The sequence below is a fragment of the Cheilinus undulatus genome, linkage group 5, assembly GCF_018320785.1.
Source record: "Cheilinus undulatus linkage group 5, ASM1832078v1, whole genome shotgun sequence".
In the NCBI taxonomy this organism is placed as follows: domain Eukaryota; kingdom Metazoa; phylum Chordata; class Actinopteri; order Labriformes; family Labridae; genus Cheilinus; species Cheilinus undulatus.
In genome coordinates this window covers 19,893,155-20,037,333 of record NC_054869.1, presented here as the reverse complement: position 1 = coordinate 20,037,333, position 144,179 = coordinate 19,893,155, and the positions used below count along the sequence as shown (strand labels likewise).

Here is a 144,179-nt window from a genome sequence, read left to right as displayed (position 1 = left end):
CTGCTAATGCTAACAACACATACACCTCCTGCAGCATCAGTGTCGGAGACAGCACACCGAGGAAAATACTTGCAGTGGGTCTGCGGTTGAAATTACACTGAGGATGTAATAAAATATGTTTGAAAATATTAGTTCTTGGAAATTTGGAATCGATTTAGAAACGTAGACAATATTTACAATTCCGACATGAATAATTTTTTTCCTGCACCTCTAAGTTTGAAAGTAACAAGAAAATGTAAAGATGCTAAGAGGTGTGCTTATTTTTCTCCTTTGTCTCTTCTGACATCACTGCTGTATGATGCTGTCACTGTTGTTGTCTAGCCAAACTTGTACTAACTGGACCTTTATATTGCTTACACATGCATACACAGTCACCTCCACTATACTGATAAACAGAGACGCCTGAATAGACTGTGGAGGTCACTGATGCTTCTAACAACACTCCTAGGAGTCTTTGGACAATACCTGGCTCAGGTATATGGGACATCAATACAGAGGAACCACAGGAGAATCTTTGCACATTAAGGTCATCTTTGCTGCCTGTGAGTGAGCTGCTTCGCCCACACAGTGAAGGACAGACTGTTGTTGACATGGCATGCTCTTTACAGCAGTGCGTTTTCATCTGGACAAAGAGGTTTTTTTTATATGTTGTATGTGTGGACGGGATGAAGACAGATAAGGAAAAGCTCTCAAAAGTACACGCCTATGTCACATGTGGACAAGGCAAATAGATGTCTGTTGTGTTACAACGGCTGTATGGCGATGGTACCACATTAAAATAGGGTGTTCAAAAAAAAAAAAAAGAGGAAAGAACATAGCTTTAAATGAAGATATAGTTGCATTAAATCTTCAGACTTTTTTTCAGAAATAGTGACTGAATATTCAAAAACCTTTCCAATACCTTTCTTCTCATTTGGTGAGTATTAGGTTCATGAATTTTAAGGCAGAGGCTTGTTTATAATGGTATCGATGTCTGCAAACATGAGTAAGGAAATAACAGCATATCTGCAAAAATCCAGCATCGTGCGTCCCTATAACCTCACATGCCAGATGGATGTGTTTCACACATCCATCTGGGAAAACTTAAATAGGAAACATTTGAGAAAAGGCAGAGGCTTTGAAAAAAACTCGGAGTCTGATTGGATGAACGTTCTGTCTGTCACATCTCTACGGGCCAATAAGAGCAACGAAACACCTGACGTAGCTGCTATCGAGCTGCGCATGCGGAGCTATTGAGGAATAACATGAAACATAGTGACTATAGACATGTCAGTACTCCACTTTTGTCGTTTTTGAAAAGAAAACAACTCATTGCTGTTCTTTGTTCTTCTTTTAATGAAGAAATGTTGTCAAGTTTTGATAAAACTGGCACTTCAGCAGCATCCACGCTAATCTCTCCCTCCATAACTGCACCAGCTCTTGCTGCTGCTTGTTTACGTCACGACTCTGCTGCGCCTGAAAGTACAACCCCTCGTCGCTGATTGGTCCTGTCACTTTCTAACCGGGCCCAAACGGTTCAGATGGGAGCTTAACAAGATGGATTCGCCAGTGAAAAACAAGGAAACAGGTGTATCCATCTGCTCTGCAAGGTTAGCGTCCCTAATGATTATCACAGAAATACTTTATTAACGTATTGTTGATGGTGGTCATTTCATGATTTAACCCTATGATTCTCAACCCTATTCTGGACCTGAAACTACAATAAACTATTATAAAATTGGAGCACAGATGGTAAAATGAGACATCAGATAGTATTTAATGCCATACCAGCACCAATTTAGATCTAACAGACCTGAAATTGTTCTTAAAAGGGGGGAAACATTCCCCATGTGTGAATGTAAGTGTTTGCCCTAAGGGCTCTGGTTAAGCCTGTAATTTATCCTGAACTGATCCTTTTCATTAGCCATTATCAATAATTCAACATCACACTTGCTTTAATGGTTTAATGTGGGCAAGGCGTCAATACACACACATCTATACTTCATACACACACTCAGCTTAATAGCACTCACTCTCTTGGCCTGCATCCAATGCCACTGAGGTGAGTATAGATGTGTAAACATGCACATAACCCAGTCAGAGCACCTAAGGCTTACAAAGTACAATCGCTATCAAAGTGAAAAAACATTTTTCACCAGGAGGTGACCATAGGATCCCTTGATTTAGAATAGAAATCATTCATAACGCCCCCTGCAAATGTCTGTTTTTACTGTATTTCCAGTTTTACTTCCAATAAAAGGGCACATCAAATTCTCCGCTCTGAGGTAAGGAAATGAAAGGGTTAATCTTTTATGATGTGTCCCCTCCCCATCCGTGCTCTCTTTTGCCCTCCCTTTCATATTCACCAGCATGGCAGTGCTCAGTGGCTGCACATGTGCTGAAAAAAAAAAAAAAAAGGAATCCTCTTTGATTGGAAGACTAATTTGAAGTGTCAATTATTCTTATGCAAATGAAGGTACAGTTTCTCACATCTAAAATGGGTTCAGGGCACAGATGGGTGTGCCTTTGCGTGTGCGTGTGCCTCTACAAATCCAAAAAACATACAGCGCCATCTCTCCAGCCCCCACCCTCCAGCCCTATACCTCTTAGAGAAGAAAGCTGACATACAAAGACAGCCGGCATAATGGGACGAGGATATTTGCATGCACATTGTCCAAGCTGAACGGCAAACAGATCATAAATTGAGAACACAATGCCAAAACAGTAACAAAGGCGCAGAAGTGCAAGTCAGCGCCCAAAATAGTCGACAATACGCCGGCATGGTTCTATGTTGTAATGTAAATAATGAAATGATGTTGGGTAAACAGGAACACAACAAGAGCTTGGATGTATCATGGGGAAGTATTGTGGGCAAACAAAACAATTTACTAAAGGTTGTGTCATTGAAACGCTTTCCAGTAGATTTTTTTTTTTCTGCTTTTGCCATGGCAGAGGTGCAAGTGAGAAATATAATCCCAGAGAAAGAGGTACAAGGAGATCCTGTTTAAAGAAAAAGGGAGAGAGAATAGGGGAGAAATTGAGAGCGACAGAGTGTGCCTAAAAGCATATGTTCATGTCTAAGTACAGTGTGTGAGTAAGTGCACGCTCCTTTTTATGGTAATTAAAGCTCCTGACTCCAACCTGAATCTGGATGAGAGATTTAGCCTGACAAAGAGAGACAAAGTACGGATGAAAAAGAAGAAAGAAGCAGACAGACAGAGGACTCTACATATAGACTCTGTTGTCTGACCCTCTCAGCTGATGTGGTGGTTTGAGTTTAAAAAAAAAAAAAAGGCTTTTCAGGCCCAAAACAGGATCAAACAACCTGCTGTGGAGTCTGGTTACACCATAACAATGGCTTACATTCACTCTCAGCTTTAGCACACAAGCTTTTCCCCCCTCAAAGGGTGCAGAGTAGAAGGAGAGAGGAGTAAGTCTGGTTTTGGAGGGTGGGTGAGTAGGGGTAAGGAGGGGAGTATAGCGATATTTTAGACGATAATGGTGTTGAACAGATAAGATGGTATCAGCCAACCATGTTTGTTTTCAGCTGTCAGCTTAGGGAGCTCTACTGAGATCCATGGCCAATGCCGCAGGCACTCTCAATCTCAAGGAAACTTTTAGATATTGTCGCAAAGAGAGAAGTACTTTGATAGATAGCAGTCAAACATCTGAGAGAGAGAGTAGCCGAGGACAAATCATCGTCTATTAAGTGATCGGCAGAATCCACCAGGATATCTGCTGTTGTCAAAATCAGTTATTGTCCTATGGAGATGTCCCAAGAAAACATTTTTTTAAACTTTATGATATGTGTTTTAAAAAAGACAACCTCAGTTATTTTAATGATTGATGGTATCCAAAGTACTGAAGCTTTTAAAAAAGTCAGATCATCTGTCATATTTTCAACCAAAAGCTGCCACATGCAATTAAAAGAAGACACTATCTAAATTAAATAGATACTGTGCGGGAGTTTACCTGCAATTTTTGGTAAACAAAAACGACAAATCAGCCACCACTGGGTAGCTAGGACTTCTGTTGATATGGCCATATATTGATAGTTTGATGTTTTTGGTAGTATCATATTGTATTTTAAAAATCTGATATCAAAATAGACCTATAACACTGTTTCTTTTCTGACACCTGACTTCTCTTCAGTGTTGAAGCATGCTGAGAACGGGGTTCTGTCTGAGCTGTTGTCCACTATGTGAACAGTGGCATTGGTTATTCCTCCATATGCACTACAACACATCACATGCTTTTAATCCAGTGATGAGGGTGTTGCAAAAATCCATTCAGTGGCAGCAATTTTTCCAGTGACCGTATTGATGCCAGCATTTGGCCCACCTCGGCACCACCCTGCTGTTTTTGTGTCATTGTCTTACAATAGTGGTTGAAACCAGTTGAGTTTGGGCTAGGGTTAAGTTAGATTAAAAGGCAACTCTTGTGCATCTGGTTGCATTGAAAATTTGATGAACTTTTAATTGACTAGTGAATGAATGAGTCGCTCTTTAAACCTCTCTTCCTCATCAGCTAAGGATTTAAAACTTGGAAATACTGACGAATGCCTCAAGATATCTTATAGCTGACTACAACAGCCATCCCATAAGCTCCTCCGTCCACAGCAGACAATCTGATTAATCGCAGACCCACAATAGACAGCTTCTATCTGCTAACCTCCTGCTTCTCAAGCATTGAAAAGCAGCCTGGGCAATTTGTATTTGTTTTGCATTGGTTCAGTAGTTCTGGAGGAAATTAGTATGCAGTCAGGGATGGGAGAGCTTGTCAAGATCAGGGGGGGAATCTCTACCCACCCACCGCGTGGATCTACATTCATGAACAAGGTTGACAAGAAAGCTGACTAGTGTAAAGACAAGGAGCAAATAAAATGGCGGAGAACAGCATGAATATTCTTTTTCATATGAGTGCACCTTCACAGACAGGCCCTCTTCTCTATCTATCTATCTGTCTGTCTTGCATGTCTGCTCATCTGTCAAGACACTCCGTTTCTCTTTTTCTTCCTCACACCCTCCAGCCGTTCGTCTCTTTTCTGAAACCATGTGTCATACGCATCAAAATGCTAAGGCCGGTCCTTTTTGAGGGTGTTCTGCTGGACCATAGAGTGAATAAACATCCATGTCAGGAGAAAGCGATCTGGGGCCCTTCTCGCGCTGAGCCCGAGCTCTCCTGGGAAACACACAGCTCATACAATGGATAGAGGAGGCCTTTTGTTGAGTCTCTGGGAGCTGCGGGGCTAGCTCTGGATCAAACAGGGGTGTGTGTACATTTCTGAATTTTGCGCACACACACACACACACCCATACACGAGCAAACCACACTGACACGCGAGAGTGAACACACATACACACCTTCGCCCACACACACACAGAATCACAGACTTTCCTCGTCTCGGTAAACTCGGTGTGACTAAGTAAACTTCTTCACCCTTTAGCAGTGGTTACTGAGGGCAGGAGGATGAATTTGAAAAAGCCAGCAGGAGAAGAGAGGAGAGACAAAGAGGAGAATGGTGACGTAAATCAGTGTTGGACTGATTTAAACTGGTTTAGTGTCAGTCTAAAGGGGGCTCACTGTTGTACTTTACACAAATCACAGTTCAAAGCCTGTGGCTGGGATTCCTCACGGAGTTCGAGGCAGGGGAGTCCTGTAGGAAAGATGCTTGCGCTTGTGGTCAGCCAATGTGTGTGGCACAGTTCTTTATTGCATAGGCATTATATACTTCAAATTATATGAGCTCATATTAGCATGGGAAAATGGGGGAGGGGCTGTAACACTACATGCTTGCTAACTAAAGCTTGAACGGGAAGTTTTTAGCTGGTTATGAAGGAGCCTAAAATTACTGTTGCCTCAGTATAAACAAAATGTAATGATCAATCAATATATATTAATTGTAGGGTAGACTGATTCTCAGCCTGGCTGATTATCAAGGCCGATATTTGGCATTTTGCTGATTATTGGTATTGGCATTTTATTGTAAAAATAACTGGTAAAATTAATTAATCAGAAAGTGCTCTTCTTGGGCTCGACTGCAAGGTACATCTTGCCCTCTGGCTTTGTTTTCACTCTCCACAGTATCACCAAACGTCCTGTATACAAAACTCATTCTCTCTTTGGCTAGATGCCACATGAGGTACTAGCCTATCAACACTTAAGCCTGGGTGCCACTGACACAGTGAGTGTATGGCATCCCAGTACTGTGCAGTTGTGTGCCTTTTCTTATGCTGATAGAGCTTGGGCTAAGTTGCTTATTTTCCCTTAATTTTTTGATCATACAATTTTAAGTACATTTTATGATATAAAAAGTGCATATCGGTTGAAATTATAAGTTATCAGTCTCATGAACTACTAATAATCGGTATCAATATCTGAAAAACAAATATCAGTCGACCCCTAATCGATCCATTAATTGGTTGATCAGCTATCCAGTCATATCAGTAGAAAGTCATAACATCCATATACACAGTCACCTTTAAGCTATGCTTTTATTTTAAAATTCCTTCTATATGCCTGTTGTCAGCAGTCCGTCGTCCTGAACTTTCAAATGAGCTAGGAGTAATGGCAGTTGCTAACAGCTAGCGGCCAAAACCATGAGGATGAAGGGGCTGTCACTCCTCCCTAAGCAGTGTGAACATTCTTCAGACACAGACAAGGGCTGGCCTCCCAATTTTTTTGTTGACCAGTTTTGCATTTATTATTTTTATTGGTATTTAATTGCAATATGAGATTGGTTAAGGATAGAAACTACTCTCCCCTCTCTAGCTACCCGTGGCTGCAAGTGGTGTCTGTTACAGGCTCTGCAGCTAAACAGAGAGAAAAAAGTCCAGTGTTTCATGCCTTCTTTGATGCAGTGATTGCAGTCTGATGACTCATGTTTCATTTATATTAAAAGTATAAATTGCCTGATCTTGATGAGATCCAAGCAGGACAGCAGTCTCTTTGTCTTTTCTGTATCAAGAATTGATATCATATGATTAAAGAGATGATTAACGTCCCTAATAGAAGTGATATACATTTTTTCAATGTCTGAACCTGCTGCCAGGGGTCAGCCATCAAGATGGCTTTAAACATTACGTTTTTGTTCTCCAGACATTCAAATTGAACAATACATTTGAAAACACTAAGTATGCAGGGCTAAAACAACTAGCATGGCTTTGTCCAGGGGTTGCAATAATTGACACAAACACAGTGTTCCTCACAGGAGCTCTAAGATGTTGTTTTTGTTACTGTTGTCTATGAAATGTAACTCTTACAGTGCTAATTTTGAGCTCAAATGTGCAGACAAACCAGACGGTACAATGCTCATGTTCTGAAGTTTCCTCTCTTCTCCCTGGATGCATTTTAATACATTTTATTCAAGCCACTGCCTTGCTTCTGGCCGTCTGCCCCTTGTGCAGCATCTATGGGAATTCTCCTCACTGAAATGAACTCACACTGTCTGACCCCATTCATCCCCGGGACTGCACTTTCTCTGGGACTCCCCCTTTTCCAGCCCCTGTTTCCCATAGACCCCTGTCTCTCTCTCCCTCTCTTGTGCTCTCTTTCTCTTTGCATCCTCCCCTTCTTTCTCCCTACCTTCCCACTGCCCCCCCTTTCCAAGTCTCTGCCTTGCTTTCAACTCCAATTTTGGGTACAATGAAGTTGTTCTGGCTGACAGTTTGGCCAGTAGAATAAGTGTTGTTTGAGCCTGCTGTGTGGCCCTGTAGTGGGCCCATTCTCCCCCTCGCCAGCTCAGTTACCGAGAGACTTGCTGGTGGGACACGGAAGCTATCCGTCCCCACACTCCCACCCTGGCTCAAACAATTAGCCTCAAAGCGCATTTGGCTCACCTGCGCCATCTTAACATTCTGCTACAAATTTATGGACTGTTGCAACACAAAAAGGGAGATGTTAACGATATAATCCCCAAATCCAAGCAAAAAACAGTACATAGCATGCGATCTGAAAGTGTTTAATCATCTTTCTGTCTTTCAGCTGCCATGTGGTTCTCATCCATATTGCTTCTGTTATGCTGTTGTCACTGCTACACCACAGCCAGGTCAGCCTGATTTACTCGGTTACTCCATGTCTTGTAGGACGTGTCAGAAAGGATTCTGTATTGGGGTCAGCTGGAAAGACAAAGCCTGCAGCCCTCTCTCCTCTGTCACTTTCAGTAAGCATCAACCAGCATCTTTCTCTCTGCGCCCTCTGCAACACCCCTCCCAATCCTTTTTACTCCTTGTATTTCTTCTCCAGTTCTATCTTTCTGAGATACAATCAAACAAATACACAAATAGTCACACAAAAAATACTGCTTCCATGTGTGAATGTATCCTGACATATACACACAAAAGCACACAGGAGCCAGGACATGAGAAAGTGGCTGGGAGAGGCCCTGATGGGGGGGACCATATGTCCAGGCGTTGTATATCAGTGGGCTTGCCCTCAGCACTCTGCTGGACCACCATAACTTAGTTTGTCTTCAGCACAAAGTTTGGTCCAAGCTTGGCTGGGTTCATTAGGAAGCTATTCTCTGCAGCCAATGAAGCTCAACAGACCTCCAACAAAGGAGCTAATCACACCCACTGCTGCTCTCTCTCCCCCTCGTCTCAGCCCCGTCTCAGAGAAAAAGAAACTCTATTTCTAACACCTTTTCTCAATAGAGAGCAAATATAAGAAATCAGTCTACTCAAAACAACTGTTAACCAAAATTGGGACATAAACGAACAATCTGCAGAGTGTAGAGCATGAAATATACACAACCACTGCAGAGATGCGCTTTAGAAAAGCTTAATGTTGACAGAAAACAGAAATGGTCCTGCAGTCATACCTTTCAATCTATTGTGTCTGGACACGCATGCTACCTAAAACAAAAACAGATAATTGTGTCTCCATAGAAGATTCACACCTGCACCTGTTTGTGTATGTGATTTGACCCACAGAGTGTCATGTTCTCACCTGACAGACACTTCCCTGTCTCATGTGTTAGTGAGATGCCGTGTGCAGAGTCTACGCCAACCAGCAATGTGTTTGTGCGTGCAATTTGAGTGCATGTGTGAGCAGAAAGGATGCAGCACACTGACAATGGAGAGCCTCGGGCTGCAGAATACTTGAAATGACCTTGAACCTCAGCGTTCTCCATTCCCATGGCTGCAGGGACGGTGAGCATGTCTGTACTTTTGTGCATGTGTGTGTTTGAGGAGAAGAACAATAAGGCTTTGCACTTTTGTCTGTGCACATAATAGCTCTTCCAAAATTCTGCAGACTAATCGAGATATTTCCAAATAACCTGTACTGCATAACAGAGGTAAGATTATGGCCTTGAAATTTTAAGAAAAATGAGAGTTTCTCTCTTCTGGATCAGAATTTAAAGAGTATTTGTCACATTTTTGTTCAAAACTATCTTGACAAAATCATCCGTTTACTTTCAAATAGGTGTCCTACTACCTCCCAGTGCTTGTACTCGCTCCCCCTGCATCCAGCAGAGAGAGAGAGAGACTCGCTCTATACCATGTCCCCTACTGTGAACACAGGCAAGCACAAACATGGCTGAGCTTGACATGGCTTAAACTCATGGACACTGTACTCAAAGGGTGGTTTAAAACCTCACACATAGACGGATGCGTATAAGTGCACGCCAATGAAGAGGACTTGCTGGGTTAAGAATGGTGGTAGGGGGTAGGGATGGTGATGGGGGGACCCAGCAAGGGGTGGTAAAGGCCATATCACCAGGCCTTTGCTTGGACACAAATGTCAGCAGCATGACTGCCTGTACATAGGCACCCAGTGGTGAGGTGACAGGAGATGATCAAGATAGCCAAAGAGGAACAGACAATACTGCAGATAACAAACAGAGGCACATAAACAACAAAGAAATGCTACACAACAGTGTAAGAAGAATGCTACAGCATTATCAGAAAGAACAGAAGCTGTGGCTTTAGTTGCGTTTTGTTTGGTGGAGTTTCTGAAGAACTCCTGAGGCACAACAAAAGCAGCAACTTTCCATTAAACATCTATGAAGCCATTCTGAACTCCCTGTTTGACTAAAAATAGATCTGACTTTGCTTATTAAACCAAATGTCTTCGCAACATCAACACAAGGAATTTTTCCAAAACCACAACGAGATTTATTACACCAACAAATGCAATCCTCTAAGCACCCCTGCCTCTCATGCCCTGTGTTACCACTCCTGCTCTCCATCCATTAGATGTTGCATATTTCAGCTTTCAAGGTGGAGAGAGAACACAACACTCTCTGTAGCCTAAAAAACACTGAATACATTATAAGCATTTTGCACTTGCACTTCAATATTCCAGTGGATACAAACAAACAAGCATGCATACAGTATATACTGAGATTCTCTGGATTTTTTCTCTCTTTTAAAGGTCAAAACACAACCCTGCACTATTGTGAGGCACTTTGAAAACCAACAAAACACTTCCACACATGCGCTGCGTGTTAAAGGAGATAAAATTCACTTTATAGCTCCTTGGATAACAAGAGAATGTATGTTCATACTAATGCATTTCCATGCATCCATTCAGCATTAGTGAAGAAGCTCTTATAGACTGAGCACGATGACTCAAAAGGCCCTTCATGTTAACTCTAATCCATTCATTTTTTTAATAGGGAAATAAAGGTACAAATGTAGAGGGAATTGACTTTAAAATGAAAATGTAATCATACATGTTTAAACACAAAGAAAGTCATGCATACTCACAAGGTTACAAGTAGCCATATAGAGAGCATGGTAGACTCACAAGCTTAGATCCTTAAAGACTACAAAGAAGCATAATCTCACCTTAAAATTCTCTTTAGTTTTAGCGTTATGTAGTTTTAGATCTTATTTCCTCTATGCAGTAATACTGTTCTTAGTGTCCATACCCGAACATACAGAGGAAGTCCATGAAAACCAGCCCGCTGTTCAAAGTATTTCCTTCACTTTCAAGGTAAACACTGCATTGATCAAACAGACGGTGGCCACATGATGTTAACAGATGAAAAGGAGGCTGCATTGAAAGTGTCGAGCTATGTGTTAAATATGAAGGTCGCAATAGGTGTTTTCTTGCAGCAATGCAAGATAAAGTCATACTGCTATCCTTGTCAGCTACCATACAGTGTTAATTTTGGTGACTAAGGTCCTGTTCAGAACATTCTGCTTTTTTTTCCTATCTTCATTTTCAAATGGTTCCACGTGCAGATGGCAATGATTTGAAAACAATCTCCCTGCTGTAGTTTGCATGCCAGGCCAGTAGTTGGCGGTGTGGTTGTGCAGTGGGATTAAGTGCTAAAACCCTACTTGCACATGGCAATTGCCTGCAACCGTAGTGTGCATGTGCATTTTCATTTTGCCTGTCCACATGGAGATGGAGTTTGGCGTTCTCATGTAGACAGACAGCTAAAAGACAACAAAAGTTTGGGGTTTTCACTAGGGATGGGACCGATCCGATCCAATATCGGTATCGGGTCTGACATGGACGTAATTAATAGATTGGATATTTGACTGACGGAGCCGATCCAAGTGACCAATCCAAATCCATCCTACAGTTTGCTGTAGACCATGACAGACCGCAGTCTAACACAAGACGGTCTGTGTGTAACTGAGCTAGTATTAGTTAGGGATGTTCTTAGTGGTATATTTACCTAGTCGATTAAACGTAAATTTATATTTAGAATAGTCAAAACTAGTCTAAAGATGAGAGAACACAAAGAAGAGATGGTGTGACGTTAGCCTGATAATACATTGTGGCTAGTGCCGCTAGCGCCGTGGTTCGCAGATTAATATCATGCTTTGATATTTGGCCTCTTTTCACTTTGGGTGAGTAGTCATACGTGAGCTTAACCCTTGACAGCCCACATACCACTTAATTTCCGTTTACTACTTTGGAAAACTGTCGTACTATATGCTAACTGGTTAGCCATTAGCTGTTAGCCACCGCCGTCCTTCTCATGTTTATATCTGGTGAAGGGTCAGAGAGGAAGGCTGCGGCCATTAACTGAAGCTACAGCGGTCTCTAGTGGCGGGAGGTCCATTAAAGAGCATTATAGACAGGGATTTATAACTTATACTCAGTTGTTGTTGTTTTTTGGATAAAACTGATATGTATTTTTTAGTAGTAGTTAAAATAAATTTGTTTGGAATACATTTAAATTCAATTCATTTTTGTATTTTTTTTGCTTTTTAATAAGAGGAGCTGGGTGGTTTACTACAGCCTCAGGTAACCTCACACATTATACCAACAACAATAATAATTGTTAAAAAAACATATATATATATTGGAACAGCATCAGTATTAGCACATATTTATTGAAATCGGATCGGAACTGAAAAAAAGTGGATCAGTGCATCTCTAGTTTTCACCTGAAAACTTTGACATGTGAATAGGGCCTTAAACTTTGACTAAAAATTTTAGTCTATTAGACTTTTTTCCTGAGAAGGACTAGACTAAGACAGGCTTAAAATAGATCTCTCATAAAAAAAAAAAAAGAAAAAAAAAAAAAACTCTCAAAAAGTAAGTTCAGTTTTAGTCTAGGAAGCTAAAACGTGACTAAAATGGTGGTGGACTGTTGGACATTCAGAATCCATGATATTTCTCCATTAGCATATAAGGTATGCCAGTCTTTATATCTGTGTTCATTCTAATCAGTTGAAATATTTATAGTGTATTAGTGTGAGTGTTTTACATTCATACTTATTTAACACTTTTGAAAGAGCATAAACTTTGTAGCTAAAAGTAAAAAAAAAAAAACTAGACTACAGTGTTTTTGAGTAGTCATTAAATAAATCTGGACTAAAACTATTAACTTTAAAATGGCTATAATGTGACTTAAACTAAATAAATACATTTTGATCTAAAGACTAAGACTAAACTCAAAATCCCCACTAAAGAATCTGGCTGCAGACCGTTATGGTGGGATGTTTTGGGCTCATCTGTTGCAGACCTCTTCAATGGAATGACCTTGACCATGAGGCAGGAAGTGATACACATTGTCCAAGTTGTAACCAGAACGGCGTTCTGAATGACGTAAATTTTCAGCTTGCTGTCAGAGGTTATGGTAAGTGGCTATTTTTCACAACAGCAGAATTTTATGAATAAAAATTGAAAAATTTACTGAGAGGGTAACTTTAAATTTGACACACCTCAAACTACATAAAACCCTAAGAGGGTTAGGATTAGGCACCTTAACTCTAAAGGTTAGGGGAAGGGGGATAAAATTTTAAAAAAGCACCATAAACCAAAGCAAAACTGAACAAGGGTTAGTATATCATTTCCCGCCCCATGGTCAAGGTCGCCTCGTTGTAGAATTCTGCAACAGTAAACTCAAAATGTCCCACCATAGAGGTCTGCAGTCAGATACCTCAAAAAAATCCCTGCCAGAGTTAATGCCAGGGGTGTAAGTAAAAGTACTTCTCTATAAGTCAAGTAAAAGTAAAACATGTTAGATTTAAAGTTGAAGTACTAAGTAGCTACTGAGGAGTTGTACAGTTAGATATGACCATTCCTTAGTGGCAATTACAACACAAGAATATAGATTCCAGCTATGTTGTTCAGGTAGCCAAACATTTATAATAAAATGAAATACAACAGCTGTTTTGGGATGGGATGCAGAATCATTCTCTTCATATATGCTACTGTGCCGTCAACAGAGGTGGAAAAAGTACAAGAGTATGGTACTCAAGTAAAGTACAGTTACTCTGATTAAAAAGTACTGATTCCAAAATATACTCAAAAAGCACAAGTAAAACTACTCAATTACAGTAACTTGAGTAAATGTAATTAGTTACTTTCCAGCTCTGACTAACACTGATCATTCAGTCATTTGATTATCAGATGAATATAAAATATCAGTTTTTATTGCCAAAGATTTAAAGATTGCAAGCACATTTATGCCTCAGAACTGAATCTGGTTTCTAGTATGGCCAGATTTTACTGCGCTGTTTAATATTTGTACATTTGTTTTAAATTGTTTTATCTTTTGTTTTTATTTTGTCTTACTCCCACCAACTTTAAATATTGCATCAGCTTTTTGATATTTTTGTGTTTTTTACTGTATTGATTTGACTTTATTTCTTTTATTATCATCCTGTTCTTAATTGTTTTATTGCTTTAATTCTATTTTTATTATTTTTTTGCCTTTTTTCTGTTTGCTGTGATTCACTTTGGGCTGCATGTTTTAATGTATGAAAGGTGCTATACAAAAGAAGCTAAGCTGACTTGAGTTTAGGTAGCAACCCAGCTCCCAGGTGAACAAGGAAGAAAATCACAGATTAATTGCGATACAAATTTAGCACTATTTTAAAAAAAAATCTTTCGCCACATGTGCTCTTTGTTTCCTTGCGTAATCCAAAGAAATTCACATTAATGTGTACAAACATGCACAACAATTACATTCAATAGCCATAGATGTAGTGTAACTACTCTAACAGAGTAACAAAAGCTTCCCTGAACCAAACCTGAGCCTATCTTCTTGTCAGAACACCATGTCTTCAGAGAAAAACAAACCCCACATCCATACCCATAATACAATTTTCCTTCCTCTCCTTTCCCTTCATTTCTCTTTTGTTTCCTCCATTTCTACCCTGGGCCTGGAATCAATGCAGAGTTCCTCATTGAAAGCACTGTGTTCTTCTACTCATCACTGACACTTTTATAGAATCCTCGGCCAGACGGTGGTGATTTGTGCCTGTGTTAAAGCGGAACTACTCCTTGCCTCTTTCACAATATAGATTGCTGCCATTATCTGGAGCCATTCCTCTATCTGACACAAAAAAGGGAAAGAAAACATGGGATGGGGATGAAGGAATTTCAGCCAACCGCTGTATGAATTGCTGATGGGACCTGAGTGACAATTTGGAATGCAATTGTCAGTGTCAGTCACAGAGATGTTGTCATGTCTGAGTCCCATCGCGTGGAACCAAGCTTTAGTCGGTACACTTGTAGGTGGACAGCTTCCATTGAGGCTATCCAATTAGAATCATGCTTTTATGGTACAACTGACGTGGGCCAAATAGGGTTTGCTTAATAAAGATATAAATGCCCAAAAGAAGCATTTTCTTTGAGGTAAGACCTTTGATTTTGGCGGAATCTTTCTAATATTTCATCTAATGTGGCCTGAATGTGGCGGAAATGCAAATTCATTGGCGTCCTCTTTCACATTCAAAGCTTTTGTGGCCGCTGGGCATTGAGGGTGGGAAAAACCTTGAGGTGAGAGGGTTCCATAGGCTGCTTGCTTGTTTGGGCTGTGAATGAGCCAGTGCCCAAGCAAGGAAAGATGGTGTGCCAGTGGTGCACTCCCTGCTAATTGATTGCCTCGGCTAACAAGAGCATAATGTATTCTATTGTGATCATCCTTTGCCCACGTTCATTAAGCCAGGAAGCAGCGTGATCTTTCTCTTTTTGTCTTCCTCCTGCCCCTTTCCCTCTCACCCCCTCCTCCTTTCAGTTCTCTTTTTCTTCCTCACTCTTCTTTTTTCACTCCCCTCTCCTCTCTCTTTTCTATGGTGCTGGATGGGAAAGGTGATGCAAAGGTGGTATGACAGGCAAAGCATCCCCCGACCATCCCCGAATGCAAGAAAAACGAAGAGGAACAAAGGACAGATGGAAGGAATGGAGTAGGTGGCTGGAAGGATGCTGCTGGAAGGAAGTGTGGATGAGAGGATGAGGAAAAAGCCAAGGACGAGAAGGTGGTAGAATATGGAGACAAAAGAGAGAAGGGTTGGAAAAGATGACACAATGTATGTGGGGGAAAAAATCAAGTTCAGAGAATCTCCCTCCATCTTCCTTCTCCCCCCCCTGCACTCCATCCTCTGTTCCTGTCAGGTTCCCACTCACTGCTCTCTTCTTCTTTTTACCCCCCTCTTGCCCCCTTTTCACCCACCTCCCTTTTTCCCCGCTTCTGCTCCTCACCCCATCTCTAGATCGCCTCTTAATAAGAGCTGGCGGGACAATAGTACCATTGTTGGCCATGTTTGGGAACCCCGGACTGAAACAATCGCTGTTTACCCAAGCAGTGGCACAGCCCGGACCCTCTCCTTCATTACAGCCAGGCCAAGTCTGATTAAGTCTGTTCCAGCAAGTGCTACAATGAGCCACTGAGTCAGCCGCAAACATTCATCCTCTCTTCTGTCTTTCTGCCCCCCCCCAACACTTCCTCCCCTGTATTTGTTAGAGTCACAACTTTATTTAAATTTTCACACTCTTAATGTGGTTAGTTTGTCTTCCACTGCCCATCTTCCCAGAGACCAACAGATTCATATGCACCATCAGTAAAAGGAGCAGAAATCTACAAATGACAAAGTACTCAAAACCCCTCACTTGAGTTTGATCTATTTCCAAATGACCTTCATAATCTAGGACAAGGCTTATTTCTTTAATAAAAATTCCCAATAGCTTTAAAATGCTGCAGGCTGTGCAAATTTGACTGACTGCAAGAAATAAGAGAAAACTCTCTCTCCATAATAGTTTGAGATCATAAAAACACGCAGCATGGAGGTAGCATTATGAAGCTGGCGCTTGTGGCGGAGACTCACTGAATCAGTGGATTGAAAGCCTTTTCACTCAACCACATCCCTCAGCTCTGTGGCTCGTAACAGAAGCATGCTAGCAGCACTATGCAAAGCAGCATCATGAATATGCGTAATTAGGTGGGACTGGAGTAATTTTTCTGGGTTATGGGATGTGACATTTGTGGAGCGGGAACATACATCAGTGTAAGCACGACTGACAAATGTGTAATCCCTTTCTCTGCAATAAGGCATTTCACACTTGGTAATACAAAATATAGTTTAGCTTCATACGCTTAACAGCCGCATGCAAAAATGCAGAAAATCAGTCAGATAATCATACGCACACGGCCATGCATGCAGAGACATGCTCAGTTGGATATATAAAGACACAGCAGAAAGCACTGTGCATATGGCAGAGGAATAAATCTGTGCATTTGAACACATAAAAACCCCTAGATCACAGCCCAGATTTTTAAAAGCTGTTTACAAGTAGCACAACAACAACACAGAGGCAGATTTGTCACCACAGGATAGGGAGGGAAAAGGTGGTGCTCAAAAGGATATCAGAGGCACAGATTACTCAATGATTTTAGAGGAAACAGTAAATAAAATATGGCACGACAATAGAAAGAAGGACACAGATGGATATTGCTTAGCAACGAGGTAAAAAAGGGACTGTTATGTATAGATATTTAACATTATATGCTGGTAGATATGCTGGCTTTAGTTGTTCCATGCTTCAACATAGAAGTAGAGCACAGCTATTGAGAGCTGAAGAAAATGTCATTCATAATGTTTCTGAGAAATGGGAACAGAAATTTTAAACATAAGGCATGTTTTTTGCTCAATTCAGAAGAACCTTAAGAAAAGCTGAACATGTGAATACACAAATAAGGACGGGGAAATGGGCATAGGTACACTGACAAAAGCATCTAATAATAATTCTTCCACACTAACACTCATATACGTGCACACTCAACACACCTCTCTCGCTCTCTTCAGAGAGAGCCAATTTATAGATACTGTACCGAGCCCCCCGCACCACCTCTCGCCTCTCTCTTTGCCTTGCCATGCCCCTTTCCCTTTCCCCCCATTCACCCACACAGAGACGCGCACGCAGAGAAACACACCGGCACACACACCACCCTGCCACAATCCACCGCCCTGCCACACATACGGAAAGGGGAGGACACATCCCTCATAGCACCCAGGAAATTAACTTGACATTTGATGCAGACAGAAAAAAAATATATTTCAGTGTGGGGTGGGGGGGTGGAAAAAAACAAAGTGTACTAAAGCAGAGATAGCATAAACCCATCCCTTGTTCACCCTTCCCCACCCCACCCCCCCCCTAAGCCCAGGGACGCATTCGAGGGGGATTTCAGCGATCTGCAATGCAGACGCCACTGGGTGCCCGCGGAAAAATGAGCTTCATCTTTTGCCTGTCCTTTTCGGTGTATGCTGTCTGTCCCTCTTTGTTTCCATCTTTTATGATGCTGGCGCTCCATTTTCATATCCTCCCCCCCTCCCCTTCCAGTCTGTCTCTATTTTTTGAGGAAGTTGAAAAAAATGTAAAACAGTATTGGAGGATCTCTTGATGGTGCATGCGCTTGAAATTAAGGCTTCTAGCTCCTCAGTGTGAATGCAGAATAAGAAAAAAGGGATGCTTTGAATCATTGCTGCCATGTCATTTCTTTCAATTTAGCATTCATGTTTGAAATCTTGACCACTAATGCACACTTAAATCCATGTCCCATGTTATTATATTCACACTGCTTTGTAAATCTGGGTTAATCACTCGAAAATGAACAATAAATAGACGTCCATTGGTTGCAATTTAGTACAAAGCAAAATATAAACGTTCTTTCATTTGCTCAGATTACCATGCACCTTCGATTTCATGCGAGCAGTGTAGAAAATAGCGTGCTGCGTGATCTTGCATATGCTTGGTAAGATTAACGATGGCATCAAAGGCCCACGGTAACCTCGGCATGGAGCCCAAACACCACGAGCGAGAGCAGGCCACAATTAATACATCATTATGCGCTGCTACAGTTTATACCCGTGAACACACAACACACAGCAAGACCGCCGACCAGCTAGTGTCTGTCTCAATATCCCTGGTATTAGACATGCAGGAATGTTAACATCATTATGCACAATTGTGAATGTCTGTCTGTGCCGTCCCCCTTTCTTCCCCCCTGCCATATTGTGTGTGTGTGATGTCTGAAAGAGGGCGGCATTATTCAAATATGATCATTTTACATACAAGTTTAAACAAATTGCTCATTGTACATAAGGGAACACTTGAATGTGATGTTGTTAAAACAGGTCTAGCAGTTTTAGAACCGAGTTATGCAGCAGGAATTGATTCATCGAAAAAATATGTACATAGATAATGGCCAGATATATATATATTTTTAAAGGTCATACAAGATAACTGTAGGAAATATTTGCAAATTAGCATCAAATTAGAGTTTTAAATCAACCTTGAATCGAAATCATTTGAAAATTTCCCACCACACACTCTTTTCCAACTCTCTGCAATGCTGTCATGTATGTTAAATCTTAAAATATAAACATTTAGGATGAAGAATGCTGACTTTCAATTTAAAAAGGAGTCTTTTGCATGCGTGCATCTTTGTTACAGCCCCAATGCTTACATCAGCTAGTCCTTTAAATATTAATGGATAAAACCAAATTTAATTTTTAGAAAAAAATGAAGCCACTTTTCTCTTAAGACTTGACATAGTTCACCATTACCTAATCCACACTCTTACTGAGCACGCTCATAAAAATGTCATGTGTTTGATGAAGTTGAATTTGTCTCAGGGAAGGCTACGAGGTGAGCAAGAGGAAAGACTTTCATTAGCCGGTGTGTTGCTAATATCTGCCCTGAATTTCTCTGAAGTGGGGCGGTCAAAATATTGCATCATCCAAACACAAACACGCACTGCAGTGCTGCAGCCAATGAAGCCCATTTGCATTCAGAGCGCTTTGTAACAGCCTCTTGAATTAACAATGCACATGTTCGGTCATACTGAATAAAGAACAGGTCCAGGCAAAAATGAAACAATGCAAAGCTGCGTACTGTTATGGCATTGTGGGTAAACAGATCTATCCTGGATGTATCAGAGCAGTGAAATCTTAAAAATTCCTATCTTTGAAAGCTGTGCAAAAGAGATGCAGAATCAGTTTCAAAACCAATATATTTTTGTGTTATCTGCCACAACTTAAAGGAAGATTGTCCAGCAAGTGTTGTATACAAAGTCTTTGGCATCCCTCTGCTTATACAAACAGCCCTCCTGCCACCTCTCTGTTCCTTGCTGCCAGCGATTTGCATTCATTTGCATGATTTTTACGATGTGCATATCCTTTGTTCTGACTGTATGATGATGCAGAAGAAAGCCTCCCTACACAGCGCTATTACACAGCCTGCTGAAAGCTACTTGGATATTAAATCTAAAAAAACTGTTTAATTATAAATTGATGAGAAAAGATTTCCACAAATACCCAACCGATGCTGCATTACACCGGAGATAATGTAGTGCATCGGAATGAGGGAGGAAAAGATGAATATGTCGAAGATTTGTGGAATTTTTGAGCAACCATGGAAAGGACATATTGTGCTATCGCTAAGAGGCATGAGCATCTGCAATATATAGCACGGGCGAAGGATGGCATCCAAGCATGAAATATGGAATTACATGACAAATAGGAAATAGGAAAATTATAGATGGAAACTAAATCATTGTAAAGGAAAAAAAGAGCTCCACATATTTTACAATATTTTCATAAATAATGTACTTTTTTCTGCCTCTGCTTTCTCCATGGTCTGAGACATCATTAAGATCTGTTCTTATTTTTTATCACAATGAATTAAACCTTTGCATTACCTGTGCTATCTCTGCTGTGTGCACAAATGTTTTGAATAAACCTACTGTAAGGTCTTCTTGTAGGCTGGCGTCTTTTATCTGTTGTTGTATTATCTGCACACACACAATGCTGACAGTTAGCACTCCTTAATCATGCAGGCTCATGCAGACGACTTCATTAATTGCTGTGAGCTAGCACTGATGCCACAGACGCCAGCCTACACTTGAGGGTTTATACTCACATATGCGGGCGCTGCATTATAAATTTTCACCCCCGCTGGCACACTAATAGTAAGCAGCTGTACTCCAAATATGCAAGTGTGATAGATTTTTATGAGTGTAGCACAGGAAATGAAGCATTGCCATGTAAACAAGCTGCACTGTGTCAGAAAGATTCAGGTGCGTTTTTTAATATTTAGCAAAGACAACTCAGGTGAAATTTAGAGTGTTAATGTTCTTGTCTGGTGTAAGCTTTGACAAGTATCAATCATGATCAGAGATTTTTTTTTTTTAAAGAAAAAATGAGGTAAGGGAGACGGAGAGGTAAAAAGGGAATACAGTCGTCCTCATTTCATGTGGGAACATTTCCTGATATTGTCAAAGTACGTCTGTATCTGCAAAGATGAAAAGCTGTCCTGCTTTTCGCTTTCAACTTCAAGACCCACGACCCTGACATATTCCACACACATGCATAGACTGATGGGGGATGAGATGATGCTTATGAAGAAAAAGCCTATACCTTCCTAACTGAATAATGCAAAGTCACATATAGGGGTCTTCTGACCCGACTGCACTTTATGGGCTGGGCTTTTAGCAGAGAGAGTGAGGTCTGTCTGAGGTGAAGGTTCAGGACGTGTAGAAAAAAGCTCACAAAGATGCCTCACAGATGTTGCATTTACTAAATCTTGTCACATTTTCGGGTGATATCTTTCTTAACTCGGAAGTCAGCTTTCTAAAACTGTTCAGTAAAGTGGTCGATGTTTGAAGCTATTGACCCACCTCTACAACTTCCTCTTTAACAACATCATTTAACCCTTTAATATCTTTGGCCTGGTTAAAACAGTGATCCTTACTAATCAAAGCACCGGCTGCCTGAATACTAAGTTGAGATTTTCTTTGAATATACATAAAGACTGAACGCCATGGTTCAAGTGGTGAGATTGTAGCAGTGCTATGGTCGCAAAAGCTTTAATACACAAAATTGTAATTTGTGGAAATGAAAAGCAGAGTTTGCTATCAGATGTAATCTCTCTGTGGTAAAGTCTACATAGATACAGACTTGAGCGCTGACTTTCCTATCCAGCGGCTCGCCCTGCCCTTCTAATTGGCCCTTCTGAGCAGCACACCACATGTGTGGGTATTGGGAGTAATTAGGACGAGTAACACCACCGCACACTGAGGCCCATGGGCGCTGACATACCACCTCTTCTCTTCAGCCACTTATTTTTTCTGTCTTAGCGTCTCCAAGAAATAAACTTTTGACTTGGAGAACTCTCGACACAGGAAGTTTAGAGAAACTGATGTTTTCACATTTGGATTTAAACTTTTGTATCACAGTGTCCATACCCATGAATGGGACAGAGTATTGATACAGAAATATATCATTGTTCTGGTACAATCATTGAACTCCTGTTGTTAATCTTTTTTTTTTTTTTTTTTTTAAAGGGCACTCAGATTTTTCTTACAATTTGACTCTATATCACAAATTCACAGCACTCATAATTAGGGCTGGACTATTATACCAAAAATCAAAATCACGAATAACTGAACTTTTTACCTTATATAATTAATGAACGATTATCCCACCCCCGACCCTGACTCTGTTTGTGCTGTTTATATTATCTAATTTTAAAAAATGCTGAAAGGAACACTCACACATTAAAAATAATGATTATTTACCAAAACAATTGTAATCAAAACATGTCAGCTGAAATAAAAATGTATTGTGAAATTTTTTTCTAGAATAAACAACTTTCATTTCTTGCTAACAATGTTTTTAAATTTATTCTGCTATATAACAAATAGACAATAACCTTGCTGCTTGCGTTGCACAGTCAGCTCCCTGTTTGAGTTTAAGCAGACTAGATGGAACGATGTCACATGACTACTTCTTCTTCTTCTTTTGGATTTCTGGCAGGCTGCATGCCTTACGACACCTGGCTGCCAATCACATGACTGCACAACTAGTAGTGTGTTGTTAATGGGATGATGCATTAGTAGAGAGAGAATTACAAGGGGAAAAAACCCATAATAATGGACACGGCTGATTCATGTCAGAGTCTCTAAATGTTAGTTTTAATAATTTTTCAGTTCATTTCCCAGCATTGCTCATGATAGTGCTTTTGAGATGAATGAAGATATTGTGGACAGAAGTTAGCCAAAGAAACACTTAACAACAATATTGAGAAGACAGCAGGATTCTGTCACACAATGTGATCTATTGTTATATGATTGTATAGCAATTAAGGCTGTCAAAAGGATAAACATTTTTATTTGCAATTAATCTCAGAATGTCTGTAGTTAATCACAATTAATCACATCCACTTTATTGCATCCAAAACTTGGATTTTTTTCTACTATCTTAAACTAAGGGTAACTGACTTCCTTATTGGACACTGAACTGCTTCTATAGGTAGATTGAAGAGTATAACATGAGTTTAACCACAGAAAAAAGAACTTGTTATGGATCTGAAAGGAAAAACGGAAACAGTAAAAATATCTTTGATAACACTGAACTGTCTAGTGAAATGAGAAATTGAGAAGCAGTAGGGACATTTTTTACATCGCTGTGGCTGCAGGGAGACGCTGGCATGGCTTAATCAAAGTGTGCTGAAAGGCCCAAAAAAACATGAGATTAATTTTGATTTTAAAAATTAGCGCACTAAGTGTGGATCTTGATTAATTGTGATTAACTTGAGTGATCTTGACAGCCCTAATTGCAATTGATCGATCACTACGGAATCCCTGAATCATGATATGTTATCATCATGGACCCAAAACAAGTACTTTATTGTACCTTGTTGTATTGCATCATGTCTTACTGTATCGTATCGTGTTGTAGCTTAGTGTAGCATGTTATGTAGTATGTAATGGTATGGTATTGCATTGTGTTTGTTATCATATCGTATCTTACTGTATTGTGTCATACCATATTGTATAGTATTGTATCAAATGGTATGGTTTCACTTTGTATTCTATTGCACTATACAGATGGCAACAAAGGAGCACACTCGAATAACTCAACTTCCTGTGGTGCACAACCAAGAAAGACTTACAAAAACTGCAAGTCAGAACTCAGATATGTCCTCTTAGGTTGTTTTATTTTTGGGTGAGGCAGTGTAAAAACCACAATACACACATTTTGATTTGGTCTTCTTACATGAGTTGAATAAGAAGAAGATGAGTTAAAACGCATTCATTGTGGCTTGAACACTGCCTCACCCAGAAATAAAATAATCCAAATGACAAATCTGAGTGCTGACTCTTCAGTTTTTATTGCAATAACGTAACGTATTGTACTGCATTGCATTGTACTGCATCACCTTATTGTGTTGCATTGTGTTGTATCATATATCGTAAGATATGGTATGGTAATGTAGCAAAGTGTATTGTAGCGTATTGTTGCATATTGTACCGTACTATGTCATGCCATGAGTTACCCTACAATCCCACCCTAGCTGTATTAATTTATACTGTCAAAAGCAGTAGCTTCGCATATCAAGTGCTGCTGCAAATATTTTACTTAGCGTAGGAGATGTCACTAATTTTAGCTAGCTAATTTGACACCTAATATTCCAAATCTTTACTCTACTTCAGCCCTCTCACTTGTTATCTCCTTGTAGGAAAATGGGGTCAAAGATGAAATACAGGAAGCACAGATCGTGATCAGTGGCTGCACCAGCTGATATAATAAATATTTCTTTGTCATGAGAGCAGGCTCGGCTCATTAAAATGTTAGTCCATCTTCAATAACAACAAATGTCACATTTAATAATGGCTGAAGGCCTAATTGATAGAGCAAGATGTTCTGCACGCAATGCAAACAAAGCAAGAGCGAGGCCAATTAGTGTTACTGTGTGGGTTTCAATGGCTAGTGGAAATTTTTGAAATCACTTCCCTGTTGTAGCTACTGTAGTTGTGTATTTTGTGTTGTTGTGATGATGAACAGTGAACAGTAACCTCTGTTTCCCCTGTGCTTCTTGTCTTTGGTTTGGACCACAGGGCAAAGGATGGGTCATGGGATTTGATATTGCCCACGATCACATCGCCTGAGCTGCCTTCAAACCGCTGTTATTCTGTTTACTGTGTCCTCTGGACCACTACTAACATCTATGCCTTCATCCAACACACACACACAAGGGCTAACTTTGCTGCAGGCAATCAGACACACACTCACAGAAATGGACACAGAGTTGAAAAACCTTTGCTCAAAACCCTTGCCAACAAAGAAATTTGGCCAAATTTTACCAAATTATTTGCACTTTGTGTGTATTTATTATTAATATAATTTATATGAATATCAAAAACATGTTATTAGCAGCCAAATCAGAGCAGAAATGTTAAAAAAAAACACCTTAAACTAGAATACTAGAATGATGTATTGTTACAAAAGTGCAGCAGGGAAATAGGAAAATATGAATATTAGCATGGTGTTGCACATGCCTTTACATATAGACTATAACTTTATACACATGTAAACGCAACATATTTTATTTCTCAGCCCAGACTTACCTCATGTGGGTCCATCGGAGAGCAAAATCCCAGAGATCTGGTGTTGACCTCTGCTTCTTTCTGCCTGCAGTTCTTCACACTTGCTCTTCTCCATCAGTGCTGCAAAGAAACACACATACACACACATTAGTTTGCCAAGAGGTAACCTTTACATGCCGTGAAAGTTGTCTTGAGAAAATCACATTTTTTTAATTCTCCACTAAAAGAATGGAGTAGAGAGCAAACTAAGTAAGAAGAAGGAAACAGATAGTGTTTTCCAAAGCCAAGTTTGCTTGCAGAGATTTCAAATGGCAATAACTTTGTGCAAATGTTGCCTCAACCTTTACAATTTGTCACAAATACAAAAGTCAAAACTTTGGACCTTTACTGCACACAGGGAGCTGATTTTGAAGGTCACAACAGTTATGTTGTTTCATTATATAAATTCTATATAAAACCTTATTTTAATGCAGACTCACAAGTCTATAGTTGTCATATTGATTTCTAAATACACCTTTTTTCAACTGTTAACTCTAGTTTAAGCTGACATCAAGGCTAATTCTGGTGTGAGCCAACACTGTGTTAACAGCCATGTTTTTGACCCCAACCACCTCTGACCTGAGCCTCCTCTCACTGGAGTGAGGAGGTGAAATGTCAAATGTCAAGGCTAAAGGACAAGTCCATTAAAGGGCAAAGGAAACCATGATAATTGAAAGCAGTCTATGACTAGCTTGACACATAAATGTTGACCATGTTCAGAAACATGCCGATGAAATAAGGTTGTCAAAAAATGTAATACTTCAGTACTTGTTAATTATTTTGTAAATATTTACTATTTTGTTTACTTTTGCTCTGCAACAACAGTTGTTACAATTCATGCCTATAAAGCACCTTGAACATGAACATATTTATGATCAATAACAGGGCTGTCGAAAGATGACAATTGTTAAGCATGATTAACCCCAGACATTCTGTAGTTAATCGCAATTAATCACAACCTCTTTGTTACATTTTTAAATTCCAATATTTTGCATTCAGGAATGTTTTTATGTCGCTTTAGATGTTCTTTCGACAGCCTCAGACTAAGGGTTAATTGACTTCCTGTTTGGACACAGATCTGCTTTCATAGGTAGATCAAAGATTGTAACATGAACTTTACCTCAGAAAAAGGAGCTTTTTATGGCTCTTACAGGAAAGAAAGGAACAGTAAAAAGGCAAATGTTTGTTAGCATAAGGTTCAAATAACAGCGCTGAGCTGTCTGAGAGTTTTTTAAAAGGAGCAGTGGTGGACTTATTGTACATCACTGTGGATGCAGAGAGATGTTTACACCAAAGTGTGTTGAAAGACACAATAAAGCATGAGATTAATCACTATTTAAAAAAACATTGGTGTGCTAATTATGCCCCTTGATTAATTGTGATTAACTTGATTAATCTTGACAGCCCTTATAAATTACTAAAGCTTTTCAAAACTTTGGATCTTCAGTCATATTTTTAATCAAAAAGTAATGTGAGTGGAAGAGAGGCTTGCCTAGACTTTGCAAATATATTGGCAGCATTTCAGATATTTTCGCAATTTAGTAACCATTACAACATTTTTGGCCATTTTGTGGTAATTGAAAACAATAAATGTGTGCTCAGGACTATTGTTTTAATAAATGGTATCAAAACTGGTATCTGTATCATTTATTTTTACTAGTATCATACTGATGTTTAAAATCTGATATTGTACAACTCTATCATGAACTTCAATGACTCTGTCAATGTTATTATTTTCCTTTTTATTCTATAGCCTAAACTATGAACAGATACATGGCTGCCACTGAAGATCCATTCCTAGTCAAATACAGGTTATATCTGAAATATACTTAAAGAATAAAGCACTTTTTAGTAATTTAACTAATTTCTGTGGTATTAGGGAGTTTCTTTTTTATCAAAGTCTGAAAGGGTTAATTTTCAGCATGTAAAAATCTACCATTCAAAGGAGTGTTTACTGTACACTTTCTTTCTTCTGGATCTCTTTCCTGCTGCGTTCCCAAATGATCGTGAGCCTCTTCTGGCATGTCAATATCAAACTGACAGATGCCACATTTTATTACAGCTGCATGTCAAAGCTTACACACTCTCTCTCACACAACCCCCACACACACGTGCATAACCACTAGCTTGCACTGAAATACAAAGTGTAAGATTGCTGCAAAGAGACACAATAACACAAAGCACTCAAGGTTCTTATTATTGAGAAATCAATTTTATTTTTAAATAATCAAATACAAACTATAAAATACATTAAAATGAAAGATCCTGAAAAGAACACCAGTGTGAGACTTACCTTTAAATAAATAAGCTCTATGAGTATTAAAAGCAGTGCTAAAAACCATGAGGATATATCAACACTGGGCATATTCTCTTACTCCCACATGCAGTGTTTTACACTGATCTGCGGTTGTGTGGCAAACCAGTGTGCATGTGTTTGCATGTATATATGCATGTGTGTGTTTCTAGCCCTACGGCAGGGTTTAGGGTAACTATACAGCCCCCTCCCCTCCACCTTCAGCCCTGTTCCCTTTGCGGCTTGTGTGGCTTGTCTCATCCCATCTCCCTCCTGTTCCTCTATCTCCCTCCACCCGCCTCTCCTCCCACTATTCTGCTCCTAGCCTACATGTGTGTAGGGTGGGTGGGGGGTAGGGGTTGGCAACGGCAGTGCCAAGAAACAGCCCCTGTGTTGGAGCAGGTAATCATAAATATAATGCAAATTGCACATGCATGCATATCACACATGCACACAGAAGGGATGTGAGACTAATAGAAGAAAAATGATGTTTTTAAATCATGCACTGATTTAAAAAAAAATATCAGGAATGTAGAACTGTAAAAGCTACAGCTATCTTTTATTGAAGCAGAGCTGTTATGTGACTCCTCGACAATTGCACCTCCTCATGTGACAAAAAGAAGAAGTCATAGAACAAAAGCATTTCCTACACCAGAGGTGTGTCTACTCTACACTCCGGTGGCTTCCAGTGTTTCATTATCTGAAGTCGAGGTCTGCTTTGCCACCTAGCCTCCCCCATGCTGCCTGTCTCATTTCCTCCCGGTAACAATCCATTAGCCAACGCTGGGTTCAAACATGCACACGCTTAATTATTCGCACTTCTTTGGCAGCACGCCGGGCTGTACCAATCATCAGAGGAAACAGGTATAATGGAGGAGAAACAGCTGATTTATGCTTATGGATAAAAAAATGCATTTACAGTGTAAGAACATACAGCTCATATGGGCATAATATAAACACACTTGTATATGTTGACGCACAGATTCTACATTAACAAATATACACATCAACAAGTAGCTGAAACCAAAACTTTAATTGCAACACGGCCGATTATATATCTCCCTAACTGAGCCGCAGATATTTGTGTCTATGTGTGTGCGCCGCTCCAAAAAATGGGGATGATGTGTGTTATAATTCATCTTGAATAATTTCCTGCACATTCTTCTTCATGCTCTGCCTCAGGAGCACTTCAGGATGAAAGGAATGCTAATGCTGTGTCTGTATCTCCCTGAACAATGTGTGTTTGTGTGCTGTACTTCTGAGTGTGTGTGCCGCCTCACTAAGCACATTTATGATAATTAACAGATAGGGGAGGTCAGCTATGGTGTATGCGTGTGACAGTGAGAGCGAGTCAGAGAAGAGATGGAAAATGAGGGGGAAACAGTAAGGCGCTGATTTACATAAATTGGAAATATTGTTGCCGACTTCCCTCTTCTGCTCTGTAGCATTGGTGTTGTCATTTTTGCTGTAAGAGTATTAGGAAAGGTATCAACTTAAAAAAAGGAAAGTTTTAGAAATAAAAAGGCTAAAATGCTGCATGTTGTACTTTAAGGGTCAGCCTGCAGAATATACTGTATTTCTCTTGATGTGTACAAGTTTTGAATCTTGAGTGCTGGTTGAAAAAACATCAAGAAAACAATTCACCCAACCCTTAAACACTATAAATAAAAACATAAATATATGGAACTCCAGCTATTTCCAGATGGAGACTCCTTTTCTCCCATGACAGTTTGTGGCACATTGAGTTCAATGAAATTTGAGCTGGAGCTAATCAGATAATTGGGATACTTCCACTTTTAGTACAACCCTGTTTTGTTCTATTGACTGATACAACTTGAAGCACTCGTACCTCATAAACGCTAAGGCCAAACACAGGCCGATCAGACAGTAATCGAGGGAATTAATACATGGAAATGAAATGCTCAGCATGCAGAGCAGCTGACGACAGTAATTGAATGCTTGACTTTTCCGAGCTCTGCGTTCCTGTCCACACACCGCGCGCAAATTTTGTAGGCGTTACTGTGTATGCGTGCGCGTGTCTATGCCAGCGGACATTTTAGGTCTACCCTCCTCACACTCTCACTACTGCCAAACGCCTTAAGATGGTGGCACCTTGAGGCAGAGAGACACGCTCGTAGAGAACCTCCTCCTCCCTTTCCCCCCTTCCTCTTCCACCTCGGGTCCTCACGACAACACAGGACAGGCCCCCCTTCCTAACCCTTAGCCCCCCTAATAAATATTTAATTCACCCCTCTCTAATAAGGATATTAGGCGAGTACACCCCAGCCCTGGCGTATATGCATGAGTCCTTTCTCATCAAATTTACATAAAAGGGCCAGATGCTAATGCGAGCGTAGCAACTACTGCTCACTATTCTATATGCGCTGGTACTGGCTCTTCAGTCTGAGAGCCCATATAATTTAATTGCCGACCAGCATATATTTTTCAAATGGTTCCCCGTATTCAAATTGCATGGAGGCCTCAGTACCATATGCTTTACAAAGCGCGCAAAGACGGGCATATTTTAATTATAGTGGCCTCGCGACTACAGTATTTATGCTCACTTAATGCAGTCAGAAGCCCCTCCTCTTTTTATGCAATGCCACATTATACAGGCGTGCTTATGCATAATATAAAAGGAGGAGAATCAAGATGCACAGACAATGAATACGGTACTTTCTTTTTTACCTATATCTAAGCTTTTTAAAATGATCATTCAGCAACAAAGTCAGTGCCATTTAAGGTGTGGAAAACTGCACTGTGGGATGTTTTTTAGAAATACACTCATGGAGAATTGGAAGTAAAATAGACGAGGCATTACAGTGCAGAAAAGGGTGCTAAATCATAGATATATGTACAGAAAAATGCATGTTACAGAAACAAAACCATGCAGACATGTAGAGTAAAGCATATGGCACAAGCAGCCCGATTTTTGTAATTAATAGAGGATGAATAATGCAATGACACCAGATATATTATTTACACCCTTTCATCTTCAAGGGAGATCCACAGCATATTTCAGATGCAATTATACTAATTTATTTATAGTGCATAGTATTTGCATAATCTAAAGCCAGTGGAGCACAGATATCCTGCAGGACAGGCTGCAGCCAGGTTTAGACATGTAGCATTTATGCACACTGCCATTGTGCACTGATCCTGATAGTGTATCATGCCTCACAGCTCTACGTGTATTCTAGTGGAGGTAAACGTAATTATGAATGGCATTAGAGGAACAAAGTATGTTAAAAATAAATATGGCAATTATTCTGGATTCAGTGAGATTGATATGAAAAATAATTTTTAAAAAAACTGTCTCATGACATGACATGACTCTATGATCTAAAAATAAATGCTCAAAAAAAGAGCTCAATCAGCTCACACAAATGTATTACTTTATAGGTTTTTCTGACGTACACATTTGGATTTTTCTAAATGAGTGTGACTGCAGTAATAACACTTAAATCTAAACCAAAAGAAGTATCTTAAATCCAAATTATGTGCTCTATTTTGTCCTTGTTTTGGTGCAATATTGGAAGAATTTTGGGTTTGTTTTACCTGTCTTAAAGCTTGTTTTGTGTCCTTTTTTAAGGCTTTTTGAGTGTATTTTTAGCAGCTGATGGTGATAAGTACTCAGTCCTTAAGTAGTAGCAACATTAGAGTTCCTGTGGCAAACTAGCAAGTGTATGAGTGGAGATTAAAGACTGAAAAGGCAGGTTTGTTGAAGTATAAACAAAGGTGTTGTACTATCAATAATGGGATATGCATATTTAGGCTTTCATGGTGCAATTCTCAGCTTCATGTAAATTAAGGGAATTAAACACAAGCTCATCATTTCCATCTTGTTTACAGGTCAGCAAATTAGTCTTGGAGCATCTGTGTCATAAAAAGGACTGTTTCACAGGAAATTTTCCAAACTTTTTGATTTTAGCCCAAGTTTCACTATTTTAAGAGACTATAAAGTCCATCTTTGGGGGCATAGCTGCACATCATTCTGAGTAATGACTACTGAAATTTTACACCTCAAAAAGCACGACAATCTGGCCAGGCATCAACAAAGGTACCCGGTACAGTCAACAATCCTTAAGTACAGCTACATTACTCTACATATGGACCAGGTCTTTGACGGTACATAAGAGAGCAGTTTAACATGTCAGCCTTGCATATCCACGCAGTTAGCTGAAGGGGAGGGCCATACAACGTGGCAGAGCACAGCATGCCCGCTGCTCCCCACAAGACGCTCAAGTGGCCATGCATGATGTCATTAAAAAGGGCCCAACCATGACATTCCTTAGTGGATTATGGCAAGTTATGGCTGGCTGCTCTGTTATGGAGGGAGGTCGATCACATCCCCGTTAATCGGCAGTGACACCATTAGTAAAAGCAGTGACACCTTTTGGAGTGTCTGCATGTGTCGGTTTATGTGCTGAGGATCCATGTGCATTCACATACTAGCGCTATTACGAAAGACCCTAACAATTAACTTATAACTTTAATTGATGGAAAAGTAGGGAAACTCATAAATCAGTCAATCTATGCATGGGCGGGAAGCATTAAAACAGGATGTATGTCGAGCCATGGAGACGAGGAGTGGGTGGCACTCTAGTTTCTTGCATAGAGCCCTGAACACACATGCACAAACACATACACAGAAACCAGGAATCTGTCCTGCAATGGCAGGGGCTGATGCTGCCATGCGCACGGTGATCTCACCTACCGTTGCCGTGGCGACACCAACCAGAGGGAAAAGCCTTATTGTGTGTGCGCATGCGTGCGTGTGTGTGTGCTTGTGATTGTGACAGAAGCTAAGGCTGGAGGAAGAGAAGAAGAAGAAGGAGGAGGAGGTGGAGGAGGAGGAGAAGGAGGGCCTGCAGGAATTCACATTGTGCCTGGCTTGTTTAAGGTTTATGCCTCATTCACTTACTACCTTTTATCAGGGGGGAACACTGAGCCGGCCCTTTCAATTATCAAGGCAGTAAATTCAGCATGGCTGTGCTGTTAAAATAACAGGCCACTGGTTTAATAGGGAAGGGTGCACAAGAAGAAGATGAGTGCATGTCGAATAATTTGCATAAGCTCTACGGTGAGATAGAGATAAACAGGAGGGAAAACATGCAGCGATACATGCGCGCATGCTCAAACACTAACATGCATTCTGCACACATGCATGTCAGCTGCACACACCACCTTCCTTATTCCTCCAAAAATAAACTCCCCTACTACTACTACTACCAGCTGTTATTGTTGAATTCTATTAGTGATGAAGAGCTAACTCAGACTATAGGGGTCATCTGCTCATCAATGGGTGGCGGTGGCCTGGCTTGCTCTACAGCCATGAATGCGCTGAATTCATTACCCCTGGTGCACAGATGGTGTCTGGCTGCCTGTCTCAAGTTCAAGTTCATGTCCAGGAGACACACACACACAGAGAAAAAGCGAGAGACAACATGGCCCAAGCCAGACAGACAGACGTTGTTGACTGAGACACAGCCATTGTTCCCCCTCTCATCAACATGATGTAGCGGCCTCACTGGCTAGCCGAGAAGCCTCGGTCAGTTGAGCACAGAGACAAAACATGCATGCATGCAAACACAGATTCATGTGGAGCTGCTGCAGTGGAAGGGTGAAAATTGCTCTGCATTTCAGCTATGAATAAAATAGTTCTGACTGTCGTTAGATAATACTGGAAATGATGCTTCACATTAGCTCTGAATGTCAAAACTTTCGCCACTCTGTTATTACAAAACAAACCTGGGAGATGCTCGGAACTTGCACAAAAAAAAATCATCCATGTAATACATATAGTGACAAGTGGCACCAGTATGACGACTCTATACACAGCCTTTGTCTAGCACATAAATTACCCTGGGCACAGACATATAAACCTGCTCTTGCACCTGCCAAACACAGGCGCAGAGGAGGCACATAAAAACCCCTCACACGCTCACACTAAATATGCTGATTGCCCATCCAATGAATATGAAAACAACCGTCCATGGTCGCCATGGTTTTTGTTACTCAACAAATCACGTGACAACAATGGCTACAGCACGCTATATGTATGAGCGTGAAAGGAGGGCACATCCAAGTGCGTAGCTCGCTCATTTACTAAGGAAAAAGGACTGTCACCACCCATTTTCTACAAACATAGGCAAACCACACGGCGAAGGAATAGCACGGCTTTTCTTTCTCCACAACATGCCTATAAGACAGAGACGCATACAGATAATATGGAATTCTCCTTAAACATTAAAACACATTTTGTTTCCGTTATGGAGACAGAAAAAAGAAATGCTAAATTTGAGAGTTAGTTGCAGAGGACACCCACTCATCCCAGACAGGGAATACAGTTCACTATTTTTAGGGACTCAAACCAGCAGGGGTTGCCAGTGTTCATAAAAAGCACTAATGTGAAGCAAATTGGTGAGATTAACTCCATCTCAGGAGACAGGTAGTAAAGACCTGCATGCAAACGGCTGTCAACGTGCACAATACACCTCTCCCACATGCAGCCTATTACACTTTGAGAGGGTGAGATGCATGCAGGGGTGATTTACAGCTGTTTAAAGCTTGGGATGCTCACTCTTTTCTAATTCAGAGAGAATTACAGTTCCTCCTGACTGTGTGGACTAAGGTGTTTATTGCAGGCTTTGAAGGATGGAGCTTAAGGTTGTTAGTGTGGAGGTTAAACTCAAACTTGACCTCTAATTTCAGCTATAAGCCAGGCTGGAAGATACAAAACATTTGATTGCAATTAGTTTCACAAGTTCAGATCTCAAAATTAGCCACTGTTCTTTGGATTATACTGAAAAAAAGTATCAAGTACTGGTTTAAAAGGAAAGCATTTACCCAGTGTGCTGTTTTAAAATATAACTTTAAAAGGTCAAAGATATGAGATGGTAGCTACATTAAGTATGTTTTTCCTCGCTCTAAGTTGACATAAAGTGTGGCCCTCAGCCCTGCAAACAGAGTCCCCTTTCATAAAGCTAGAGGACATTTTCAATCGACTTAACTGAGGACAATAAGACTTGTTTTATTCAGTGCTGCTCAGCCCAAAACGTGTTCTCAAATTTTCTTTCGGGTAAACGACCTGGTATTGTGTGCTGCCTTTGACAGGGGTCGGGAACAAGAGACACTAGTTTTATCTGACGGTGTGAGAAAGTCAGCAAGGGACCTTTTTCAGCAGAGGCTGGTGTTGAATTCAGCCACTGTGGCTCTGCTTAACACTGCACTCCAATAATCCTCTGCTGCAAAAAAAAAAAAAAGGAGCCAGTTTCACAGGTTTCTGAGCATATGCTGGACTTGAACTATGACTTAATCAGATATTTTGTAGCGTGGAATTCCAAAAGACACACACACTTGGACAGAAGGTGTAATGGACGAAGATAGAATTTCTTCTAAAAAAAGTCAGAGCCTGTTATTTAAATAAACAGGCCTGGTTTAAACACGTGGCCTGATCCGGAAACAGTCAGTCATCTGACTGATCCGGCAGATGGAAGAGGCTCTTTATGTGTTTATGGAAAAATCAATTATTTAGGCCTAGGGCAAAATAAGAGCACCAAAGAGAAGTCTCTAAGAGACTGATGAAAGAGGAAAAAATATTAACAGTAAAGGTTAAAACTATTTATATTTCTGTTTACATATATACTTGTGTGTTCTCACATTTTGTTTTTTTCTGTTGCCTGTATTTTCAAATTTCTGCCCTAAATTTTCTTGCATCTCTCGTTCATTGCCAAGTTCAAATCCAGTGGATGCACACTGATGTCACTTATTCAAATCCCCCAGACTTCTTTGTGCAACATTATCTGCGCTCTCACTAATTCTCACGAGAAGTAAAACGGCTGGATCCGCGCGCTCCAGAGGGGCATATGCAGGATTACAGAGCACATCCCTTTCAGATTCATAAACCCGCATAGTTTTAAGATAATGACCCAAAGTCCTCATTATCAGTACAATTGGCGAGACATTACGCATTCAGGACCGTTACTACTCCAAGTTTAGGAGCGCCGCGTCGGCTGGGGCTGGGAAACGTCGCCTCTTTCTTTGGGGATGCAGATGAGTCTGGTGCACTTGACGTCTTTTCATGACCCCTGTCGCCCCCCCCCCCCAGCTCCCAGCCCCTCCAGGCCCTCACGGCGCTGTCTGTCATATTGGGCCGGGGCATGGCATTGCCACTTGCCCCACCGAGCGTGGGAATGGGATCGTCCAGTCGTTCACATCTCCTGCACTGCGGTTAACGGAATCAATTAAGCAGGCCCGACCCCCCCACGTCTCCCCAATCCCCTCACTCCCTCCCTCCTCTCCTCTCCTCCCTCTTCTGTCACCTCCCTCCTGTTCCTAACCCCACACTCCCCCACCTCTCTCTCCCTCTCTCTCCATTTTTGTCACTTCACTATACGTCCTAATTATGACTGTTTGGGATGCCAGCGCCGTTTCCTGGCCGGACTCGATCATGCTGAAATTAAAAAAAAAAAAAAAAAAGAAAAAAACATGGAGGGACGCACGTGGGATTTACAAATCCATGTTAGAACTGAATTTCCCATTAATGTTTAGGAGTAAAATCAAATGCTCCTGTTAAAGGATCCAATAAATATTCACGTGCAATACCTGGCTGAAGGGAAGTTCAGTGTGTGTGTGTGTGTGTGTGTGTGGTGTGTGTATACACATTTAAATGTACAGCAATAAAATGAATTATGATCCAATAAAAAGTTGTAAATCAAAATAAAAGACTTTCTCTGGTGACAATGAGCAAACTTGAAACACTAGAATAATTTCAAAATAAAGGCAGATTTATAAACAGCATATAAAACAGAGCAATGAGTCCTCCAAGTCCTCGACGAGTCTGGAAGTAGTTTTTACTTTCGGTTATCTAGCTTTATGACGAGCAGAACACTCATACAGCTAGATAACCAAAGATAACAACCCACTTCCCAATCTTCAGCAATAATCCACATGTTCATTTCCTCTTCTGGGCTCCAAGTTTCCACCTCTCAGAACTCAGATCTGTGAGGAAAAGTCCTCAGCATCCTTGTTTCATGTCACAATGTGCATTATATTCCTCATATTCCCACTATCGCACAGGCCGGACTGTCACACAGCTGGTGTAAAAGGCGGCAAATCTCGGGAAAAAAAAAGATATATTATCCCAGTGTTAATGTCACAGTCACTTGACATTAACCAATATTACTGAGTTGAAGCAGGCCTTGAAAATCGCGGGTAAGGTGCAGTCATCCTTGCACAGGGGCCCTAATTTGCAATGCAAATAGCTCCAATCCCACAAAAGGCTCTTTCGCCTCTATTAAGTCGTTGTGGCAGCAGCAATAGATATCCTGTGAGGCCGGCGGAGAAGAAACACGGCGTAGAAGGGGGGAAATCCGGTTTCCTGTGGAAAGTGCAATAACGGCGCAGGGAATTAGGACGCAAATGTGTCGGATTATAAAGACAGGAGCTTGTTTCTTTTTCTTTTTCTTTTTTTTTTTTTTTTAAAGCCAAAAGAGTGTCAGGTTGTCCTTTCACATCCATAAGCCGGTGACTCTGAGCCAAAGGGTCCGTTCTGCAGGTTGCATGGTCGCTCGGTCTGAAAAGAGAGTAGGGGGGTGGGGGGGTGAGGGCCATCCCCAAACGATAGGGGGGCTGGGGGTGGCCAAAATATGGACCAACCCCGGTGAGGTCAAAGGGCCTCTGACCACGACAATGTTACAGCGGTGATGTCATGAAAAAACGCAAATGCACCCTCCTTTCCATGCACAATCTCCATCCATCCATTACACAGCGCGCGCTGGAATAAGTCCGCCTCGCTTCGAGCAGCCTGCCTGCCTTCTCTCACACAGGGATGAAAATGGATGACAGAGAAAGCTTATGTTTTTTTTTATCTTTTACACAGGAACAGAACGATTCGGCTGCTTTTAATGGGAGATGCGTAAAGATGAAGCTCCTTTTAAGCAATAGAAACGGGCCAACTCAATGAAGAGAGCATCCTGGAGCTGCACGAGCGCCTGCGTCTTCTGTCTATCCAATGAAGGCGATGTTTTCTATTCGCAATAACACGCTAGCCGCTTCATTATTGCTCCTTTTCTCACACATCAGCTACCATTTTAGGACTGAAAGTGCTCTCACGTTGCCGATTTCTGCGTCGAGATCCTTTCTAGCCTCGTGTGTGTTTGTCATCGTCGCATCCGATGGGTAGCTACAATGGTATTCGGCTGGTGGAGAAGTCGCCTCACAGCGGAATAAAGCCAGAGCGCTTCGTCCTGCACGCGTGTCTTTTTTTTTTTTATCCCACAGATATGAAAGTGGAGTGGTTATACCGGATAGCTCAGCACAAATGGGTCAATGTATGGGTTCTTTGGAACTGAGTCAACAATAACAGGCAGCGGAACATGTGATGGATCATGCGCAGGAGCATGAAGCTGCAGGTTACCGAGTCACTTCATGGTACCCCCGCGTGCACAAGTTTGATTCAGCTCGGACCATAAAAGACTCCCAATGAAGGAGTAAAGTTCATCTTTCACATTAATCCACTCAAGTTTTGTGTGTGTGCGCGCGCGCATTTGTGTTACAGGATGAGTGATTAGTGTAAATAAACATCTCATTATTATCCTTCATATCATTCCAACCTTTCTCAAGTCAAGGTGTGTAATCCTCTCGCTGTAGTTTTGCATTGGCTCTCAAGTTTACTCTGGCACGGTGAGTGGGAGGGGCCAAGCAGAGGTGTCTTAATGAGCGAATATGAGTCACAAGGCCTGTGCATTTCAGTAAGGGATTACTTCCTATCAGCAGCACTTTGTGCCTTAAATGTTCAGCCACAGCATCCATTCACTGCATTCCACTCAATCTGTCTGAAATATCATGTTCAAAAGCATGCGAGTGGCACAATCCAGCACCTCGAGTGTGTCCAAAACACTTTCACAACACAAGGAGTATAAAAAGTCATTTACGTATGCACCTGTCTTTGCATTTATTGCAGAGCATCGCTCATATTTGCACATTTGCAACCATTCTGTCCTCTGATGAGGACGTTATGATGAGCAGACTGCGAGGCCAACTTCAAATCATTGCAAACAGAGTTACAGAGCACAGCTCATTAGTGTAGAGGAGGCTTCAGGATGGGCCTCCCACACAGAGGCCATGCTTTAATCACAGCACAGCACTTTTTAAAACTCACAGATCCTCTTCAAATTACAATCAGATACATTTCCATGTAGGTTAGGGAGTCAATGCTCAAAGCTTAAAAAATGCGTCAGAAGGGAACGATCCCATTCCTATTATTGAGCAAAGGAGACTTTTCGTGCGTCAAAACGCAATAAGGAAAACAATGGACGCTTTGTGTGTGAGGATTTACAATGAATGTAGAGCTAACTTTTTTTGTTTTGTTTTTTAAAAAGCATTTTGGTTGAAACACGTCTCACTTTCATGTGATAGAATTCTCTTTTTGAGCGTAAAAGCCTTTTCCCCTTTTGAGTCAGCTCCAACACATCGCCACAAAAACTAATTTTCCACAGTTCTGAAATCAGCTACAGTGTTTTTGTTACTGTTGAAAAAGGCCTGATGATTATGGTTATTTAAAAGCCCTACTTTAGAAATTAAACATAAAAAAACGAGTAAAGAGGGGCAGGTAGCAGAGACGCAACTCCTGCTGTGTGACCCCTGATAAAAACACTCCACAGTGAGGTTAGTTAAAGAAGGCAGAATATTCTAGAAGGAGTCTTAAAATAAACAAACAAATGTTTTAGAATAGAAAACGCCTAAATAAGACTTTGGCCATGTAACCGGTAAGTTCCAGCTCCTCTTAAAGGTGCCAAAAAGTCTTATCAGTGCGCACTTAATCCAAAGAGTGTAAGGACACATTTTCGACCCCAGTCTCAAACTTCCTTCAAATTTTTTTTTTTTTTTTTTTTACACAACAATTATTGAGCTCTAAACAGCTCACAACAAAACAATCATTCATTTCCAACCGATAGCCTTATCTTTAGCTTAAGCGCACAGGGGAGACCTTTACGCACACGCTTGCTTTTACGCAGCTTATTAAAGCAGCCACAAAAAGTTCCACTTACTTCCTCGGAGAGTGAAATCACAGCAGCCGGTCAGAAAAGCGTCCCAAGCAGGAGAAGGAGCGCACTTTGGTCCGTGTGTACAGTGATGTGGTAAATGTTCTCCTCAAAGATCCCAGCCATTTCATTTAGTGGAGGGGCATCAGTTTAAAAGTGCCGCTAACAATAAGCCAGCCAGCATTAGGCGTGCTTCGGCTGCTCTGTGAGCATATCCCAAGCACATGATGGAAGAAGAAGAAGAGGGAGCAGGGAGGGATGGGGAGAGGGAGAGAGACAACTTTCCCAGAACGTCTACAAGCACCAAATAGAAAAGTGCATGCACAGTTGAGCTCTCAGAGTGTGCAAGTTTTTTTTTTTTTTTTTTTTTTCCTCTCCCTGTTGGTGGTGGTGGTGGGGTGGGATGAGGAGGGAGGGGGGTGATGATGATGATGATGGGGAGGAGGAGGAGGAGAAGTGGTGGGGGCTAGGAGGGGATGTAAAGTCCATCCTTCTGTGTGAGGAGAGGACGTGCTCTGAAATTCAAACAAGTTCCCTCGGTTCTTTTGTTGCACGCACGAACTGAGGCAGCATTGTTCGCGCTTTTGGCGTGGACCTCTCCCTCCGGTTCCCCTGACCAGGTTACGAAGTGAGCCTCGCAGTTGGCTGGTAATGAATTTGCTGCAGGCGTATTCGCTAACACGCTTTGACAAACGGAACGCATTTACCGGGCTTTCAGACAGAGGGAGGGGGGATGATTTGCTACACGCAATTCCCAAACTAAGTCTGGAATGAGGCCTGTAATAAAAAGGAAAAAAAAAAATACACGACTTTTAAGTTAACTCCAAAGGCTTTGATTGGATCTGTGTATACAGAGTGGGCCTACAGCCTACTGGACCTCACCCTGCTCCCAGAAGCCTAATAAGACGTTATCTGATAAGACTCAAGCGCGCGTGCCCTCTCTCAAAGTGGACACACACACCCAAACACACACTGAGCCAAGAGAGAGAAAGCAAAAGATAAGAGAAATCTATCAAACAGAAAAGTTGGAATGGGCTGACCTACTTGTCTGTAGCCTAACAGTCATCCTGTGTCTTCAGCTAATTCTCTTGGTGATGACACACTTTTTTTTTGTTTTTGTGAATAAATTATAAAGCTCCACTTTTCCTGCAGCAGCGCTTCACTCTGCAAGAAACACACTTCTCTCCATCTTTGGCACAAAGCGCCTGATTATAGCTGCAATGTTTTTATGTCAACTAAGAAAGACAGATTTTATTTTATTTTTTCATCAAATATTTCAGAACACCAGAAAATAGCCATGTGACTGACAGGAGAGCAAATAAGTGAAGGAAAAGCATCCTTTCTCTATTACTTCCCCCCTTCTCTCCCTAATTGCAGGCGTATCCATTAGATTCAACCGGATTCACGTTTTAGTTTAACAGCGAGGGCACGTTCAATGACGTAGACAAGCATATCAGCTACGTGCAGCCATATTTAAATACATCAAGGCAATTAGCGCATCCAAATATGCAAATCCCGCTTACTACATAGTCCGCCCTGCTGCAGTCGGAGTAATTCCCCCCAGCCGGGTCTTGGGTGTTTGATTGCCGTTTGAAAGCCGACACAGCCTTGTTTGTTTTTCCAGGAGGCTTTGCTTAATGTGACCGGGAACGAGCGGAGACATGAAGAGAAGGGGAACCGAGGCTCCTGCGTGGAAAAGCAGCCCATGCGTAATGAGAAGAGCCGCTCCGCCATTCGCAATTCTCGGACGCCGTAGGCTGTGGTGTGCGTATTATTTTCAATATCGATGCATATTCAGTGGATAGATTTGCATTGCATACTTAAAGCTTAGTGTTTATCTTCCATGATTCTGCGTTTTGGTGTGTGTAACGACCGTGTATTGGCTGTTCTAGCGATGCCATTTATCGCATTAAAATGTAGATTTCATATTCATAATGTTGGCTATTGTGATGATGAATGCAGAGACATGTTATCGGCAGTCAGAGTGAAGATTTTCTTGAATCTGAGAGATGTAAATCGGCGGAAGCCTTTGAATACTCAAATGCTGCATGCATGAACAAAGAGCTCTGTTGTGGAGGACAAACAATAGAGGAGGTGCAGAGGTAAATCTGAGCAGGTGATTCTTTCAGCTCGAGCTCAGGATAAAAGAATGACAAGGCCAGGTTGTGCAGAAACTAATAATCCAAAAGTCTCTCTCCTGCCCAGTTTGTATGAAAGCCAGTGACGCAGCGCTGACATTAAGGCTACAATTGCTCAGGCTGTCTCCTCGGTGTCCGTGCACGCGCACAAAGGTGCCAGGGACGAGCGCGCGCATGCAAGTGCAGTGCGCTTAGAGATAAATAAACAGCCATAATACAATTAAAGAGAGAGTGTGCCCAATTAGAGTCCCTGTGTTACTTCTTTTAAAATGTTTCATTACTGCTCTCAGTCGCGTGCCCTGAATCAAATGTTTAACTTACCTCCATTTACCACAGTCCTAAGGTGCTGCTGCTGCTGCTGGGAGTCTGTGCTTTACGCGCGACGTTTCTGTCAAGTTGTTGGGACGTTTTCCAGCAGAGCAAACTTTGTGCTATGAGCCTGAGCTGATGCAGTCCCTATAGGCTACTCCCCTCGTCATTGAACCCTGCTCTCAATCTGCTCGTGGCTCAACACTAGTGGTCAGACTGGCTCACGTAAACACATTCAAAGCCACAGGAGTCCGCTACCACACCTATGCTGGGATAGCAACTCTGAAAACTAACAGTTTCCCTTCTATGAAGGCACTTTTCATTGTTTCCTAAAAATGGCATCTTGAATAGTTCTCTCTGTTGTGTTGCCCTCGTTTTCATCATCACCTCCCAAAAAAGTAAGGACACACACTTTCGCTTACCTTCAAAAATCACCAATCTGGTGTGTTTTACGCTTTAGAAGAACTAAAACAAAGCTTAATCCAGTCAGTAATTAATAGATAGATTAGGGTGTTGTCTTTAATTGGGAGGGGTCAGTAAAGAGGGTGTGTGATTGTAGATAATGTAGCTGAACATGTGTAGCCTGTTTCTTTCCATTATTGGATGCCCTTTGACTGAAAAGGACGGCTCTTGCGTAATTTATTTACGCCTCTTGTTCTAGGAGACACAGGGCTTTATTTAGTTTTAAACAAGTCTATTTCCGTGTATGACCCATAAAGTGAAGTGAGGAGTTTTCACGCAGGGAGGAAGGTTCACCGTTTATTGACTCTTATTTGAATGATGTCATTTATGGACTCCGGGTTTGTCCTTGTTTCTGTTGGTAAAAAGCCTCTTTGTAGCAGTTAATGTGGCAGAGTAGTGTGTTTATAGAGGCATCAGGCGCGCGCAAAGAAAACATCTCATCCTAAATGGACAAAATAGTTTGAGCCACGGATATTTTATGAGTAATATTTTCTATCGTTAAATGCTTTCAAATGGAGAGAAATTCAGCCACAGTGATTGGAAAAAAAAGATAAAATGACGAGTGAAAAAGCTGTGACATAGTCAGATTTTATGAGAAATAATTGAAGGCAAAAACATTTTTTAAAAGCGTTTTTTTCCCCCACGTTTTATAGGTGAGACATCAGCCTGTTACGGTGCAGTCTGGAAAGGAACAGGAGACACTTGTCTGGCACTGAAACTCTGTTTAGAAATTGTTGTAATGAAACACCTCGAAGATAAAGAAGCAGACAGCTTATTTTTCCAATGATACACTGTACACTAGTTCTGACTGTAAAGGTGTGAGGAGTCTGCTGCTATCATCATTTTTATTCTTTTTAGTGAACAAAATCAAGTCCTTGAGTCAGTATGAAAACAACCATTTTATAATAATGATATTAATAATAAGAGTCACGTTTCTCCCCTTTTCTTACTAAATGTTTGGAGGCCATTTTATATTAAATAAAGCAGTTTACAGTAAACAAAAAAGAGAGGAAGATTTTCTCTCTTACAGACACTTTAAAACCTGAGTATGAGTCAGTTAGCAGAGTACACAGGCTGATTGATGTCTCCTCGATCTGCACGAATAGCTTCAGAGACTGAGGAAGAGGAGGAGGACGATTCGGGATGAAGGATAGGGAAGGCTCGACTACACGACTAAATGGTGACATCTAGTGGTGATGTTGTAGAATGTTCCCAGCTGCCTCCCTCCTCTTTTACTGTAGCCCTCGTGCACCTGGTTGCATCAATCCGTCTCTGATCGTTCAGCATAAGAAAGTGTTACATAATGCAGATATTTAACAGTCTAAAAATACTTTACCTGCTGTTTTCTTGCGGATGAAATTAACGCGGGCTATTTGGAGAAGACGTGACGCTTGACTGTCGCCCATTAAAAAGCCTTTTTCATATGAAACACTTATTTTGTTGAACTGAAATACTGAAGGCCACTTCGTTTCTCTTCAAGTAGGCATAAAAGTATTTATTTGCATTACCGAATAGCACAATTCTGTCCCTTTTGCTCATTTTGTCTCAAACTTAATTTTTTTTCTTAATTCCGCTGATTTGACTTTAATTTTCCTGCTGCCTTTAGGTTTAATCCGATAGATGTTTTTCTGCTCGTCTCTTTACAAGAGCCTGACCTTTAGAGAAACTGTTAGAAATGTTGTCACTGCAGATTGTTTATGACATGTAATTAATTTTGTTCCGCATACACTGACTTTGTCAGCTTTCCTTTCCACAGGCTACAAGAATGAACCGATCACATGCACTGAAAGGCTGTAATTTTGATGTAATGAAACCGTAGGGGGCGTCTGTTAGTGTGGCCTAATTAAAACCTGAGAAAGGCGCATTACAGCAGGCCTGTCTATTACAGAGAACACCTCAAACTAATGCTATCAACATGTGTATAGCTAAAACTAAATATCCCTACTCTTTAAAGGCGCATGCCCAATCAGGAGAGTGCAGTAATATGCTAAAACAACCCATCACAGTACTGCCGTAGAAACGAACTCTTAGCGTAGTACCGTAAATCTTATTATAGAGTGTTTTCACGAGTCATTAATTGTTAGTTTGTGCACTGGTGAGGACGGGGGAGGATTTCCACTGGAATTACAATTTTGTTCGATTCGATTTGGTCCGCATTCAGTCAGAGAATAAAGGTTTACAAAAATGGAAACTCGTTACATTAAAAAAAGAAACGTACTCATTTGACGCCACATTAGCCCATAACGTAGCATAGGCTACTATTATGACACATCACCTACCAATGACCAGCTTGATTTTTTCATTTTAATTTAATTCTACTTATTAAAGCGTCTGAATTACAATGACATCATGTAAACTGACCTAAAATAAAAAATTTAATGCGATCAAACATGCAGAGGTAAACGGAAGTGTTTGTGAATATTTTAGAATAAAAGTTGTGTATTTCCAACTAATCACCGAACTGAAGTAAATTAATATGGATGAATTCATTTTGTAAATCCTCTTCTTATAGACTGGTTTAGATGTACTGGTAGATACTTTCAGAAGGCCTAATTTGACGTGAACCTTTTTGTATTATTTTATTTTGAAAACCAAGGTCTTCACTTTACAGGATGAAATAAAGGACTCTCAAACGTGTGTTTCGAAACACTTCCTGCTGTTTTTTTTTTCATTTCAACATTTTCGTTTAGATTAAAATAGCACCTTTAATTTTAACTTCAATATCTTGTAAGATTTCATAAGAAAGGGTGTTTTTTTTGCCAAAATAAAAAGTAGCAATCATGAATCGTGCGCACGGGTCGCTATTAATTTTTAAATGCGTAAAAAGTCTAAAAAGGAAAACGGGAAACATATATTTTTCTTGGTTCTGAATTTTTATTGCCATGAACCTGATCTTTTAAACGAAACAATCTTGGTTTTGACGTAAGCTGATTAAGGAAAATCCTGAACAAGCGGCACGTGCAGGAGACAAATGCACGTTTAGCATTAGAAACAGGAAGGCCTTCAGAGGGAAGCTGCAGAACCAGCAGAGTTCAGATGAATAGGTGGACTCATAGGTGTCACTCTGCTGACAGCGAATGGATGTTACCACAGTCACCACATAAATGCGTCACCTTTGCTGCTGATTACTGATTTTAGACGTCAGGTATGCGTCACGCACCAACATTTGATTAAATACGAAGCCCGTATTTCTCTGCGTCAGACGTCCTTACCTTGTTTCAAATACCGCGAGAGCAAAATGAAGGAAACTAGATTTTTCTGAATTATCTTAACTCCCTCCCCTTTCTTCTTCTTTTCTTCCAACTAAGGTGTGAATAAGAAAATCTATAGTATGGGCCAAGGCCAGGTATGTTTAACTGTGTGTGTGAAATGTGAAACCTCTGAGGTTTGTATGAGCAGATCACTTTGTTAACACGGTTTCTGATCATGTTTTCACTGTAAATTTAAGATATGTATGTATGTAAAATCTAGCACTGTCTGAGATGATGTACAGCAGTGCAAAGTATGATTTACCTTGGCTTTAAATGTCACAGAAATGTATTAACTTTGTGTATAAATTGCAGTATTTTTGAAAGAATGCATTTTAATGTAATATTATTGTCTAAATGCGCTTCTTTGCATGCACCTTTCATTTAAGTCTTCTTGTAGATATTTTTCTGATAGTTTCAAAGTAAGACAGCATGCAGAAACCAGGCAAACACAATGAATTCACACCGAGTCACATCAGGATAACTAAGAAAGCCAGTAACTTTACTGAAATCTCTGCAAAATACAAATAGCCTTTTCCCCTCCAGCAGAGGACACTTTGACTGCACCCCCATAACGTTTTCACTACATACAGCTGAATCAAAACTCTTGAGTTACAGAGATGTGGATTTAATTTAAAACCATCTTAGTCTCAAGTGGCGACAAAGGCCAGCTTATGCCGCTGAAAGCCGCTCTAGCGCTCCAGAAAACATTAGTTCCAAAACCTCCCCCAGTTTCAGGTTTATACAAGCTACATTTGATACTACAGACTGACTTTTTTAAGCATTGTAACATATTAATGGTTTATTTTTTTAAGAAATTCATTTTTCAGCTTTTGAATACAACTTAAATAAACCACAAACACGGTGGAGCAAAAAAGAATCCCGTGTGGATGTAGGGACCTGAAGCAATGGTATGACATGGTTATTACACATGGCTGTACACTTGTATGGTCTCCCCTTTTGACTGCAAAACATCAGCTGAGGTACTGAGCGGGTCAATTCTGAGGTACCAACATGAAATCTATATTATAAGAATGAACAATAAAGAACAACTGATCAACAGGTGATGAAAAGAAACGCCTTCAAATTTAACAAACACAAAAAGAAAAAGAAACAAATATATAAAGACAAGTTTTCTCCATGTCTTTGGTTGAAATAATCGTCCAAACTTCTTATGAATCATCAGGACATGCTGTTTCAGTCATCTTTAATGCATTGCACAGGAGGGAGAACGGGTGAATTATTGTGCTTGGACTGAGATTGAACTGTGAAACCAATTGTACATTTGAGCAAAAATTTTTATTGTCTTGTTTCAATGCTTGCAAAAACCATAAATGAATGTGAAAATAAAAGTTGAGTTTACAACACAGAAATGCCACTGGCTTTGGTTTCTCCACACTTTTGCTGCCTGAAACATGTTTATTTTTTCTCAACCTTTTTGTTATTGAGTTAAAAAAAGAGAAGAAGAAGAAGAACACCATTATAGAGGCTCTGCCCCTGTTTGACTACACAGACTGTTTACAGTAACAACATAGTGAACCTGCATGAAATATGCACATAGAAATATCATAACACTTAAGTGACAGCAGATACGGGAGTGGGAGGCAGAGAGATATGTGGCTAGTTTCATTGTTTTTTTTAAAAAAGAGAAAAATCAAAACAGCTATTTATTTATTTCAAATGAACAAATTGTGCTTCTTTCCTACCAGCATGATCATTCTGTCCCTGTGTATCTGACGCTGAATGTGATGAAGGATGTGGATCCTGTCCTGAAGACTGGAACATGAGGAGACACAGGACGGCGCAAGGTTCAAAATAATCAGGGATAATTACCCACAATACACTCAAATGTGACATGAATTCAATTTAAAAGAGCATTCTTTAGATCGCACCTTTGCTTTTGCAAACTGTCAAACTCAAGCTGAGATTGAAGAAGCAGCCGAACATTTATAATGTTAAAAAATGTTTTATTTGATTATTCAGTTATTGATTGAGCTACAGAATTAAATATCAGATGCTTGAGATGCATCCAGACCTGGGTTAGGGTCAGTCATATTTCCTCATCAGTATGACAGTCCTGTCCATCATGTGTCAGCATTTATCCCTGTGTCATCCTCTGTTCCGTCTAATGACAGTTTCCACTAACAGCTTGTTTTCAGCATTCAGGCCCGTCTCTCCTCCGCCACACAAACCCTAGCCATGTTTCCCGGCTGGTTTTTTAAGGTTAGACTAAATACACCCCTGAATGCCACTGTTCAGGGCTCAAATGAAACAAACCAGACAACATGTGCAACTGCACATAGAAACTCCACTAAGAAACCAACAAAAATCATTAGTATATATATTTATATATTAGAAAGCTATACACAAGCATGTTAATTTCACAGATTTTTTTTTAAAGATTCTTAATATTACCATTATTATATATAATTAGAAATACACGTTTAAAAACAAACCTCTACAAAGATAAAACAGTTCAGCAAAGCATTGGATCTCAGTCTGTTTTCATGGCTTAGGGCTTCAGAGCCCTGTCGATTCCCCTCTGGGCAAACTATCCATCTCTTATTAGCAAAGCTATCAAAAACACATTCTGGCTTATAGAAACTACAAAAAGCCACAAAAATGCTTTGCATTGTATTCCTTTCATATGAAAATATAAGCAAGTGTATCGTACAATTGTTTTTTATGTTTTTTTGTTTATTAACACTGACTATTAATACTAGATCCAGAGATGTCTTGATTACGCTAACGTAGCTCTCGGATCAAAGGGTGGTCCTCGCTCGCTCGCTCGGCTCCATTCTTTGAGGGGAGCGCTAACTTCATCAAAGGTTCCACATGTCTAGCATCGGGGCTGCCTGTTTACCTGTACAATCCTTCAAATGTTGCATAATAGCTTTTTCATTTAGTGAGTATATAAATCTTGTAATGTCTGGCAACTTTTGGACCCCTGCCCTTCCCCCCTCGACCCTCTATTTACATAAATACGTTGAACCTGCAACATGACATCATCTAATGTTAACACACATTTTGCAAGGGAGAACTGCAGAGAAGGTTTATAGCAATGAAACTGACACTGTACACATGTATTGTCTGTCCAACTCAAGTGCTAAGGTGTTTCCCACTGGACACACTCACTCTCGTGTTAATGTTTTTTTTTTGTTTTGTTTTTTTTTTGTTGTCTCTAGTCACTGATATATCGCTGAGGCAAAGTGTAAGTACGTTTTATGAAACAGAGTACCTGACTATTTTTTTGTTTATTTGTTGATATGCATATATGCTCACATACACGCACGTGTAAAGATATATGCATACGTGATTCTTTTTAGCCACACACAATACAATTGATGCATAGTTCCCCAACAAAAATACCCCCACCAACACCCGCCCTCCCAAACCCCCATTACAACACCCCACTGCTTTATATGTCAATATGTATAGTACACACACACTCAGCAAACAGAAAATAAAAAAGGAAAAGAAATAAACATTTTAATGAAAAGGGCTGTCCCTTTTCTTTCCTCCAGCGTTAGAGATAAAGGAGAGGCCGTGGGGTCGGGCGGTGAGTGACTCATGATATCAAGTGAGAGAAGGAGAGGAGGGAGTTGACTTTGGGGGTCATTGTAACGCTGCGTTGTTGTCGGGGGGAGGGGGGGCTCAGGTCGACTCAGGGCACTTGCCAGGGAGTGGACGGAGATATCATGTGGCCCATCCTTCTGACAGGCGCACCCGTTTGATGGAGGGGCTCTCGCGCTCATCCAGGGCGGGCCGGGCTAGTCCCAGAGGCGAGTGGAACTCGTTCCTGTGCTCGTCGCGGTCGCTGCCCTCGTGGGAGCTGCTACAACTGCTCAGGCTATCGACGGGAGAGCGTCCCGAGTCCTGGCGGGACGAGGGGTTCTGGGGAGGCGGTACTCCACCGTAGCCCCCTGGTGTGCTGCTGGTGCGATCTCTAGGAGGAGAAACAGGTTCGGACTTGATGTGCAGGCTTTGAGTAGAGGGCAGGGACAGATTTGAACCCTGACATAAGTGAGAGCTAGAGCAATTTCTGTAGAAGGAAAGGAAACGCAAGGGGTTACAGAGTTATAGAGCAAGAAACAAAGTGAACTCAAAGACAGTCACGCATCAAGGCATGCACTTAGAACTCTTAAACAGGGAGGTGCCATATTTGTGCTGGACCTTGCAAGTGAAGGCTAGGATCAGAGAAAGACTCCTGGCATTTTGGTACATTAATATGTGATAATTTCATCATGCACTTCAAAACAACACCTCAGATTAAGAGAAGGCCTCACCCTAGCTGGCCGAGGGCTGAATGCTGCATGTTCTGAAGATGTTGCTGTTGCCACCCGCTCATTGAGCCGAGGTGAAGGGAGCTGCTGCTGTTGAAGCCAGACAGGGAGGACAAGTCTGCACTGTTGAGGGAATACTCTGTGTACAAACACATGGTAAAGAGGCCGGGTTAAATGTTTGTTTCTAGAAGTTCAAATAGAGTTATAAAGATGAGACAGCCCTGATAGGTGCTGTTGTGAAGTTTCCTGGTGTTGGTTTATGTGACAACAGCACCCTCTGCTGGGCAAAGGTGATATTACACTTAGATTGCAACTTGGATAATAAAGCAAAACAAACATCTTGGCTTGGTAAAATTAGACTTTTTTTTTACCGATTAACTACGATAAAAATAAAATGTGAAACCTTTTCTTACTTTGGTGTATGAAGGTTTAACTGAGCATATTTTATTAAAATTAATATTAAAAGTAAATAAAAGGATGGGATCTGAATGCAAATGCAAAGATTACTCTGTGCTACACACCTGTACCATATGAAGTAGAGATGGCTGATGGGTATCCGCCCATGCCTTGTCCTGGCAGAGTGGGAGTTGCTACTGATACCACAGGGGTGGCCAATGACTGAGCAGACTGAGAGTTGTTTATTCTCTGGTTCTGTGACAGAGGAAAAAAGAGAGACAGAGAGAAAGAGATGGGAAAGGATTGAGAACATGAAATCAACTCCCAGACAAAACAAACAAAAAAACCAAGAAAAGTTTCTTTCATCTCTTTGTTTCGCTCAACAGATGCTGGGAGAATGAATGTGATGCCAACTTCAGGGGGAAATTAATCACTTGACACGCGGCACCGCTGAACCCTGCCAACCCTATCATTTACCACCCTTTTCCGAGGGCCCACTGTCGCTATAGTAACACCATCGGTCTCCACAGCAACGCAGGGTAGCGGCAGGCAAGGAGAGGCACTTTACTGTAGCAGAGGGAAGGGTTTGGCAGAATATAATGGAGGTTTGATGCAATATGGAAGTGTGCTCTTTTGTGGACCTTCATATCTACAGTCTGCAGAATAAAAGCAGTGAGAAGTACGTGCATGGAGAGGGACTCTTTATGCATTAAAAGAGGAAATAAAAACAAGAAAGGCAGGGCTAAAGGAGAAAAGAGGCCAGGCTGCTATTACTCTGAGACACCACTGGATGGCACAATTTACCCTCATAAAATGCAGTGAGAAAACTGAGGCTTCAGCACAGTCAGCAACAATAACGCTGAAACACTCCTGAGTCGAGAACACTTTAACTCAATATTTATCCAGACTGGTGTGTTATTATGAACTATTCTGAAACCCTTTAGGGATTTTTTTTAAGATTAATGAATTTGAGTTTCAGGCTGACTTACCAATAGCAGATCGACATCCTCGGACTGACGGCATTAAAGTGGAGGGTGATAAATTCAAATTAGTGAGTGTAAGTGAGAAAAGACTAGTGGAGGCTAAATTCGGAGCTAGGGATGGAGCTACTGTAGGACGGAGCCAACAGAAATGTGAAAGAAGGCCATTATGACTAAACTAACTTAACACACCTTATTAGAAAGCCAGGAGAAAGAAATACCAGGGCCTAAAGGGAAAGTGCCAACACAAAGCAAAGGGTGCAGATCTGACTGTATATCAGACTTGGGTTAAAAGTAGGGCTGTCAAAATTAACATTTTTAATCGCAATTCATCTCAGGATTTCTGCAGTTAATCGTGATTAATCTCATCCATTTGACCCCATTTTAAAATTACAACCTATTTTGCAAACAAAACTGTTTTTGTGTCATTTTGGATTTTTCCACTGTCTTAACCCCTGAAAAATCCAAGGGCTCATCAGAGGGCAGGCAAATTTTGTTGTAAATATTAAGTTATTTATGAAATGTAAATTTAACATGTTATACACCACCAAAAAGCTCTGATTCTCTGACTATGTGAACCATACCAGGATAGAACCACCACAGCAGCCACAATTAATGCATTTGTCAGGCTACAAACTTTAATAAAACTGACACAGCTCACCATTAGTACTCTCCTGATCATAATTTTCAAATTTTAAATACGCAGTTGTTCTCAGTAGTCCACTGTAGTTGCTAATAATGTCTTTTTTCCAGTCAGACATTAGCAATGCTTTACAGGAAAGTGTCTGACAACCTCGGTCCTTTTTGGACACCTGGACCTCTCCTCATTAAAACAGGTGTTAAATACTCATTTTCTGATCTTTTGTTATCATCTTTGAACCTGAACCAGCGAAGGCTTCATGCTTTGGTCCAACTGAGTTTTCCAGATAATACCTCCCAGCTGCAGTCATCTACAGGCCTCTGGTTCATAGCACAAATTAAGACAGGAAAAAAACGACCCTTTCTTTTTTGTTGTATTACTCAATACCAGTACAGTGAATCTGACAGTTTGGGAAGAAACTTCAGAGTGTTAACTTTCTAAAGACACCTTGTTTGTGCTCTTACTCCAAATGGTTCAAACACAGCATTCAATTTAGTTTGGGTATTCCTGGATAGACTTTTTGGTGAATTGTACTTGGAATTCCAAGGGATTAAACTAAAGGTAATTGACTTCCTGTTTGGATACAGATGTATTATAGAGAGATCGAAGATTTTAACATGAACTTAACCCCAGTAAAAGGAACTTGTTATGGATTGTAAAGGAAATACAAGCTGTCAGTGAGTTTTTTTAAAGTAAAAATGGACATTAAGGGGCAGTGATGGACTTATTTTACATCTCCTTTGAGTTAGGGAGACAATGACATGGCTTAACCAAAGGGTGCTAAAAGGCCCAATAAAGCATAAGATTGATCATGTTTTTTTTATTTTATTTTATTTTTTTTAAGTGAACTAATTGTGGACTTTAAGTAACCGTGATTAATCTTGACAGCCACAGTTAGAAGTGATATTTACACATTGATTTTGGACTAAAAATTTGCCAAAAGCAAAAAAATGCCATAAACTTTAAATCAGTGGTTCTCAAAAGATGAGTCAGGGTCATAAATGTGTGCCCAGGAAAAAAATTTGGCATAAAGTCTATCTACAGAAGCTCTAAGTGGTGTTTTTTTCTAGGGTTTTCTATGATGATGAGTGAATTTCATTGGTCTAAACATTTCCACTTATTCATCTCCTTCTCTTTGGATAATGAAGCGGATTTTCCCAAAATAACAAGGAAATTCCTTTAGAAATGACCAGATTTCCATGCTAGTTCGGTGAAATGTATGCATGCATATCCTTTAGGAATGATGTGCGTTTTAAACACCTTTTATCCCGTCTCATTGGTGTGTAGTTTTTTCTAGTCAGGTTTTGAACTGCAGTATTTTCATAGAATAATTTTGAGTGTTTGAACATTTTTAAAAATTTGGGTCTTTAGGAGGAGGTGGTGGGTCCTGATGCCAGACCAGTCGAGAACCACTGCTTTAATTCAAGCATATCACAATAACCTCAACAACCCACGTCTGATATAAAGAGATGAAAGCAGGAGAGCGCGAAAAAGGAAATTAATACCAGCAAAGAAGACCCCTGTAAAGACAGGTGCATCTACAGCACAGAGAGTGATACAAGGACGGAGCAGCATGAGGCGAAAAGTTGTGACGATTACTCACGATGGAGGGCATGTTGTTCTTGGCACCAGGGGGGATGAGCACACGTAGGTCAGGTTTGCGATTGTTCATGCCTAGGTTCATGGGTGGGGGGGATTTAGTCTGCATGTTCTTGTTCATGCCACCTGGAGAGACCAGGAGACCTGGAGAGTTGCGGTGGTTCCCATATCCGTTTCCTACAAGAGAGGTGAGGAAGAAGAGAAAGGAAGGCATAAATATACCAGCATAGTTGAACTGTAGATGAACCAAAGATGTTAAATCTTAAAATGTTATGAAGGAGGACAGTGGATAGTGGCGGAAATGGGATGGGAGAGTGGGGAATGATGTGCGGGAAAGGAGCCACAAGCTAGATTTAATTTTGGTCTGTCCACATACATGTGGAAGCAGATCGTTAAAGTAGTTTCCATGTGTAAACTCCTTAAAATTTCTAAATATTTTCAGGACAGTCTACTCCAAAATGATCCAAAGTTGCTTTTCTGTTAACAGCTTTTTTTGCTTTCAAATGGAGGAGGCAGGACAAAAGGACAGTCTCACATGAAAGCTTTTGGCTTTCATCAGTGCTGCACGTTGTTGGACTTTTAGATTTGGTGTTTCAGAGAAAGTGTGGTAAAGAAAAGGAAGAAGCAGCTTCTTCCATGAACGAAGATCACACTAGTCATGCACTGGTCACATGATATGTACTTCACCCCCCCACCCACTCACTTATGATGAATTTTCATGATTACTTCCTGCTGGGTTCTGACAACATCTCACCCTGACTTCATGCAGTTGCAGAAGGGGGCTTCCAGCAAAAAGTCCATTTAAAGTTTGTGTTAAAACATTGGTTCCCAAATATATATATATATATATATATATATATATATATATTTTTTTTTTTTTTTTTTTTAAATTAAGCAAGTGCCACTTTAGAAAAAAAGGAAGGATCTGTTAATTTTTGTGAAAAAAGGCACATTTTTTTTAGGGGAAAATATCTTAAGTATTTGGGATTATTAAGTTGTATATTTACAAAAAAAAAACAAATTCAGATTATCAGTTTAAAAAGAAAAACTCAAAATTTCTGATTTTGAAAAGTCTTAAAATTTTACTTTCAGAACTCATAAATCTAGGTTTTAAGCGTCACAACTTTACAACAGTGTCCAATCAAAACGGAGACAGTGGTTTGACTTTCAATTTTTCAACTTTATGATATTTAAAAAATTGGTTTACATATTTTATGACATTTAAAGTAAAAAAGTTCTATTTTTCTTGTAAATTATTGACTTTAAACTTGAGAATTGAAGCCTTTTTTTTTAAGATCCTCTTTATTTGTTTATTTATTTAGTGGTGCTAATACAGCGTAATAATAATGTCTAGTTTATACATTGATCTTTTGTCAAGAACAAGCGATCATAGGCCTTTTATGTTAAGGTAATGAAAACAATTTAAACTGATGTTTAATCTTTCTAAGTGTGTCCTGGGGGGGCTGAGCCTTTGTATCTAAGAGTAGGGTGGGCCTAAGGAAGAAAGTTTGGGAACCAAAACATTGTCCGTCTGTGCCGACACATCAAAACTTCAGGGGTTCTGAGCATGTGAGGAAACAAAGTGATCCTGCTTTGAATATCACCACTGTTTGCTCTTCAAGCACCTCGCCCTCCACCTCTGTCACTGTCAGTTAAGGCTGCATGTGCCCGGCAACAGCCAGTGAATCATGTAAAAACATCAAATTACGGGTAGCAGAACCACAGAGAAGGATGGGACCCGTCATTTGTCCATCAGAGCTAAACACATGTACCGCTCTTCCAGACAAAGACCCTGCCTTGGGGTTGCCACCAGATCTCTAAGTATGGAGGACTGAGTACACCTATTTCCTCCTCAAAAACCAGCAGGGCCAAATCTCAGCAGCAACATCATTAAAAAAAATGGAGAGTGGAGCATTCTTGCGAGCAACACAGTCTTTGTTTCTAAACCAATCCCGCAGGCTGTTTTTCCCCTTACTTCTCCCTCCCTCTTCCAAAGGGTAGAACACAGGGCACTGTGTGGACGATCCCACTTGAAAGACGGGCAGGAATTATACGTTAGACATAAATGAATTTCCTAATCATATACTCCAGGGGAAAATGAGTCGCAGATGTCTTCCTGGGCAATTTCCCTCGCTGATCTTTGTTTAATTTGAGAGCGAGGTTTTTGTTGTTTGGAAATGAAAAGTCTCAAAAGCTCAATTTGAACAATCTGAAGAGTAAACGACCGCTAGCGGTGAAAGAAAATGAGGCCGTCTGACGGAGAAGGAGAAAAACAGTGTGTGTGTTTGAGCCTCTGCTGGCATGTGTGATGTGTGAGCTTGTCGAAGTCGATGTTAACAACACAGACTTTGTGCGTTTGAATGTTTTGCTGCATGCAATTTTATGCATATTTCTAAATAAGCGGCTTTTTTTCTGTCACACTGAGTGTACATAAGCATAGTATGACTTCATAAGACTTAATGTATGACTGCTCATGCATATGGATGCACGTGTGTGTTTTGTATTGGACCCTCTTAGTTCCAGTGTCAATCTCACATTAGCAAAAAAGAGGCAGCTGCCTCTTCAGTTTTCCCGCTCTCTCATTCTCATGCTCGGCCCTTTGTGAGATCGAGTGGGTGCATGTGGAGATAGATGAATGAGCCCTCACACACACAGAAAACACACGCACATACACACACTTTGGTAAATAACCCAGCAGGAAGTACATCAGTGTTTCTGTACAGATGAATCAAAGAAGAGACAGAGCTGTGCAGAGGCATTAATGCACACTTTGGTCAAGATGACACGGACTTCATCTCAGGGACAGTTAATCAGACATCTGTGTATAGCCGCCCTGTGGAGATGGCTGCCGTCCAGTCAATTATCTTTGAGACGAGTATGATCATGAGTGGCAGAGGCCAGTCCTTAAGCACTCCAAAAGAAAAATCATTAGCTAATTAAGCTAATGAAGCAGGAGCTGGGGCTTCCTATTCTGCTGTCTGATTTTAGGAAGGGACATTCAACAGCATCGCATTGATTCTTCTTTTTTTTTAAATCAGCTGAAGACATGATATCAAGAGGTTATTTCCACTCTCCTCCTCCACTGATGCGTCTCTGCATGGTCGAGCTAGCGTCAACCGTTTAGAGGAAGTACCAAATTTAAACACAGCTCAGCCTGGAGTCTGCTTTTGCTACTGTATGAAAAGTCACACATAGAGACCGGCGTTAGATCTGAGATTCAGATAAAGCAGCTACATCTGAGGACAGCTGAGGTCAACAGTGAAGGATCACAGCCTGGCTCTGTAGGTGCCATGGTTACAAGTTAGCGCTCTACATGATGCCTGTGTCTGAGATGGCCCCCCTTTAAAGTACTCTCTCTCACAGCCAGACTCACACACACACAGAAAGGAGAGGTGTGGTTACACTCCTGTACATTTTACTGTTAGTGAACAAATTTCTGATGTCCTGTTGTGGTCTAACAGGCGCGCTCCGTTCTATTCCCCATGCACACACTCTTCCGTTGCGGTTTGGCTAAATGTGCATTCAACCCTGAATTCTCCAACTGAACTGAGGTGTCACGCTCACGCTTGCAGCTCGCACAGTTGGTGCAAGGTGCTGCCAAGGATTGAGACACACATCAGTCTGTTGATGTGCGATTTGAACTGATATCCTAAAGACATTCAGTGCATTTTTCTTATTTTAGAGAGTAATTGCTGTGAGGTGAGTTTCTTGTTAGTCCCTCGCAGAGTGCAGATCAGAGCGTACATGACAGCTACATAATTGCACAAATGGAGGTGGGAAGTTTTTTTCACAGGCTGCGGCCTTGGTCTGAAGCTCCCTTCATCATCTCTCTTTCACTGTCTGTATCCCTCATCACCTTTTTCTCCTGCTACCCAGCAGAGGAGTTGATAAATTAAACACATACTGTATATAAACGAGCGAAAATACACAAGTACATACACACTTGCCACAATATTTCCATAGAGGAGACGAGATGACTCAGCCTCTCAGTTACATGCCCTTTTTGCACTGGACTAGAATTACTTTCAGACAGCATTTGATTCAGTCTTAACCCTCCATGTCTGGGTTCCATGTGGCGTTCAAGCGCAGGATAAACAAAAAAATCTACATAGAATTTGCAGGTAAAATCTTAAGCATGACCTCCAGATATAAGACAAACATCTTTATGCAAATGCTGCAATCAAAATTGACTATCAGGGCTATTTTTCTACATGCTACATGATACTTTTTGAGTTCATATATAGTTTGAGAAGTGTTGCTAGGCAGCAGTAAACAAAAATGAGCTAAATTCTTGCAGGCTGTAAAACTTTTCAAATGCAATTATCCTCCTTAACTCTGGAAGATTGGGTCAGAAAATCTCATCACGTCTACATCAGGAGGCTGCTGTCAAACACATGGAAACAATGATCCTATTAAACTTCATATGCCAACATTAACCCTTTAAACTTGCACTATAAATGTGACAGTCTCTTTTTTTCTTTCAAATAAAATTTGATGAGGAAAAAATCAAGTCTTTCGTAGGAAATAATTCACTGAGGTGAAGCAAGTATTAGTTCATATTGATAATGTTTGTTTTTGGGAATGTAATGGAAAGTGTGGGTTTTTGATTACAACTTGTACAGATTGACAACAATGGATTTAGGACGTTCATTGGTAGTGGTAATTCTCTGAACGAAAGGCTTTGAAATGGTGTCAATTTTGTCGGCTAAAGGTATGACTCAAAATGTTGGTCGACAGCCTTTTTTCCATGAGAAATATCAGACTAAGACTAGCTAAAAATAGATCTTTAATGACTAAAACTCAGCCTGAAAGTCAGTTTAGTTTTCAAATGAGACTAAAATGTAATTTAGTTGTCGTCAGACATTCAAAATCCATGATCTCTCCACTGCGGGTAAATCCATGAAAACACAAAGCCTCTTTAGCTCTTCTGCCGCTTAGCTGTAGAAAGCAGGGATCCCAGGTTACGCAGAGTGCATAGAACACACTAGTATGATTCGGCACCAGATTCATGCAAAGAGAATGAATGTTTGACTAAAATTTAAATTTCTGTTGACTTAAACTGGCTTTGGGTATGGTTTGGGTTTTTCTCTTTTTAAAAGGTGCTTTTGCCTAACCTTGCAAAGCAGATGGATTTACCATGCTCCATCTCTGTCATCAGGCAAATTTGTCTTGAAAAGATCCAATCTACAACGCTTGTGTCAAATTGAACACTATTCGGACCAATCAGCATTATTTGAGGAGATCAAGGCAGTAGCTATCAGCGGGGTTTAGATGTACTGAACTCTGATGGCAACGGCTGCCTCCAATGAGGTGATTAGCTTGGAATTAAGCATATAGCATCAGTTTTATCAAAACTGGACCATATTTCAGTATGAAATAAAGAGTAAACCAAACAGTAAAAGCTTTTCATGATGGCTGCGGCCATGGTAGCTATTAGCTTAGATGTAGCACTAGGAAAGCTGCAGTTTAATCAGACCTGGACCACATTTCTTTCTAAAACAAGAGCGAAGAGCCATACTGAAAGCTTTTCTTGGCAGGGAAGATATTTTTGTATGTTTCTGACTGATCTTGGCATGAATTTTATTCACTGAGAAGCTCTGGTGTTCACAAACTAAGGCAGCTGCAGCCTGTCAGCTTAGGAGAAGCGCATGCATACAAGCTCATTTTGTCTTGTCGCTCTGATTGGCCCATCATCATTGTGACAGACAGAACATCCCTCCAATTACTTAACAAGAATTTTTAAAAAGCACTGCCCTCCCCAAACGCTTTCTATGGGAGTTTTTCCAGATGAATGTGTTCATCCTATGGATCTCTGAAACAGTCATCTGGCGTGTCAAGTTAACTGGGGCCTAAACAGTACGTGAATTGATACTTTAAAGTGTTTTTAAAAAGTCAGCAGCTGAATAAGAATTATCTAAGAATTGTAACTGATTCAGAAATAAGATGCCAATAAAAAATACAAGTAAAGAAAATAGGTGCAACATCTTCACATAACTTATTTCATGCCTTTTCTTTGGAGTGACGTGTATCGCATTTGGGTGGTGAGGTACTGAAAGGAGGCACAGAAATCAGTCTTTTAGTTTGGTACAGTAGGTATTTGATGTGTTGGCACAGGTACTATGTTGGTACTGGACTATGATACTCATCCCTTACTAGAACAGGACTAAAATATTTCTGAGTTTTCGGCAACAAAACTAGACTATAACTCTAGTGCCTTGGTTCTAATCTGGTGGGTCACGAAGCCGTTTTCAATGGGTTGTAAATGTAGGCCTGGGACCAAAATATGTGTCAAAATGTATGATATGCTTTTATTTGGAAGGATATGTCTCATTGCTTTGTTGCTTTATGTCTTTTGTTACCAAACTGACCCATTTTTTAATTGAAAATGTTTGGCCATGATTAAAAAATCTAATAAATTTAGGTTCTCATCAAGGGGGCGGTGGCTGCCAAAACTAACACTGCTGTGAAAACTTTATCTATATGAAGAGTAAAGCTGAAAAAGTGTTGTGCTCAGGTGCATGTCTGAGCTATGTGCATCTAAAGTAACACTAAAGTAGCACTAACCCCCTCCACCCCCCCTTAAAACCAGGCCACAAAAAACACTCATACACTCCAGACAGCTTCTCCTACAATCATCTTATCAAACCTGACGGTGAGGAGAGGAGGAACATTAAACGGGTCTTTGTGGTGCCACCTCACCATGACTCACTCAGAGGAATATCATTAAAAAGGCTGACCAAGTTCACAAAACACTTCCATCTGTGTTCCCCTCCTTCTTCTCCTTTACAGCTTCCACCATCAGTGGATATTCATCACTGTACCCCCCCCCCACCCCCCTAATATAAGATTTAAGAGCGCTTTGAATGGAATCTTTTAGCTCCCACATGACTCTCACTCCATGTCGTGTTTTTCGCCGCCGCTGCTGAGCGACACATAGCTCGCACAGAGCGCCTCTGTTCCTCTGGCGTGGTGACACAAAGGCTACATTTGAAGCATGCTCTGCAGCACGCCGTTGACCAAACGCACGCCACAACAAATGGCCCTGTTGTACGCGCAAAGAGTGACCAGACAGAGAAACCAGACATTGACCCCTTGTGATTGAGCCCTTGGGGCCAGACGGGGCTGCCCAGCTGTGCCCCTCACTGCCCCCCAACTCTTCATTTTTACACTCTGTACTGTATACTGCGGCTGTAAAATTTAACCCTTTAAATAAGAGTCTCTCTGCCATAAAGTTGGGCCTGACATGTCCTCGGGGACAATTCCACTGACACAGAAGCTAACACATAAGATTTCTTACACATGTTGCTCAGACACTCCGCTCTCCACAGGATCATTATGGCATGGTGAGCCACTCCAAACACTGAATTAATTTGATTGTAGACACATGATAGCAGTTAACTGTGTAGAGAGTTTGTGTAGCTAAACAACTCGCTCCAAATTGGGGCTGTGGATGATGTCACTTTAAATTAAAACCCTATGAAGATATGTGTCATTAAAAAGAGAAAATCTGAACTTAAATATCCTATGCCAGTTTGCAGCCTCATTTTAGAGTGCGATTATGTCCCGTTTCCCCCTCTTGTTCTGGCGTTTTACAGCTAAACGCAGGCAGGATGTGTCACAGCCTCGACGCTGCGCAAACATTCCCAGATGAACTCCACGACCACTAACATCAACACATCATGGACAAAATCTCCACTCAGGTTTGGGTTACTATTAGTCATGCATTTTACAGCCCCGAGTGGGTGAGTGGGTGTCATTTATGTGCTTGTATGTGTATGATAGCAGGAGCAGACAACTGTGTGTAAGGAGAGGAGGCCGTTTCTTACCAGCACTGGTGCCTGCGCCAGTGGTGAGGTCAGCACCCATGAGGCCACCTGAAAGATGAAAGAGAGAAAACCATTAGAGGATAGACACCCACGTAACATCCACTCTGCCTCCTGTCTCTTACCTCTCTGGCCTCTCAGAAGCTAACTTAATTTAATCACAATCCACTGTGTGAGCGTGTGTGTCGTGTGTATGCGCATCGATGCTGCCTCCCACTCAAACCTTTACACTTTGAAAAACTGGACACAGGAGCCGCTGTCCAAGAAAAATGACACATTATTATTTTTAAGCCATGCGAGGTGGAGGAGTGGGAGGGTCTGTGTGGTTTGGTGTGGATGCTGCGAGCGCCAAAGCTCATATTTAGTTTGTGCTGGCGCTCGCAGCATCCAGTTGTAATGACAGGGTGAGCGTGTGGGCAGCAGCCTTCAGACCAGAGGGACAGAAAAAGGACTTTGGACAACAATAACAATCCAACAAGCCTGATTTGCTTATGTCACCAGAAGCTCAATGCCTATACATAGAGGCCAGACGTCCCAAGTGTAGCACCTCGCACTAAATCAGCCAGACTTTGGGCTTTAATATGATATGAAATCATCAACTTGCTTTAACCAAATACCAAGCAATATGTGCATATGCACCGCAGAGGGACTATTTTAGATTACTTCACTGAATTTAGAAGGAATATTGTGGTCAGCTGTCATGAATTAAATTTTGATTTGATGTGTGTGTCTATTTTAATATGTGGTCACCCTACAGCTGGAGTCTGAGATTTTATTTTATTTTTTTTAACAAAAAGGCTTTATGACAGTTTGCGGGGTAAAACCTAAGATTTTGAGATTAGGTTCATGATTTAATGAGATTAAATTCATGAAGTTCATGAAAAAAGTAGTAAAATGATCAGGGATGCATGATTTTATTGGCAGGATGTCAGTATTAGCATTTAATATTTATATGGGCAAATATGAAAATTACTGCTGATATTTACGATGATTTATCAGCTGTTAACAGCGGCTTATACTGCTGTAATATTGGCAGTATGTATGAATGAGTTTGTGGAATTTTAGGCAGGACCAACAGAAATACGTCAGCTGGAGTCTTTCTCTTTCTTTATCCTCATTCCTTAAACTTTAAAGGGTGCTTAGATGACTTAACTTTTAGGTCTGAAATACCTATTTGAATAGCCCTATCAGTATTCACTAAAAGATATTTGTAAATATCGTCATATTAGGATATCGTCAAAAATCCAAAAGTCATATTTTGACGGGAATAAAGTCAGAATATTACAAGATTTAATTGTCATTTATTTGCATTATTTTGAAAGTTATTTTCAGAAAAGTCACAGACCTCATGATGCATTAAAGAACACTGAACATCTCAAGAAGAACAACCTATTTTAGTTTCTTTAACACCATCTTTATGGCCACAATGTGCACTTTTTATGTAAGCAGCTCTGTTGTATCATATCTGCTCCAAAGACCCAAATATTTTCCATGTAACTGAGTATAAATCACTACAGGTGCACCACTTACAAATATCAAGGACAATACCATTACCAGTGTTTTTTTTCAGTTCTTCCTTTGGTTTAGATTTCTTTGATATTTTGTTTCATGTTTAACCACAAAAACAGATCAGTCTGTCCAACACGTAACTTCTTCTGCTTGGTAAAAACCATCTCCTCTAAATCAGCTGCCAACATCTGTTCATGGTGCATTATTTGCTGATGTCAACAGGGCTGAATTTTCCACTATCAGTGTTGATCTGGTGCTAATCCATCCAAGTGACAATTATGGTGCAAAAATGTAGTTTATAAGGATTCCAATTTGCCACAAACTGTTCTGTAGCTAATCTTTAGCGAATCCAAAAGTGAACAATTCTGAGAAGGATTAAGTAAGTTCACTGTCTTATGAAATGTTTTCAAAAATGTGTGGCACCCCCCCAGCTTAAAATAATGAAAAGAAATGATTGGATTATAATTAAACAGCTGTTTCAACTTTTTTCCAGGAAAAGTAAAATTTGAATCACTAAAAATAAGGACCTAAAACTTGTTAATTTTCACAATTTTACAAATTGACTGTTATCTTGTAATATTATGAATTTCTTCTCTTACAGCACCTTTTTGTACTTTTAGATCTTTATTCTCATAACATTACAACTTAAATCTTGAAATAAAAACTGCCAGTATCAACCTGAGTGATAGATCTGATAGACGGATGGGATAACAGCATGTGCATGGGTGCATGAGTGTGTGTTAGGCCCTACCTGTGTTACCTGCACTGGGGGGTCTGTGAGTCACTCCGGGAGACATGCTGTTTCTCTGTAGGCCGTGGTGCGCCAGTGGCAACAGGTTATGATTTCCCAGGGAGCCGCCGGGATGGCTGTAGATGAGATTGTTCTGGTTGCTGACGGGAATGGACACAGGCATGTCGTAGTTGGATGGGGGCACGGCCTGCTTGGAAAAAGAGAAAAGGGGGGGGGGGGGCAGAGGCACAAGTTTGGTCAGTCAAAGAAATTGGAAAACAGCATTGATATTGCAAAAGGGACTTTTGGAAAGGAATGGACTCTGGAAGAGGGAGAGGGATATGACTGAAAAACAAAATGACGATCTGCAGTGTTACTCCATAAACGGGCAAACAGAGAAGGAAGAAAGGCAGAACACAGCCATGTTTAAAGGATAAAATGACAACTGGATGGAAAAGAGAACAAGGATAACACAACAAGACAGTGTGCATGGTAGATAGGAGTAATCCACTCAAACAAAAGGGTTAGAAAACTTCTCTCAAATTCACTCCCCAAGATAATACATGTGTTGGCACAATTTTGGCATTCAAATTTGATCTTGCATGGCATGGTTACTTTGAGCACTACTCTAAAAACACACTGTGAAAGAATCCACATTTCCCTGTAATGTATTGTGATATTTTTTGTTGTGAGAGGCAGAAAGTTGACCTGATGTGGTCACTGTTTAAATTCCCTGAGCTGCATTCCTGGTTGACTACATTTAAGAAATCAGCAGCTTATGGTTTACTGGGAAGAAAGCCAACGGCATCCCACTGTTCTTAAAGAGCTAAAGATAATTCAGTCCGTCTTTACCTCACTCAAAAAAGCCTGCAGCACTCCATGCAAAAGTAGCTTCCAGACCGGCCTGAATGCAATTAGAAATAATTTATTTTTCTGTCACATGGAGCTAATGCAAAGTGTTTTTAAGCGGTAGACTCTCATCAGTCAGGAGTCTCATCAGGAACATGAGGAGAGGTTAGGCTGCAGGCCTCAGGCGTCTAGTTTGTCATGTTTATTGTGTCACTTGGCTGAGGGGCTTAACCTTGGGAGTGCCCTGGAAGTGGTTGATCCTGCATGTTAGCTTTAGGAAGTAGAAAATAGGGCTCTAAATTACTGCCATGTGTCTTAGCAACTGCATGAGGGGGATCATCAGTGTGGCGTATGTGGATGTGGGATGTGTTTTTGCAGCACTTCTACATCTTTTTCAATCATCTCCTCTTTGTTAACATTCCCCCTGGTCAGCCAAATATTATTTTAAAATACAATGATGCTTACTTTGACCATATTTTACTGCAGGGCTTTTGCACATTTTTTCTTTTACTTCAACTTTACACAGGAGTGGGTTAGCCAGAGCTATGGATGCTTTCTTTTACAACCAGTGAGGGGATGTCTGTATTTTTTCTTGGATGCCTTGTTGGAGTTTTATACTTCATGGCTTCTCTGTGCAGCATGTTCTGATCATGAGCGAGGTGCCTGTGTTTTTTTCATCACTCAATGTCAGGGTATGAGGGCCCCGTCTGTAAGCTGTCCTTCAACTGGTGCCATCCTTCCTGTTTTTCGCTCGTCTTCTTCCTCCGCCTCCCTACCCCCACTCACGCAGTCCGCTCAACAGTCCCCTGCAATCCAGAGGCCCAGCTTTTGGCAGCCACCCTGACCACACACTGAACTGCCACTTGTTGTGTGCAGACCCCCCCCCCCCCGCCTCCCAAACCCCCTGTCCCCACCCAGCTCCGATCCCAAACCCACTCCACCCCAGCTCACAAACCACTGCTTTGCTTCTAACCACATCTCCTCTCTGTGCTCCAACGTGGCTCAGACACTACTGTTCTTCTCTGAGTTATCTACCATGGAATTATCTCTTTCTAAAGAGCACTAACCAGTCCAATATGGTGCTTTCTGAATGGAGGGAAAGGCTTAGATTACATAGAAAGCTGCCTCTGTTTTGTGGTTTCCAGCCACTTCTGTGAAATTAACACTATATTGTAGAAATCTGGTGGCTCACATATCTTCAAAAACTCTACAACCATTAATAATGAGGCTATTTCAAAGATGCTGGAATGAAATTTAGGCATACAAGTAAGTTATGTTAGAATCAAGGTTGTCATAATACCAGATTTGATAAATATTAAAGTCTTTGACACCCAGTATTGCATATATTTCAAACTTCTGCACACAACTCCTGTCTAAATTCCCTGTACGTGAAATATGCTAGTGTTCTTCTGCAATTTAGGCAGTGTGCAGGAGCTTAATGGAGGAGTGGACTGATTCATTGCTATTAAACAAACCTATCTTGTGAAATAATTGGTAAATTTGGTCAATTTTAAATGACATTAATAAAAATGATTAAATGATTAATAAAATGACAAAGGTTGTATTATTTTTAATACATGTAATGTCAAAAAGTATCAAAATATTGTAAATTTTGGCAGCTTTTATTTGGTATGATATCAAACATTTTGGTCTGATAATGTTTCAATGGCTCATTGTTCATCCTTGTCTTTTTAGGCGACTGATTGCTGTACAGGAGAAAGGAAAAGCAAATGCAGGCTGCACCTCCCCTGTGAGCCAGAAAAAGGCATTATGGGAAGAAAGTTCAAAGAGGAAACCTGGTAAGGTTAAAATTTGTCATAAAGCAAAGTCTACAATTACTGAAGACAAAATGCGTGCTAGTTCTGGTTACAGTTATGTTAAATTAAAGGACCATTCCTCAACTGTAATCAAGCAAAATCAAAGGAGTTTAAGCACACAATGTCATTTAACTCTTGTTTTCCTCACTCTCACTTTGAGTATTTAGTCTACAGGCAAACACTTGTGGTTAGCTGGGTTAGCTCAACAGTTACTGGCCAGTCAGCGTTTTGTTAGCCTGTAGCGTGGTGCCAGCCCCAGTACTTACAGGTATCTTATGGGTTTTTATCATGTGATCAAACTCCTCGTTTATCTGTTTGTATTTCTCCTCAGTGCGTGGAGTAAGGATGAGAGCAGACTCGAGCTCCGGGCTCTCGCCGCCTTTGTTCTCCTTCTTGTTCAACGCCTGCCAGGTCCCCACAAACCACAGAGATGGACACAGGGAGACACAGATGAAGGGACGAAAAGATAGGCGGGTGGTGGAGAATGAGGAGACGAAGACGGAGACAGACGAAGGGGGGAAAAAAAGGGAAAAGAGAGGAAAGAAAGGTAAGAGGAAGGCTCGGGAAATAACGAGAGGTACTTACACACAGTCTCTGTCTGCTGATCATCAGATCAATGTCTTCGTTTATTTTCCTGTACTTGTCCTCAGACTCGGGGCTGTGGCCGACCGAGTCGTCTGCGTCGGGGTCCGGGCTATCACAGCCATTTAGGCCCTTCTTTCTCAATGTCTGCAAACAGAGCAGTTACACAAAACAGTTGAAGGGCTTTGGGGATGAAAACCAGGTGAGAAAGCTTGGGATGGAAAAATGATGATGAGAGTGTGGAGGGATGTTTTTCTGAATGAAACCTGCCAAAGATAGGTCTAGTTGGTAGGGTTGGGTATTGCTATTGATTGCCTGAATCAACTGTGATTCATGATTCGATTTCATCTGATTCAGTATGGATGCATGTAGGGACATTTTAGTTGCAAACCTATTTTACTTTAACTTTAAAGAGATTCTCAGAGAACAAAAGCTGGAAATAGTACAAAAATGTTCCATCTAGGCACAGTATTCAAAATATCAAGGTTTGCATTAAGAACGACCCCAAACTAGCAGAATTGACATTACATTTTACATCCACGTGTCTAAAGGTGTCATTTCCTGAGCTGTCAGGATATTGAACAGGCCTATATATAAAGCTCGATCTCTTGATTATATGAATCAATATCGTAATTAAAAAATGTGAATCAATTATTTGAACCCCGTCCTACCAATCAGAGAGTGTTTGGAAAACCACTAGGAGAGGTGTAACTCCTCCTCCTCATTTTTAAACTACAATTTTGTTTTCCGGAGAAATCTTTTCACAAAAGTTCTTGAACTTTCCGATGAATCACTTTGGCAGGCTCCATTCTGACCTCCCTTGAAAGCGGGTGAAATGAGGATACACTGGTTGCTTCTTTAACAAACACACATATAAACATTCACGATGGCACAAAAGATTTGATCAAATCCAATAATGAGACATGACAAATGATCAAACTCCTGACCATATAACAAATCCTGGGACCTTAAAACCTCATGATTAGGCAGGAAAGGGAAAAAGTAATAAAATGAGAACATAATCCATAACCAGAATCATTTGTGGGTCATGAAATACAGTTCAAACACAGTAAGGCAGTTCATGACTTTGGTGTATGTGCTCTTAAATGTGGCAGTTTCTGTTTTGGCCACCTGATGGCCACCTGCCCCCGTAAGAGTGGCCAGAAAACAGCAGCCTCTCCGCTCGCTCACCACTCCCTGAGAGCGGCACAGGCACACAAAGACAGAGAGAGAGAGCTGCCCATGTCCTTCCTTAGATATTGTTGACAACCATAACAACAGGGATAAGTTTCAGAGCACATTACGGTGTGTGATAGCACCGGGGTGTGTTTGCTTGAGCGAGCAGGCACGTAGCGCTTAGGTGCTGTGTTCGTTTGCCTCGTAAAGTGAGAGACAAAGACGGAGCCGGAGAGAAGAAAAGTACAGTAGCTGACAGTTAGAGATCTCATCAAAGGCACCCCCCTTCCTCCCCCTCCTCTCTCTCTAACTCTCCCCCACCTCCTCCTCTCCTTCCCTCTCTCTCTCTCCTCCTGGCTTTAATAAAGGGAGATTAGTCTACAGGAGGAATATCACGGGCCTGCTCCTGTCTGTGCAGTCGTCGCTTCACACTGCGCTCTCCTGCTTTCATCTGAAGCTCCATATCAGACAGACGTAATTAAATTTACTTTAGCACACCCTGTATTTGATGCTGATCAAGTGTGTGTCTCTCTTTTCCTTCTGCGTATATGATGGAGTTTGTGCGTGTGGTGAGTGTCTGTGTGTGGGAGGGGAAAGAAGGGGAATGAGTCTGTGTTTGTGTGTGCATGTGTGGGTGTGCTGTAGTGGGTGTTAGCGTCGAGAAAAAAGAGAGAGACCGAGCAGGAGAAAAGGAGGAAGATAGATGCTAAGATAAGTTAATCTCGGTGAACTTCTCCCTCTCGTTTTTTTGTTTTCTCTCCGTCAAGAGATACGAGCGCTCGCTACTCCATCACAACCAGCAGCAGGAGTGACAGGGAGCGATCTGCCTGCTTAGAAAACAAATAACAATCCAGTCATCTCTCATGTCAGCACAACAAAGGGCTGTTTTGAGTGTGGTTTTAGTGAACTTAGAGGGCTCCTTTTGTGTGTGTGATAACTGTTTGATTCCTGAGGCGTCTCGTGGCGAGGCAGCTACTGTAAGCGTGTCAACATTCACTGGCTCTCCTCCTCTCTCTCTCCCCTTCTCTCTCTCTCTGAATCCTCACTTGGCCCCCAGAGTGGAAATCTGGAATTCTGAATTTGAAAGCATCTCTCACATCTTTGACAGTCTTCAGGAAATCACACCAAACAAATCAGCAGCGGCGATGCAGGAGATCTGACTTCTAACAGACCTGCAGTGAATCAGGCACTCTTGCTCGATCTGAGGTGGATGAGTCAAGAGAACAAAGGGGTTGCAAAGGTTTAGCACGCTGTCTTTTTTGGCAAAGGCGCGAGATGTGAAAAAAGTTTTTCGCTGTTTTCTTTTGTGGAGTTTCATTCCGGCCTTGGCGATGCATCATATCGAGCTGACAAGAGCTGAACCGCTGGCCTTTTTCCGTTCACAAGAGAATGCATGAAGGAAAAAACACAAGTTTTCTTCCTACTAGCATGGATTTCTAACACCTACCGCCGAGCAGCTCGAAGAGATTCACTTCCATTCTTGGAAGGGGAGAGCTAGAGCTGGTGTAAAGGTGACACCCATATGGGGTAACTGGGCTGGTGGTCCTGCAGGAGGAAGGGGGGTGGGAGATGGTTGCATTGGGTGTTGATGGGGTTCAGGGAGCTGGGGGGTGTTACATGACTTTGAAGCATGTGGCCCAGGCTTAGTTTCTCTACAGGGTGCGGTACAAGGGCGGTATGCTACCCATTCAAGTAATGCCCACCTGTTTACAGACTTCACACCTGTTGCCAAAAGCTGACACATGACCCTTCAACCAATCAGAGCCTTTAGAGCGTTTATACAGCCATAGAAGGGCCTCTATCTCCTACCACTTCGCTCTTGTCATCTAATGTATTTCCCCTTCTCTTGAAGCCTATTGCTTCATCTGTGCGCTGAACTCTGCTCAGCCAGCAGCTCCAAACAAGGCGTCAGTGACATCATCACACATCAGAGACTTATATTTCAAATTGACTGAGAGAATAATGATCATGGAGGAAGAAGTGCCACTGTTTTGTATAGAAAGAAAGAGTATGAGGAGCTGCCATGGAATGGAGTCTTTGGGGAATATGCTAATATTCTGAGGATTAAACAAAAACACTTTGGTGCAGCTCACTTGTGCCAGGAATTTTATGCACATAACATCCACCCAAATTATTATTCTTATTAAAATTCATTCAATTTATCAGGGTTTGGATTTCCAGTTTTTTTTTTTTTCCCCCGCAAAGAAAAGCTCATTATTTCACTCTCACACAATCACTGCTGGGGTAAAAGGAGACTTTTTGAGAGGAATTAGTAGCCATTTTTCTATTGATTTTCAACTATTTCTATTGTACTTTTTTGTACCATTAACAAAGTTTCGACACACATGAAAAATATAGGCTAATGTGGGCTTAATATGAAGTGATAAACCAGAGAAAGATAATGGAAGATGGAGGTAGGGGGACAAAATAAAGTATAAATAACAAACTACTGTAATGTGAACATTCAATGTGCTACTGTAAGTGTAAGAAGGAGAAGGAGATACAGCGAGGAAAGACTCTAAAAAGCTGTGTATGCTAGCTTGGCTCTGTGTCTTTCTCTGTGGCCCCTTTGGAGGCTTGCTCCTAATTAAACTCCTTCTTCATGATGCTCCCTCATGACTCGACTTGTCACAGGGCCTGTGTGAAGCAGGCGCAGCATAGACACGGCGTCCTACATACTTAGACACCTGTCTCATCAGTACCCTTCAGCTCTGCACCCTCAACTAGGCTGGACTAGTCTAGGACTGAATAACCCGGGTTAGATAACTACTGAGAAAGGTTAAGTGAGGCAACCAGGGCTTAAAATTATTCATTTTGGTTCACCAGTCAAAACATGTTTAGGATTTGTTAGAAAATAAATCCATGCTCTCTCATTTCATAGTTTGGTTTGTGGGTGTTTACTTTCCGAAGCTGTTGAGAGAAACTGGGGAGGGTATTTGGGTGTGAATTCTGTGTGGCCCCAGGGGGTCTACGAGGGACAGCTGATGCCTGTCCAGTGCTCCTGCCATACCAGGATCTGTCTGCTCGGCATTCTGCCACCCTGCTCACCCTCTCTACCCCCTCCATCCATCTCTCTGCCCCTTCTCTCCGTCTCAGTCTGCTGCCCAGTCTGTCTCCCTACCTCCGTCTTCTTCACCTCATTTTCCTCGATAATCCCATGTCTCGACAGAAGCCGCATCCAAACATTGTTGGTGCGATGGGTCCGTTTTTATTTCTGATTGACTCTGACTGGCCTTCGTGGCTGATCGTTCCCCTCTGCAGTTATTTTGGCACTGGCTGAAGGCTACAACACATTCAATATTGTGTTTATGGCCATTGGCGACAGCCTGGCCAGTAAATGTTTCTCAGTGTCTTCAACCCGATGGCTGACAGCGACGCGGCAAACCCCCTTCTACAAAAACAGCCCGTCTATAAAAGGCCTTTTATATCTTTGCCAACACTGCATGGTCTTTAGAATACACAAACTATTGTAAGCAAAACCAAGAGTTATGAAAGAAGATAGTATAGTAGCAGAGAACAAAAGTGGTACCGTATAAATGCAGCTGTTTATGAGTTTTAGTGTTTTGCAACAGTTGATGGAAAACAAGAAGAGGACCAAATAAAAACAGTAATAACCATGACACTTACAATTCATCATTTTTTTGTGTCATTTAAATAAAACCAGATTTACTGGAAGAAACAGCTTTTCAGACAGGGTTATATTTGAAAATGTTAATTATGATGAAGGGAGATTCAATAAATCTCTGAGATACCTTCCAAGATGCTCTTGTCCCTCTAAGATGTGACCACAGATTACACCTACAGAGTTTTTGTGGACTGGTTTAGAACCCAGTTAGGATGATAATGAAATTAGAAAGGACTCCCTAATAATCACATACAAAATGTGTACAAACTTGGGGGCAACTATAGTTAATTTGTCTCATTTTATTCATAAAATGTCCAAACTTTTGGATGGAACTTCACATCCCTTTCAGAAGGGATGAGATATTACAATTAATCTAGGTGGTCATAAAGTTCTTCCCCTGTGGATTAAGACCCCCAGCACCACTGCACAACAACCACCCTATGAGTAGCTGTCCTGGTGACACAAGTGGGGCAATAATGTGTTTTAGATGTGCTCTCATTCTCCTCATTTTAATGCCTGTCTGGCTCACTCATACTTGCTCTCATTTTTGCCCCCCCCCCCACACACTCTCTCTGTCTCTCGCTCACTCTTTCTTTCTGCCTTTCCGAGTAGAGGGAAACATCAGAGGGATCAGGCTGGCTTAGCTTATTGGAAGCAGATGGCAGACCAAAGGCAAGAAGGCCACAGTTTCATGAAGCGTGGTTTGAACATGCCAGGACCATGTCGAGGGGCATGCCCATGGATGATGGCTGTGTGGTGTGTCTGAGTGTGTATATGCGTCTGTTGATTTTTGTAGGTTACCAATCTGAAGAAATGGGACCCCAAATCACAGCCTGTCCCCTCCATCATCTGTGCATCCCTATGCACTGGTTGAAAAACGATTGCATCAATGACTTTTCAATGATTTGGTTGGCTTTGAAGCCCCTCACTCCTGGTGCCCTGCTGCACTATAATCAGGAATCAAAGGCTGGCATCTGGGATCCATCAACCCTGGGCAAAGTGGTCGTGTGTTCAGTAATAACGGCATCTAAATTTGTGATTACTAGCTGTCTAAGGATTAGTAGATTTATTTAAAAAGTGGAGCACAAAATGAAGTATTTAGAGAAAGTAGGGGGGACAAAAGAAAGACACAAAGGGTGTTGTGCGCCGCAAGGTTCCTTCGCATTTCTGCAAACATTGTGATAATGCATGTGCTAAAATCACCATTAAGAGGAGAGCGCTGCAGACGAGAGCCCACTCACAGACCGACAGTGTTAGCTAGCCAGGACGCAGCACAATACCAGATGGTGCAGTGTTTCCCATATGGAATAGACAAACACTAAGCACATGTCAGAATCCAACACTGTTTGCTACAGCAGCATCCCGGCCCCGGGAACAAAGTGGTCATTCAGACTAGTCACTACACTGTATAATTACCCAGATAGACATTATGAGACACAATGCCAGCTCAGTGAAATTGAATAAAGAGGGCACTTCTGTCTACACCCTCGACCGACCCATCTTTCATCCCATCTACACTCTAGTTGCATAATACAGCTCTATTCAAATCAGAGGAATAAGCATGTGTCTACATGTGTATCTGATTCAACATAAAAATCAATTGGACAGGGTAAATTGTGTGGAAAACATTCACATATTTCTACACAGTAATGCCATATAAGCAGTGTCACACATGTCTGAAGTGTGACATTATCAATAAAGCCTTTCACTGGATTATTCAAGCTATGATCAGATAATAACAATGTGACAAATTCACCAAATTCTCTCAGGGTGGTAAAACTTCAAGCACCCTTCCAGTCATCCTCCTCTCCTTCTCTGTCCCCCCACCAATCGTCACTTATCGTCTTTTGTCTCTCAGTCTCTTATCGCCTAGTGCCATGGCAGGAAGAGGGACCCTGAGGGAGGCCTCAAGTAACAATGACCAGCCGCTTGACCTCTATACTGTGACCTTGAGTTTCCACACCCTGTCCAAAGCAGCAGCCACCATGGCAGGGGAGGAGGTGGGGGGTTGGGGGGGGGTTGCTGCAGGCTGGGGCAGGGAATGCCATGTACAAAAATAGCTATTCATTATTCTGTATTTTCCACAAATAGTTTCAAAGAACAAGGCATCATTTCATCTTAATGGCTGGCGTGAATTGTTCTGGGCTGTGTAGTGGAAAAGCCTCGCCTCTTTGGCCTCAGAAGTGGCCTGCCTTTTTCACCGCTCCACACCACAGGGACCACATATTGGCACATTTCAAGCAAGTCTATTTATATCAAAAAAGCTTCTTTTTTGTTGTTGTGGGAGTACCTCAGACTTCCGCTTCGGCATATTGACCTTAAAAAACACCTCTGACTGAGATCCAAGTGCTACTTAGTTTCTTGTCTGAGGTTCTGCTTTTCTGGGCAGCAGGCGTCTGATGTGGAATAAAACGCTCAGCCTTTAGATCATGCACATTATCTGTCATCTTGCTTTTAGCCTCTCTTAAAAAGTGGAAGCGGCGTATAGTCTATAAAATAGGAACTCAGTAAACTCGCTCACTTTATGTCTGAGGCTGGCGCCGTAGACAGATGTGTGCCAGTCTAAAGCTTTAAACTGAAAATGTTGAGCTCTATGAGGAGAATAAATTAGTCATGTGTCTTTTGTATGTACTGCTATTCTATTGACACAAGTAATATAACTCTCCCCAAATGTGTTTTTTTTTTTTCAAACTAGTAGACAGGAAGCCTCTGTTTGGTAAAGTTTGAGAAGATGAAAACAAGCACATTAAAATAAAAGGCGCCTTTATTCCAGAGATCAAATGTTTATGGGCACCTCAGGGTCTCAAACCAATGGTCTTGTGCATGTGGTCGCTGAGGGCAACTCCTCAGGGTCGAGCCACAGAAACAGAGCGAGAGAGAGAGACGGAGGCTGAATGAATAGCCTGACACTTCGCTTACTCACTGTTCTGATACAAAAACAACCACCACCCACCCTGTTTCAAACAAAACGAGGGGAGGGAGCGAAGAGAAAGGGAGAGAGAGAGAGAGAGAGAGAGAGAGATTCCAGGCCTATTCTTCTACCCTCTCCCAGCAAAGGACCGACAGCCGGCAAGGCAACTATTTTTAGCCTCACCACACGCTATTTTTAGACCACTTTTGGAGGCATTTATTAGCAAAAGAGTACATCAAATACAAGTGTGCGATGGTGGTGGGTGTTTGGAGGGCGGGGCTTCAATTTGACCATCTTACAAACTAGTTTTTATGTGGTGAGCTGAGCAGCCAGTGACAGGGCTGCAAAGGAAAAGTGGATACATGTAGGGGGAAACATGGACGACTGTGTTTTTGTGGTCTGCTTTTTGTCCCGCCACTCTTTTCTATGCATAAAAGGAAAAACAGCTCATTAGGAAGTTTAAAAGGAGCAGACATGAAAAGGGGGAGGACAAAAGGACACCTAAGCTGGTGAAATAAATGACATTTTGATCATTAGGTTGAAGTTTTATATATAACAAGTAGGTCTGTCAGTATTACTTGTGATGTGATTAAGGTCCATAATAAGCACATTAATGTCATGCTTTATTGCCCATTTCAGCACACTTTGGTTAAGCCACTGTAGCGTCTCCTTGCAGCCCAAATGATGTAAAATAAGTCTACCATTGTGCCCTAATGTCTAAATTCACTTTATAAAACTCACAGTCAGCTCAGTGGGCAAGTTAAAGGTCATCTGCATCTTGTGATATCAAACATGAACCTTTTTACCTTTTTTTTTTCTTTTCATGTTCCTCTTTTCCATGAGCCAAAGATCTCAGGTGATCATGAGGCTTTCTCGCACATTTGTCATACTGGCCATATCACTTTAATAATTATAGCACTCTATCTAGACAGCGTAGGAACAGGTCTTGTTGTAAAAACCTTTATGTGTTGGTCAAAAATGTTGAGCTTATTTCAGAAAAGATAGATTTATCACTGAAAACACCGGACCATATTCTTGTGATGTCATGCTGGGTACGAAGCTCAAATGTTATCACGTCATACTGTTACAGCCCAAGGTGAAGTCATACACACATTGAGAATCTTACAATACTGGACTAGTGCATCTCAAAATATTACAATCTCATGAAACGTTAATTTAATTCAAAAAGCAAGACTTCCATATAGTCTAGATTCATCTCATACAAAGTGAAATACAATACTTTTTTTTTTTTTAGAATATTGTGTAAAAGTCCAAAGGTTTCCTGAGCCTTCATTCTCTCACTCTGGTTCAGTACACACAACTGCAAGCATGGGGAACACTGCTGACTTGACTGTCGTCCAGAAGACAATAATTCGGAAAGCCACAGAAGGTCTCTGCTGAAAGGGCAGGCTGTTCTCAGAGTATCAAAGCTGATTCATGCAAAGTTGACTGGAAGGGAAAAATGTGGTAAGAAGAGGTGCACAAGCAACAGGGATGAGCTCAGCCTTTAGGGGACTGTCAAACAAAGCAGATTCAAAGGATTTTTACATGGAGTGGACTGAGGCTGGAGTCAGTGGATCGAGAGCCAAACAGGCAAAACATACACAAACAGGTCCAGGAAGTGGGCTGCAAGTGTTGTGTTCCTTGTGTCAAGCCAATCCTGAACCACAGTAACATTACAGGCGTCTTACCTGAGCTAAGGAGAAACAAATAGAAAATTGCTCAGTGGTCGATAGTCCTGTTTTCAGATAAAAGTCAATTTGGTATTTCACTTGGAAATCAAGGACCCAGAGTCTGGAGGAAGATCTGAGAGGCACAGAATCCAATGTGCTTGAAGTCCAGTGTTTTCAGTTTCCATAGTCAGTGATAGTTTGAGATGCCATGCTATCTGCTGCTGTTAGTCCACTGTCCTTTATCAAGTCCAGAGTAAACACTGTCAGCCATCTACCAGGAGATTTTAGAGCACTTTATGCTTCCATTTGCTGAGAGATTTATGGTGATAATGATTCCTTTTCCAGCAGGACTTGGCACCTGCCCACAGTGAAGCCGAAACTACCAGAAACTGGTTTGCTGACCATGATATTATTGTGCTTGACTGGCCAGCCAACTGGCCTGACTCGAACCCCAAAGAGAATCTCTGGGGAAGTCAAGAGGTCTCTGTCAAGAAGAAGATGAGAAACACCAGACTCCACAATACAGACAGGCTGAGGGCTGCTATTAAAGTAACCTGGGCTTCATAACACCCCAGCAGTGTCATAGACTGATTGGCTCCAAGTATTATTTGGAGGCCAAAACTGGATCAGCAGAGCCAGCGGGTGATCGCAGCGTTGTGAGTGTGCATGTCTTGATTGCATGTGTATTAAGAGCTCCCACTGTGTTATACTCTGTCACTGTCCCACAATGCCAGAACACTGTGAATTTACAGACAGGGACATGCAACATCACGCCTTTGTGATATCAGTATGAATGTCTCAAGGTGTAAAGACAGGTGTTGTGAATATACACTGTGAAAACAGCTTTAGATAGAAGTAGGGAGGACTTAATGGGAGGTTAGGAACCACTGAGCTGTAGATGTGTGCAAATAGTATTTCCAAATACAGACAGAATCTTATCCCAACACAATACACTGGCTAAAATTTTTGTTTCGATGTTAAGATGTTTCCAAACTGTCATGAGAGTCTTTGTTTTAACAAAGTGCTACACTCTTCCCTCGCCAATGTCACAGGGTTAATTTACTTAGCGAGTCAAAGCAGCTTCGCCCTTTAATCCTCAGCTCACCAGGAAAAACAAGCCAATCTCTTGGCCACTAGTAAACACTGAAGCACTGTGATCGCTGTGACAAGCCCCACCCCCCCTCTACCTCCGTTTCATGTTGCACCACATGCACCCTATCCTAAAACCTCCCGAATGACTCCACTCTAAACCACTTTGGGCATCTGTGAGACAGGAGATGCGATACCACTTTCTTATTTCTCTTGGACGCAGACACATGTCAAAGTCGCAGAGGAGAAATTAGTGAAAGGCATTCAAGCCAGAGTAATTATACGGCGTTTGAGAAGCTATGAGAAGAAGTCATTCAGTGAGCAGATCAACACAGAAAACTCCTTAAGGCTAATGTTCTCCATGCTGTTTAGAAACTAAATAAGCACACAGAATAGCACACATGCTGGAAAATATTTTCACAAGAGCAAGGCAGAACATGAGCACACTGGCACTTCAGAGAGGGGATCACATGTCCTGTTGACTGTCAGAAATTAGAGAAAAATGTTTTTGATTTGGGAAAAAAGGGATTTTTTGGGTGAATGGTCTCAAGTCAGACAAATTACACAGTGTAGTTTTTCAAAATCTGGGGAAAATCCTGTTTTATGGCTGACTGAAACATTGTGCACTGCTGCTGCACTCCACCTTTTCTTTTCCGACATATCCACTTTATGTTTCTTCATTACCACACATCTTCCACCCTCCCTTTGCTTCCTCCCTCCCTCCACCCAGTGGACTGTCACTGGGCTGAAATCACACCTGTGCTTCTCACACATCTCGGCACACGGGTGAAACATACGCAGGGTGAAACATGGTGAGGGAGCTTTGCTGAATCTCATTAGCCAAGCGGGTAGTCATTAACAGAATGACCTTTGGAAATAATTACCAGCCTTCCTCCCTTCCATCCCTCTTTCCCTCCCTCCCTTTCTTCTCTCCTCGCACTCGTCCATCCCTCTTCCTCGCCACCTCCTCTCTCTCATTCAATAGTTACTTCTAGGTGAGGACGGGAGGAAGAGCAAGGAGAAAAAGAAACGAGTCGCAGGAGGAAAATGTGGGGAGGCAGATCCCCGCTGCTGCTGTTTAAGATTACAGGGTGAGCTGAACTTTCAGATTAGGTTAATCTGCTGGAAATGGGATTGGCTAACGGCCTCTCCTCTGGCAGGTAGGTGAGCAGGCAGTCAGCTCAGTACCAGGAGCCATGTGCCGTTCCATGTGATACCTGAGCCAATGGCATCAGAGAGCGCTATGCTGGCTGAGGTCATCACAATGCCGTCAGCTCTGCAGGGTTCAAGCCAATTGTCACCAGTATGTACACACACATGGACCCATGCAGGGAAGACACACTTACACAGGCCAAAAACACCTTTATATGTGTGTGGATATGCAAAATAGCTCTTACTGTAAGTACAAAAACAGTACAAAAAATATTAAAGCATCCCAGCTTCCTTCCAGCTGAGGTATTTGCAGGAATTTAGGGGATATTGCTCCCTATCACAGCTCCCTCACTACCCCTTTAGTTGTTTCACAAACCTGTGTTCTTTCTTTCAATGAGGGGAAAACAAATATATTGTGGAAGAGGGATTTGGCACAGCCCTGGAGTGTTGTTGGATTTGGGGCCATTCAATCACAGCCAGAACCAGCCGACTCTGCTGCTTAGGTTTTTGGGCTTGTTCTGCAATCATTGCGGGGGGGGGGGGTAAAGAAAAGACTCTTTCATCTGCTATTGCAATTAACAACCCCCACACTGGCATAATAATAAATCACCAATAAGAGCTCAGAGTGAGTGTTCTTATGCAGAGAGTGAAGGGGGGGAAAAAGAGAGAGATGGATCTTTTCTCTTGTCATTTCCCAACACGGCTCTTAATGCCGTTCACATGTCCAGGAAACTGACCTGGCAGAGCGCAAGTATAGGAAATCTATCTGCATGTTGGACTGTTTTATCTGGAGCCAGAGTCAGAGAGGCCTGCCAGGATGACACGGACATCCAGTGATGGAGGGTCTGCCTCTGCCTTGACTGGCTCAGATGTCTCTTTAAACAATTAACATTAATTATGTGAACCGCCTCACTTGTTTAGCAGCTGATGACCTGTTTTATTACTGTCTCTTAGTGGACTTCAGTGGCTTATATGGCTGTGCATTAGCTTGAAATAAATTGGAAGCAGACAAAACATGCTCTCGCTTTGACTCCGGCTGTATTTATTGTATTTTTCAGTGTATTTATGTTGTTATTATGGGTTTCTAGGTGTCATGCATAGTGAGTGTGACTATAATAGCTTTGATTAGCAAGGCTTCTTTTTGATCTGATAAGGGTTAGCTTTGCTTTCTTGGTCTTTTGCTTTCACAGATATTTGTGGAAGTGTCATTCCCAGCTGAGACTGTTTTCAAGTGAGTCATCAAGACCTTCTCCTACCACTCTTCTGTCTCTATCTCTATATTTCTGTTTCTCACATGCGCTTGTACAGCCATTGACCCATGCCTGGATGCAACATAATGCAAAAAAGTCTGAGGGATTATGCATGTTCAATGAATAGCCTGATAAAGGAAGAGAAAACAGAGAGAAAATGAGTGAGGGAGAGAGAGAAAGCCCTGCAGCCTCTTGTAAACATGCAGTAGCTAGAGAGGCTGTGCAACACTCTCAGTGCCACTCTCTCAACAACGCTAATTATCAACCAAAGACATGCTAATTACATAGAGCTTTATTGCTAATGTAGCAGGCCTCTATGCCAGCCGCCCACACTGTGAGCTCCGCTCCCCTACCTCTGCCTCTCCTCCCACTACACCTTCAGGCGCCACAGCAACAGAGCGAGAGAGATGAAGGCAGTTTGTATACTTCTAAAGGCGAGAGCTTTCTACAAATTTTGAATTAAATATGTCACACATCAGATGCCATGTTTAAGGTCTTAATGTTCCTCTCAGGGTGAACTTTGATAAATCTACACCCTTAAATCTAGTTGTTCTCCTAGTTCTTGACCTCCTCCTCTTCATCATCATCCTGCCTTCCCAACAGGAAGTCCGCCCCGCTCTCCCCCCTAAACTCAACCAGCCTCCCACGTTCCTGCACCTGTGACGTAGCCTAGCAGCGGCACACAAGACTCGGCAGGAGAGATCCAAACGCCCTCCCCCCACTCCACACACCCTCCTCTTGCCCCATTGGAAACGTGCTGTTGTCGGCCCTGTGGCCAATCCCGTTAGCACGCTGTGGCTCAGGCTGAAGGCCTCTTCAGATCGATTTCTCCCACTGCGAGTCGCTCGGGGTACTCCAGGGATCACAGTGTAGGCAGAGGCCCCCCCTCCAACCGGGTTCTTTAGCATCCTCCCCTGACATGGCTGTTTACACGTTAGCCATCCCCTGCTCGCTAATGGAGACACAGCTAAAGAGAGAGCTTCAAAGCGAGGAGCTCTCGTCACAGGCACTCGTTGGAACATGTGACAGCTCTCTCTTCATGGGTTGAGCTGGGGCAGGCTAATACACTCACTATACAGAGGCTGAAGAGCTCGCTGCATTACAGATAGGAGTGCTTATATGAAGAGTAGGGGTGCGAGTGGATGTAAAATGGGTTAATGTAAATTATATAATGCAGAGGGTATTATTTTTTATCCCTTCTGATATACATGGATACGATTAATTTTCAAACTGGCAATTCATATTGATGCATAACAAGACTCAAAATAAGCTTTGGGAAACATTAACAGCTTTACTGCTTATTAGATGTACAAAAATGACATAATGTAACAGACTTGGTTTAATGTCTAAAAATACTCCCAAGTTAATAATTTTAAACTTCAACCACATTAATAATGAAGTAGAAAATGCAGGAAATTTTCAATTATAGAAAGGGAGAAAGAGCACAAACTAGGCGGCAAATAAAGAATAAGCATTTATACCATGCCTGCTGATTTATAGGTGCTTCCACACACTGTCCATGTTAATGCACCCCATTCAGTCTCTTTGTTTTGATCATTAAGGTCACTCATATGTTGAGTGCTGGTTTCACTTGATGTATGAGCTGCATTAACACACTACATATCTGACTACAAATGGAAATGGCGACTGAACAACAGCAGATGACATCAGCAAACCACTCTCAAGTTTGCATTATGCTGCCATACTTTTATTTACGCTGTTTTTTAACCTCAAACATGAGATGAGGGATAGGGTAATTATATAAAGCATGGGGATAATGCAACGTAAAATCTCTTCCAAAGACATTGATATGTGTAATGTGTAAATTTAAAAGGTTTGTAGTCAGGTGCGGAGTGCCATCTGGAAAAGCAGGAGTGTTCCCCGTGGGCCTGCCCATCCACAGGCGGGCAAGGAGCCCAGCAACACCCGAACGAAAAGATAAAAACATCTCCCATGCTGTGTTCAGAGCGGCCAGCCAGCTAGGTGCATGTGATTTAAGGATACATGTTACGTCTTACCTGTCCTTGTTTTTCCTTTCTATCTTTTTAGTCATTGTAGAGGGAGGGTTTCGTACATAAAACATGTCCATGGTGATACAAAGGATCAACATTATGCTGCTAGCAGGTGACTCTTAAGTGAAAAAATCAGCATGCATTCAAGAAATACAAAGGAAAACATATGCAATCAGTTAGGGTTAATGATGCGAAAAAAAATAATACAAGTTTTTTTTTTGATTGCATATGTAAAGATAAAAAAACTCAAATAAGTGGTCCAAAATTACAAATAAAGCTTAATGCTGAGTAACAGGCAAGCATGAATAATGCAAAAAATTCTATGAATGCATTTTTGTATGAAATGTAAATCATAAAATAGGTCTGTGTTTGATTTAAGTAAAATTTTGTATAAATGTTAACAATGTGTGGCATTTTCAGACAGTTAAAATATATGATTTATTCAATGTTGCTTTGTGGGACAGGTGCAGTTTAATCAGGCGTGGTGTGAGAGAAGTGTGTGTGTTAGAGAAAGGGATAAACTCTGCATGAATGCATTGCCTGCCTCTTTGTGTGTTTGGCCCACCAGGTTTGTTAGAGCTACTGTGTGAATGTTGCATAACAGGTTCACGTTGAGAGCTTAAGGATCCTGGAGGGTGCCAGCGTCATTTCCTGCTTTATCGACTTGCCTACTGGCCGCCCTGACAGCACTGTTTAACATCGCCTCGAGCTACACAGGCAACGTGTGTCCAAAACCAGTCAGAGCTACATCCTCGTCTAAGAGGCATCCATGGTGCCAAGGCACCAGAGGAAGGGGCTGCTGATTAGACACCACAGGGGAGGGTCTCAAAGATCCAGATCAATGCTAAGGTACGACTTTGGTGGTAAAAAGTACACAAAACGCAGCTTGAACAAACATATTTCTGTGATTAGATAATAAATTATGGGTCTTGAAAGACTTTTTTAAAGCAATGATATTGGGACTGAACCCCTGGGGAAGACAGACAAACTATGGGAGCAATTATTTCTTGCACTGTGTTAGGTGTGAAGCCTCAAAGAGAGAAGTAAGGGTTGCTGAATGAGTCACAAACACTGTAACCATCTGTCTGCGAGTGCGTTTCAGTGTGTTTGCATGAGTGTGTGTGAATCTGCGCATGTGTGTGCACCTTCTGAGTTTTTTCTTGTAACTCACCTCCACAATATCGGAGTTGGTCCTGCTCTCGTGGGGCTCGTTGTACTCGGTGTATTTAAGCAGGACCTTGTCCATGTCTGTGCTGGCGTACTGGAACAGCTTGTTGGTGCTGTTAAAGATGATCAGGGCAATCTCACAGTCACACAGCACGCTCAGCTCGTACGCCTTCTTCATCAGGCCAAACTTTCGCTTTGTAAATGTCACCTGGGTGAGAAAGGGAGGAAAAGAAATTGAAGGATAATGATGAGCTAATGTGAGATTGAAGATTTCTTTGCAATTTAAATCAAACAGTTGTAGACTGCAAGAATGCAAATCTAAGGCTTTGTTTGATTTCTAGTCAGAAATATCTTACTCTTTTTCAAGATGTCACAGGCTAAGAATAAGACCTGAATTGCTCTTGATAAGCAAAAAATCTGCCAGTGGGTCAAGAAAATGTATGAATTAATACATGCCATTTCCAACCAGTAAAATCATCCTGCCCAGTGGCTGTTTAAAAATATCTTAAGAATAAGTAATGTAGGCTTTATTTATCTTGTTAAACAATGTTTATCTAAGGCAGGGGTGTCATCTCAATCACAGTGGGGGCTTGGTTCTGAATTAAGGCTCAACATTCAACCATAACCTGTCAACATTATTTTCACCAGTAATGAATTATGGGAAAAAATTGTCACTGATGATAAATTATTTTAAGATTAAAAAAAGGTCAAAATAGAAAGTTTGAAGGCTCAAAATCTGGGGTAAAAAATCAAACTTATTACTTGAAAAGGGCAAAACATGAAATCAAAAGTCAAAATATAGTTTTTTAAAGGCAAGTATATGAGATAGAAAGTTGAAATAATAAGCTTTAAAGGTCAAAATATGAAATAAAAGTACAAATCATAAGTTTAAAAGGTAGAAATATGAGTAGAATTTCTTTTTGTCTCAAAGTTCAAAATATTGGATTAAAAGTCAAATTTAGGAGTTGAAAAGGTCAAAATGTGCGATAAAGTTTAAAATCATAAGTTTAAAAGGTCAAAATATTACTTAGAATTTTAAATTGTGAGTCTAAAATGACAAAATATTAGATTTAGAATCAAAGTTATTAGTTGAGAAGATCAAATTAAGAGATAATTCAAATTCATGAGTTAAAGTGAATTCAAAAGATCAAAATATGAAACGAAAAGTCAAAATTCTCTTTACTTTTTCATATTTTTCTGACTTAACAAGGATGTTTAAAACCATCAAGGTTAAGTTTATGTTTTTAAAGTTGAAATCTGCAGACCTCATTTGCTGGGCCAGTTATATTAATAATAAAAATATGATATGATCTTGTGGGTCAGGTCTAACTGAGTTTGACACCCCTGATCTTGAGTGTATGTGGCACAATAGGTGTAATGATTTTTTTTTTTTTTTTTTTTTTTTACTACAAATTTGATCAAATATTTTCTTGGTTTTGAGTCTGCCACCCTCCATATATTAAGTCTGTTCCAAAGAAATAAACAGAAACCTGGCCACAAAACTTTTCGTCTTTAAAATGAGCCGTTCTCAGGGACATCACATTTAAAGGAAAGTGAAGTCTGCAGCTGGTTCAAAACCCCCTGATTGTAACAGTCCATGCACCATACCAGGAAAAAAGAAAAAAAAAAAAAGAAGCTGGCCCTGCATTTAGGGAACTGAAAATACTGTGTCTCAGACAGATAACGGTAAAGACGATCAGTTATTGCCTGTACATCAAAGCGTGCTGAGGTTCATCATTAAACAAACATCATGTTAAATAGTCCCTTTCTTTTGGCCTGAGAGCTGCACTCCCCCTCCTATTTCAGAATAAAAGAAACACATACCTGTAAGTATTTCATCTATAAAAAAAAACACTGAGGTTTTACTGAACACATTTCAGTTGTGTTGTCCAATTAACCGCTTCGCATAGCAAATAAGAGGCCATTGATATTAATAACGGATGGGTTTCAAGCTGTTTATAAGTGCTCGAAAAGTGATGCTGCACTCGCCTTAAACCACAAATTTGTTTCATCTAATGGGGCCTTTTTCTCTCTGTCTGTGGCTGAATGTGTGTTTGAAGTTCGAGACCGGTATCTTTAATAATGCGCACATACAAGTGGCCACATTGTCAAAATAGAACAGCCTCTATTCCTCTATTGTTTGGATGAAAACTAGAGCAGTGAAAGTGAGTTAATTCCAGAGAGCTGCACCTGCTTTCTTTTCCGAGCCATGTGTGTGTAAGCTCTTTGGCTGTATGGGAAAAGGGAAAAAAGTGCCTCTGCCAGCTTCTTTCTCTGAGCAACACTGCTTTTTTTTAATATTGAACTTTCTTTGATTCTCTTCTGTGACTGTGTGTTATTTACATGAGAGATCTGTATTGACAAAGCTTTTTTTTACAGAGGAAATCGTTCCAGATCTGCGCCCAGCTGGTAGCTAATGATCACAGTTTGTTGATTAACTGCATGTTTGTCTATCCTCTTCTGACACTTAAGTGGGCCAAAAAATACAGAAGGAACACCACCCAACACTTGGTTAAACATGCTCTGAATACAACAATGAAGACGCTAACTGCAGGCTATAAAACGCCCTTACAGAGAGATCTCTCTGTGCGGTCGATTAGGGTAATGTAGGAATAGATTTATGGCATAACTCTATCATGCATTGCCCTTCATGTTTTCTCTTCACAACTCCCAGGTCTGAAAGAGGAGATAGGATTGAATGGATATTGATAGATCGGTTTGGTTTTCCTGAAATCAAATCTCCCAGGATGCACCAGGGAAACTGAAACTATCCCTCTCCTCCACCCCCTCTCTTCTCTCTTTTCCTCCCCACATAAACTGCAGGATCCTGGAGCTGCTTCCCCACCTAAAAGTTTTCCAGTGATGTCAGCGTGTCACGCCGTGCCATGTGTCAGACAACAGAGGCTGAAACCAGAGACGCGACACTCTGACTCCCTACAAACTGGCGTGTGCGATGTCAGGTTGTATACCACGGCACAAACACTCATCTGATTCACCGACGGCGTACGCAGAGAAAAAAAAACTCCCCTGGGTTCTAAATACCATGCTGACATTTACACAGTCATACTGAGATGTAAAAAAACAAGACTCAGTCTAAACACTGCAGGATCAAAAGGCATCTTGTGACGATAAGATTAATTGTCATATCCAACTTACACCAAAATATGAAGCGTACGCATGAGCTGTACATGAATGAGACAATAAGACGACAGGACTTCAGGTCAGAGCGGACAATTCAGGACCAGGACACGAGAAGTGTTGTCTTCCCGCGGTGTTAGGATGCAAGAGGCATCCAGGGCAAATGCAGCATAGCTAGCTGCCGGCCCAGCTCTGTTATCAACCCCCTCACTCAGACACACACTCTGCTGGGGCCATTAATGTATTCAAAAAAGTGTGTGAGAGCCCCTGATGGCTCAAGGTGGTATCTTAGCATCCCAAGCTAACATGCCAGCTAAAAAAAATCTAAACAAAAAGGCATAACTTTAAACCCTGACATTAGCAGCATCATATTTCAACACATAAACTCAACCGAATCAAAGTTTTCCTGAGCCTCACACTTTAAATGAGGAACCTAGCATGCATTTTTCACATATTATAATTCACACGTAGACTGACTTTAACAACACCACAGGAAGAGGATAAGTGTGCGATTACGAAAAGCCTTTAACTGACCAAACAATAACACCTACATAAATATCACACCAGCGCACCCCCACATCTCAATCTGACACGTACAACCTGCTACCTCCAAATCACATATATTACTAACGCCATGCTCATGCATCCATAAATACACAGGCATACACACAGAGCATGCTTGCTTGAACAAACATTTTAAAAGACATTTGGCTGTCTGGATTGCAAATACTGGTGCAAACATCACGTGGGATGTGCTAATTTGAATCTCAGATATGCGGTTTTTATGTTCAGTGTTAAAGTTCCACACTTGAAGGAGCTGATGTTACTTCATGGCCTCATGTGATGCTGTTATGTGACTCTACAAGTTGATGATGTCAACACCGGCCTTGATTGTGCAAGTCTAAAGCAAGATTTGTAAATAAAGGAAGCAATTATTACTTACTTAATATTATATCTAATTTATGCATTCAATTTTCCTCACTTTATGAGTATGATGATCATGTTTAGCCTTTGTATTAAGCTGAACAGCTTTTCCTCTGAATTAATCAGCCCTCTGTCTTTGTTGTTAATCTGAAAAAACCCACTGTAAACCACCCGTATGTCAGTGTGGGTGTAATCTTTGTTTCCTCGGTCAGTGGGTGCTGTTAGACACACCACTATGTTAATAACAAAGAGCGTGACATTACAGCACATTTGCGACCATGTGGACTGGTAAATAAAGGGACCAGTGTAAGAGTGTGAGTGTGAAGCCAACTGTGTCTTTTCACAGTAAATGGATAACAAGAGTGTGAAGCCTATCTTCATATGCACATCCACACACATGAAACACTTGAACACACACACAGAAATTTTGTAGACCGTTTTCGTCAGTCGTGTTGAGGGTGAGCACCAAAACATAAAAAATATAACTGAATTCTTTGAGAATTGGCCAATGTTTGCTCTTAAAAATGCATCTAAGGTTAAAATCCTCAATCCAATACATATTATATATGAAAGACAATTAAAATCTTTGTCAGATTAACTCAAAACCTTTGTGTATCTTTTCAGCGGTCATCCTCAGTGCTTTTTATTGCTGATGATGGCAATGCCATCCATATTGGGGGAAAACATTTAAGCTTTCTGGAGTTTTTATCTATTACTGGCTGTTTCGAATGTAAATCCCCACTTTTAAAATAGTCTGAGTCTAGTCTTTTAATATCAACATTTCTGGGTGGGTTTATTTGACTGGGACAGTTATGTCAGTGTTTATAGCCAACAATAAGACCTGCAACTATTTTTCTTTTCAGCCTGCTCAAAGCTGATTGGAGTCAGGCCCATGAGGTGAATGTTAACCAAGGGGCTGGAGCTAACACTATGGATCCAATGAGCATGTGTTAACATGCAATATTGTGAAGTTGATTTTAACTGATTTTAATGGTCTTGAGTGTTGGAGTTATTTGACAGTGGTGATCCACCAGTTTTAGTTAAACTCTATAAAGAGTCAATTGGTCTAAACAGGGTGTTTAGATGTGTTTTATGTTTGCTTATTTGAGTTTGGAAATTGTTTTTTTAACATAGTGATCCTTGCTGGGATTTCTCTGCTCATGTTTCTGGTGGATTGTTACTGTCTTTGGTGTGAGACACATTTGTACCATGAATGAAGTTATCCACTGAGTTAAAGGTACCAGCTCTTACTATGGTGCCTGAAGGACACATAGTGCATATTCTTCATCAGTATGAATTGTCTGGCTATGAAGTTGACTCTCTGCTTTGTTCTTGCCAGAGGTGACCCACCTTGCCACAAATTTTCAGGAGCTGTTACAGCTCTGTCATTCTGTACAATATTTAAGACTTTCAAATGTTTAGTGCAGGTGTCAGGAACCTTTTTGGTTGAAAGAGCCATTTTTGCCAAACCCCCCTTCTAGAACATCTTTGAAGAGCCGCATAACACATTTAAACCTTCCAATGAGGGTGATGCAGTTAATTAGCCTAAGTCTTTGTCTATCGACATAACTGATTGAGCAAAGGTATGTAGCCATCCACTGAGACAGTCATGGATGAAATTACTGGCACCCCTGGAATTTTTCCAGAAAATACACTGTTTCTCCCAGAAATTGTTGCAATTACAAATGTTTTTGGTATACACATGTTTATTTCATTTATGTGCATTGGAACAACACCAAAAAATCTGAAGAAAAAAGACAAAATTGACATAATTTTGTCACAAAACTCAAAAAATGGGCCAGACAAAATTACTGGCACCCTTTTAAAACTGTGGGTAAACCATTTTATTTCAAGCATATGATGTTCATTTAAACTCACCTGTGGCAGTAACAGGTGCTGGCAATATAAAAATCACACCTGAAGCCAGTTAGAATGTATAAAAGTTGACTCAACCTTTGTGTTGTGTGCCTGTGTGTGTCACACCAAGCATGGAGAAGAGAAAGAAGGGCCGGGAATTGTCTGAGGACTTAAGAAGCAAAATTGTAGAAAAATACGAACAATCTCAAGGTTTCAAGACCAGGATCCAGAGATCCTGAAAGTCCTTTGTCCACTGTGCATAATATAATCAAGAAGTTTATGACCCATTGAACTGTGGCTAATCTCCCTGGATGTGGATGGAAGAGAAAAATTGACAAAAGAATGCAACGCAGGATAGTTGGACATCCTCAACATCCTCAGTCAACTTCCACTCAAGTTCAGGCTGTCCTGCAGACTCAGGGTGGAAAAGTTTCAGCTCAGACCATACGTCGTCATCTAAATGAGATGAAGCGTTATGGCAGGTGACCGAGGAGAACCCCACTGCTGACAAAGAGACATAAAAAAGCCAGACTGGAGTTTGCAAAAATGTACCCAAGTAAGCCTCAATCCCTCTGGGAGAACATTTTGTTGACAGATGAGACTAAGGTAGAGCTTTTTGGAAAAGCACGTCATTCTACTGTTTACATAAAATGGAATGAGGCCGACAAAGAAAAGAACACAGTACCTACAGTCAAACATGGTGGAGCTTCAAAGATGATTTGGGGTTGTTTTGCTGCCTCTGGCACTGGGTGCCTTGACTATGTGCAAGGAATCATGAAATCTGGAGACTATCAAAAGATTTTGGTCTGCAATGTAGGGCCTAGTGTCAGAAAGCTGGGTCTGCGTCAGAGGTCATGGGTGTTCCAGCAGGACAATGACCCAAAATAAACCTCAAAAAACACCAAGAAATGGTTGGAGACAAAGCGCTGGACAGTGCTGAAGTGGCCAGCAATGAGTCCAGATCTAAATCCCATTGAACACCTATGAAGAGATCTCAAAACTGCTATTGCAAGAAGGCACCCTTCAAATCTGAGAGACCTGGAGCAGTTTGCAGAAGAAGAGTGGTCCAAAATTCCAGTTGAGAGGTGTAAGAAGGTTGTTGATGGTTATAGGAAGTGATTGGTTTCAGTTATTTTTTTCGAAGGGTGTGCAACCAAACATTAAGTTGAGGGTGCCAACAATTTTGTCTGGCCCATTTTTTGAGTTTTGTGTAAAATTATGTCAATTTTGTCTTTTTTCTTCAGATTTTTTGTGATGTTCCAATGCGCATAAAGACAATAAACACATGTATACAAAAAACATTTATAATTGCAACAATTTCTGGGAGAAATTGTGTATTTTCTGGAAAAAATTCCAGGGGTGCCAATACTTTCGTCCATGACTGTATGTTTTATCACACTGATAACTTTCCACGTAGTAGTTGTTTTATTCTTACTTTGCATTGTAATCATAATTTTCATTTTGATGGAGTAAAGGATTCAGAACTACAATAGAAACAACCGTGTACATATTTTCATTTTTATCTATAAGTGCTATTATCAGCCAGTGAATATTTATTTTTATCCCTAATGATACTGATATAATCATTATCATTACTTCTTTATTCATCAAAACACACTCCTTACACCTGCTGTCAGACAGAGTTAATGCAGGATATTGTAGTAGCCTACTGTTCTCCTATAGATGAAACCTTCTCTACTCCATCTCCTCTCTTTATGCTGCTGTCTGTCTACGTCACATACAGGTGTACAGTAGGAAAGACGGTTTTGGCATGACGAATAAACAATAGCATCCTTGATCACTGGGTCACAGACTGCATTAAACAATACATTCAGTGGAACAAACTGGAGCAATCACGATAATCACTCCAAATATCCATGAGAGCGTAGAATCCGCTGTTTACAGCCTTTCTCCCTTTCTGTGAGTGACATGTCAGCACAGTGGACAGCTCCACATTAACGCACACGACCTTTTTTAGCTACATCAACAATTAAACATCAACAATCTGATGTTTTACGACACAAATGCGTGCACAACCTTGCATTCATTGTACAGCAAAGATATTTATACAATCATCAAATGTATCAATTTTCTAAATGATGATATAGACTTCACAGCAGCAGAGTAAAAAATAACAATAAAATGAACGAAATGAGCTTACCTGTTTATTTGGCTCATACAGCCCTCTATTGATCCCTTGGCCTCCTTTCTCTCTTTCTTTACCTGACTGATGCTATTAAGTGTGAACTTGTCTTAGGTTGTCACGCTGTTATTAACATTATCAACAGTCACATTCTCCGCTAACACTACTTTAGTCCTCTAAAGGTCCGACCGATGCACCAGCTCAGTATGAAACTTATCAATGATCGTGGTTTTCACATACCGACCTTCCTTCTTGCTGTGCTAAACAAGATTTCATAAATTAAAACTTAACTTGCATGATGAGCAAAACTCCTGCTTCAGTTGTCGTTTGTGACAAGACCACGTCCAGACCTTTGTTCCCAAGACAGGAAATTGCCAGTATGTGCTGCACCATAGAGGCACGATATGACGCATTTTTACGTTGATAAAATAGGCCTGTTTGTAAAAATAAAGCTAGAAATGAATGAAAGAGCTATTTTTTTGGATAAAACATACTAAACTATCTCACTATTGCATTTCAGAAAATATTCATCTAATGTAAAAAAAAGGTTTCCCGACCCACGGTTTAGTTAAATTATATATGAGGACCAACATGGACATCTTTAACATGTTAAATTTAACTATACATGAGTTTAATGAACACGTATTGGATTTACTTTATTATAGAGGTGTGACTTCATCTGAACAATCTGGTTGGAGGTCTATTCTCTATTTTTTCTTGCCAACAAGGAAAGACCATATTTTACTATGCAACTCCTCGCTAGCTTTTACTTGAGTAGATTTATAGACCAGTGTTTTTACTTCAGTAAGTTTTAACCAGAGTAACTGTTTTTTTACTTGAGTACTGTAGTCGTTTTTTTTTGTTTTGTTTTGTTTTGTTTTTTTTACCTTTGTTCACTAATAACAACTACATTTCACAGTAAAAGCATAGCCTGCCAAGAGATTGCTTACTTATATATTGTAAAAAGTCAAAGCTACAAGATGAGGTAGAACAGTTTTTCTTTAAAATGTAAAATCATTTTTTTCAACTCATTCTTCAAACTTTGAACCTTCAATGCAATACACATTAATATCAAGGGATTATTGGCCTGACCAGTGGTTGGGGCCAATTTTTGGCATTTGGCAGCCAATTTGTATCTGTTTTAATTTGCAGATAGTTCATACTTAAGCTACTGTAGCTCTGCTGTGAGCTGTGTTTTCCCCTCTGTCTTATTCACTCTCCAACTTCCTGTTTTCCTGCCGCTACTTCTGTTGCTCTATGCCATTTCTAGTGTCCATAGAACTAGTAACTATTGCTGTTACATGCAAGTTATCATCAAGCACACTCGCTCTTTTGTGGCTGTTGTGTGGGTTTTTTTTCTCTCAGACTAAAACTTAATTCTGCTGAGCTTACTCTAGCAATAACCTCTCTCTATGGCCTCTTCTTCTGCCTCATTTTCTTCTTCTTCCTTTACCAAAAATGGAAAAAGTGACAAATGTTATTTATTTCTAGCTTTACTATGGTAATTACTATGGTAATATACTATTACTATGGTAATTGGTAACGAAGTAGCCTAGTTTTTCTGACATTTACATTCTGTCACTTTTGCTAGTGTAACATTTAAAATACTGAAACTTTGATAAGGGTAATTTTTACCATACATTTATATTGGTTGCATGAACTCATGAACTACTAAACTAAATCAATATGAATTGATCCTTATCAATTTTGAGACATGTTTCAATACCATGGTTTCAGAGAGAAATCCTTCATTGGCAACGTTTCGGCAGAAAAACTTTCTTGATGTTTTTCTTCATTCAAGACAGAGTGCAGGTATCTGTCATTAGAAATAGGTGTTCTTGTTTGTTTTTTTTAGTTCTGGTAATTTTCAAAACTTTTGATCATAAAAATGAGAAACGGTAAATTTTGGCAAACGTATTTCTTGGTACTACTCTCAATTACACTGGCCTTCTACAAGCACTTTCTCATCAGGGTAACAACCCAAACCCACTTTAGTTTCATATTGACACACCAGCCTTATTTCTTCACCCTTGTCCTCCTCCACACACTAATCCCAAGAGACATTCAGACACATTCACATACGCCACATCCCATTTGAGAATCTTGCTTTTCTTCACAGTTCCCTTTCTTTATCAAACTAAATAATTGGTTACATTTCATCTAGCCAAAAGGCCAAACAGAGGGAGCAAAAGAGAGGAGGAACAGTGGCTGCTTCTCTGCCACATGGGTGAGAGGGGAGAGAGGAGGAGGGGAGGGATGAGGGAGCAGAGAGGGGGGCGGACGTACAGGAAGCACATTTGTATGCATTTCCTCTCATAACAGGAAGAGGCCAGTGGCTTCCCCTTCACAATGGCTTCGCTTCTGCTTCCCACCTCCTGCCTGCTTCCCTGGGGGAGGAGGAGGAGGAGAGACAGGCACCAAAAAACTGCTGGTTAGCAAACCAAACATGGCCATGAAGGGACACACACAAGCAGGGACGCACATACAGAGATGTCAGTCAGCTTTTAAGCAGGACGATGGGTCTTGAGACAAACACTTCTCCCATTGTCGGAGGACCGAGCAGGAAGACACGGGCTTACGCAAAAGGACTAAGAGGAGCCAGGGACCTGGTCCTGAACTCTGCCTCACAGCCAAAGAAGCTGCTAAGAGGGACATTACCACAAAAGAGGCTTTGTCCCACCTCTAATATATGCTATGCTCCTCTTTCTCCTCAAAAACCCCACTTATCATCCTTTTTCAGAGCGCCGTCATTATACAGTAGGAAACAGGAGGCCACAGACTCCAAACATTTCTTCATTCTGTCTCTCAGTCAAAAGAGTCAAAGTCTAACCTGTACAGTCTGCTAACTGGTGTCTTAATTATGATCATTTTAGTGGTAAGAATCTTAAAATACATGCTAGTTTTTATTGTTCATCTTTACGGAGCTTGTAATTACATTTCAGGACAGGACTGTAATGGCTCCTTCTCTGAATGCTCTTGTTTATGCTGAAAAACCGCAACTGGAAAAGGATATATCCACTGACACAAAAAGTGGATGTTACATTGCAAGACCCAACTTAGTGGCCGGAGGGACAAAAATAACTTAGTTGTCGTCTTTTTTTAAGTGGGTACATGTTTGGTGTGGCACTAAAGCACACAGTTTATCTGAAGGCCCATTGTTTTCACTTTTTACCAAACAAGAGACACTTGTTTAAACTTTTTCTTACATTTTTGAAGAATAATTTCTACTGCAGGAAATCTCTGTTATGTCCATTTTTGTCTAGTTCAAGTCTTCTGTCTGCAATCAGATTCAGAAATACTGAATCAGTCTATACGGGAAATTGGGGCAAAGGAAAGATAAAATGATGGTTTTGCTTATAATAAACTTAGCACAAAAACAAAGGAAATTAGTGTTTGGTAAATTATTTCTTTGTTTTAACAATATTTCTTGGCAATAAATCTCACACCTTTGAAAAGCATGCTTATTTCTCTTTTAAATGGTGCCACATTTGTAAGGAACATATATTTGTGGGATGAGCAGCAGAGCTGAGTAAGTGGGTTGCAGCCATGAAAAATTTGCCAAATCTTCTCTGCCAAAGCCAAACAGCTTATTCTACCATTGACGCTTGTTTGGTAGATTGGATGATTTGAGTCTGAAGAAACAATACATATTTGCAATTAACAATCGATTCATTTGACAAAAATGAGGCTCAGCAGCGTGTGGAAGAACCTTTAACAGCTACAACAGCCTGGCATCTCCTCCTCATGCTTCCTCAGACATCATTTGTCACAAGTCAGCCAATATGGTTAAACAAAATGTTAAACTGTCAATATGTCTTCTGTTTTTTCAGACTTCAATCATTCAATCCACCAAACAACACCAAACAAGAGTCATGACAGAATAAGCTGTACTGGCAGAGATTTAGCCATTTTTTTCATGGGTGCAACCCACATACTCGGCTCTGCTGCTTCTCACACAAACACATGTTCTTTAAAAATGTGGCACCATTCAAATGGGAAATAAACAGGCTTTCCAAATGTTTAATATTTATTGCCAAGAAGCATTGTTACTACAAAGAAATAATCTACCAAACACTAATTTCCTTACTTTCAGTGCTAAGTAAAAAAAATATTGAATATGGAGAAGCTGTAGGTTGTAAGTCGATTGTTCAAAGACCCAGTCTGCAGTCAATATGCACAATCAACATTTTTTACAAAAATTTTAAAGCTGCTTGAGGAAATTCTGGTTTGTTTCTATTTTGACACCCCCTGTGGACAAAGTCATACCTCTTTTTATTTTGTTGATTTGGTGTGTCATTTTTATTTGTTTACATAAACCTAATCTTTCTGTCTTATAACTATCAAATGTTTCATTCATCAAAATGTAAAAATAAAAATAAGGGCAGTATGCATTAATGCAGTTCTTCCCAAAGTGTGGGTCATGACCCCCTAGTGGGCCCCAGAGGTACTGCAGATGGGCCGCAAGAGGACATTTACTGTAAATGAAAAGCACAAACAAAATTTTAAAAACTTGTAATCATGTTTTCAGTGATGATTAAGTAATTTATGGGATTTTTGTTTACTAAAATCCCAGGATTGACCTTATATGTCCTCTTTTTATCATTTATCTTCCTATGCACCTATACAGAACCAGTGTCATGGTTTAACTGGTGTTGGATTGACTACTGGCACTCGCTTCAACTTTCTATTCTGCTACTCCCTTCCTGGTTATAAGAATTTATCAGTGCCTTTTGGAACATTTACATTGCTGGGACAGAGTTTGCAGAGTCTCAAAGTATGTTTAGAGAGATGAATGTTCGTAAGGAAAATATAGTCCACTTTTCAGCAAAACATATAAATTGTGATGTTAACTGTACTCCACAAAAACTTCCTTGCAACATACATTTGTCTGAAAACCAAGCATTATCATTGAATTTCTCTGTTTATGAAATAAACCATGTAGAGGTAAATACTTTGAGTCTCATGCTATGGCGGTATGAGGGTCGTGGTGTTGCCATAAATTAAGGCCCCTTAACAGTGTGTTAATTTTTTAAAAAATTGCATGCTTTATTGTCCCTTTCTGTATACTTTGGTCAGCCACTGCAATGTCCCACTGCAGCCACAGTGTTGTGAAATAAGTCCACCACTGCTCCTTATAGTCTCATTTCACCTTAAGAAGTCAGACAGCTAAGTAGACAGGACAAAAGTCATCTGCACCTTGTGTTATCATACATATACCTTTTTACTGTTCCTTTATTTCCTTTTCATTCTATAACAAAATCTCTTTTCCATGGGTGATTCATGTCAGACTTTGGTGCAAAACCAAAAATGAAACAAAAATCCACCCTTTTTAACAAAATGTTAAAAAGGGGGGATTAATCAGATTAAGTGTAAAAACCCTTAAATGATTGAAAATTTTAACAGCCCAAAAGAAAGTAGGGTTTTTGTGGTTATGAGGCATGCAGTTAACCACACCGTCTGACACTTACCCCCCACAACAGTTTCAGATATTAATAATGTATTTATTTATAGATATAGTGTAGAATATGCTAATGATCTTGTTTGCTTTTATACGTAATAAAAAGGTATCAGTATTAGTTTCAGTCCATTTCAGCACCAGAAAAAAAAAAAATCCTCACAGGACCTTTAAATGCAAAAAAAAAAAAAAAAAAAAAAAAAAAAAAAGCCCAAACTCCACAGGAGATTAAGGACAAAAGAAAGGGACCCTAAAGATACTTTCTGTTGGTCTAAAATTAAAGAAAATGGGGTGAGAGCCAAACTCACCATGTGGAGAACATGCAAATGAGAAAGGAAACAAAGAATGAGAAAAAAGAATACAAAAGAGAATTAAAACACAGCAGAAAGAAGGTGAGAGCTAAGTGAGCCCTTTTCCAGGTGAGGTCTCACAGCTGAACATATGACAGAGAGAAGAGGAGTGCCACTTGCTGTGGTGAAAGAGAAGGGGATGGTAGAAGGTGGGAAACAGGGAATTAGAGGAGGGGTGCAAGGGTGAGTAGCGACCCTGTGGGCCTCATTATTTTCCTGCTGTTAATTTCACTCGCACATTTTCTCACCCCAGTGCTGTTGATTGGAGAGAAGAATGCTTTGTCGCTGAAACAAAAAGACCCCTTTATTTCAGTGGCGGCCCCGCACTTTGCATTGTGAGGGAGAAGAGACGGCATATGGAGGAAGATATAAAAACGTGGATTTTTTTCATCTTCAAGCAAAGTCTGTGCTTGTGTGACGTTTGTTTGTGGGAGTTTTGAGCTTCCTGTCACTGATGACCTGATCCATGTTTAACCTTTGGCCTTGGGTCCCTTCCCCCTTGGAAATCACATTTCTCTCTCACACAGTCACATCCACACTGATTTGCACAAACAAGTCATCCTAAATTAAGCTCAGCGAGTGTACTGGCTGGAGAGGTTACACTAATTAGAGCCAATTGGAGAAAATTAGTCGATCCCCAGGACCGACTCTGGAGAGATAGATGTGTTTTAAATGAGTACACGTGCTTACAAGTGTGCATTTGTATATGCATCGCATACAAAACACCACATACACCATCTATGTGCATTTCTGTCTATAATCTGCTATGTTTCAAAACTTTGCCAGTGTATGCACACACACCTGTGCGTGCATCTCTAAGTGTGTGTGCTGGCTAGGGCAAGAGAGTGTGCTCTGTGTGTGCAGCCCATGAGCTTATGGCACAGGGGGCCCTTTCATGTGCCCGAGGCTGGGAGAGGGTCTGAGTGGTTGGGGGGCTTGGAGCCAGGGCTCACACACTGCTGCCCACTGTCCAGAGCTCCGGGCAGCCAGTCAACGCCAGGGAGGCCTGGCCCTTCTGCCCCTGCTCTCGGGAAGTGTTTCTGGGCCTGGGGGTGGCAGCCCAAAGTGGCCGCCCAGAGAGAGCCAGGCCCTGTGCCCACTGCGATGCTGCTGCTGCACGGTGGGCAATGTAGCCCTGTAGGTGGCAAGGTAGTGATGACAGCTACACAGAATGGTGCCACTCCAAAGAGGGCTGCTATATAGAGTTTGTGTAGACCTGTTAGCACCAGGGGAAATGTTATATTAGGTTTATTTATTTATTTTAGACTGAAAGAGCTACTGTGCCTTACACTTTTATTAGCTCTTTATTCACATTACACTAACATTTTGATGTATACTTTAAATTTTGCTCAAATGTTTCACTTCTGTTGAACACAGCAACTATAAAAGAGATTTCAAAAGATGCCCAAACCCCGTACACATGAAAAAGTAAAAGTATTTAAAGAATTTGAGGTTGAAATCAACTCAAAACAGATTCCTCTGGTGTTTCTTTGGCTCATTCTTGGGACATTTCCTCATAAAGGAAGTGAAAACATACAAATGAAAAGCTTCCTTTTTCTCTGTGTTTTTTTTTTCTTTCAAGAAGAAAATTTTTAGTTTCTGTGTCTGTCTTGTGATGTCCGCCTCTGCAAAATGTGGTGATGTCATTTATTTAGGTTCTAGGTTGAATGACACTTAGTGCCACACTGCTCATGCATGTGCTGTTTTTTCACATGACTAGATGACATCATTTCAGTAGGAAACACTGCTGGACTTAAACAAACAACGACCAAAACAATCTATCATTTAAGAGATCAAAACAGAAAAATCCAGCAATATATTGATTTTTCCTTCCCTGAACCCTTTCTCTCCTCCCTCTCCTCGGCTCTTCTCGCCTCCCTCCCTCCTCCTCCTCCACCTCTCCCTGTAAGTAAAGCCCGGATATCTCAGGCATCGATTCCCCTCAGGTGTCCTTCCTGTATCCCTCTTTCCCTCCTTATCCGCAGGAGCCTGAGTGCCTGGTGCGACTGGCGGGCCTAGGCTAAGGTGGGATGAGAGAGAAGGGCTGAGATAACAGTAAGGAGGAAGTGTGGGTGCTGCTGCAACATGATAGCTGTAGTCCTCATGTAAAACTCTGTGACCTCCTCCTTGCTCTGTCTCTGTCTGCCTGTTTCTTTTCCAACAACAAATACATTACAGGCCTGTATATAGATTCTGTGAAACACCTTCCCTGTTTGTTTGAAAATTTTTCTTCCATGTCTCTTATGCATTCTCATTTTTTTGTCCAGGAAATCTTATTTCAGTGGCTGAAAGCTAACTCTACTTGCGTTACAATTAGGCAACAACTTTAGATCACCTGCTTTATCATAAGTTACTGCAAATTTCTTGCTAACACTACTTTTTTTTACTACACTAGCTTGTAAAAATGTTAGTATCACCTGTAAGTCACTTCCTAGCTGATGGTATTATTAGGTTAGGGTGACCATATTTTCAATCCTCCAAACAGGGGCACTTAAATTTTGTCTCAAATCCACATATATGAGCTCAGGGTATGGAATTTTTTTTTTTTTTGTCAGTGCACTTTTTGGCACCATAGAAAGTCCCTCAGCAGATGAAATAGCATATTCAAAGATCAACCAAACTCAGTAAAATGTAATAAATTGACACCAGTAAACTCTACAAAAGGGTTGTGCAGGACAGTTTGGTAACCTGCACTGTGATACATTCTTCAGGCCTATCAGAATTTTAAAATGTTTTATCATTACTGTTACTGTAATTATACTTAGCATAAGTAATGAGGATGATAATAATATATATTATCATTATTGTAGTTGAATTACAAAAACAAGGTGGGCCTAAAATTACACTGGTCATTATAACTTAAACTAAAACATAAAAATGCATTGTCTTCACTTTAAGAAATCAGTTTAAAGGAGGTATAATCTGTCCCTACTGTATAGCTACACAAGTTGAGGTTCTCTGCAAAGACACCCTCCTGAGCAGTCCGTTTAAAGTTTGATGTCACCAGTGTTTGCCTCCCTTAAGTTGGGTGTATCATTGCTATTTGTAGCTTGTACCCGTCTTTTTTGTGCTAGTTAATATGGCGGTGTATGTTGGAATAAAGGCTACTGAAAATATACACTTGAAGTGTGAACAAAATGCAACGTATTAATTACCTGAAGAACCTTTTTCCTCTCCTTGAGCTCATGTCATGTTTTGCAGCAAGTCCAGTCGGTACCCGGAGATTAATTGACACATAGATCAACAAATCAGGAGTTAGTTATGTTTTTCTACAGGTCAAATAGCAGCTGTCTTGGCAACGAGAATAGTTGACATCTTTACAGACAAATACGAATAAAGTGTTGCAGGCATGGTGTATGTTGCAATGTTTTGGCATTTCCCTATTTCCACTGGCTGAAATCGGGACAGGGGTTGTTCAAAAACAGGACATAATGGCGTTTTCTTGATTGGGACACAGGACACAAAGTCTGACATTGGGACGAAGGGCCCCTCTATATCAGATGTTTAGTTGCTGGAAGCCAGTGTTTGGGTATCTGTTTCTGAACATGCATAAAGGCTGTGAAATATTCTGAATTTTCAGTTGTGTGTCATAACAGCATCCTCTTGAGCATGATACAAAAAAAAAATGGCAGCTGGTGAAAATCATGCATCTTACACTGACAGTCAGTCATAATTACTGGATGTTCCTTCCATATACTCAAATTTTCACTCTCTTGTTACTTGCACTCACTCGTTGAGATGAGTCATGACAGAGGTCACAATCTGCTTCAATTACTCCTCCGGTATTGACCGATCGATTCCTCAAGCCTCTTTGTGTCACTTTACTCTGTGAGAAATTAATGTGCATGGCTCTCACTGTGGATGTCGCCAGCAGAGACACAGCAAAAGAAATGAAGTAAGACCGCTTTCGGACGAAGCATGTGTGTCTGTTTGACCTGTGATCCAGAGGCCACGTTAGCAGCGTATGGATCCAATTGGGCTGCCAGGAGGCTGACAAAGTGTCACTGGTCAGTCGTGCCACAGGAAGTGATCAATTGCGGGCCTCGGGGGCAGTGAAGGAGCTGCGTCTCTATCTATTTCCTGCCACAGACAGCGGTGTCTGCTTGAATCACGACATCCACAATTTATTATGTCTCTTTCAAGTAATGCCAGCTGTTCTTTTAAATGTGTGTTCATTGTTGCAAGGTTTGTTTTTCAAATTGCTATGCACATACAGTTTAAAAATGGATCCTTGGCCACGCAGAGGAAAGCTACAGCCGTCCTACTGTTACTGATTTAGCTCAAGAAAAATACTGATTCAGTGTTTGTCTCCCCTTCATCTCCGCCCTGTTGGCTCGATCCAGTGTGTCACTTTAGACCATCCCATCTCTGTTTGGTTGTTTGTTTATGTTTTCTCCCACCGTGCTACTCGGTAATATTCCACTGCTGGTGAGCTAAACTGGGTGGCATGGTGTGAGAGGTTGGGTGTGTGAAGGGTGCTACAGTTGTGTTTGTAGGCCGCAGCCCTCAGAGCGGGCAGTGATATGCAAGAGACTTTCTTTTTGAAGAATTACAAATGCAAATCCATTTTCTGAGAAGTTCATATGGTGCACCCACACAAACAAACCCACCATATAAACCCAAGGAACTCCACCACCCAAAGCAATATACACTTCTCTGATGTCCGGTTCACATTATTGCCCAGACTCCCAGAAGGCCTTCATTGTTCAGGGCTATGTGGGGTGTAGGGTGTTTCTCCTTCCTCCCTCCTCCACCCCTTCTCCTCCCACCCTCACACTCATCCATCCTCCCCTCCCCCAGGGACTTACCTGTCTGTTGCGTTCATCCATAATCCGCGTGATCTGAATCTTTTTTCTCCCCATCGTCCCCGTCTTTTTTCTTTCACTCCTCCTTCTAAAGAACTCTGTGCTTTCTTCACTCTCTTCTTTCTTCTTCTTTCTCGTCACTCTCCTGCTCTTTCTTTATCTGTCTTTTTTTCTGCTTTCTATTTGTTCCAATCAACTCAAAGATTCCAGCATTCGTACCTGTAAGAAAGAGAGAAGAAAGGGCGGGGGGAGGAGGAGGAGGAGGAGAGGAGGAAGAGCATTAAATGAAATGAAATATGGCAAAATACGGAGAGGAAAAAAATAATAAAAGTGGCATCATGGCAGCCACAAGGGAGGGTGAAGAAAGACAAAGAATCTGTCAACAATGTTGTGAGAACCGCTGTGTTTTTCACTGTCGATATCATGCAAATCAGTTTTTGCATTTTTTTTCCCAGGCACAGACTATGAGAGGAGACAGCGCTGTCAGGATCTCGCTTCGTTCACAGAGAGTTTGACAGTGTTTTGGAAGTGCCGCTAACTTAAACGCTCTAATCACCGACACTGTAACATTACCTCCAGACTGAGAAATACATTTTGTTTCTTCCCATGAACTGCACTGTATTGACAGTACCTGTACCGGCTTTTTTCTAGTCTATCTAGAGCTCATCTCCAAAATGGCAGACGTTAGTAGCAGGATGGAATACAGATGTAAAACTGAGCTCAATGTTTCCATGTTCTGGTAAAATAGAAAAGAAAAAAAGGTGCCAAGAGTGATCTTTTGAAGCACGTTAAAGGGACATTTCCTAGAGACATGAATCAAGCTCCATTTCAGCATGAACTGCATCCAGATTCAGATGTTGCTTTTGATGCACTTTTGTCTTTGCTCACAGAGGTGGAGGCCAGCAGCTGATGACCTGGCCTGCATGTGCAAAGAAGAAACCTGCGCTCCAAAAAAGTTTGCGTGAGTGAACCACTGTGTGTCCATATGTGCGTGCAACTGCGTGTGTTGTTGTGTGAGTTTGGCTGAGCCAGAGCTCCAGTGCATCTCTCCAGAGTGCTAAAGTAGGCCAACCCAATCTATCTCAGGGAGGAGCAGAAGAACTGTTGTTGTGTTTTCTTTTGACAGTAGAGGTGATAACGTCCCTCGTTATGCAAATGAGCATCCCATTATTTAAGCACAGTGCAATGCAGGGGAGCTGTCAACGGCGTCACATGAAAAAAAAAATTCCTCCATCTACCCTGCCTTTTTTTTTTCTCCACTTTCCCCTTCTTCTCTCTACTCTCCTTTCTGAACCAGATTTCCGGCACCTGGCAGCACAAGCATCAGACGTTGATGTGGAAGACGACACTGCTTCACCAAAAGACATGTCAGTCTCAGTCTCTCTCTCTATCACTCTCTCTCTCTCTCTTTTCTCCTACACCCTTGCTCTCTTCCCCACTCTCTCATATTCTCTCCTTAGCACCGTACCGTACACATGCATGCACATTGTAATGCACTTCCTTTCCCCCTTCTTTTCCTTTTTTTTTTATCATCCTCCTAACCTGAATCCATGTATTTATTGAGTAACATGCATGAGAAAGCAGAAGAAAGCAGTAAACCCCTGAGGTAAGTGCAGCACATTGCTATGCACTTGACCTCTTTGTGTGAGAGTAGGACATTGATAATGAAAGAGCTTAATAGGAACATCCAGGGATACTCTTAGCGACAGAGCAAGGCCTGTAGCTGTAGTACGTTACTGTAAGTCTTTATAAAAGTGTAGTACAGTGATTTTCATTGTATCTTGGTGTAAGAATATTATCCAAATTAGGGTCTTCTGCCATATATATATATATATCCCATGCCACATCCCATCAGTTATGTGATTTTGTCTGCAAAAATCTTCCATCATGCAAAAATTTAAAACAATATGAGACAATACAATCTGAACAATGATAAAATGCATGACAAAAATCTCCCCCGAGTTGATGTTTGGAGTACGCCCACTTATGGAAGAAATGAGCTACAAACACAAACGCATCATTTGGCAGTTAAGACAACAGCCGGACTGCGCCATCATAATAACAACAAGATCTAAAATAACTCTGTGGCAGCTCTGAAGAGGCTATCCAAAACACTTTAGCATTGCTCTGCACAAACACACCCATCCACAGACAGAAAAACAAAGCGCTGCCCTCTGGAAGAAAACAAAGAAGGATGTTGTCAGACAAACTGGGATTACAAGCCAACACCGAGGCGCTTTGGCACAAGACAGCCAGACAAGGATATCAATCAAGCCGGCGTGCCTCAATCACAGGCTGACAGCATCATCCCCTCCCAGTCTTTGTACTCAACACTTCCCTGCCTGGGCAGCGCTCCAAACAAGGAGGCGTTACCTCTGTGATCCCTGCCTCCTGGCCTCCACCTCCTCCTCCTCGTTCCTCCCACAGTCCACTGAGCAGAGCTGAACCTCTCAATGTCAACAACCGCTGGGGCAACACCTTAGGCCTTACGTAACATTAGCGCTAAGACTAAGCCCGTGTCCTGAACATTTAATCCCTGCTTTTGGCTCCCAGCGCCAGCCAATGCTCCCCGAGGTGAGGTTCTGCTGCCGCTTAGCCCCGTGTCGGTGCCTCCCTGCTTCAACCAACACCCCCCCCCCACCACCACCACCACCACCACCACCACCACCTTCTCCTGATCCCTTCTCATGGTTGCCACCTCTACTTCCTCCTACGCAACGACGCAAGTCCCCCTTCTCCTCTGTCCCCACATTTCCTCACACCCGCCCCCGTCCCATATGAGTGCCAGGCCGCTGCTGGATATGAACCGAGCACCCACCTCCTCACTGGGCTCCTTTCCCTTCCCTCTTCTTCCCCTCTTGTTGGAAAGACCAATGGTTAACTTAAAAGATTACCACTGAATCACTCAATCCAATTTGCCTCGTGACACCGAGAAATGAAGGGAAACAAGAGCGGTTTGCGAACATGGTCTAGAGGCACAGGCAGGAATTTTTCGCAGGATCCTGATGCTGACACCTGACCTTGAGAGGGCGAATAAGGTGACAAAGGAGAAGAAAAGGGAGAGAAAAAGACAGGGTGACACAGAAGAAAGAACTAACAAGCTTGGGCACATTAAGCCAATTTGCTAATCCTGAAGTAAGGCGCAGGGGAAGAGGGAATGAGCCGAGGAAGATGAAGAATACACAAAAGAGTTTCTTTATCTTCTCTGTGGAGTCTGACTAATGCTATGCTTGCTTTCGCACCGGCTTGGTAAACTGGAAGGAGGCTGGAGCGAGAGGCTGCTAAGGCCAAAGGGCAAGCTGGCACCAAGCACACAGAAGCACCAAAGTCAGCCCTTTTGCTTGTTTTATATCTTGACTCCCTGCGCTTGGAAATGAAAAGGTGACAATGAAAGAGAAGGAGAGCAGAGAGAGGGAAACAGAGAAATGAAAAGGGAAATAGAGTGAAGCATAAAGAGGGATCTTTTTGAACAGGCACCAGGCCTCTCCAGGGGGAGGGGAATAGCTGTACCCACGACCCTCCCATCTGTTAAGCAGACGGACGGGGGGGGGGGGGGGGGGGTGACGGTTGGGGGGGGATGGGAGATGGAGAGGGAGCAGCGATTCAGCACATAGATCTAATGAGCATTCTCTCTCCTTCTCTCTGAGTCTCACAAGTGGAGCTGAGAGGACGATGAGAACATATACACTCAGTGCACCACAAGGCTTGATTCTAGGTCGCCTCTCTCCCAAGTGTTTAGTCACTAAAAACTAATATACAGCGCATGGCGCTTTTTCACATTCTAATAGACGGTCTGTAGGGTGCTTGTTAATGTGGCTTTGTTATTGAGGACACTGAACACGACTTCTTTGAATCAAGGGAGCAGCACAAAAGAGGAACTTTACCTTGACTCATGCTCGAGGTTTATTCGTCACTTTGACAGACGGCTGATGGGTTTGTGAGTGAGGAGAGATGCAGGAAATGCACAAGAATTCAAGTTCCTAGAACGAAAGTCGTGTGCAATCATCCACCACATTGTTTCTCCATTCAGAGAATTAAAACAGACAAGGCCAAAATTGAACTTTCCTGCTGTGCAAAAAACTGCTGATGCTGAAGTCTCAAATCCTAATTCTACACGTTATGGCAAATTGGGGAAGGTGATTTATCATGACAGGATTGGTTATGTTTTTCTAAGAAACCCCACCTCGGCTCATGGTACATCTGCAACACATTTGGTAATAGCATGTGTCCCGAAAAAAAACATATATCATGCCAGTATCCCCTATCCTCCTAGGAAATGTGGCTGTGAGGATTTAAAATAACATATTACAGTGCAGTAAGTAAACCTTTTAGGAGGTGTATGGTACATTAAATAAACCTTCTCTCTTTTTAAATAAACTCCCATTTCCTTGAAGAGGAGGACCAAAAACATGCTTTAATATGGTTTCCCAAATACAATCTGAATGTCAGTACACAGGCACAGCTCCGTTTTTACTTCAGTATGTCTGTCATGTGGAGGATTTTTTCTCCTCGAGAACATTAAAGTTTTTTTCCCTGATTTGTAGATTTTCGGAGGTTTCTTCTTTGTGTTTTTTGATGTAGAGCGTATAAATGTGGATGTGTTTGTGGGTGCTGCATTTGGAAACACACGCTTATCTGCTGTCAGGATGGATGGAGATGTACCAGCAGGAATGAAAGGAGGGGAAGGATCAAGCTAAAGGAGCGAGTTGATGGCCACTGCCAGGCAGGATGGGAACAGCAAAAAAAAAAAAAAAAAAAATCATGTATCAGGTCTCATTGTGCCTCTAATGTCATTACAGGCAGTGACTCCTCTATGTGGCACGCCGCACTCCCCATCTGTCAGAGCGAGATAGGCAGGGTGACGAATGGCTATCACTGCTACTTCCCTCAGCCTCCACCAACACCCCCGTCTCCCCCACTCTAATGTCTGTATCTCTTTTCCAGAGCTGGGGGAGAAGAGTGACCTAAACCTGGGCGGTAGCCCACGCGTAGGTGGGCCTCTATGGCTCTGAATCTCTGCAGATATTAGGACTAATTTAACATGTTAGCAGCTAAAGAGATTAGCAACATGTACATCTGGGGATTAGAGTGATATTGGTGGATCATCTCATAATGTGTTCATTCCTTCTTTTTTCTCTCCCACAGAGCTAAACTTGAATTTGAGAGGCTGCAGACTGTGTCTGTGTGTGTTTTTATGTGTGTTAGAGAATATGTCTTCACCTGTCTCTCTCCATTAGCTCATGATTTAGTTGGATCATTAGTGAGACAGTTTCACATGTATTCTATTTTCAATCTCTGTGTGCCTTTGAACTGAGACACCTGTCTATTGATGAGCAGGAAAGTGAGCCAATAGCCTGTGCTTGGCACAGTTTCCTACACTCCGTGGAGCGCTCATAAGTGTGATTGACATTATGGAACAAAGTATATTGTTATAAGTAGCAGCACAGGTGCTAAAAGATGAGTGCTCAATTTATTCGCCAGCCCAAGTTCAACTGATTTCTCAACTTAAAACTTCAGACTGAAACTTTAAACTTAATTGATTTTGGTTCTAATGAGACTCTGTCAGCGCTGTTTCCCCTCTTATCCTTCAATCCAACAGCTCTGCCCCCGGCTCTTAGGGGGGACAGAAAGACAGGAAACACAGACAGACAGTGCAGCGGAAGGATGTGACATCAGCGTGTGCAGACAATCAAAGGTGCTAAGGGTGTTTCCTTCCCTAAATCACTCTGTTTTCATGGCATAAATTTGGAATCAAAATCTAACAATTCAACAACACAAGTCTCAGTAAACTGAAGAAATGCAATTACTGAGAAACAAATATGAAAAGTCTAATCAATGCCCCCTTATAAGCTATACTTTTCATTTATTTTGAAATAAGTTTAAGTATTTGTGTTAAAAAGGGAACAATTTATTTTTTAAAAATGGAAAAATAAACATTTTTGCGGATCTTTTTCAACATAATGTGAGATTTGCTGAAAAAAAAAATGCAAGAAAAACTACAAATATAAAAAATTTCACTGTGAAAACTTGTTCATTTACCTCATAAAAATTACAGAAAATTTTTAATTAAAAAAGAACACTTTTTGCCATACACTGACTAAAGCCCCTTATTATACCAGCTGAAATAGGTTCTCTTTATTGACTGAATTGTATTGGATCAACTTTAAAACAGTTAAAAACTATAAAACAAAAAAGAAAAGTATAAAGATTATTTCAGTGTCTAAAACTCCTAAAATCTGCATAAAATAAGACATTACATCTGTTTTTCATTCAAAATGCAATTCAAAATTATGAAAATTTCCCACTTCTTGCATTTGCATGCATATTAAGATATTTCTTCTTTCTGATTTTGTGTTAAAACAAAAAGTTTATATCAGAGTTTTCCTGTGAAAGTCCTTGATTGAATGCAACCACATGTAAAAGTAATAAGACCCTTTGTATCTGTATAAACTTCTTTCCTGATCCGAAGCGTTTTGCCAACTCTGGCCTGACGGTATGAGACAGTAATGACAGTAGAAATGCAGACAGAAGGGTACAGAGCCCTGCCCTTCGTTTGGGCAGCTGCTAGTCTCTCTCAGCACCTGCACACAGAGGCCTTCAGCCGTCAGAGCCGCTGTGGAGACAGGTAGCCATCCGTCAGAGGCAGAACACAGACAGGTGAGAGCCGTCTATCCATAGCCCATTGCTGACTTCCCCAAGGACAAAATGACTTGACATAATGCGTCATCCCCCCAATCTTTGAAAGGAGGCCAAGGGCTGTACTGTGCCGGGGCCGTCGGCAGACAAGCGAGGGGGCGCACGTGAACGAAAGGCAAAACCAGGCAGACGGACACAGAGAGGAAGAGTAACCACTGTGGTTAGAGAGGCATTCCTCAACGATTGTCAGCAGATTTGTGTGGAATGATAACAAATAAACCTAAAGGGTAGCAATGACAAAACCTGCCACGCAGACAGTTGTGCCAAGCTGGAAAAGACTGTATCAGATAAAAAGACAAAAAAGAGAAGAGAAAAGCAGAAGTAAAGGCCACAATTCGGAGAAGCCCTGGAAAAGGCTTGAGTGAATCACCATGTAGTGCGTTGTCTTTCCATGGCATGAGCATAGGGTGGTGGACACAAACAAGTATAAAGAAATATAGAAAACACGATAAAGGCAACTTAAGAGGTGACAGAGTGAAGTGTACCAGAATGAGAGTGGTGAAGTGGTGCAGATTGTGGTGATGCGCACATCTGATGCATAAACACAAATAACTTCACTTAAGTTTCACTTTATCAACACTGCTGCAGTTTTTTTCACTTCTTCCTCTCTGTCTCTCTCTTTCTCTCCAGGCATTGTAAAGTCATGAACAAAGCTCTGCTGCAGGTCGTGTTCTCGACCCGCTACCTCAGGACCAGGTGTAACAACAGGAACAGAAATTAAACACATATGTACAGTAAGGATCACGCACTCACAAGCTGACTTCTATTTGCACAGATAATGATTGCTCTTTTTTGGTCCATAAACAAGCAAAAACAATTTAAAACACTGTAATGAAGTATAAAAAAGCAGCACTTTAAACCCTTCAATGAACGTTCCCAGCCCCCAGAGGAACACCCGGGAGTCATGTCACTAAGAACACAAAGCACTGACATATTCACCCAATTATGTTCCCTGCCGAGTATGACAATGTCTCAGGATGTTAGCAATGTTCTCCAGTGTGTAGGAGGGAGGTGGGGCAGCGTGTGTTTGTGTCAGAGGTTTATAAGTGAGGCCTTATTGCTGCACAGGCGACTTACAAACTCCCCAGTAGCTGTTTTGTCCCTTGCCCTCCCTCGTTTCATCAACAACCAAAATTCAGACGACCTGCTGATGATTTCATCTTACCCTCCACCTCCTCCTTCACTCTTTCTCTTTGCCACAGCATTCTAATCACCCTAATTAAAAGCTTTGTTCATTTAGAAATCTCTGATGACAATTTGTTTCACTCTACCCTACAGCAGTGGTGGCTGTGAAGAGGAGAAGAGAATTAAATTTGATCTTCTGACAGCAATTATTAAATGCTCCCTCCTGGCCTCAATTAAGGCCCGCAGGCTAATGCTAACGTGGCTAGCCCCCTCATGCAGCCAAGAGACGCCGGCGCACTTCCCCTTTTTTTTTTATCTTAAGCTAAGTTTTGTCACCCTTTTCTTCATGCATATGTATGTGAGAGTGGGTGCACATGTGCGTGTCTTTTAACTTGGCGGGTATGGAAATGCACGCTTGCTTACTTGTGTGTTTTGCATACATACTGATGGGAAAAACTATTTCCTTTTTTGGCTGTAAACAGGGAAGTGGTGGAATTTACTATTTTTCCTACTCTTGCCTCATCAGCAAATTTGGATTCCATATTAAAACTATTGCATCAAGTGGTTATTTATGAAGTTATAAATGTAACAAATGAGTACAGAAGCTGCCATGCTGGGGGATGCCGAAACATGTAGAAAAAGTTGCCTTAAAGGGATAAATTTAGCTTACAACTATAAATGGTCAACAATTACCATTGCCCCTCCCTGCCATTGTGACACTTCAGCAGCATTATGTGTCATGGTCGCAGCCTTGCTGCCAATGCACTGCTCAGTGTCTATGCGCAGCGTGTGGGTAATTTGCACAGAAGTAGAAGGTTGCACACTTCAACAAGGATGTCCTTCATAGATTCGACCTTCTGTTTCTTTTTTCCCTCTCTCTCTTTCTCTGGTCCCTGCGCTCTGCTAGGAAACCGAGTAACCTAGATCGTAGAGGAGGGATTGTGACAGAGAGAAGGACAGACAGAACCAGAGAGAAAGAAGCAGATTGAAGGGAGTCAAAACGTGACACCAGACACTTGAAATAGGAAAAAAAACCCACTCTCTTGGATGATGTCAGGTTCAATCCTCTGTTTTCTGGTTACCACAAGCTGATTGTGCTGATTACTGGTGAGCCTTGTTGATGCTGTGCATCATTAAACAGAGATTGTTCCACTGTTAGTGTTTGTTTAAGCGAGGCTGGTGTAATGTTTCCAGGCACTTTCTCCTCGCCACACACTCACACACAATGTAAACTTGAGATACAAGTTGTATACACTGCATCTATACTTCACGTGAGTCGTTCCAAGTCAACTTTGGGTGGGTGTAAACATAAATAAAACAAATAAATTAGAAAAGCAACATGCACTGACAAGTTATCAATCTGTATAATAAAAATCTGGCACAATATAAACACTTGTTTCAGAGATGGTTTCTAAACAGCTCCAGAGCTTAACAGTTCCCATGAGGGAGCTGGTGGCGGGGCGCATGAGGCATAAGGTTGTACGGATTGTGGAGGGTGTGTTGCGGCATTCGGCACCTACAGATCAGGCTCTGTTTAGGGGAGTGGCCCCCACCGAGGCCAGAGCCGGGCCAGACCTAGTCCAAGCCTCTCATTAGTCATCGGCCGGGTGCCACGCTTTCTTTTTGGAGTGGTTAAAGGGGGGAACCGGCGAAGGGTCTGGCAGTTGCACTGTACTCCACTCCCAGCACCATCACAACCCGACCTCATCAAAGAGAGCGCTCGTAATTTGTCACAGAAAGCAGCCAATTAACATATGTTAGGGGAGGAGGGACGAGGAGAAGACGGGGGGAGGAGGAGGGGAGAGTGAAAAAAGATAGCGTATGATTAAAGAGTCTGCACAGCTGCACAGAATCAAGATGGCAAGGAGAGGTTTGAAAGAGACCTCAGAGCCAGTAATCTGATAAAGCTTACTGTTACTTAACCCCCATAAGCAGGGTAGGCAGAGAGAGAGGGAGAATGAAATAATAGAGACAAACAAATATTAAATTACTGCTGTGAAGCTACAAGCTTTGGCAGAGTGCCTCGGCTCTCGATATGTGGCTACAGTGAAGGCTTCTGTACCACATGGAGATGACCCTTCATGCCAAAGCACCACTGCTGTTTGACCCAGGTTATTTTTAGCTCAGCACTAACCATAGAGCTAACATTGTAGTGCTAAAAACCCAACCTCCTTTACTTTCATTCTGAAATTTGAATTCCTGGTGCACCACAACAATTTAGCGTTCCCTCTCATGAAACAAAAGCTTTTTTTTTTTTTCATTTTTCATTTATTTTTCCTCTCACAAAGTCTCAGACAAGTTGCTTACATTCTGACTTGTTTGTTTGCCTTCAAATTCTTGTTCCTCATGGTTGGTTTTTAACATGCTGTGTGTGGTTATTTATGCATGTGTGTGACACTGCCTGTGTGTGTGTGTGTGTGTGCATTTATGTGTCTGTTATTGTCGGTGTTGTTGTTGTTGTTGTTGTAGGAACATCTTGTGAAGTGAGTTGTGTGATATTTTGCCTTGTTGTTGCACACTTTGGCAGGCTGAATGCATTAGCAGTGCACGCCGGTGCCGTTCTGTGTTCTGTCGTCTCTCCGCCACCTCTGCCTTGTCTCTCTGCAGCGACTGATCACACGGGCTGACAAGCAAGTTCGGGTCTTCGTCTGCTGCCGCCGCCGCCGTCATTCGCTATACGTGGGCTCTGACTCTTTCAGTGAGAAAAATAAGAAAGGCGGGGAGGAAGCTTTAAACAAATTTGAGTGATTTTTTGGAATAGTACGTCAAGTGTTGGGGAATTCCCCCTCAAACAAAGGGACGCAAACTTGAACAACAATTCTATTCTCCTTGTACAGATATTAGATGATAAACACTGGGCCTTGTTCACCAATTTTTTGTCAAATTTGTTCTTAAGAAGTCTTTAAGAGAAACCTACATCAAATTCAAGACATGTTCTTAAACTGCTGAATTCTTCGCACCTGTATTTTAAAGCTGATGGACGCCAGGTGCTTGAAAACTTGAAGCATGTGCATGTTTCTCCTAATTAGCATAGAGAAGCATTCCTTTTATGCCCATATAAGGGCATGACTGCAGGGCAGTGTGAAAACACAGAGGCAAGATATCAGTAAATCAACATAAACTGTAAAAACAATCACAATACTTTGAAGAACTTTGATAGCTTTAAAGTAGATGTAGTGCTGCTCCAAATGATACCAAAAGAGGAAGATTTAATTACATTTTTAGCACAGGTTGTGGAAAAATTGGACATAAATTGGATTAAATCTCTGGTTCAGAGGTTGCTTTAATCAGAAATGACATGCATCATGCTGTAAGTAGAAAAAGATGCATTCCAGATGTGTTGAAAATAGTTAAAGCATGTGGGAGGGGAGTCATTTTTTTTCAAAGTGAGTATGATTTGATTAGAACATGTATTTATACTAAGACCTGGTGCTTTTAAAGTGATTAAAGACTAACACATTTAAACCTGCTGCACGATGCACACATGCGCGTGTGGGAAGATCGTTTTGTATTGTTTTAAATAAGTGTGTTACAATAAAACTCCTACAAATAGGCTAAATTTATATCTAATTTAACATTTTATGGCTAAGATCAAACATTGCATGTTTAAATTAATACCTGATGATGTTTAAGTCAGGTATTTATCCATATTATTCAATCATTTAAAAGTGTTCTATTGATAGAAATGCAGTAAAATAGAATTTAAAATTCTACTTAATCGCATAATTCTTAATGTAGCATATTTGAGCACTGATGAGCACATAATTTAACATTTTATCCTGTCATATCAGCACTCAGATGTTCCTAAGAGTGCTGAGAAAACTTTGGTGAATGTTAGAATCTTCTTAAAAACTACGTAAAAGGATTCTAAGAAGGGTTGGTGAATGAGGCCTGTTGTTTTAATTATTAAATTTAAGTTATTTTGACTGAAATCTGGGATAAAAATGGACAGTGAAACCACAAATGGCTGTCAGAGAAAGCGTAGCGTACACTATATATAAATCATGACTGTTTCTTTTTGCCTCCTCTTCCTCTCTCTTGCACTCTTATCCACGCCATCAAGCATCATCGTTATTTATTTATTTTTCCTATTTGGGAAGTGAAAGGCTAGAGTGGAGGAGCGGGGGAGTGAAGGAGGAGTGGGGGGGTGTTGTGTTCAGTTGAATTTTTCCTCTTCTTCTGTACATGTTGCAAGCTGGTGGTTCAGTAAAGGACCTGGCTGCTCGGAGACCCCCGCCCCATCACCACACTCAAATCCCTCTGCTGCGTGCACAGCTGCACCGTTCACATAACCTCGCCTGCCCCCTCCTCCTCCCCCCATTCCCCCCCTCCCTTACAGCTAATGATAGCAGAGCACGTCCCCTCCACAAGGCAGCAGCTTTTTCCACTGCATGTACGTACACACTAGCTTGGCTTGCACTAACAAAACGTGCACACACACGTGCACTGTGGGCACAACATTCCCACTTTTCCTCCTCTTTTCCTTGTTTCTCATATCATTCAATTTCTTCCCCTTCTCTTCACCCTGAGAAAAAAATTCCCTGGCCTTCTAACCCCGAGGAAGGCCTGAGAACATTCGCTCCATCTTCACTCCCGTCTTTGTCCCTCAGCTCAGTGAGTGACCTGCATCACAGCTGCGTGTGGGAATTTGAGCGGGTGGGTGTGTTTAGGAGGAGGGTCCAGTGTTTGAATGCATGTATTTGCACATACCTATGCACTTCTGAGCGTGTGATGCATTTACCTAATACACATGTTTCTGTTGTGTGTGTAAGCGGGGGGGGGCTGGGGGGAGGTGAGGGCAGCTCTGGGCTTCTGCTGAGCCTACTGTGCATTATCCCAAATAAACAACTCATTACACGTGTACTTAACCGAGGGGAGCTGGCGAGCAGTGGAAGCTAATCCCCGTTATCGTTCCCAGCGTTTCTCTTCCGATTAGGCTACAGGGGGGAAGAAGAAGAAGAGCCCGAGAAGGTAGGCAGCTCAGAGCAGGAGGAGGAGGAAGAAGAGCGAGGAAGAGGAGGAGGCGAGAAGAAAGGAAAAAAAGCATTTGAGTTAACTTCCCACAAGTGCCTTTCTTGCTTATAGTATCTCCTCCTCACTCTATCTTCCTCGCTAACCCTCTTGCCTCCTTCTCCTCTCCTTCTCCCTGTGGATTTTCACTCTGCTCTTCCTTGTTTTTCGACCATCTCTCAGAACTGGGTCATCGACAGACTGTGCGGCAGCATTTTGAAGAACATGGGAGGGAGGGAAGAGAGAGAGAGAGAGAGAAAAAAAGCATGTTCTTTCTATGAGAACAATCCAAGGCTTCTTTAACAAGTAGCCCGCTTATCAAATTAAGCTGTCAAAAGCACATTAATAACAGGCAGCACAATTCCCTTCACTAAAAAAAGAAGAAAAAAACACATTCTGGAAAAAAAGAGGAATGATTTGTCTTTCAGAGGGAGGAAACAGTCCACCAAGGGCAGTAAAGCTTTCTCCCTCTTGTTCTCTGTCTCTTAAATGATTGTGGGGCCCCTATAATGAAGGGCCAAGATGTAGAGTGCCACTTATTCATAGGCAGAAATATATTTTTGTTTCATACAATAACAAGCTTAACGTGTAGCCTTTTTGCTCTTAAAAAAGGAAATACTTGCACTGGATGACAGATTAAACAGGACAATGTGGAATCAATACTAGAGTATGGAGGCCTTTATGCAAGTTTAAATCTCAAATTATCATTAAAGTAACAGTCTGCCCATACTTTCTTTTTTATTCAGGGTTCTGTGATCTCAAAACCCTGGAGTTTGTCGTCCTGTGCGGATGTGGTTCTCATCGTGGGGGCCGGGATCCCCTTAGGGTTCGCGAAACACTGAGAAGGGGTCACAATATGCCTTCAGAAAAAGCAAAGAATATTTTTAAATGATTTGAAAGTGCATATTTTACCCATTTTTATAAAATTATATGCATGAAATTAATTAAATGTAAAATATAAACATGGCCATTTATGCTGCAAAGGAAGTAATCTTAAAAAAAATCCTTAAAATGTACTTCTGCACACAACTCTTCTGCATTGCATGGCTGTGTTTAACTGTGCTTCCACCACCCTCAGGTACTGTGGCAGTCCCCAGTCTCTGGCATCTGAAAAGTTTGATAAACCCTGCTGTAAGGTTGCACAAGCAGAACGTAAGGGAGAGAAAGTTAACACTCTCCGTGCTGTTCACATGACATACGCCTGAGACGCAGAAATGAAATTAACAAGACACCTCAGCGTGCAGATGGCAGAGAGGAGAGAAACCCACCCTGTGACCTTACACTTAGACAAAGTGTCTCAAAAACAAACTCATTTTGAGGAAGTTTGTTTCTGAGACGCTTCATCTAAACGCTCTGCTCTTTGTAAAAGAGAGCAGTTTTGAATCTCTGCTTTACAGAAGTTGACACTTTCAGCTGATGCTAACGCTAAGCTACGAGTCTTTTGTCATATACTCCTGAGACCGACTTTCTCACACCCTCATTCTGAGTCTCTTCCTGTTTGCTCAGCTCCCCCGAGGGGCCTGCTCCGCCACTGCCCAGAGTGGGCCAGGCCGGCGGTGGATGGATGTGACGTGGAGGCCCCTAGACTGTTCTGGAGGGAGGCTGGAGCCACGACAGGTATCCCCCGCACTTCCCTTGGCTATTTATAAAACCACGAGTCCAGCACGGGGGCCAAAAATAAGACAGAGGCCATTTTTAAACCTAAACTCCACGAAGGCTCAGTCACTGTAACTGCGCAGGCAGAGAAATATCCATCCAGAAATGTTCAGCATACTGTAAAAGTTAAAACTGCCCTTTCTCTGTCTGCTACTGAGCATGCTCCAACATACACATCCAAACACACATAAACAGCAGACAAAAGTCAATATCAAGGCTGAGCTATTTCTGTAGAGAGCACTATTTAGGAAGTGTGGGCCGGGTGCCAGTGTTCTCCTCAGTATCGTCTGGGCGTCACTGCACTGCTGCTGCTGTTATACAAACTCACCTCTTTCCTCTCTCACCCGTTCCTCACCCTTTCCAGCCCCCTTGTTCCATTGTCTCCCTCTCTCTTTCTCTCTCTCCCTGTGTGTGTCTCTTCTACACACACAAGGTTATTTGTTTTTCCACTGGGTCGAACCGCAGTGCCAGGTGAAAGCATCTATTGGCAGGATAAAGAGAGTGGCTGGTGTGAGATCACAAGGCCCCCACTCTGCCCACCAAAGCTTGAAGTGAAGCGGCGGGCTGGAGTTTCAAACAAAGTGCCCCCTCATTCATTATACATGCAACTGCACTGAAAATCTCCTTCCGCAACACCATCTCTTCTCCTTTCCTCTCTCTCTTCTTTCTCTTCCTTTTTGCTCAATTTTTTTTTCCAGACAGAGCATCCATAAAGTATGAATAAAATTAATGACATCACGAGCTGCACTTTGGAAGAGCCACTGTAGGAAAAAGCCATACATCACAGGACAGAAGGAGCTGGGACCAAAAATGTAAAAAAAAAAAAAAAAATGGACAGGGTGAAAGAAAATGGGAGTATGTGGGGGGGCCTTGCTTCGACCTCATCCACCCTCTGGGCTCTGTGTGATTGTACTTCATTATAAGTTAAATTTCAGCTGTGTTTTTGCCAACTTTTTTCTTAATTTTTCCAATTTGTCCTACTTCCACCTAACTTTTTTGTTCAACTAAGTAACCTAAGTGGTCGTGCGTTCAGCTACAGGCCAGCCTCTGGTGTGGGAATGGCCCAGATGACGGTGGAAAGGGAACACTGGTGTGGACTTTGGCAGGACAGAGCCCTGGTTAAGCCGTGCACTCTGCCGAAAAAGAGGGAGAGAGAGAGAGAGCACAGAGCGAGGATCCTTAAAGAGACTGTTTCTCGACTTAGACAGTGTTAACAGCATTTTTCAGCAGCACGGTCTCTTCGGAGTTGAGCGGTAAACCTCTTGATATTTCAGACTTTGCCCAGATATCTGAGACTCTGAGGTGAAAAAAATAAGCATCGTGTTTAAGACTGTTATCTTCCCCTTAGAGGAGAAAAAAGAGACAGATTTATCAATCGCTCCACCTATTATTGGCAATTTAGTGTGACACTGTTTCATCACAGAGAATCCTGACTGGGTAAAAATCCAAAACCTTATTCTTCTGAATCCAAGATCTTCTAAAAATAAGCGGAAGCAGCGCGGATGGGGAGCGGCGGCGGTGCAGATTGTGGCAGCCGAGAGAGCGGTGCTTTCAGATGGATGTGAGCCTGTGTGAGGCCGAGGCACAGAGCTACCTCTGTGCGTCTCACCGGACTCTGTTGCAGAATGACTCGGCTATGTTGCACTTGTGACAAAGATAAATTACAGCCACTGGAAAACATTTCTACATTTTTTTTCTCACTCTCTCCCTCTCTCTCTCAACCCTTCTCCACACCTCTTTGCTTTTTTTTTGGCACTGGGTGTAGCCCGAACGTGTGCCACACTAAAGGGTGATAGTGAGGCGGCGGGGGGGGGTCTGTCTCTGAAAATATATTAGGGGGTAAGAAGTTTGCCCCTGCACCGTTCACAGGTCAGGCTGTGTGTTTTATGATGGAACATGGCTTCTGTCAGCAGATTTATGCACATTTAGACTGGCTGAAAAAGGATTCTCAGTTAAATCTGGATTTACCGCACAGCATGTAGAGTCAGTAATACAGATATACGCTGTTATAGACCAGACAGAATCAAGGAAGAAGTTAATGACCCTCACTTCAACATTTAAGTCCTAACACTGCAGCCTGATGTGAACTATCAAGTGTTTAGACAAAGAAATCCAACCTCTGTTCTACTCTAAATGTTTCTCTCTGTCTTATCAGTCACAGTCTCTGCTCCCTGCACTCCTCCAGCCTCCTTGCCTCCCGGCCCTATCCTCCTGTCCAAATATTTCAGGGAGCAGGCCTCAAGTATGGTGAGGTGTTTCTGCTGTCTCTTTAGGTGGGCTGCAGCTGACGATATGATTGTGTGGTCAGGAGTGCTGAGCACAGACCACCCAGCAGGCAGCTGCTGCCATAATGACCCACAGGCCGGGCAGGAAGCAGGAAACAGGAAGAAGAAGGCAGGACATCCTGTTCTTCCACACGAGTGTGCGAGGCATGACATCACGAAAGCATCATGAAGAATATCTGATCAGATCAGAGGCCAAATATTCTGTCGTTCCAGCTCAAGAAAATTTCATTTCTCTCTCTTTCTGCGCATCTGTCTTCTCAGTTTGCCTTTTCAGCACTCACCCTGACACTGTTTTCCAGACTGCTCCATCATCCCAGACATCAAATCCTACCCTCTTCAGCGCCAGAATAAAGCAGAGAAAGAAATTGCGCTTTTTCATTTGAATATACACCACCAACAACCTCACAAAACCCCGACACAAAAAAAAACAAAACAAAAGCACAAACATTCAGACTCGCAAACAGACGGAGACAACTCGCACATACACACCTCCCAGACACACGGCTCATGCTGACAGACAAACACACAAAGAAACAGCAAACACAAAGCAACAGCACAGCCAGAACTCTACTTTATGCAGAAATATTCTAAAGTGTGTTTTACAATACAATTAAACATCAAAGGCGGAGATATTCCTCTGTGATCTTTAACACCCCAGTGAACAAACCCCACACATCCCCATCCACTTACAGCACACACAAAGTTGCTGAACGTCACCGCTAATTACTAGATAGAGACAGAGGAAGACTTTGCATCATTATGCACAAACCAGGACATATTCAAATATATGCATTCAACTAAGTCTAAACCATTCAAGGACAGTGCTATTTACTTAAGATGTTTTTTTTTTTTTGCTTTTAGGAGTAATTGCAGGCCTTATGAAGACATTCAGACAGGGCTCATCAGGCAAAGAAACATTTGGGTAAACATCTCCAACAGGTAGGACAATGAAAGGGATATCTGTTCAAATGAGTAAATAAACACATGGTGAGGTTGGGCCTTGTGCTTTTTATTGGTGCTGTAAAAATGCACAAAAGGCAACTTTTTCTTCCATGAGGGAGCACCTGCTTCATGCAACACACAGAAATACAAAAAGCCCTTTTGAAGTTAACATCTGCAAAAAACTAAGCAGTATTATCTTTATTCTTTCACATCTGGATTTTTGCAGAATGTGTTTCAAAAGTCAGAGTTGTCTCACGCCAGTTTAAGATATTATATCCCCCACTTATATATGAGGTAAATAGGATTCCCTACAATTGACTCCTATATTAACCTTCTCGTTTGAGCCAAAGGGCATAAAGTCCAATTACAGCACTTCAATATCTACCTGCAGATCTTGCCAACCTGCAATCTGCAAATGAATGTTTTACTGAGCAAACTCTGCAAACCCTTCCCAAAATATTTGAAACCATTAGACCAAGAAAAAAACTGTAAAGCATAGCAAAAGCAGCTATTAAATTATTTGCTTAAACATAAATGCTTCTGATGTTCCCATTAGGAATAATGTTTTCATAGATCTGGCTTTCCATAAGGAGGCAATCTTAGAATGTGTTTCTATGCTGAGGCTGCACAGTGGTTTACTTTACTTAGGATTAAAAAGACTCCTCTTGAAAGCAAGATTTCCAAAGGAATTATATTCCAGATGTATGATAAAGATTAAAGCAGTAGTTTGCCCTATGCAATGCACTTTTTAAACACATGTCAAAGCCCTGACCATGGCACACAATGTGTCCCTTCCCTTCACTTAACTAAAGCTTCACTGAGCCCCTGGTGTACAGCAAAGTGCCCTGACAATCGGCTCAATGCCCCGGCCAATCACGGGGACACGTGACCTCCTAATCCCTCTCTGTGAGAAGGGTAAGAGTGTGTTGTCACTGTTGGTTTTGTGAATCAGCGCCCAAAATCCCAAATGATTTGTCAAGAGGGAGAGGTCTTAAGAGAATAAGAGAAACAAAAGCAGCACAGGGCCAGATAGTGTGGGTGTTGCTGCATGTGTGCATGCAGAGCTACAGGACAGACACAGAGACACTGCATCTGTCTGGACTTTTGTGTGAGTGTGTGTTTGCATGCGACTGCATGCATAGGTGCATGCATGTGTGTTTGTGCAGGGTCTCTGAGATTACAGAGCTTGGCTGACAGAGTCCTCAGTGTGTAATTGTGGGTCCACATGCGAGTGCTCACCTTCCTCTGAGCGGATTAACCTAACGCTAAATCCCAAGAGAGCAACAGGCCAGACAGGCCACACTCAACAACTTCATTGACAATGGGCAGGAGAGGGAAGGCCATGTGTAAAAATCCTTTTATGGAATTATACACTTTCATAGGTTTTGTCACGAGTCAACAACTTTTAAAAATGCCATAAAGAATTTAAAAAACATAATGCACATAAACACTAGATCTTCTTAAATTAATAAATACACCTCAAATATTGCATCAATTTCATACTGCCTTTATCATTTTTTTTTAGAAAACTAAACAAAATTTAAAAAGCAGTAAAAGCACGGGTGTATGCAGGACACTGCACGGTCACAAACATGGTTTACAAACTGCTGTGCACAGCTGCACTTATAAACTGTTAAAAAAATCCCAGTAGGAATAATTAAAGAAATTAAATAGTTCCTGTTGTGCTCAAGATGTTCATTGATTATATGTTAGTTCAGTTAATATAAGGAAACTGCAGCTGCTATTACTACATTTTTTTAACTTTTGAAATTGACACTATTTATTGAGTTAATAAAATTCAGCCATATAATAAATCTGCAAGAATATAACTACAGTGATTTACTTTATTTCTTACATTAATGAGCATGAGTTTAATCTAGTCACTTTAAATTAAAATGGCTCTGAAATTAAACGTCCTTATCTCATCCAGATATTTTATCAGAGGGCCTGCGGTCGAGTTTTTAAGTTAAGAAGCAAATAAATTTAATTATTAATGATGTTGCAACCTGTAAAAGTTTCCACAAGTTAATTATGGTGCCATTAATAATCCTTTCACTGCAACAGGTTCACCTTAGCCACAGGAGACTGAACTTTACAGTTAAAATTACAGTATAAATGTGTTGTTTCGCTGTTGTGAGGAAGGTCTAAATATCTGAAGGGGAGAAGAGGAGGATTCTAACTGAGTCTGAATACAGGAAATCTTCCCTAAAATGCCTTTTTTCCACATCTGTCATTATTTTGGATATAAAAGAATGCCCTAATATATATGAGAGATTGTCTTCTCTTGTGCTGTGCTTGAGAATTATTAATGTTTAAATAATTTTGTCCTTATAAAGTTTTCTTACAGCAGGTTGTCTTCATTAAACCTTTTATTATGACCATTAGTGTAAGTTACACCACTACACAGAATAATAAACTCATACGGTAAGGCCATGCTATGTGCTGTGACGTTCCTATAGTCTTATTAAAATCAAGCTAATTATATGAAATCAGTCTAAGAAAACTTACAAGTTTTTTTTTAACTAAATCATGTAGTTAAACTGTATAACTAGCAGGTTAGAGACCATATTTTAAACACGTGCTGAACTCTTCCTAACTTTCTAAGTGCCATGAAAAGGCGCATTAGAGTAGAACATACTGTATAATGTTGGAGGGCAACCTCTTGAATCGCGGTGTCTCCGGGCTGTGCGCCTGCCTGTGGACACGAGAAAGCTCCACAAGGTCGAAACAACTGTTATCCTACCTGAAGCACGAGACAGCAGACCTTGACTCCCCTAATAGACCATAAACAGCTACTTGATGTCAGCTGGTAATTATGAGGCAGAGCTGTCACCGGCACAAGTCGATCAGGGTCACAACAAATCAATACACGCTGTTACAGTACTTTGTTGATGAGGCGGCGCGTGAAAATAGACCCTCAACTTTCCCCCCTTTGAAGCTTAAAAATAAAGATCATACGATGCAGCGTGTCGTGAATATCTGCTTTGCGAGTGAAGTGCGCTGTACTTACTTTATTTCGCACGAATACTGGTCCGAGTGAAGTGAGTGAAAAGGCTACAAGAAGCGGTCCGCCGGTGCTTTGGTCCGGCCGGGTGACAGGAAGGTTGGAGCCGCTGCTTGCTGGGGACGGACTTCGCCAAGACGCGCTTAAAATCCAGGAGCGCAACTTAGCAGAGGACGTCGCCGGGAGGAAAAAAAGTAACCTACAGTACGTGGTAGGAGTCTCTATAATGTCAGAGCAACTACTGACTCTCTCTCCCTCTCTCCCTCCCTCTCTCTCTCTCTCTCTCTCTCTCTCCCTTGTCGGACAGTGTCTGCGCAGGAGGCGGTGAGGACGCTTCGCCTGGTCTCTCTCTGGCTGCGAGGTGCCGGTGTAGCGGAGAGGAGGGACCCGGTGGAGTGGTGGTGTTGTTGAAGGAGGTGCTGGTGGTGTAATCTGCTGGACGTCTGGATCCTTTATGGGTGATGTTCACTATCTGTTTCTGTTCATTCTCAACACAACCCTGCCCGAGTCTTTCCCTAACCCCACTCCTTCGTCTCCCAGAGCGAGGAGGAATAATCGATTTTTTTTCTCTCCCCTTTTTTTGACTCCTGAAAGGGGGCGGGCTCACATTTCCCAACTCTACTTTAATGAAAGAGGCACGGCTCTTAATGCTTTATTATCGCACCAGCCCCGGTAGAGTGGACGCACAATTAAGTGCTCAGAGAGGACCACTAGAGGAAGATGATGGGGGATGTGTGCTTTAACTAATGAACCAACGGAGAGCGCGTTAAGCATCTGCAGCCCACTTTAGACTGCTGAATCTGAGGCAAATAAGTTCATGTTTTTGTTGTTGCAGGAGCCTTTTGTCTCGTGCATCCCAAATCACATGTGGGGTATTTAAAACTTAGAAAAGATGCTAAATCACCTGAAAAACTTCCACCTTTCCAAGATTTCTTTTTAAAGGGAATGCTCACTGAAGAGGGAAATCTCTCAACTCAAGATAATTTAATGGTAGAAGAGTTAAAAGCATCCTTAAAAAGTTTTCTGTGATGACAGGGACTCATTTTTCCAGTATTATTTGATTTGCATACATTACATTAAACATTATGCTTCTTGCGAAAATAATGACAAAAAAGTGGGATCAACTCATGCATCATGCACGGTAATCCCCAAATAATACCATCACTCCATTCTCAACAGATGTCTCCCATGTCTGCGTTCCCTCTTTTCTGAGTCACCACAAACTTTCCACCTCCCCGCACACGCCGCCAATCATCCTCCAGGACCCCGCTATCTCCTGCAGATAAGCCCTGACACAGACAGTAAGCATGGGGGAATTACTGAGCCTTTATCCACCCAGCCAATGATTTCAAAACATCCACTCTATTAGTGTGAAGATAACAATTAGAACAGCAAGTTTGCCACTTCAGATAAGACGCAGACAGTGTCTGTACAGAGATGTTTCTCAGATAGGCCCTGTAATACTCGGCTTCTTTTGTGCTCACATTATATGGCTGCTGGATCGCTTTAAAGATTGTTAATGGCTGTGTTGAATGAAGCCTGTTATACTGCAACACGCCATCAGGTCTCACTCTTGAGTTTCCATAAATCCAACCACAGAAAAAAAACTTGAGGTTTGCTGAACAATGCTGTGTGATGCACGGATATCCTGATATCAATGCTGATAACTACACAACAGTATCAACGAATACAGAGCATCCATCTTTATTTATCAATAATATAAAGTTTAATTTAGGTGAGGAAAAACTCTAATCCATGACATCTTACAAGACTTCCCTGTAATCTCTCTGTAGAAACTGACTGTTGTCTTTTGTTATCTTCACATGGTCAGAATGTCATACAGCTTGTTTTTTAGTTTTCTTAGTGGGTGAGTATAAACATGGAAGCTAGACAATACATCGCTGCAGACTGGGTCGAAGTGTAATTTGCCTCAAAAATGAGCTGAAAATAAGAGTTGGGATGATATGAAATATTGAGAAAATTGTCTTCACTTCTTAGCAAACAGGCCACTTAGTTTTACTTTGACGCAACACAAATGTGTTCCTTGTTCAACCAAAATACTTGTCAAAAAATAATGTGTTTACCATTTATATTAAGGTTTCTTTAAAGCTCTTTTGTTGTCTTGGTTCTTATATTTTTTAGGTTTTTATGTTTGGGGTTCTTTAGTTGACACGTTATCTATAAGCTCGCTTTTAAAGCTCCTGTGAAGAGTTTTTAGCTGGGTAAGAATCTGTCTGAAATTAATACAGATGCCTCTACACAACCTACAAATGCAAACAAGATTTCTTTGGAGAGAACTGCTTAATAATATAAAGGGCTGTCAAAGGATTGTAATTTTATTTGTGATAAATCTCAGAATTTCTGGTGTTTATCGCGATTAATCTTCCCATTTTGTAATTCAACTATTTTGCATCGAAAATTGCTTTTGTTTCAGTTGGATACAGACCTGCTTTTATTTCGAAAGAAAAGAAGAAACTCTGTTTAGGTAAAAAAAAAAAATATAAGTCATGAACTTAACCAGGAAAAAAGGAACTTGTTATGGAGTGAAAAGGAAAGAATGGAGCAGTAAAAAGGTAAATGTTTGATATCATAAGTTGCATATGACTTTTGACTTTTCCACTGAGGAATGAGACATTAAGGAGCAGTGGTGTGCCTATTTTACATTACTGTGGCTGCAGGGAGATGTTGCAGTGGTTTAACCAAAGTGTGCTGAAAGGGAAAAAAAGCATGATTTAATCACTGTTGAAAATATTAATGCACTAATAATGGACCTGAATCAATCCTGATTAATGCATTAATACTGGCAGCTTAAATAATATCCAGTTATGTTTAATACCTTACAGGGTGTCAGAAATAGATCTTTATTTCCACAAGTATCTTAGCCCTGCTTGATGTAAATATCCTGCACTTTCTCGTTCAGCTTTACTGTAAAAAAGCTCACTTTGGTAAAATGCCTCACTTCATATAAACACTCTCACTGATTAATGTGAACTATCTTAAATTATCTTATCTACCTCATGTAAATCTGCCCACATCCTTGCATGTTTTACACTCTGATCATGTCTAGTCAGCATTCTTGCAGCCTATGCACATCCTGCAACCATATAATCAATGCTCACAGATTTGTAAATACTAACAAGAGCTTGTGCATATTAAAGTCTCTTTTTTTTTTTACTTTTTCAGTTTTATTATTTTTTTTATATAATTTGTTCAAATGTTGGGAAATTAAATTTTTCAGATTTCAATAAAAGTTTTGGGGGAAATTTGGGGATTTTTTCATTTTTTCATGGAAATTGAGAGCAAAGCTAACCAGAGTCAACTTCCTTGGCCAATAAAGCTGATTCTGGTTGTATGGGATAGGTGTCAGACAATGGTATTCACAGCATTCCGCAGAAATGACATTAATTTTAAATATTCTTTGCCAAAAAATCTTGGAAAATAAATAAAGAGAAGACTTATTGTCAAAATACAATTACACATGCACAGTACAAGATCCACAAAGAGATGAACTGTATTGCTTTTTCCACAGGGGGCGCCAAAAGCAACACAATCAAAAAGTTCCTCATAGCTTCCTTTAAAAGTTATACATGAATTAAGTTATTCTAAGGGTAAAAACAGAGTTAAATCATATCTTTGCCAACTATTTATTTGCAGTGAAGCTTGAGATAACACAAAATAAATATTTTAAGAGCAGCGTTCACACATGCAGCAATTTAATGTGCTTTACAGAGTTAAGAAGAGAAGATTTCGACGTTAAAAGTGTTAAAATACGATTTATACTAAGAGAAATAACACATAGGGCACTTTTTTCTCATTTTTTCTGTTCTTTCATAATGTTTATTATTTGGTATTTTAATCTATTTTCTTTTATCGCTTATTTAGTAATTGTATCATTTTTTTTCTGTTTCGTCTAAGCTGCATTTTCACATCTTTTGTCCATTTTTGTTTAACTTCATATTGGCTGTATTTTATCGCCGTGCATTGGCTTGCTGTTTGTTTTCTTTTTGTTGCCTCCTTAGTTTTCTCTGATGAGCCTAGTCAAATCATTGTGTGAACTTTTGTTTGAAAAGATGCCACACAAATAGAGCCATCATTATAATTCAAGAGATATTTTACATTTCTTGCTGAGATACAGACAACAGGATTACTAGCTTAACTTTCCTCTTCTGTCAATGCAGACTTCATAAGTGTAAGTGGACACCCAGCAGCACCCTAATCTTTCCCTCCCTTTCAAGTTCACCTGTGAACCCAGCCCGTCACCCACCTAGTTAGTCAGTCAGGGGTGGAAATGCCGGGACATGAAATCAGTTAATAAATAAATCAAGCCTGCTAATCTGCTTGACGGGCGGACATTACAGCCTGTAACCGAAGCCGCTGGTGTCTGATGACTCAGAGTACTACCTTCACATCTCCAGACCCTTTAATCTTTAATAGCGTTTCCTCAACCCCAACCCTCTGTGATAATCAATAGTCTGTTAGACACTCATAAATGCAACAGGGCAGATAGCAATAACATCAGTGAATGTTTGTGAAAGACAAAGTTTCCCACTTTAAGACCTCAAAACAGCTTCTACTAGGTACAGCATGCTCATACATACCACGTTCAACGTTCCTTCGTCTTGCGTTCGCGCAGTCTTTCTTTGCTGTCTGTCAGATTCAGGGGAGAGGGTCCTTTCAGTCACAATGCATGAGGTTGTCTTTGGTTTTTGGCACCTGTGAGGAAAGGAAACACAGGAGGAGAGAGAGAGTGAAATGGTAATTGTTTGCATTCACCTTGTGAGCTTTTTCCATGTTAACATCTTTGTGTGTTTAATGTACATGTGAAATAGAGAGAAATAAATGGGGGGAGGTGGATGGAATATATTTGAATGTTGAAAAAAAAATCATTAAACGAGGCAAACACTGGTTCATGCATATTCATAATGACTGTCTGACTCGTCCACTGGGATAAACTTATAGTGAAACACACTAACAGACTCATTCTGCGCTCACACATTTAATGCAAAGCAGGGAAGACCTACTGTATATTTTGCTTTTGAGACTGCCAAGATGGGGGTCTGTAGCTACATCTGAGTGTCAGAGAAGGCATTATAGTCAGATTATTGTTGCACTGAATTCTGCTGTTCTCAGTGTGCCATTCTTTGTTTTCCAGGGCTGATTAACTTGGTCAGGTACACAGAAACTGTGCAGAAGGCCCTCTGATGTGGGTTAATACTGTAGGAATGTGTTATTCTCAGCCATAGTATTTAGCTTTTAATTAAAATGAACTGGATGATTGGCTCTGTGCTATCTGAAACTTTCACGGCCTAAATCATTAGCCATTGTTCCTCCCTCACACTTGTACAAAATCCTGAACTCATGTTTAGAAACGTGTGTAAGCGTGTGTCAAGTGTGGGCTGACACCCTAATCAAAGCCTGCTGGAGAAAAATCAACAGTTGGCCAGAACAATTATGTAATTTCAAATATGTCACAGGCACTCTTTAGGCTTTTGGGTAAATGCAATTTTCGGGAGGTTTGGCATCAGGCGTGCATAAAAAAGCGAGCAGGGGAAACTGCAACTTCATGTTAAGTCAAACACATAAGTGCGGTTTGCTGATATTGATCTTGCTTGGATTGTTTCTTAAGCCTCTCCTGGCAGTCACTTCACAGCATGTGTCACACGCACGCACATGTAGAACAGCTCGGCTTAAAATGTGTGTTTTTTTGTAACGCGAGGGAGAAAGAAAGGAATGCCTCTCTCTTTTCGCTCAATCAAAAAAAAAAAAAAAAAAAAAAAAAAAAAGATAAACACAAACACATTTCCAGGGCAAACAGGAACAGCCCGGGCTCAGTGCAATCTGTTGTCGATCATGCTCACGTGAAAACACAATCTGCCTGTCACAGTCGATGATGTTGTCAAGCTCCCTGCCTCTCTGCTCCTGAGAATTAGCCAGCGACGGCGAGACACATTTGTTGTGTGTCAGATATGTTTTGAGGATGCTCCCAGCTTTGTGTGGTATTTACTGATTTCAGTCGTTCCTCCTGCGCTCGCTCCCTGATGAATCTCAGAGACATTTGAAGCTTTGACACCAGATTGATGCTACATGATGTGACGACCAAATCCAGCACAGGGGGGTACACAAAGACCTGCAGGCCAACTCCACTCACAGGCTCAGCTGGTGATCCATAGATCTTACACATGCTTGTGTGTGCGCATGCAGGTGTTTGTGTGTCTTTGGGGTAGACTGCTATCGTTTGAGGGGCAGCCCTGAAACGTTTATTTTTAGACTCATGTCTTGGTACATCATGATGATATTCAATGGGACAACTGTAAATTAATACATTGTTTACTCTGAAGTCTTACTGCTCACAAATAAGTCACATATTTGACAAGTAAAAATATCCTCATCTGGTCATGACAATAAATCTGCATTACTTGTCAAACAAGTGAAGCAGTCAATATTGTGGACACTTGCTCACATGCATCTTCTTTTTGTCTTTGACAACAGGGCTAGCACCAGATGATTTGAGAGTTGCTTAAATTATTCCTGTGTTTAAAGCTGTTGACCCAGGCTACTTTAAGAACTATGGACCAGTATGTATCTTGCTCTGTTATGCAAAAGGATGATCTTTCATCTAGACTCAAATCCAGTCCAATCCAATCTCTACAAACATCAGTATGGGTTTCAGAAAAGTCATTCCACTTATTTGGCTCTATTTTGCCTCACTGACCAAATTAGTGCCACCCTTAACAAACACTGTCTAAGTTGTAGTATTTTCTTCGATTTTTCAAAAGCCTTTGATACAGTCAAGCATTGTATTTTACTTGATAAGTTGCATAAATATGGTTCTCAAAATATTACATATCAATGGTTAAAAATGATCAGAAGCCAATTTGTTTGTGTTGATTGCAATTAGAGCAATTATTTCTGATTAATATTAGTGACATGTCAGATGTCTCAAATATTCTTTCACCAATTACATTTGCACATGACACAACTCTAGGTAATTTCCATTGAGATTCTCTTCCTTGATGCATAACGCTAACGTTGGTTTAAGTGCTAATGTAAAATGGTTAAAATTAAACAGAGTGGTGCAGGAATGAGTCCTAAAATGTGGAAGTGAGCTAGAATTTTACCTCTTCTGGTTCCCTCATCTGAATGTCTATGGGATTGGGCTTTTGGTTACATGCCTGAAATAATGTCTGTGGTGCAGTCTTAATTTTGTTGACTAAAACTATGACTAAAAATGTTCATCAACAGCCTCTTTTCCATAAGAAAGACTAGATTAAAACTTGTCAAAAATAGATCTTTGATGCATAAAACTGACTAAAAGTAAGTTTAGTTTTCATCAAGATGACTAAAATTTGACTAAAATGTAATTTAGTTTTTGTCTGACATTCAACATCTCTGATATTTCTCAACTGTGGGTAAATCTGTCAAATATAATGCATCTGTAGCTATTATGCCTCTCAGCTGTAGACAGCAGAGATCCCAGGTTTGCCAGTGTCGTAGAACACAGTACCATGATTTGGTACCAGATTCAGGCATCGGAATAAATGCTTGGACTACAAGTTCAGACTAAAATGTGAGGACTTTTTACGGACTAAAACTAGACTAAAATGTTTTTGAGTTTTCGTCAACTTAAGACTATAAAGGGTAGAAACAACTAAAATGTGACTAAAACTAAAAGGTATTTGATCTAAAGACTAAGACTGGGACCAAAATATAGAAATCACTGTCAAAATTAACACTACTGTTTTGAACACAAGTTTAAGAGATTTTTTTTTTCTTCGACCTAAAATACATCTGAAAAGTGCCACACTTTTGAATTTCATATCTTTTTGCGTCTTTTCCTTGCAGGAGACACGCAGGTGATGACTTTAAATTCAGTCGACCATGTTGTAGTTTAATATAGCATGACAGTAGCTTTTTTACTTTCATCAGTTGTATTTATGAACAAAGTATGATGCTTATATTATTAAGTAATGAAGATTATCTTTATGAACAAAACATGGAAGTTCCATAAACTTTTTATCGGACTCAGATATTATTTTCAGCAAAGATCCAAAAACCCAGTCAAAAATCCCATAGGCTCACAGCATGGGGGAACCCATGCGATGCTAACTTCCGTTTTTATGTTCTTACAAAATAATGTCATCACCGCACTACTACATTATCTTTGAACATACAGAAATCTAACTCCATAATTTTAGTGGCAAAAAAATCTTTTCTTGAGGATTTGTCAAAAATTACAATCGATTCTGTTCAGATGCCCCAGTTATCTTCGGATTTGAATCATTGGAGGATGAGATGGAGAGATGCACACTGAAGAAGGTGGAGGCCATTCTGGGGAACATGGATCATCCACTTCATATCTCCCTATATGACCAAAAAACAACAGTGGTGGACGGCTCCTCTCTCTTTGCTGCAGGACAGAAAGATATAGAAGATCTTTTATACCCTCAGCAATAAGACTATATAATTCTACCATAAACAGATGAGACTCCAGATAAGTGAATTTCCCTTCGGGAATAAATAAAGTTATTATTGTATTATTGTATTGTATTATTGTATTGTATTGTATCAACCACGAGCTTCGTGGGAGATTTTGTTGATGTAAAACTGAGTTGGAGAGATCACACTAAGTTTTCATTAAAGCTTAATTTATCCTTATCTTTCATACTGTAATTTAGTTTGGGCCAGAACTTTTCCTTCATCAGCTTATACAATTCCACCTTTCCTAAATCAGTATGTTAGGATGGCGACCTGATCACTCCTATGCCTCTTTGTTTCAGAAACTTAAGATTCTTAACCCTTAAAAGCCTGATACCTCAAATTATAGCCAGAAAAAATAAATAAATTAAATAGTTGTCATAAAATTTCACATATATCTTTGTGCATCAAATTTGATGCAATTTTTTGCAACACATTCAATGCATTAGACATTTCTGGCAATTGATAATCCACCAGAGGTCATTTTTGTCATTCATAAGATTGTATTCAGAAGGTTTTTAAATAAATGATTGACCCTGTTGATTAGACGGGTGTCTTACAAAATCGTGTATCAAATATGATACAGTAGACTTTAAGGCGTGACATAAATATTTCTCAAATATGTTTATTTTATTGCATCTTGTATGAAAAGAATATCTCAGAGCAATTCAAAAGATTTCTTAAACTTTCAGGTTCATTTTCACTCAACCTACAAGCTCTAGATCTTCATCCCCCTAAATGTTTGACAAGCAGAGGCCAGTTTTCCATATGATACGTTTTCCTGTCATTTTATATAGATTTTTAACTGTGAAAAAATAAAACTTTACTAAAGAAGACATGAAAGCATTAAAATAAGCATTTAAAAACTTATAAAATCATTTAATTCAGCCTTAGTTGAAAGAACAACAGAAAAGTATCAGAGTTGTTTAATATTTCATAAGCAAGAAGAGGTTTAAAAAAAAAAGTAGAATTTCAATATGTTTGGCGTTTTTTTATACTGCATGTTTATAATCGTACAATCTGATTTTTTCCCCATAAATCCACATTAGCTTAATGCAGGAGTTCCCCAACCTCCCCATCCGTGACCCCCAAAATAAGCGCCAGACACCAGAGTTAAAGCATATGATGTTGCACAAAGCATTATGTAGTAACACAAATTTGAAGGAGTTTTGTACACATTATTTTAAGTACAAATTCACTTCATAGTTATGGCTGTATTTTAATTGAACTTATTTTAAATATATATTTTACAACAATGGATCGCATAAACCACTTTAAATATTTTACATTTCTGTTTGTTTTTTGATAGTATCCCACAACCCCTCTTTAGTGTCTTGCAACCCCCCCCCCCCCCCCAGGGGTCCCAGCCCTCACTTTGGGAACCACTGACTTAAGGTACCAAAACTCCAAAAAGACATTTGTTTGATAGGGCGGGTGCACAGGACAGGATGAAGCAGTCAAAAATTGCAACCCCACCTCCTGCATGCTGTTAAAATTACATGAACGCATCGGCAACATTTTGGTGTTTTTGTGCAATCTTAAGCACTCAAAACAACCCTTGATGTTTGGCGCCTAGAACTTCTGTTTTGCTCCTTTGGTACCTAAACGGGAATCAGAATCATTTTATGTTTATGAGTTTCATATGAAAGTTAAAAATTCTGGGTCCCTGCAACCCCACTAAAAGGTCAAATAAAATAACTAGAAAAGCACTCGGAGAGCGCAGACCTCCGCCGTTAGCCCTAACTCCCAATAGTACAGAATCTTTTATAAAATTCTTGTATCAAGACGGTGATCCAGATAACTCCCAAAATCTAATCAGTTCTTCCTTATCCCATTTCTGACATTTCCTGAAAATTTCATCAAAATCCGTCCATAACTTTTTGAGTTATGTTGCCAACAAACTAACTTAAAACCCTGCCAATCACATAACCTCCTTGGCGGAAGTAATAAATGGGAAAAAGCTGCAAATATAACTAAACTTTGTAACTTCAATATTTCATTTAACAACTTTTTAAAAAAAGATGTTGCTCAGATAAATCATTTTGTGAGAATCAACACGTATGCAATTCTTTCCAGATTTTTTTGAGTGTTTTAAGACATACAATTTAATTTTTGGATCCTAATTTGAGCATTTTCAAACTGTAATGTCTGTCTTTCATGCTTTGCTCATATTAAAAGATGATATTCATATTCTACAGGACTTAAAGTTTCTGTTTTCAGGGGAAAAACTCACATCACACTTTGTAGGAGAGATGAGAGACATTTCCCTGCCGATGTGTGCCTTTTCTTTGTGTTAGTCATCCAAAGTGTCATATTCCACATGATTTGGAGCTCCTTATTAATAAGGTTTGTAATGAAACTCAGGGCAATATCATCAGTAATTACAGTCGCAGGAGTTGTACCACTGAACAGTGTAATTTGGGGAGCAAAGGTGAGGATATCACTTTTAATTAACTCAAATCATATATCTTCTTATTAACAATATATAAAACAAAGAAATCCAAGATTTCAGCTTAGTGTTTATTTGTACATGCAAATGATCCTTTTTAATATACAGGTGATATTATGCATCATAAATTTAGACTGCAGATAATTTCACTCTGATGATTCTACAACTGAGAGAAAGCAGCAAGGCAATATATACATATATTTACCATTCTTTTGTGGTAATTTCCTTTGTAAATATATTGTAAATATCACAATTTAATATTCATAATTATGTTCTATATGAGAATTTTACCAAGGAAATTACACCCAATAACCAAGTCTTGAATGGCAGATTAATAGATGCAAGACTTTCTTTACTTCTACTTTTAAAAAAAGAATAAAATAAATGACTCTACAGTAAACAGATTTTTTCATTTGGATATTAAATGTCCCCGCATATGTTATAAACTTTTAATAGACGTATAAACACATCTGTTAAAGCTCTGGTCTGCTGTAGTCCTTGTGATTATTAAAGTATGAAAAAAAGCAGAGCTGAAGAAAAAAAAAAAAAAAGTTTAGTCTACTTAACGTTAGCTGCTATGCTCCACTATGCTATGACTCATTTATCAGTGAAGCCATACAGCGCCTTATTTTTAATAACACAGTATTTCTTCCTGGCTCAGCCATTAACCGTGTCTGGCCAGCATGAAACTCACTGTACCATTTCACACACTTCCTTCTCCTCACAATTCAGCCTCAGTGCAGCATTTAAGTCCGCAGCAAAGACAAAGTCAGGAGGCCCTGTGAGTCTGTAACGACCCCTCGCAGAGCGGTGTCAAACGAGAGGCAGCACTGCTGATTTGCATGTGTCGTGTTTAACCAACAGTTTTCTGTCTGTACACCTTGTATGCATTATGGATGAGGCACAAGCTGAACAACAAGCTCTGCCTTTGTTCTGCCTGATGCTCCAGTTACATCACAGGAAAAGCCCCATGGTCCTGTGACGGCACTGACTGCATTAGATACAGAGCCGCTGGGCGAGGCGCTCTTTGGACCTGTTGCTCCTTCACTTGGTTTTACATTTATTTATGCAGTTTGTTTCATGGAGATGCAGACATGTAAACTTGCAAAGATACCAGCTGAGATATTCACTCTGATTTGCTCAATCCAAGCTTGTAAGATAATTGAATTACTGATCAGGAATATAAATAAAACTGTGGCAGTTATTCAACCATGTTGTCTTCTAGATGGATAAAGATTGATTCAAAGTCCAGAATAGTCAACTTTTTAGCTCTTGCTTGCGTGTGTCATTCCACTTTTTGGACTTGATGTCTGCAGATCAATTGATTAATTGGCTTTATGAGGCTCATGATTTGCCCCTCCATAAAAAGTGTGCCTTGACTGTTAACCTTTAGTGTTCAATTCATTCTCAAACTCAACAAACTTTCAACAGGTTTGAAACAAGCACTCTGAACCAGAGCTGAATCAGAAACATCTGAATGAGAGACAAGCTAAAGAGCTAGCTAGCTAGCTAGCTAGCTAGCAAATCAACTTTAGCAGCTGAACTAAACATGCTAACCAATGTATAATTGTTATATTTTTATTAATTTTACTATTTAATAGTGATGTATTCTTGTTTTGTGTTTTGCTTTTATACTGTGAAGCACTTTGGTCAACCGTGGTTGTTTTAAATGTGCTATATAAATAAAGTTGAATTGAATTGAACATTTAACTCTTTAAAACCAGAACAGAAAAAAATATTGATCTATACAGCTAATAAAAAAACAGTAAGCAGCCAGCAGTCACTCATAATTTACATACATTTTAGAAGCTCTGACCACTACAGTTGTTACCCCCTATCCAGCCTGCATGTGCTTCTGCATGATGTATCTTGGGAATGTTTACAGCACATAGTCAATTCTTAAAACTAGAGATGCACCAGTTGTGAAATTCTGTGCTGATACCGATTAGGTTAAACGAGTTAAATTCGTATATCAAGTTAACTGGCACAAGATTTTTCTGTCCATCCATCTTCTTCCGCTTATCCAGTACGGGTCGCGCTGGCAACAGGCGAAGCAAGAAAACCCAGACATCCCTCTCCCCCGCGACACTTTCCAGTTACTCGTGACAGATTCCAAGGTGCTCCCGGGCTAGATGGGCTATAATCCCTCCAGCGGGTTTTGGGTCTGCCTCGGGGTCTCCTCCAAGTAGGACCTGCTTGGAAGACCACAGCAAGGCGCCCAGGAGGCATCCTGGTCAGATGCCTGAAGCACCTCTACTGGCTCCTTCCAAGATTTATGAGTTGATTAAATTTATTACCTATCATTCTTTATAAACAAGGGCCTTAATTCCAGGTCAAATACTCTTAAAACTGTAATGAAATCTCCCACCACTAGTAGCCGCTGTGCTTCAGTTAATGGCTGCTGCCTTCATGCAAGAGATTTTCACTGAAATATCATCAGGCATAAATATGGGCATAGACATAATATCTCACCAACTGTGTTGGCCAGCTGCCGTGATGTCAACACGTTTGCGATATTGCCAGATGCAATATTGCCCCCACAAGCATTTACAAGTATACGAGGAACTTGGGAATATCTGAATAAAAGCATTTGTGTTTACTTTAACACAGACTTTGATCAATTGCTTTTGTGCTAAATGGTCCATATTCATGTAAATCGTAATAATGACATCCACTTGGACCAAAAAATGAATAAGGTGTGTTAATTTAAAAAACACTGTAATTGACAGTAAGCAGTGAATATGTATAAAATAATATTGACAGATACGTAGATAAAATAATGTCAGTTGTTTGTGTCCTTAGTGTCAGGTTAATGTGTTAAACTGTGTTTGTAAGAAGCCTGTCAATGTTTTTACATGTCTGCATGTGAGTCGGGTGTGTTAAGCGAAGCTAACAAGTGCTGCTGACAGTAAGGAGAGTAAAAATGTAGTGAATTTAGTTAATCTGGCATAAGCTACGGCCACAGTATAAAATAAACAAGTTTAATAAAGTCAAACTAACGTGGAAAACCTCTATCTTTCCATCCATCTGTCCATCCATCCATCAGCCAGTACAGCTCACAATATAGCTATAATCTATTTTAATCATACATGCTTTTTGTGCCGAAAAACTCACATATTCATTGTCTACTTGTATTGCCTTACATAGCAGATCGGACTCTGGCAATATTACGGTGGTGCTGACGTAGAGCTAGCCAGTTAATGAGGCGTCAATGTATATTATGTCTATGAATATGAGAAGCTTAGTGGTTAGCATGTTGTAGAAACAGCGTGGTATGGGAGTATTTTAAACTAGAAAAAAGGAAACCAAGTCGTATGTAGGCTGTCAGTTATACTTACATATAACTACTCGACTCAAGTGAAAAGAGGCCACATATCAAAGCACGATATTAACCTGCAAAGGGGAACAAATGCTGGCGGGGCTAGCTGCTAATTTTAGCCACGCTCTACATAGTATATCGGGCTCACATTATAGCCACTGACATAATGACTCTGTGATGAATTTGACTGTTTTCTTCGTATTTTATCCTCTTTAGACACAATTTAAATGGCCTTTAGCTGAATAAGGAAATAGGCCCCCGGGAACATCCGTAATACTGATGTTGAATTTAACTACTTAGCTGATTATTATGTCTTTTGGTACAACATTCCCACAATAGCAACATTTTCTCACATCTTCAGCCCTGAAACCAGATCAGACTTTGTCTAATGGGTCACCTCTTCTTTCTGACCAACTTCCTTTGCGAATCAGCAGGTGGAAAGAAGTATTAAAGGGATACAACACAAAAGACAAACATCTACTTCTGGCACTGGTTCATACCGGGTTACTTGCCAGTGGGCTGATGGCTATAAAGAGGGCTGACATCAGCCAATACAGATGTTGAACTAATGCATCGGTGCATCCCTACTTAATACTATGGTCTATAAAGCACCATCACTATACTTGCTATGATCCTTGTGTACACAACCTTGCTGAGTCACAACCCAGTATTGTGTTTTGGGTAACCCTGGTATAAAATTAGGAGAATGTCTAACTCATTTCCAGCACTGGACTTTCCCCTGGACATTTTCCTTTATCTCATTTTCTACATCTTTTCCATGACTTGAAAATTTGGCAGCTATTTTCCAGGTTTTCCAGGATGCATGGGGACCCTGCATAAATGCAACTGTGATGGATGCAGCCATTGCAGCAGCTGCCACATATGAAAAGCAAATTTAGCCTCTAAAGTTGCATTCAGGTGCTGCTCTGTAATTAAATGTGCTGCCTGCAGGGGAGCTCTGCATCTTTTTTACCACAGAATAGAGCTGCACAGGTTCGGTAAGCAGGTTTAAAGTTTGATTTGTTTAGATGAAGAGGACAGAATATTAATGTTTCATTTAGAAGTAGCAAAGCCACTTAATTTGGATATGAGTAAACATAAGGCAACATTTGAATCATCTTATCTGAGTTAACTTCCTTTTTGATTCTAATCCCTGACAGTGCATTTCTCTCTCCTCCTCTTCCTGTTTCTCCTTTCTGCTGTAACTATGAGTGTAACTGCCAGACTTTCTGTCTGTATATCAGGGACTCAAAGTTCTCTTTGTCTCCACTAGATTGCTTCATGTGAGAGGGGAAAAAAAACGAAACTCACTTTCGGCTAATGATTTTTCCTCCTTTTGAATGCTTGGAAAGTAATTCCCTATGAACTGCTCCAACCCCGGGCACAGTTAATTCATTGTTCTAGCTGACCTTTCACTAATTGAGCCTATAAAGCAGAGATGCCAACGTTACGTTTTTGTGTCTGTGTTCAAAGGATGCCGGTGTTTCCTGACATGGTGTAAAAGCTGTGATTTTCAGCATTTGAAGTGTTCAGGTTTCTGTTTGTTTTAATTTTGCTGCCTGAGCTGTATTGACCAATCAGCAGGCTTCTGTGTATACATGTAAACGACTCAGACGGGCAGAACATTGTATGTGCTGATGACAAACTAGCTCCCAACTTTAAACTTCAACCACAAATCTCAGATCCCTTCACCTCCTGAAACTCATCAGTAAAAATCAAACCAAACTTCCTTTTTTTTTTTTTTTAAACTGCAATTTAAAAGTTATTTCCTTTCGCTCTCAAGGTGAGGCCACAAAAGACTTTTTACAAATTTATATCATGACATTTTTATGTTTGACTAATTTAATTTCCCAGTTTTGAGAAAAACAATAAAAATTAGCTCCTTTTTTAGGCCTAAGCTGCTGAAGTAAGTCTGAGTAAAGTGACTAAAACCTACGTACATTCTACTATGGAAATACCAGATGAACAGAGATTTTGGGGATAACGTGGACAGAAATCACAACCACCACATGGAAAAGGAAGTCTTGCCTGCAGTAACCCCTGGTTTCACCACAAGTATGAAAAAATTCCCATCCCTTATCTGAGGCATAAAGTGTCTCAGACGGTAAAAGCAAAGATAGCTAAAGAATTCTGAGAATGAATAGAAGAGGTAAAGATCCCAAGTTCAAGTATTTTTTAGGACTAGCATCCGAAAGTTATGAGAATTAAGAACAATTTGAACTTATGCTGGTGAAATTTCCAAGTTTAAAGCAGTTTTATTTGATAAATCATAACCATAAACTGACAGCGTAGGATGTTTCCTGAAATGCCCTTAGTGCTCATATTTTTGATTGTGATAGGGATTTCTTGTGCCCAAGGGAAACTATAGTGTAGTATTTGACTTGATTCCCATATTATTCATTTAGTGGGGTTTCTATCCAAATATACTGCAAAATTAAAACAAATTTACAAACTCAGCTTAAAAACCCCCCAAAACAAATTGATTTAATTCCATCCACTTCTGTTATGTGCACCTCAACTGCCACCCCTAGCCAAGACCCACCCTAGTCTACTGGGTTAGTGGTCCCCAACTTTTTCTCCCACTTGGAAAAAGTGCACATCATTTTTAAGTTGTTTTTTTTTTTACTAACAAATTCCAGTATAATAGGCCTATTTACACTTGTTATTGACCAAAAATTGTCTGTGTAAACTATTCATTAGTATAACAGTGTATTAGGGCCACTCTAAAAAAAATAGAGGATCTGATAAGTCACAAAAAACCCTCAAAATTCTCAAGTTCAAAAAGTTGTTAATTAGAATTTCTGATATTAAGTCAAAAATCCAATCATCGCTGTTCCTACCACTGATTTTAGTTTGGTTTCTTGTACATTTTTGACTTTCCACTGTTGTAAATTCACAATTTTTAAATCTAAAGAATTTTAAGTTCCAATATAAAAATTAAAGACTGTATAGCTTCAAAAATATCAAATTCCCCCTACTTTCTTTTGACTGGTTTAATCAAAAAGAAATTTATTCTTCAAATTTTTTAATTTTTCAGGGTGGCTCTAGTATGCTACCGTACATTATTGTTATTGTTCATAATCATGGTTTAAAAAAAAAAATGTACATCTATTTCTGGCAACAGTGACAGCATGGCAGATAGGGTTCCGGGCCCCCTGAGATCTTTGGTGCCCCCTAAGGGGTGCCCAGACCCAATGCACTTGCTGACGCTAATCTGCCAACCACCAAACAGAAAAGCACGAGAGGAAGAAGCCCCAAGCAATATCACCAGATGAGTTGCCTATTGTAACAGTCTTATTAATAATCTGAAAACTAAATAAAGTTACTTCAGCACTTCTTTCCTCATCCATTTGTAAAAAGATGGAAATGGGAGATGGCGCTAAAATTCTCTGCTCACAAACAGAGCTGCTACCATGGCAGCCGAGAAGTACTGAACAGCTATTCACACAAGAAAAAACATCACCAGCTATGGCAGACCATGTCAGAAATAGAACAGTAGTGTGAACTGATGCCACACGGCCTGTCCAGGCATGTCTGGCCTCCACCGTTGTGGGTTTGTACATGGAAAGTATTGGGGGCTAGGCATGCACATCAGAAAGCGCCCATGTGTTTTGGGCTCTAGAGAAGCCCTGGGGGCCACATTAGACTATGTGATCTTTTTTGTCTTTAGCGATGGCACCATTTCAGACTATGCAACAAACATCTTGTCCTGTCCAGGGTGACAGGCAACACTACGACCAGCTATCCTATGTTGTCTTCACAACTGTCTGTGTGACTGTGAGCAAATTCACAGGTCATCTGGAAGGCAGGCAAGCCCTTTGTGTGATGCCAGCAGTCTTGTGCGATGTAAAGAAGACAATGAAAAACAAGAATGAGTGTGGAATCATGACTATTCATCAAGAAGAGGACTGGCTTTCCTTAACATAGAACTTTAGGTGATAACATGCCAAGAAATTAGCCCAGTTAGCCTAGCTATGCTAGTTTTGCATCTGTATCTCTTCTGCTTCTTGGCTGTAGAAAGCAGGGACCCCAGGTTTGGCAGGGTGCACTGAACATACTGTCATGATTTGGTACCAGATTTAGGCAAGAAAATAAATGCTTGGACTCAAAGTAAAGACTAAAATATGAGGACTTTTTATGGACTAGAACTAGACTAAAACGTTTTGAGTTTTTGTCGACTAAAACCAGACTAAAACCAAAAAGGGTAGAAATGACCAAAATGTGATAAAACTAAAAGACATTTAATCTAAAGACTAAGATTAAATATAAAGATAGCTGTCAAAATAACAGTGATTTATTCATTTTTCTCTTAAATCTGTAGCGTTACTCCTTGTTTTTTTTTTTAATGTATACATGCAATAGAAAATGTGAATTAAAATTGGCTGATGGATTCCCTTGTAATGTCAACACTAGTTTCTTTAAACTACGATCACAATAGTTCGCAAAACTTGGACAAAAGTTCCTCTCAATATTAAAGCCTTAACATTTCCACACAGTAAGTAAATGCTCCATAGTGATATTCAAAAAGCAGACACATAGATTATTTTAAGTCAGTGGAGTATAGACTAAAGCTGGCAATATTCCAAATATTCTGGATAAAATGCATATTTTAAACTCTTTGCCTACAAACTGTTTGGTTCTTGTGCACTTAGATTGCATTTTTTTAAACAGACAACATGGTTAGGTGACAGCACCTAATCCATTGCTTGTATTACATCCATCTATAGCTTTATAATCTACTGTCATCACTGTTTCCAGTCCTTATTGTTGCCATTACGCAGCACAAGTCCCTCCTGCAGCTGTTGACCTCGGCTGATTCCCCTGGCAATTAAAGATCACTCAGCATGGCTATGCAACTTCTCCCACACTCTCACCAAGCGGCTGATAGCATCTCACCGTGAAGAAGAGCGAGCAGAGGAGTATAATGTGTGTCTAAATGAGGGATCTCCAACTCTGATGTTTGATAGCGAGGCCTAGCGACCGTCTGCACGGGGCCTGCGTTACACGGCGGAGCTCGGCAGATGAACGGCGGAGTCTAAAAGCTCTTTGTGCCTCCAGGATCACCCCGACTCATTCTTATTCAGACATGATCAGAGGGGAGGCAGGCAACTGAGATTAGCTACAGATCAAAGGAGCTGCCTCGCGCCAGCACTCGTGTTTTGTAGATTTAGGCGGCCCCGGCGTACAGGCGTTGTACAGTGGCGGCAGAGCGTCATACTGTTTTCTGGCCTCCACTTTGCTCAGGGGGGTTGATGGAAAGAGAGCTTTCATACAGAAGGCTGGACTGAGGCTGGAAATCTTCCAGAATTAAATAATAAGGAGAATGAAAGGGAAAAATAAAAGTACTGTAACAATGAAACAAAGATGCATGCTCTCTCCACAGTGGAAACTGCTTCCATATGTCTCTTGGCTCAGTGATAATATGTTTAAAATGAAATGCACTTTCTACAGTTACATGTGGAGTAACTCAAGAACATATGGAAATGTGACGGACACTGAATAACCATGGAAAACAATTACTATCTAAACTTCTGCCATGCTTTCTGTCAGCAGCTGTTACAGAAAAGGCTTAGATGATACTATTCCAATAATGTATTGTAAATTTACTTCTGATTTGCACATAAACACCTGTGGAAAGCTAGAAATATATCACATTTATATCCTACTAGAAGCTATATAAGGAGAAAAAAGTAGTCACTAAATGAAACCTTAAAAAAACACTATTGCTACTTCAGATAGCATAAATGTACTTGGTTTTATACACACATTTAAGACAAATAAACCCACGGCTTCTCTTCATTTGAACAGCAACAATGACCCTTGCAGCAGAGTGTAAAGGTAAAATGACAGGATGAGGAGTTTCAAAGGCAGAGAGGCAACTGCGTAAAAGCGCTCACTGTCCTACAGAGAAAGAAAACAACGCGTTTCCTCAACTCTGCTGACCATCAAAGCCGTGGAATTCAGGGGCAGAAAAGCTAACAAGAGAGGACCAAGCGGTTCCTGTAAAGTGGGTCAAAGTTTTTCAGGTCCTGCCTGTTTGATACGAAAAGGACAAATGAGGGGCATGAGTAAATGCCTACATGCCTGCTTATATCTGTATGTTTAATTTCCTTTATTTAAGGCACAATAAATTAAACCAGAAATATATGTTGCCCTTAGTACAAGGATATCAAATTTAGGAATAATATTAATTCTCCTCTTATTTTGTCCAAAAGCTACATTTGAATAAAAAGTCAAAGGGAAAGTTTTCAACAGTTCGCCACTCATTAAAATCAAACAAAGCCTTCACTTCAGTATAAAATTCCTCTTGGTTGTTTTGGGATAAGAGCCCTTCAATAAAACCTTTTATTTGGTCAGGAATAAACCCTATCTGATTACTCAATAAGACCAAACTTCCTCAGAAGTTCGCCAAACATATCTTACTTAAACAGCAAACTGCGTGACACAGTGTAGAGTGCGTACGCCACTTAGGTAGCTACCTCGAGGGAGTGAGTCATTTCCAGAGCAAACAGTGTGTTAAGGCCACGCTCCTTTCTCCCACTGATAATTCCAGATTGTGCAACGAGATGTTCCGAGCAATTACCCTTTAAAGTACCAGTAACCTAAACTGACTGTAAAGAATTAGAAACAGGGTAACAGCACAATACACAGTTCCACTTAAGGGCTTTTTATTATTCGTCTTGCCGTGGAGGAATAAAAATGCAGACTGTTCAAAGTTAAACACACACAGAGCTCGAGGAGCCTCGATCTGTCAGAGTGCCACAGAGGTGATTGGCAACAGCTGGGACGTGACTCCTCCTTTGGTGAAGGCTTTCTCTGCTTACTGTTCTCTTTATCAAAAGCACAAAACTCAAATAAACACCTATGTTGCCATGTTCATACTAGTGTCAGTTTTCTGCACAATAAAGATAGCATTCATAGATTCAGCCAGGCTATAATGAGACAATTAGGCAATAGCACTTAAAATAAAGTTCAGAATAGTTAAAATTAAGCAGCTCAAGTACCAGAATTATGGCCTTAATCTGTTAAACATGTCATGACCCACTGTGCTGACTAGGTTTCGAATCCTGATGGAGATTTTTTTTAAACCGACAGAGTGAGATCCAGCAGAGAGAGGGGAAAAAGGTGTTTAGTGAAAACTCACCCGTGCCGTTTCTCTGCTTCACCAGGAAGTTACGCCCTTCAGTACCAGCTAAGGCCCAACTCTATCAAAAAAGTTTAAAAAAGAAAACAAAGGAGATTTTAATAAAAAGGAAATAAGAAATAAAACATCTAAAATCAATGTCCAGCATGTGATAAAGCCAGACCAGCTGGCTTTGAATAGAAACCCCCGATTTGGGTTGTGTGTTTGCCCCCCGATCTCTGTCTGAACTGAAACCAGGTCTGGTTCTTTCCAGCCACCCCCCCACTCCCTCTGTCCCAACTGAATCCACCTGTTCCCATCACTCCTGGGTAAATTTAGCCCATAAGGGATCAGTGCTCCCTTCAAACACACACACACATAGACGCACAGTAGACCTTTGTCAGCACTGGCATATATGCCCCCGGATTATTGCCCCTCCAAGAATGCTGCCATCCTCACGGTGGCTAAAAAAGACCCCCACCCCTCCCCCTTTCCTCACTTCACACATCCATGACACCAAACTGTATGGGCGACATTCCCTTTACAAGCATGTCCTTTTGAAAC

At 40.9% G+C, this 144,179-nt stretch overlaps 1 protein-coding gene and 1 long non-coding RNA gene across 8 annotated transcripts in view; both read right to left on the bottom strand.

Annotated features, from left to right (window-relative positions):
• Positions 1–39,724, bottom strand: part of LOC121510086 — a 50,463-nt gene extending 10,739 nt beyond the window's left edge. The window contains exons 1-2 of the long non-coding RNA XR_005991915.1: positions 39,446–39,724; positions 25,082–25,180 (exon numbers count right to left, since the gene is read on the bottom strand). This is a non-coding gene — a long non-coding RNA (uncharacterized LOC121510086). The remainder of the gene's footprint in view (positions 1–25,081; positions 25,181–39,445) is intronic.
• A 9,256-nt stretch (positions 39,725–48,980) lies between these two features.
• On the bottom strand, positions 48,981–143,849 carry mef2cb (myocyte enhancer factor 2cb). 7 transcript variants are annotated; one of them, XM_041787166.1, is made up of 11 exons: positions 143,637–143,849; positions 126,848–126,962; positions 101,535–101,750; positions 82,864–83,067; positions 66,489–66,626; positions 63,578–63,767; positions 61,321–61,368; positions 53,499–53,671; positions 50,401–50,530; positions 49,883–50,018; positions 48,981–49,638 (listed from the first exon to the last, which is right to left on the bottom strand). In XM_041787166.1, the coding sequence occupies exons 3-11, from the start codon at positions 101,586–101,588 to the stop codon at positions 49,293–49,295; spliced, it is 1,419 nt and encodes a 472-aa protein (XP_041643100.1). In that variant the 5' UTR covers positions 101,589–101,750; positions 126,848–126,962; positions 143,637–143,849; the 3' UTR covers positions 48,981–49,292. The 7 variants fall into 7 exon arrangements, with proteins under 7 accessions (XP_041643100.1, XP_041643104.1, XP_041643105.1 ...); XM_041787170.1 differs by having other exon boundaries at positions 63,587–63,767; XM_041787171.1 differs by having other exon boundaries at positions 63,587–63,764.
• Positions 143,850–144,179: the final 330 nt, after the last annotated feature.

What these genes read in the sequence shown, in the direction of transcription:
- mef2cb (XM_041787164.1), bottom strand. Translation starts at nt 101,588, where the DNA reads ATGGGGAGAAAAAAGATTCAGATCACGCGGATTATGGATGAACGCAAC. An exon ending in TGGATGAACGCAACAGACAG is followed by an intron (nt 83,068 to 101,534) that starts GTAAGTCCCTGG and finishes TTTCTCACCCAG; the next exon opens with GTGACATTTACAAAGCGAAA. An exon ending in CCAACTCCGATATTGTGGAG is followed by an intron (nt 66,952 to 82,863) that starts GTGAGTTACAAG and finishes CTCTGTTTGCAG; the next exon opens with ACATTGAGAAAGAAGGGCCT.